Source organism: Cucurbita pepo, chromosome 5, assembly GCF_057944985.1.
Source record: "Cucurbita pepo subsp. pepo isolate OVF chromosome 5, ASM5794498v1, whole genome shotgun sequence".
Lineage (NCBI taxonomy): Eukaryota > Viridiplantae > Streptophyta > Magnoliopsida > Cucurbitales > Cucurbitaceae > Cucurbita > Cucurbita pepo.
This window is the reverse complement of record NC_141802.1, coordinates 8,782,989-8,927,167: the sequence shown is the minus strand read 5'-3', so window position 1 is coordinate 8,927,167 and position 144,179 is coordinate 8,782,989.

Here is a 144,179-nt window from a genome sequence, read left to right as displayed (position 1 = left end):
AAACCGAGTCACGGTCGACGTTTTTCGAAACTTTTGTTGGGGAATCTTTAGGCCGGAAAATTTAGAATAGAATGTTGAAGAAGCGAAGTGCATAAAACAGTGAAAGAGTGCTTAAAATCGAGACCCTAATTCGGAAACCTTAATCTGGGACGTTTGAAGTACGTGCTAAAAAAATAGAGTCACGGACGACGTTTTTCAAAACTTTTGTTTGGAATCATTAGGCCGGATGATTTAGAATAGAATTTCGAAGAAACAGAGTGCATAAGACAGTGAAAGTGCTTAAAATCGAGACCGTAATTCGGAAACCTTAATCTGGACGTTTGAAGTACGTGCTAAAAAAATCGAGTCACGGTCGACATTTTTTGAAACTTTTTTTGGGGAATCATTAGGCCAGATGATTCATAATAGAATTTCGAAGAAACGGAGAGCATAAACAGTAAAAAAGTGCTTAAAATCGAGACCCTAATTCGGAAACCTTAATCTTGGACGTTTGAAGTACATGCTAAAAAAACCGAGTCACTGTCGACATTTTTTGAAACTTTTTTGGGGAATCATTAGGCCGGATGATTTTGAATATAATTTCGAAGAAACAGAACGCATAAAACAGTGAAAGAGTGCTTAAAATCCAGACCCTAATTAAGAAACCTTAATCTGGGTCGTTTGAAGTACGTGCTAAAAAAACCGATTCACGGTCGACGTTTTTCGAAACTTTTGTTGGGAATCATTAGGCTGGATGATTTACAATAGAATTTCAAAGAAACGGAGTGCATAAAACAGTAAAAGAATGCTTAAAATCGAGGCCCTAATTCAGAAACCCTAATCTGGGACGTTTGAAGTCCGTTCTAAAAAAATGAGTCACGGTTCGACGATTTTTGAAACTTTTGTGGCAATCTTTAGGCCGGTTGATTTAGAATAGAATTTCAAAGAAACGAAGTGCATAAAATAGTGAAATAGGTCTTAAAATCGAGACCCTAATTCAGAAACCCTAATCTGGGATGTTTGAAGTACGTGCTAAAAAAATCGAGTCAAAGTCAACGTTTTTCGAAACTTTTGTTGGGGAATCTTTAGGCCGGAAAATTTAGAATACAATGTCGAAGAAGCGAAGTGCATAAAACAGTGAAAGAGTGCTTAAAATCGAGACCCTAATTCAGAAACCTTAATCTTGGAAGTTTGAAGTACGTGCTAAAAAAATAGAGTCACGGACGACGTTATTCAAAACTTTTGTTTGGAATCATTAGGCCGAATGATTTAGAATAGAATTTCGAAGAAACAGAGTGCATAAGACAGTGAAAGTGCTTAAAATCGAGACCGTAATTCGGAAACCTTAATCTGGGACGTTTGAAGTACGTGCTAAAAAAATCGAGTCACGGTTGACGTTTTTTGAAACTTTTTTGGGGAATCATTAGGCCGGATGATTCATAATAAAATTTCAAAGAAACGGAGAGCATAAACAGTAAAAAAGTGCTTAAAATCGAGACCCTAATTCGGAAACCTTAATCTTGGACCTTTGAAGTACATGTTAAAAAAACCGAGTCACTGTCGACATTTTTTGAAACTTTTTTGGGGAATCATTAGGCCGGATGATTTAGAATATAATTTCGAAGAAACGGAATGCATAAAACAGTGAACGACTGCTTAAAATCCAGACCCTAATTCAGAAACCTTAATCTGGGACGTTTGAATTACGTGTTAAAAAAACCGATTCACGGTCGTCGTTTTTCGAAACTTTTGTTGGGAATCATTAGGCTAGATGATTTACAATAGAATTTCAAAGAAATGGAGTGCATAAAACAGTAAAAGAATGCTTAAAATCGAGGCCCTAATTCAGAAACCCTAATCTGGGACGTTTGAAGTCCGTTCTAAAAAAATGAGTCACGGTTCGACGATTTTTGAAACTTTTGTGGCAATCTTTAGGCCGGATTATTTAGAATAGAATTTCAAACAAACGAAGTGCATAAAATATTGAAATAGGTCTTAAAATCGAGACCCTAATTCAAAAACCTTAATCTGGGACGTTTGAAGTACGTGCTAAAAAAACAGAGTCACGAACGACGTTTTTCAAAACTTTTGTTTGTAATCATTAGGCCGGATGATTTCGAATAGAATTTTGAAGAAATAGAGTGCATAAGACAGTGAAAGAGTGCTTAAAATCGAGACCATAATTCAGAAACCCTAATCTGGGATGTTTGAAGTACGTGCTAAAAAAATCGAGTCATGTTCGACGTTTTTCGTAACTTTTTTGGGGAATCATTGGGCCGGATGATTTAGAATATAATTTTGAAGAAACTGAGGGCATAAAAGAGTGAAAGAGTGCTTAAAATTGAGACCGTAATTCGAAAACCTTAATCTGGGACTTTTGAAGTACGTGCTAAAAAAACCGAGTCACGGTCGACGTTTTTCGAAACTTTTGTTGGGGAATCTTTAGGCTGGAAAATTTAGAATAGAATGTTGAAGAAGCGAAGTGCATAGAACAGTGAAAGAGTGCTTAAAATCGAGACCCTAATTCAGAAACCTTAATCTGGGACATTTGAAGTACGTGCTAAAAAAATAGAGTCACGGACGACGTTTTTCAAAACTTTTGTTTGGAATCATTAGGCCGGATGATTTAGAATAGAATTTCGAAGAAACAGAGTGCATAAGACAGTGAAAGTGCTTAAAATCGAGACCGTAATTCGGAAACCTTAATCTGGACGTTTGAAGTACGTGCTAAAAAAATCGAGTCACGGTCGACATTTTTTGAAACTTTTTTGGGGAATCATTAGGCCGGATGATTCATAATAGAATTTCGAAGAAACGGAGAGCATAAACAGTAAAAAAGTGCTTAAAATCGAGACCCTAATTCGGAAACCTTAATCTTGGACGTTTGAAGTACATGCTAAAAAAACCGAGTCACTGTCGACATTTTTTGAAACGTTTTTGGGGAATCATTAGGCCGGATGATTTTGAATATAATTTCGAAGAAATAGAACGCATAAAACAGTGAAAGAGTGCTTAAAATCCAGACCCTAATTAAGAAACCTTAATCTGGGTCGTTTGAAGTACGTGCTAAAAAAACCGATTCACGGTCGACGTTTTTCGAAACTTTTGTTGGGAATCATTAGGCTGGATGATTTACAATAGAATTTCAAAGAAACGGAGTGCATAAAACAGTAAAAGAATGCTTAAAATTGAGGCCCTAATTCAGAAACCCTAATCTGGGACGTTTGAAGTCCGTTCTAAAAAAATGAGTCACGGTTCGACGATTTTTGAAACTTTTGTGGCAATCTTTAGGCCGGTTGATTTAGAATAGAATTTCAAAGAAACGAAGTGCATAAAATAGTGAAATAGGTCTTAAAATCGAGACCCTAATTCAAAAACCTTAATCTGGGACGTTTGAAGTACGTGCTAAAAAAACAGTCACGAACGACGTTTTTCAAAACTTTTGTTTGTAATCATTAGGCCGGATGATTTCGAATAGAATTTTGAAGAAATAGAGTGCATAAGACAGTGAAAGAGTGCTTAAAATCGAGACCATAATTCAGAAACCCTAATCTGGGATGTTTGAAGTATGTGCTAAAAAAATCGAGTCACGGTCGACGTTTTTTGAAACTTTTTTGGGGAATCATTAGGCCGGATGATTCAGAATAGAATTTCGAAGAAACGGAGAGCATCAACAGTAAAAAAGTGCTTAAAATCGAGACCCTAATTCGGAAACCTTAATCTTGGACGTTTGAAGTACATGCTAAAAAAACCGAGTCACTGTCGACATTTTTTGAAACTTTTTTGGGGAATCATTAGGCCGGATGATTTAGAATGTAATTTTGAAGAAACTGAGGGCATAAAAGAGTGAAAGAGTTCTTAAAATTGAGACCGTAATTCGGAAACCTTAATCTGGGACGTTTGAAGTACGTGCTAAAAAAACCGAGTCACGGTCAACGTTTTTCGAACTTTTGTTGGGGAATCTTTAGGCCGGAAAATTTAGAATAGAATGTCGAAGAAGCGAAGTGCATAAAAGAGTGAAAGAGTTCTTAAAATTGAGACCGTAATTCGGAAACCTTAATCTGGGACGTTTGAAGTACGTGCTAAAAAAACCGAGTCACGGACAACGTTTTTCGAAACTTTTGTTTGGAATCATTAGGCCGGATGATTTAGAATATAATTTCGAAGAAACAGAGTGCATAAGACAGTGAAAGTGCTTAAAATCGAGACCGTAATTCGAAAACCTTAATCTGGGACGTTTGAAGTACATGCTAAAAAAATCGAGTCACGGTCGACGTTTTTTGAAACTTTTTTGGGGAATCATTAGGCCAGATGATTCAGAATAGAATTTCGAAGAAACGGAGAGCATAAACAGTAAAAAAGTGCTTAAAATCGAGACCCTAATTCGGAAACCTTAATCTTGGACGTTTGAAGTACATGCTAAAAAAACCGAGTCACTGTCGACATTTTTTGAAACTTTTTTGGGGAATCATTAGGCCGGATGATTTAGTATATAATTTCGAAGAAACGGAATGCATAAAACAGTGAAAGAGTGCTTAAAATCCAGACCCTAATTCAGGAACCTTAATTTGGGACGTTTGAAGTACGTGCTAAAAAAACCGATTCACGGTCGACGTTTTTTGAAACTTTTGTTGGTAATCATTAGGCTGGATGATTTACAATAGAATTTCAAAGAAACGGAGTGCATAAAACAGTAAAAGAATGCTTAAAATTGAGGCCCTAATTCAGAAACCCTAATCTGGGACGTTTGAAGTCCGTTCTAAAAAAATGAGTCACGGTTCGACGATTTTTGAAACTTTTGTGGCAATCTTTAGGCCGGATGATTTAGAATAGAATTTCGAAGAAACGAAGTGCATAAAATAGTGAAATAGGTCTTAAAATCGAGACCCTAATTCAAAAACCTTAATCTGGGACGTTTGAAGTACGTGCTAAAAAAACAGAGTCACGAACGACGTTTTTCAAAACTTTTGTTTGTAATCATTAGGCCGGATGATTTCGAATAGAATTTTGAAGAAATAGAGTGCATAAGACAGTGAAAGAGTGCTTAAAATCGTTACCATAATTCAGAAACCCTAATCTGGGATGTTTGAAGTACGTGCTAAAAAAATCGAGTCATCTTCGACGTTTTTCGAAACTTTTTTGGGGAATCATTGGGCCGGATGATTTAGAATATAATTTTGAAGAAACTGAGGGCAAAAAAGAGTGAAAGAGTGCTTAAAATTGAGACCGTAATTCGGAAACCTTAATCTGGGACGTTTGAAGTACGTGCTAAAAAAACCGAGTCACGGTCGACGTTTTTCGAAACTTTTGTTGGGGAATCTTTAGGCCGGAAAATTTAGAATAGAATGTTGAAGAAGCGAAGTGCATAAAACAGTGAAAGAGTGCTTAAAATCGAGACCCTAATTCAGAAACCTTAATCTGGGACGTTTGAAGTACGTGCTAAAAAAACAAAGTCACGAACGACGTTTTTCAAAACTTTTGTTTGTAATCATTAGGCCGGATGATTTAGAATAGAATTTTGAAGAAATAGAGTGCATAAGACAGTGAAAGAGTGCTTAAAATCGAGACCATAATTTAGAAACCCTAATCTGGGATGTTTGAAGTACGTGCTAAAAAAATCGAGTCATGTTCGACGTTTTCCGAAACTTTTTTGGGGAATCATTAGGCCGGATGATTTAGAATATAATTTTGAAGAAACTGAGGGCATAAAAGAGTGAAAGAGTTCTTAAAATTGAGACCGTAATTCGGAAACCTTAATCTGGGACGTTTGAAGTACGTGCTAAAAAAACCGAGTCACGGTCAACGTTTCTCGAAACTTTTGTTGGGGAATCTTTAGGCCGGAAAATTTAGAATAGAATGTCGAAGAAGCGAAGTGCATAAAAGAGTGAAAGAGTGCTTAAAATCGAGACCCTAATTCAGAAACCTTAATCTGGGACGTTTGAAGTACGTGCTAAAAAAACCGAGTCACGGACAACGTTTTTCGAAACTTTTGTTTGGAATCATTAGGCCGGATGATTTAGAATATAATTTCGAAGAAACAGAGTGCATAAGACAGTGAAAGTGCTTAAAATCGAGACCGTAATTCGTAAACCTTAATCTGGGACGTTTGAAGTACGTGCTAAAAAAATCGAGTCACGGTCGACGTTTTTTGAAACTTTTTTGGGGAATCATTAGGCCGGATGATTCAGAATAGAATTTCGAAGAAACGGAGAGCATAAACAGTAAAAAAGTGCTTAAAATCGAGACCCTAATTCGGAAACCTTAATCTTGGACGTTTGAAGTACATGCTAAAAAAACCGAGTCACTGTCGACATTTTTTGAAACTTTTTTGGGGAATCATTAGGCCGGATGATTTAGTATATAATTTCGAAGAAACGGAATGCATAAAACAGTGAAAGAGTGCTTAAAATCCAGACCCTAATTCAGGAACCTTAATTTGGGACGTTTGAAGTACGTGCTAAAAAAACCGATTCACGGTCGACGTTTTTCGAAACTTTTGTTTGTAATCATTAGGCTGGATGATTTACAATAGAATTTCAAAGAAACGGAGTGCATAAAACATTAAAAGAATGCTCAAAATCGAGGCCCTAATTCAGAAACCCTAATCTGGGACGTTTGAAGTCCGTTCTAAAAAAATGAGTCACGGTTCGACGATTTTTGAAACTTTTGTGGCAATCTTTAGGCCGGATGATTTAGAATAGAATTTCAAAGAAACGAAGTGCATAAAATAGTGAAATAGGTCTTAAAATCGAGACCCTAATTCAAAAACCTTAATCTGGGACGTTTGAAGTACGTGCTAAAAAAACAGAGTCACGAACGACGTTTTTCAAAACTTTTGTTTGTAATCATTAGGCCGGATGATTTCGAATAGAATTTTGAAGAAATAGAGTGCATAAGACAGTGAAAGAGTGCTTAAAATCGAGACCATAATTTAGAAACCCTAATCTGGGATGTTTGAAGTACGTGCTAAAAAAATCGAGTCATGTTCGACGTTTTTCGAAACTTTTTTGGGGAATCATTGGGCCGGATGATTTAGAATATAATTTTGAAGAAACTGAGGGCATAAAAGAGTGAAAGAGTGCTTAAAATTGAGACCGTAATTCGGAAACCTTAATCTGGGACGTTTGAAGAACGTGCTAAAAAAACCGATTCACGGTCGACGTTTTTCGAAACTTTTGTTGGGAATCATTAGGCTGGATGATTTACAATAGAATTTCAAAGAAACGGAGTGCATAAAACAGTAAAAGAATGCTTAAAATCGAGGCCCTAATTCAGAAACCCTAATCTGGGACGTTTGAAGTCCGTTCTAAAAAAATGAGTCATGGTTCGACGATTTTTGAAACTTTTGTGGCAATCTTTAGGCCGGATGATTTAGAATAGAATTTTGAAGAAATAGAGTGCATAAGACAGTGAAAGAGTGCTTAAAATCGAGACCATAATTTAGAAACCCTAATCTGGGATGTTTGAAGTACGTGCTAAAAAAATCGAGTCATGTTCGACGTTTTCCGAAACTTTTTTGGGGAATCATTAGGCCGGATGATTTAGAATATAATTTTGAAGAAACTGAGGGCATAAAAGAGTGAAAGAGTTCTTAAAATTGAGACCGTAATTCGGAAACCTTAATCTGGGACGTTTGAAGTACGTGCTAAAAAAACCGAGTCACGGTCAACGTTTTTCGAAACTTTTGTTGGGGAATCTTTAGGCCGGAAAATTTAGAATAGAATGTCGAAGAAGCGAAGTGCATAAAAGAGTGAAAGAGTGCTTAAAATCGAGACCCTAATTCAGAAACCTTAATCTGGGACGTTTGAAGTACGTGCTAAAAAAACCGAGTCACGGACAACGTTTTTCGAAACTTTTGTTTGGAATCATTAGGCCGGATGATTTAGAATATAATTTCGAAGAAACAGAGTGCATAAGACAGTGAAAGTGCTTAAAATCGAGACCGTAATTCGTAAACCTTAATCTGGGACGTTTGAAGTACGTGCTAAAAAAATCGAGTCACGGTCGACGTTTTTTGAAACTTTTTTGGGGAATCATTAGGCCGGATGATTCAGAATAGAATTTCGAAGAAACGGAGAGCATAAACAGTAAAAAAGTGCTTAAAATCGAGACCCTAATTCGGAAACCTTAATCTTGGACGTTTGAAGTACATGCTAAAAAAACCGAGTCGCTGTCGACATTTTTTGAAACTTTTTTGGGGAATCATTAGGCCGGATGATTTAGTATATAATTTCGAAGAAACGGAATGCATAAAATAGTGAAAGAGTGCTTAAAATCCAGACCCTAATTCAGGAACCTTAATTTGGGACGTTTGAAGTACGTGCTAAAAAAACCGATTCACGGTCGACGTTTTTTGAAACTTTTGTTTGTAATCATTAGGCTGGATGATTTACAATAGAATTTCAAAGAAACGGAGTGCATAAAACAGTAAAAGAATGCTTAAAATCGAGGCCGTAATTCAGAAACCCTAATATGGGACGTTTGAAGTCCGTTCTAAAAAAATGAGTCACGGTTCGACGATTTTTGAAACTTTTGTGGCAATCTTTAGGCCGGATGATTTAGAATAGAATTTCGAAGAAACGAAGTGCATAAAATAGTGAAATAGGTCTTAAAATCGAGACCCTAATTCAAAAACCTTAATCTGGGACGTTTGAAGTACGTGCTAAAAAAACAGAGTCACGAACGACGTTTTTCAAAACTTTTGTTTGTAATCATTAGGCCGGATGATTTCGAATAGAATTTTGAAGAAATAGAGTGCATAAGACAGTGAAAGAGTGCTTAAAATCGAGACCATAATTCAGAAACCCTAATCTGGGATGTTTGAAGTACGTGCTAAAAAAATCGAGTCATGTTCGACGTTTTTTGAAACTTTTTTGGGGAATCATTGGGCCGGATGATTTAGAATATAATTTTGAAGAAACTGAGGGCATAAAAGAGTGAAAGAGTGCTTAAAATTGAGACCGTAATTCGGAAACCTTAATCTGGGACGTTTGAAGTACGTGCTAAAAAAACCGAGTCACGGTCGACGTTTTTCGAAACTTTTGTTGGGGAATCTTTAGGCCGGAAAATTTAGAATAGAATGTTGAAGAAGCGAAGTGCATAAAACAGTGAAAGAGTGCTTAAAATCGAGACCCTAATTCAGAAACCTTAATCTGGGACGTTTGAAGTACGTGCTAAAAAAACAGAGTCACGAACGACGTTTTTCAAAACTTTTGTTTGTAATCATTAGGCCGGATGATTTCGAATAGAATTTTGAAGAAATAGAGTGCATAAGACAGTGAAAGAGTGCTTAAAATCGAGACCATAATTTAGAAACCCTAATCTGGGATGTTTGAAGTACGTGCTAAAAAAATCGAGTCATGTTCGACGTTTTCCGAAACTTTTTTGGGGAATCATTAGGCCGGATGATTTAGAATATAATTTTGAAGAAACTGAGGGCATAAAAGAGTGAAAGAGTTCTTAAAATTGAGACCGTAATTCGGAAACCTTAATCTGGGACGTTTGAAGTACGTGCTAAAAAAACCGAGTCACGGTCAACGTTTCTCGAAACTTTTGTTGGGGAATCTTTAGGCCGGAAAATTTAGAATAGAATGTCGAAGAAGCGAAGTGCATAAAAGAGTGAAAGAGTGCTTAAAATCGAGACCCTAATTCAGAAACCTTAATCTGGGACGTTTGAAGTACGTGCTAAAAAAACCGAGTCACGGACAACGTTTTTCGAAACTTTTGTTTGGAATCATTAGGCCGGATGATTTAGAATATAATTTCGAAGAAACAGAGTGCATAAGACAGTGAAAGTGCTTAAAATCGAGACCGTAATTCGTAAACCTTAATCTGGGACGTTTGAAGTACGTGCTAAAAAAATCGAGTCACGGTCGACGTTTTTTGAAACTTTTTTGGGGAATCATTAGGCCGGATGATTCAGAATAGAATTTCGAAGAAACGGAGAGCATAAACAGTAAAAAAGTGCTTAAAATCGAGACCCTAATTCGGAAACCTTAATCTTGGACGTTTGAAGTACATGCTAAAAAAACCGAGTCACTGTCGACATTTTTTGAAACTTTTTTGGGGAATCATTAGGCCGGATGATTTAGTATATAATTTCGAAGAAACGGAATGCATAAAACAGTGAAAGAGTGCTTAAAATCCAGACCCTAATTCAGGAACCTTAATTTGGGACGTTTGAAGTACGTGCTAAAAAAACCGATTCACGGTCGACGTTTTTCGAAACTTTTGTTTGTAATCATTAGGCTGGATGATTTACAATAGAATTTCAAAGAAACGGAGTGCATAAAACATTAAAAGAATGCTCAAAATCGAGGCCCTAATTCAGAAACCCTAATCTGGGACGTTTGAAGTCCGTTCTAAAAAAATGAGTCACGGTTCGACGATTTTTGAAACTTTTGTGGCAATCTTTAGGCCGGATGATTTAGAATAGAATTTCAAAGAAACGAAGTGCATAAAATAGTGAAATAGGTCTTAAAATCGAGACCCTAATTCAAAAACCTTAATCTGGGACGTTTGAAGTACGTGCTAAAAAAACAGAGTCACGAACGACGTTTTTCAAAACTTTTGTTTGTAATCATTAGGCCGGATGATTTCGAATAGAATTTTGAAGAAATAGAGTGCATAAGACAGTGAAAGAGTGCTTAAAATCGAGACCATAATTTAGAAACCCTAATCTGGGATGTTTGAAGTACGTGCTAAAAAAATCGAGTCATGTTCGACGTTTTTCGAAACTTTTTTGGGGAATCATTGGGCCGGATGATTTAGAATATAATTTTGAAGAAACTGAGGGCATAAAAGAGTGAAAGAGTGCTTAAAATTGAGACCGTAATTCGGAAACCTTAATCTGGGACGTTTGAAGAACGTGCTAAAAAAACCGATTCACGGTCGACGTTTTTCGAAACTTTTGTTGGGAATCATTAGGCTGGATGATTTACAATAGAATTTCAAAGAAACGGAGTGCATAAAACAGTAAAAGAATGCTTAAAATCGAGGCCCTAATTCAGAAACCCTAATCTGGGACGTTTGAAGTCCGTTCTAAAAAAATGAGTCATGGTTCGACGATTTTTGAAACTTTTGTGGCAATCTTTAGGCCGGATGATTTAGAATAGAATTTTGAAGAAATAGAGTGCATAAGACAGTGAAAGAGTGCTTAAAATCGAGACCATAATTTAGAAACCCTAATCTGGGATGTTTGAAGTACGTGCTAAAAAAATCGAGTCATGTTCGACGTTTTCCGAAACTTTTTTGGGGAATCATTAGGCCGGATGATTTAGAATATAATTTTGAAGAAACTGAGGGCATAAAAGAGTGAAAGAGTTCTTAAAATTGAGACCGTAATTCGGAAACCTTAATCTGGGACGTTTGAAGTACGTGCTAAAAAAACCGAGTCACGGTCAACGTTTTTCGAAACTTTTGTTGGGGAATCTTTAGGCCGGAAAATTTAGAATAGAATGTCGAAGAAGCGAAGTGCATAAAAGAGTGAAAGAGTGCTTAAAATCGAGACCCTAATTCAGAAACCTTAATCTGGGACGTTTGAAGTACGTGCTAAAAAAACCGAGTCACGGACAACGTTTTTCGAAACTTTTGTTTGGAATCATTAGGCCGGATGATTTAGAATATAATTTCGAAGAAACAGAGTGCATAAGACAGTGAAAGTGCTTAAAATCGAGACCGTAATTCGTAAACCTTAATCTGGGACGTTTGAAGTACGTGCTAAAAAAATCGAGTCACGGTCGACGTTTTTTGAAACTTTTTTGGGGAAACATTAGGCCGGATGATTCAGAATAGAATTTCGAAGAAACGGAGAGCATAAACAGTAAAAAAGTGCTTAAAATCGAGACCCTAATTCGGAAACCTTAATCTTGGACGTTTGAAGTACATGCTAAAAAAACCGAGTCGCTGTCGACATTTTTTGAAACTTTTTTGGGGAATCATTAGGCCGGATGATTTAGTATATAATTTCGAAGAAACGGAATGCATAAAATAGTGAAAGAGTGCTTAAAATCCAGACCCTAATTCAGGAACCTTAATTTGGGACGTTTGAAGTACGTGCTAAAAAAACCGATTCACGGTCGACGTTTTTTGAAACTTTTGTTTGTAATCATTAGGCTGGATGATTTACAATAGAATTTCAAAGAAACGGAGTGCATAAAACAGTAAAAGAATGCTTAAAATCGAGGCCGTAATTCAGAAACCCTAATATGGGACGTTTGAAGTCCGTTCTAAAAAAATGAGTCACGGTTCGACGATTTTTGAAACTTTTGTGGCAATCTTTAGGCCGGATGATTTAGAATAGAATTTCGAAGAAACGAAGTGCATAAAATAGTGAAATAGGTCTTAAAATCGAGACCCTAATTCAAAAACCTTAATCTGGGACGTTTGAAGTACGTGCTAAAAAAAAAGAGTCACGAACGACGTTTTTCAAAACTTTTGTTTGTAATCATTAGGCCGGATGATTTCGAATAGAATTTTGAAGAAATAGAGTGCATAAGACAGTGAAAGAGTGCTTAAAATCGAGACCATAATTCAGAAACCCTAATCTGGGATGTTTGAAGTACGTGCTAAAAAAATCGAGTCATGTTCGACGTTTTTTGAAACTTTTTTGGGGAATCATTGGGCCGGATGATTTAGAATATAATTTTGAAGAAACTGAGGGCATAAAAGAGTGAAAGAGTGCTTAAAATTGAGACCGTAATTCGGAAACCTTAATCTGGGACGTTTGAAGTACGTGCTAAAAAAACCGAGTCACGGTCGACGTTTTTCGAAACTTTTGTTGGGGAATCTTTAGGCCGGAAAATTTAGAATAGAATGTTGAAGAAGCGAAGTGCATAAAACAGTGAAAGAGTGCTTAAAATCGAGACCCTAATTCAGAAACCTTAATCTGGGACGTTTGAAGTACGTGCTAAAAAAACAGAGTCACGAACGACGTTTTTCAAAACTTTTGTTTGTAATCATTAGGCCGGATGATTTCGAATAGAATTTTGAAGAAATAGAGTGCATAAGACAGTGAAAGAGTGCTTAAAATCGAGACCATAATTTAGAAACCCTAATCTGGGATGTTTGAAGTACGTGCTAAAAAAATCGAGTCATGTTCGACGTTTTCCGAAACTTTTTTGGGGAATCATTAGGCCGGATGATTTAGAATATAATTTTGAAGAAACTGAGGGCATAAAAGAGTGAAAGAGTTCTTAAAATTGAGACCGTAATTCGGAAACCTTAATCTGGGACGTTTGAAGTACGTGCTAAAAAAACCGAGTCACGGTCAACGTTTCTCGAAACTTTTGTTGGGGAATCTTTAGGCCGGAAAATTTAGAATAGAATGTCGAAGAAGCGAAGTGCATAAAAGAGTGAAAGAGTGCTTAAAATCGAGACCCTAATTCAGAAACCTTAATCTGGGACGTTTGAAGTACGTGCTAAAAAAACCGAGTCACGGACAACGTTTTTCGAAACTTTTGTTTGGAATCATTAGGCCGGATGATTTAGAATATAATTTCGAAGAAACAGAGTGCATAAGACAGTGAAAGTGCTTAAAATCGAGACCGTAATTCGTAAACCTTAATCTGGGACGTTTGAAGTACGTGCTAAAAAAATCGAGTCACGGTCGACGTTTTTTGAAACTTTTTTGGGGAATCATTAGGCCGGATGATTCAGAATAGAATTTCGAAGAAACGGAGAGCATAAACAGTAAAAAAGTGCTTAAAATCGAGACCCTAATTCGGAAACCTTAATCTTGGACGTTTGAAGTACATGCTAAAAAAACCGAGTCACTGTCGACATTTTTTGAAACTTTTTTGGGGAATCATTAGGCCGGATGATTTAGTATATAATTTCGAAGAAACGGAATGCATAAAACAGTGAAAGAGTGCTTAAAATCCAGACCCTAATTCAGGAACCTTAATTTGGGACGTTTGAAGTACGTGCTAAAAAAACCGATTCACGATCGACGTTTTTCGAAACTTTTGTTTGTAATCATTAGGCTGGATGATTTACAATAGAATTTCAAAGAAACGGAGTGCATAAAACAGTAAAAGAATGCTTAAAATCGAGGCCCTAATTCAGAAACCCTAATATGGGACGTTTGAAGTCCGTTCTAAAAAAATGAGTCACGGTTCGACGATTTTTGAAACTTTTGTGGCAATCTTTAGGCCGGATGATTTAGAATAGAATTTCGAAGAAACGAAGTGCATAAAATAGTGAAATAGGTCTTAAAATCGAGACCCTAATTCAAAAACCTTAATCTGGGACGTTTGAAGTACGTGCTAAAAAAAAAGAGTCACGAACGACGTTTTTCAAAACTTTTGTTTGTAATCATTAGGCCGGATGATTTCGAATAGAATTTTGAAGAAATAGAGTGCATAAGACAGTGAAAGAGTGCTTAAAATCGAGACCATAATTCAGAAACCCTAATCTGGGATGTTTGAAGTACGTGCTAAAAAAATCGAGTCATGTTCGACGTTTTTCGAAACTTTTTTGGGGAATCATTGGGCCGGATGATTTAGAATATAATTTTGAAGAAACTGAGGGCATAAAAGAGTGAAAGAGTGCTTAAAATTGAGACCGTAATTCGGAAACCTTAATCTGGGACGTTTGAAGTACGTGCTAAAAAAACCGAGTCACGGTCAACGTTTTTCGAAACTTTTGTTGGGGAATCTTTAGGCCGGAAAATTTAGAATAGAATGTCGAAGAAGCGAAGTGCATAAAAGAGTGAAAGAGTGCTTAAAATCGAGACCCTAATTCAGAAACCTTAATCTGGGACGTTTGAAGTACGTGCTAAAAAAACCGAGTCACGGACAACGTTTTTCGAAACTTTTGTTTGGAATCATTAGGCCGGATGATTTAGAATATAATTTCGAAGAAACAGAGTGCATAAGACAGTGAAAGTGCTTAAAATCGAGACCGTAATTCGTAAACCTTAATCTGGGACGTTTGAAGTACGTGCTAAAAAAACCGATTCACGGTCGACGTTTTTCGAAACTTTTGTTGGGAATCATTAGGCTGGATGATTTACAATAGAATTTCAAAGAAACGGAGTGCATAAAACAGTAAAAGAATGCTTAAAATCGAGGCCCTAATTCAGAAACCCTAATCTGGGACGTTTGAAGTCCGTTCTAAAAAAATGAGTCATGGTTCGACGATTTTTGAAACTTTTGTGGCAATCTTTAGGCCGGATGATTTAGAATAGAATTTTGAAGAAATAGAGTGCATAAGACAGTGAAAGAGTGCTTAAAATCGAGACCATAATTTAGAAACCCTAATCTGGGATGTTTGAAGTACGTGCTAAAAAAATCGAGTCATGTTCGACGTTTTCCGAAACTTTTTTGGGGAATCATTAGGCCGGATGATTTAGAATATAATTTTGAAGAAACTGAGGGCATAAAAGAGTGAAAGAGTTCTTAAAATTGAGACCGTAATTCGGAAACCTTAATCTGGGACGTTTGAAGTACGTGCTAAAAAAACCGAGTCACGGTCAACGTTTTTCGAAACTTTTGTTGGGGAATCTTTAGGCCGGAAAATTTAGAATAGAATGTCGAAGAAGCGAAGTGCATAAAAGAGTGAAAGAGTGCTTAAAATCGAGACCCTAATTCAGAAACCTTAATCTGGGACGTTTGAAGTACGTGCTAAAAAAACCGAGTCACGGACAACGTTTTTCGAAACTTTTGTTTGGAATCATTAGGCCGGATGATTTAGAATATAATTTCGAAGAAACAGAGTGCATAAGACAGTGAAAGTGCTTAAAATCGAGACCGTAATTCGTAAACCTTAATCTGGGACGTTTGAAGTACGTGCTAAAAAAATCGAGTCACGGTCGACGTTTTTTGAAACTTTTTTGGGGAATCATTAGGCCGGATGATTCAGAATAGAATTTCGAAGAAACGGAGAGCATAAACAGTAAAAAAGTGCTTAAAATCGAGACCCTAATTCGGAAACCTTAATCTTGGACGTTTGAAGTACATGCTAAAAAAACCGAGTCACTGTCGACATTTTTTGAAACTTTTTTGGGGAATCATTAGGCCGGATGATTTAGTATATAATTTCGAAGAAACGGAATGCATAAAACAGTGAAAGAGTGCTTAAAATCCAGACCCTAATTCAGGAACCTTAATTTGGGACGTTTGAAGTACGTGCTAAAAAAACCGATTCACGGTCGACGTTTTTTGAAACTTTTGTTTGTAATCATTAGGCTGGATGATTTACAATAGAATTTCAAAGAAACGGAGTGCATAAAACAGTAAAAGAATGCTTAAAATCGAGGCCCTAATTCAGAAACCCTAATATGGGACGTTTGAAGTCCGTTCTAAAAAAATGAGTCACGGTTCGACGATTTTTGAAACTTTTGTGGCAATCTTTAGGCCGGATGATTTAGAATAGAATTTCGAAGAAACGAAGTGCATAAAATAGTGAAATAGGTCTTAAAATCGAGACCCTAATTCAAAAACCTTAATCTGGGACGTTTGAAGTACGTGCTAAAAAAAAAAGAGTCACGAACGACGTTTTTCAAAACTTTTGTTTGTAATCATTAGGCCGGATGATTTCGAATAGAATTTTGAAGAAATAGAGTGCATAAGACAGTGAAAGAGTGCTTAAAATCGAGACCATAATTCAGAAACCCTAATCTGGGATGTTTGAAGTACGTGCTAAAAAAATCGAGTCATGTTCGACGTTTTTTGAAACTTTTTTGGGGAATCATTGGGCCGGATGATTTAGAATATAATTTTGAAGAAACTGAGGGCATAAAAGAGTGAAAGAGTGCTTAAAATTGAGACCGTAATTCGGAAACCTTAATCTGGGACGTTTGAAGTACGTGCTAAAAAAACCGAGTCACGGTCGACGTTTTTCGAAACTTTTGTTGGAGAATCTTTAGGCCGGAAAATTTAGAATAGAATGTTGAAGAAGCGAAGTGCATAAAACAGTGAAAGAGTGCTTAAAATCGAGACCCTAATTCAGAAACCTTAATCTGGGACGTTTGAAGTCCGTTCTAAAAAAACAGAGTCACGAACGACGTTTTTCAAAACTTTTGTTTGTAATCATTAGGCCGGATGATTTCGAATAGAATTTTGAAGAAATAGAGTGCATAAGACAGTGAAAGAGTGCTTAAAATCGAGACCATAATTTAGAAACCCTAATCTGGGATGTTTGAAGTACGTGCTAAAAAAATCGAGTCATGTTCGACGTTTTCCGAAACTTTTTTGGGGAATCATTAGGCCGGATGATTTAGAATATAATTTTGAAGAAACTGAGGGCATAAAAGAGTGAAAGAGTTCTTAAAATTGAGACCGTAATTCGGAAACCTTAATCTGGGACGTTTGAAGTACGTGCTAAAAAAACCGAGTCACGGTCAACGTTTTTCGAAACTTTTGTTGGGGAATCTTTAGGCCGGAAAATTTAGAATAGAATGTCGAAGAAGCGAAGTGCATAAAAGAGTGAAAGAGTGCTTAAAATCGAGACCCTAATTCAGAAACCTTAATCTGGGACGTTTGAAGTACGTGCTAAAAAAACCGAGTCACGGACAACGTTTTTCGAAACTTTTGTTTGGAATCATTAGGCCGGATGATTTAGAATATAATTTCGAAGAAACAGAGTGCATAAGACAGTGAAAGTGCTTAAAATCGAGACCGTAATTCGTAAACCTTAATCTGGGACGTTTGAAGTACGTGCTAAAAAAATCGAGTCACGGTCGACGTTTTTTGAAACTTTTTTGGGGAATCATTAGGCCGGATGATTCAGAATAGAATTTCGAAGAAACGGAGAGCATAAACAGTAAAAAAGTGCTTAAAATCGAGACCCTAATTCGGAAACCTTAATCTTGGACGTTTGAAGTACATGCTAAAAAAACCGAGTCACTGTCGACATTTTTTGAAACTTTTTTGGGGAATCATTAGGCCGGATGATTTAGTATATAATTTCGAAGAAACGGAATGCATAAAATAGTGAAAGAGTGCTTAAAATCCAGACCCTAATTCAGGAACCTTAATTTGGGACGTTTGAAGTACGTGCTAAAAAAACCGATTCACGGTCGACGTTTTTCGAAACTTTTGTTTGTAATCATTAGGCTGGATGATTTACAATAGAATTTCAAAGAAACGGAGTGCATAAAACATTAAAAGAATGCTCAAAATCGAGGCCCTAATTCAGAAACCCTAATCTGGGACGTTTGAAGTCCGTTCTAAAAAAATGAGTCACGGTTCGACGATTTTTGAAACTTTTGTGGCAATCTTTAGGCCGGATGATTTAGAATAGAATTTCAAAGAAACGAAGTGCATAAAATAGTGAAATAGGTCTTAAAATCGAGACCCTAATTCAAAAACCTTAATCTGGGACGTTTGAAGTACGTGCTAAAAAAACAGAGTCACGAACGACGTTTTTCAAAACTTTTGTTTGTAATCATTAGGCCGGATGATTTCGAATAGAATTTTGAAGAAATAGAGTGCATAAGACAGTGAAAGAGTGCTTAAAATCGAGACCATAATTTAGAAACCCTAATCTGGGATGTTTGAAGTACGTGCTAAAAAAATCGAGTCATGTTCGACGTTTTTCGAAACTTTTTTGGGGAATCATTGGGCCGGATGATTTAGAATATAATTTTGAAGAAACTGAGGGCATAAAAGAGTGAAAGAGTGCTTAAAATTGAGACCGTAATTCGGAAACCTTAATCTGGGACGTTTGAAGAACGTGCTAAAAAAACCGATTCACGGTCGACGTTTTTCGAAACTTTTGTTGGGAATCATTAGGCTGGATGATTTACAATAGAATTTCAAAGAAACGGAGTGCATAAAACAGTAAAAGAATGCTTAAAATCGAGGCCCTAATTCAGAAACCCTAATCTGGGACGTTTGAAGTCCGTTCTAAAAAAATGAGTCATGGTTCGACGATTTTTGAAACTTTTGTGGCAATCTTTAGGCCGGATGATTTAGAATAGAATTTTGAAGAAATAGAGTGCATAAGACAGTGAAAGAGTGCTTAAAATCGAGACCATAATTTAGAAACCCTAATCTGGGATGTTTGAAGTACGTGCTAAAAAAACCGAGTCACGGACAACGTTTTTCGAAACTTTTGTTTGGAATCATTAGGCCGGATGATTTAGAATATAATTTCAAAGAAACAGAGTGCATAAGACAGTGAAAGTGCTTAAAATCGAGACCGTAATTCGTAAACCTTAATCTGGGACGTTTGAAGTACGTGCTAAAAAAATCGAGTCACGGTCGACGTTTTTTGAAACTTTTTTGGGGAATCATTAGGCCGGATGATTCAGAATAGAATTTCGAAGAAACGGAGAGCATAAACAGTAAAAAAGTGCTTAAAATCGAGACCCTAATTCGGAAACCTTAATCTTGGACGTTTGAAGTACATGCTAAAAAAACCGAGTCACTGTCGACATTTTTTGAAACTTTTTTGGGGAATCATTAGGCCGGATGATTTAGTATATAATTTCGAAGAAACGGAATGCATAAAATAGTGAAAGAGTGCTTAAAATCCAGACCCTAATTCAGGAACCTTAATTTGGGACGTTTGAAGTACGTGCTAAAAAAACCGATTCACGGTCGACGTTTTTTGAAACTTTTGTTTGTAATCATTAGGCTGGATGATTTACAATAGAATTTCAAAGAAACGGAGTGCATAAAACAGTAAAAGAATGCTTAAAATCGAGGCCCTAATTCAGAAACCCTAATATGGGACGTTTGAAGTCCGTTCTAAAAAAATGAGTCACGGTTCGACGATTTTTGAAACTTTTGTGGCAATCTTTAGGCCGGATGATTTAGAATAGAATTTCGAAGAAACGAAGTGCATAAAATAGTGAAATAGGTCTTAAAATCGAGACCCTAATTCAAAAACCTTAATCTGGGACGTTTGAAGTACGTGCTAAAAAAAAAGAGTCACGAACGACGTTTTTCAAAACTTTTGTTTGTAATCATTAGGCCGGATGATTTCGAATAGAATTTTGAAGAAATAGAGTGCATAAGACAGTGAAAGAGTGCTTAAAATCGAGACCATAATTCAGAAACCCTAATCTGGGATGTTTGAAGTACGTGCTAAAAAAATCGAGTCATGTTCGACGTTTTTTGAAACTTTTTTGGGGAATCATTGGGCCGGATGATTTAGAATATAATTTTGAAGAAACTGAGGGCATAAAAGAGTGAAAGAGTGCTTAAAATTGAGACCGTAATTCGGAAACCTTAATCTGGGACGTTTGAAGTACGTGCTAAAAAAACCGAGTCACGGTCGACGTTTTTCGAAACTTTTGTTGGGGAATCTTTAGGCCGGAAAATTTAGAATAGAATGTTGAAGAAGCGAAGTGCATAAAACAGTGAAAGAGTGCTTAAAATCGAGACCCTAATTCAGAAACCTTAATCTGGGACGTTTGAAGTACGTGCTAAAAAAACAGAGTCACGAACGACGTTTTTCAAAACTTTTGTTTGTAATCATTAGGCCGGATGATTTCGAATAGAATTTTGAAGAAATAGAGTGCATAAGACAGTGAAAGAGTGCTTAAAATCGAGACCATAATTTAGAAACCCTAATCTGGGATGTTTGAAGTACGTGCTAAAAAAATCGAGTCATGTTCGACGTTTTCCGAAACTTTTTTGGGGAATCATTAGGCCGGATGATTTAGAATATAATTTTGAAGAAACTGAGGGCATAAAAGAGTGAAAGAGTTCTTAAAATTGAGACCGTAATTCGGAAACCTTAATCTGGGACGTTTGAAGTACGTGCTAAAAAAACCGAGTCACGGTCAACGTTTTTCGAAACTTTTGTTGGGGAATCTTTAGGCCGGAAAATTTAGAATAGAATGTCGAAGAAGCGAAGTGCATAAAAGAGTGAAAGAGTGCTTAAAATCGAGACCCTAATTCAGAAACCTTAATCTGGGACGTTTGAAGTACGTGCTAAAAAAACCGAGTCACGGACAACGTTTTTCGAAACTTTTGTTTGGAATCATTAGGCCGGATGATTTAGAATATAATTTCGAAGAAACAGAGTGCATAAGACAGTGAAAGTGCTTAAAATCGAGACCGTAATTCGTAAACCTTAATCTGGGACGTTTGAAGTACGTGCTAAAAAAATCGAGTCACGGTCGACGTTTTTTGAAACTTTTTTGGGGAATCATTAGGCCGGATGATTCAGAATAGAATTTCGAAGAAACGGAGAGCATAAACAGTAAAAAAGTGCTTAAAATCGAGACCCTAATTCGGAAACCTTAATCTTGGACGTTTGAAGTACATGCTAAAAAAACCGAGTCACTGTCGACATTTTTTGAAACTTTTTTGGGGAATCATTAGGCCGGATGATTTAGTATATAATTTCGAAGAAACGGAATGCATAAAATAGTGAAAGAGTGCTTAAAATCCAGACCCTAATTCAGGAACCTTAATTTGGGACGTTTGAAGTACGTGCTAAAAAAACCGATTCACGGTCGACGTTTTTCGAAACTTTTGTTTGTAATCATTAGGCTGGATGATTTACAATAGAATTTCAAAGAAACGGAGTGCATAAAACATTAAAAGAATGCTCAAAATCGAGGCCCTAATTCAGAAACCCTAATCTGGGACGTTTGAAGTCCGTTCTAAAAAAATGAGTCACGGTTCGACGATTTTTGAAACTTTTGTGGCAATCTTTAGGCCGGATGATTTAGAATAGAATTTCAAAGAAACGAAGTGCATAAAATAGTGAAATAGGTCTTAAAATCGAGACCCTAATTCAAAAACCTTAATCTGGGACGTTTGAAGTACGTGCTAAAAAAACAGAGTCACGAACGACGTTTTTCAAAACTTTTGTTTGTAATCATTATGCCGGATGATTTCGAATAGAATTTTGAAGAAATAGAGTGCATAAGACAGTGAAAGAGTGCTTAAAATCGAGACCATAATTTAGAAACCCTAATCTGGGATGTTTGAAGTACGTGCTAAAAAAATCGAGTCATGTTCGACGTTTTTCGAAACTTTTTTGGGGAATCATTGGGCCGGATGATTTAGAATATAATTTTGAAGAAACTGAGGGCATAAAAGAGTGAAAGAGTGCTTAAAATTGAGACCGTAATTCGGAAACCTTAATCTGGGACGTTTGAAGAACGTGCTAAAAAAACCGATTCACGGTCGACGTTTTTCGAAACTTTTGTTGGGAATCATTAGGCTGGATGATTTACAATAGAATTTCAAAGAAACGGAGTGCATAAAACAGTAAAAGAATGCTTAAAATCGAGGCCCTAATTCAGAAACCCTAATCTGGGACGTTTGAAGTCCGTTCTAAAAAAATGAGTCATGGTTCGACGATTTTTGAAACTTTTGTGGCAATCTTTAGGCCGGATGATTTAGAATAGAATTTTGAAGAAATAGAGTGCATAAGACAGTGAAAGAGTGCTTAAAATCGAGACCATAATTTAGAAACCCTAATCTGGGATGTTTGAAGTACGTGCTAAAAAAATCGAGTCATGTTCGACGTTTTCCGAAACTTTTTTGGGGAATCATTAGGCCGGATGATTTAGAATATAATTTTGAAGAAACTGAGGGCATAAAAGAGTGAAAGAGTTCTTAAAATTGAGACCGTAATTCGGAAACCTTAATCTGGGACGTTTGAAGTACGTGCTAAAAAAACTGAGTCACGGTCAACGTTTTTCGAAACTTTTGTTGGGGAATCTTTAGGCCGGAAAATTTAGAATAGAATGTCGAAGAAGCGAAGTGCATAAAAGAGTGAAAGAGTGCTTAAAATCGAGACCCTAATTCAGAAACCTTAATCTGGGACGTTTGAAGTACGTGCTAAAAAAACCGAGTCACGGACAACGTTTTTCGAAACTTTTGTTTGGAATCATTAGGCCGGATGATTTAGAATATAATTTCGAAGAAACAGAGTGCATAAGACAGTGAAAGTGCTTAAAATCGAGACCGTAATTCGTAAACCTTAATCTGGGACGTTTGAAGTACGTGCTAAAAAAATCGAGTCACGGTCGACGTTTTTTGAAACTTTTTTGGGGAATCATTAGGCCGGATGATTCAGAATAGAATTTCGAAGAAACGGAGAGCATAAACAGTAAAAAAGTGCTTAAAATCGAGACCCTAATTCGGAAACCTTAATCTTGGACGTTTGAAGTACATGCTAAAAAAACCGAGTCACTGTCGACATTTTTTGAAACTTTTTTGGGGAATCATTAGGCCGGATGATTTAGTATATAATTTCGAAGAAACGGAATGCATAAAACAGTGAAAGAGTGCTTAAAATCCAGACCCTAATTCAGGAACCTTAATTTGGGACGTTTGAAGTACGTGCTAAAAAAACCGATTCACGGTCGACGTTTTTTGAAACTTTTGTTTGTAATCATTAGGCTGGATGATTTACAATAGAATTTCAAAGAAACGGAGTGCATAAAACAGTAAAAGAATGCTTAAAATCGAGGCCCTAATTCAGAAACCCTAATATGGGACGTTTGAAGTCCGTTCTAAAAAAATGAGTCACGGTTCGACGATTTTTGAAACTTTTGTGGCAATCTTTAGGCCGGATGATTTAGAATAGAATTTCGAAGAAACGAAGTGCATAAAATAGTGAAATAGGTCTTAAAATCGAGACCCTAATTCAAAAACCTTAATCTGGGACGTTTGAAGTACGTGCTAAAAAAAAAAGAGTCACGAACGACGTTTTTCAAAACTTTTGTTTGTAATCATTAGGCCGGATGATTTCGAATAGAATTTTGAAGAAATAGAGTGCATAAGACAGTGAAAGAGTGCTTAAAATCGAGACCATAATTCAGAAACCCTAATCTGGGATGTTTGAAGTACGTGCTAAAAAAATCGAGTCATGTTCGACGTTTTTTGAAACTTTTTTGGGGAATCATTGGGCCGGATGATTTAGAATATAATTTTGAAGAAACTGAGGGCATAAAAGAGTGAAAGAGTGCTTAAAATTGAGACCGTAATTCGGAAACCTTAATCTGGGACGTTTGAAGTACGTGCTAAAAAAACCGAGTCACGGTCGACGTTTTTCGAAACTTTTGTTGGGGAATCTTTAGGCCGGAAAATTTAGAATAGAATGTTGAAGAAGCGAAGTGCATAAAACAGTGAAAGAGTGCTTAAAATCGAGACCCTAATTCAGAAACCTTAATCTGGGACGTTTGAAGTACGTGCTAAAAAAACAGAGTCACGAACGACGTTTTTCAAAACTTTTGTTTGTAATCATTAGGCCGGATGATTTCGAATAGAATTTTGAAGAAATAGAGTGCATAAGACAGTGAAAGAGTGCTTAAAATCGAGACCATAATTTAGAAACCCTAATCTGGGATGTTTGAAGTACGTGCTAAAAAAATCGAGTCATGTTCGACGTTTTCCGAAACTTTTTTGGGGAATCATTAGGCCGGATGATTTAGAATATAATTTTGAAGAAACTGAGGGCATAAAAGAGTGAAAGAGTTCTTAAAATTGAGACCGTAATTCGGAAACCTTAATCTGGGACGTTTGAAGTACGTGCTAAAAAAACCGAGTCACGGTCAACGTTTTTCGAAACTTTTGTTGGGGAATCTTTAGGCCGGAAAATTTAGAATAGAATGTCGAAGAAGCGAAGTGCATAAAAGAGTGAAAGAGTGCTTAAAATCGAGACCCTAATTCAGAAACCTTAATCTGGGACGTTTGAAGTACGTGCTAAAAAAACCGAGTCACGGACAACGTTTTTCGAAACTTTTGTTTGGAATCATTAGGCCGGATGATTTAGAATATAATTTCGAAGAAACAGAGTGCATAAGACAGTGAAAGTGCTTAAAATCGAGACCGTAATTCGTAAACCTTAATCTGGGACGTTTAAAGTACGTGCTAAAAAAATCGAGTCACGGTCGACGTTTTTTGAAACTTTTTTGGGGAATCATTAGGCCGGATGATTCAGAATAGAATTTCGAAGAAACGGAGAGCATAAACAGTAAAAAAGTGCTTAAAATCGAGACCCTAATTCGGAAACCTTAATCTTGGACGTTTGAAGTACATGCTAAAAAAACCGAGTCACTGTCGACATTTTTTGAAACTTTTTTGGGGAATCATTAGGCCGGATGATTTAGTATATAATTTCGAAGAAACGGAATGCATAAAATAGTGAAAGAGTGCTTAAAATCCAGACCCTAATTCAGGAACCTTAATTTGGGACGTTTGAAGTACGTGCTAAAAAAACCGATTCACGGTCGACGTTTTTCGAAACTTTTGTTTGTAATCATTAGGCTGGATGATTTACAATAGAATTTCAAAGAAACGGAGTGCATAAAACATTAAAAGAATGCTCAAAATCGAGGCCCTAATTCAGAAACCCTAATCTGGGACGTTTGAAGTCCGTTCTAAAAAAATGAGTCACGGTTCGACGATTTTTGAAACTTTTGTGGCAATCTTTAGGCCGGATGATTTAGAATAGAATTTCAAAGAAACGAAGTGCATAAAATAGTGAAATAGGTCTTAAAATCGAGACCCTAATTCAAAAACCTTAATCTGGGACGTTTGAAGTACGTGCTAAAAAAACAGAGTCACGAACGACGTTTTTCAAAACTTTTGTTTGTAATCATTAGGCCGGATGATTTCGAATAGAATTTTGAAGAAATAGAGTGCATAAGACAGTGAAAGAGTGCTTAAAATTGAGACCATAATTTAGAAACCCTAATCTGGGATGTTTGAAGTACGTGCTAAAAAAATCGAGTCATGTTCGACGTTTTTCGAAACTTTTTTGGGGAATCATTGGGCCGGATGATTTAGAATATAATTTTGAAGAAACTGAGGGCATAAAAGAGTGAAAGAGTGCTTAAAATTGAGACCGTAATTCGGAAACCTTAATCTGGGACGTTTGAAGAACGTGCTAAAAAAACCGATTCACGGTCGACGTTTTTCGAAACTTTTGTTGGGAATCATTAGGCTGGATGATTTACAATAGAATTTCAAAGAAACGGAGTGCATAAAACAGTAAAAGAATGCTTAAAATCGAGGCCCTAATTCAGAAACCCTAATCTGGGACGTTTGAAGTCCGTTCTAAAAAAATGAGTCATGGTTCGACGATTTTTGAAACTTTTGTGGCAATCTTTAGGCCGGATGATTTAGAATAGAATTTTGAAGAAATAGAGTGCATAAGACAGTGAAAGAGTGCTTAAAATCGAGACCATAATTTAGAAACCCTAATCTGGGATGTTTGAAGTACGTGCTAAAAAAATCGAGTCATGTTCGACGTTTTCCGAAACTTTTTTGGGGAATCATTAGGCCGGATGATTTAGAATATAATTTTGAAGAAACTGAGGGCATAAAAGAGTGAAAGAGTTCTTAAAATTGAGACCGTAATTCGGAAACCTTAATCTGGGACGTTTGAAGTACGTGCTAAAAAAACCGAGTCACGGTCAACGTTTTTCGAAACTTTTGTTGGGGAATCTTTAGGCCGGAAAATTTAGAATAGAATGTCGAAGAAGCGAAGTGCATAAAAGAGTGAAAGAGTGCTTAAAATCGAGACCCTAATTCAGAAACCTTAATCTGGGACGTTTGAAGTACGTGCTAAAAAAACCGAGTCACGGACAACGTTTTTCGAAACTTTTGTTTGGAATCATTAGGCCGGATGATTTAGAATATAATTTCGAAGAAACAGAGTGCATAAGACAGTGAAAGTGCTTAAAATCGAGACCGTAATTCGTAAACCTTAATCTGGGACGTTTGAAGTACGTGCTAAAAAAATCGAGTCACGGTCGACGTTTTTTGAAACTTTTTTGGGGAATCATTAGGCCGGATGATTCAGAATAGAATTTCGAAGAAACGGAGAGCATAAACAGTAAAAAAGTGCTTAAAATCGAGACCCTAATTCGGAAACCTTAATCTTGGACGTTTGAAGTACATGCTAAAAAAACCGAGTCACTGTCGACATTTTTTGAAACTTTTTTGGGGAATCATTAGGCCGGATGATTTAGTATATAATTTCGAAGAAACGGAATGCATAAAACAGTGAAAGAGTGCTTAAAATCCAGACCCTAATTCAGGAACCTTAATTTGGGACGTTTGAAGTACGTGCTAAAAAAACCGATTCACGGTCGACGTTTTTCGAAACTTTTGTTTGTAATCATTAGGCTGGATGATTTACAATAGAATTTCAAAGAAACGGAGTGCATAAAACATTAAAAGAATGCTCAAAATCGAGGCCCTAATTCAGAAACCCTAATCTGGGACGTTTGAAGTCCGTTCTAAAAAAATGAGTCACGGTTCGACGATTTTTGAAACTTTTGTGGCAATCTTTAGGCCGGATGATTTAGAATAGAATTTCAAAGAAACGAAGTGCATAAAATAGTGAAATAGGTCTTAAAATTGAGACCCTAATTCAAAAACCTTAATCTGGGACGTTTGAAGTACGTGCTAAAAAAACAGAGTCACGAACGACGTTTTTCAAAACTTTTGTTTGTAATCATTAGGCCGGATGATTTCGAATAGAATTTTGAAGAAATAGAGTGCATAAGACAGTGAAAGAGTGCTTAAAATCGAGACCATAATTTAGAAACCCTAATCTGGGATGTTTGAAGTACGTGCTAAAAAAATCGAGTCATGTTCGACGTTTTTCGAAACTTTTTTGGGGAATCATTGGGCCGGATGATTTGAATATAATTTTGAAGAAACTGAGGGCATAAAAGAGTGAAAGAGTGCTTAAAATTGAGACCGTAATTCGGAAACCTTAATCTGGGACGTTTGAAGAACGTGCTAAAAAAACCGATTCACGGTCGACGTTTTTCGAAACTTTTGTTGGGAATCATTAGGCTGGATGATTTACAATAGAATTTCAAAGAAACGGAGTGCATAAAACAGTAAAAGAATGCTTAAAATCGAGGCCCTAATTCAGAAACCCTAATCTGGGACGTTTGAAGTCCGTTCTAAAAAAATGAGTCATGGTTCGACGATTTTTGAAACTTTTGTGGCAATCTTTAGGCCGGATGATTTAGAATAGAATTTTGAAGAAATAGAGTGCATAAGACAGTGAAAGAGTGCTTAAAATCGAGACCATAATTTAGAAACCCTAATCTGGGATGTTTGAAGTACGTGCTAAAAAAATCGAGTCATGTTCGACGTTTTCCGAAACTTTTTTGGGGAATCATTAGGCCGGATGATTTAGAATATAATTTTGAAGAAACTGAGGGCATAAAAGAGTGAAAGAGTTCTTAAAATTGAGACCGTAATTCGGAAACCTTAATCTGGGACGTTTGAAGTACGTGCTAAAAAAACTGAGTCACGGTCAACGTTTTTCGAAACTTTTGTTGGGGAATCTTTAGGCCGGAAAATTTAGAATAGAATGTCGAAGAAGCGAAGTGCATAAAAGAGTGAAAGAGTGCTTAAAATCGAGACCCTAATTCAGAAACCTTAATCTGGGACGTTTGAAGTACGTGCTAAAAAAACCGAGTCACGGACAACGTTTTTCGAAACTTTTGTTTGGAATCATTAGGCCGGATGATTTAGAATATAATTTCGAAGAAACAGAGTGCATAAGACAGTGAAAGTGCTTAAAATCGAGACCGTAATTCGTAAACCTTAATCTGGGACGTTTGAAGTACGTGCTAAAAAAATCGAGTCACGGTCGACGTTTTTTGAAACTTTTTTGGGGAATCATTAGGCCGGATGATTCAGAATAGAATTTCGAAGAAACGGAGAGCATAAACAGTAAAAAAGTGCTTAAAATCGAGACCCTAATTCGGAAACCTTAATCTTGGACGTTTGAAGTACATGCTAAAAAAACCGAGTCACTGTCGACATTTTTTGAAACTTTTTTGGGGAATCATTAGGCCGGATGATTTAGTATATAATTTCGAAGAAACGGAATGCATAAAACAGTGAAAGAGTGCTTAAAATCCAGACCCTAATTCAGGAACCTTAATTTGGGACGTTTGAAGTACGTGCTAAAAAAACCGATTCACGGTCGACGTTTTTCGAAACTTTTGTTTGTAATCATTAGGCTGGATGATTTACAATAGAATTTCAAAGAAACGGAGTGCATAAAACATTAAAAGAATGCTCAAAATCGAGGCCCTAATTCAGAAACCCTAATCTGGGACGTTTGAAGTCCGTTCTAAAAAAATGAGTCACGGTTCGACGATTTTTGAAACTTTTGTGGCAATCTTTAGGCCGGATGATTTAGAATAGAATTTCAAAGAAACGAAGTGCATAAAATAGTGAAATAGGTCTTAAAATTGAGACCCTAATTCAAAAACCTTAATCTGGGACGTTTGAAGTACGTGCTAAAAAAACAGAGTCACGAACGACGTTTTTCAAAACTTTTGTTTGTAATCATTAGGCCGGATGATTTCGAATAGAATTTTGAAGAAATAGAGTGCATAAGACAGTGAAAGAGTGCTTAAAATCGAGACCATAATTTAGAAACCCTAATCTGGGATGTTTGAAGTACGTGCTAAAAAAATCGAGTCATGTTCGACGTTTTTCGAAACTTTTTTGGGGAATCATTGGGCCGGATGATTTAGAATATAATTTTGAAGAAACTGAGGGCATAAAAGAGTGAAAGAGTGCTTAAAATTGAGACCGTAATTCGGAAACCTTAATCTGGGACGTTTGAAGAACGTGCTAAAAAAACCGATTCACGGTCGACGTTTTTCGAAACTTTTGTTGGGAATCATTAGGCTGGATGATTTACAATAGAATTTCAAAGAAACGGAGTGCATAAAACAGTAAAAGAATGCTTAAAATCGAGGCCCTAATTCAGAAACCCTAATCTGGGACGTTTGAAGTCCGTTCTAAAAAAATGAGTCATGGTTCGACGATTTTTGAAACTTTTGTGGCAATCTTTAGGCCGGATGATTTAGAATAGAATTTTGAAGAAATAGAGTGCATAAGACAGTGAAAGAGTGCTTAAAATCGAGACCATAATTTAGAAACCCTAATCTGGGATGTTTGAAGTACGTGCTAAAAAAATCGAGTCATGTTCGACGTTTTCCGAAACTTTTTTGGGGAATCATTAGGCCGGATGATTTAGAATATAATTTTGAAGAAACTGAGGGCATAAAAGAGTGAAAGAGTTCTTAAAATTGAGACCGTAATTCGGAAACCTTAATCTGGGACGTTTGAAGTACGTGCTAAAAAAACTGAGTCACGGTCAACGTTTTTCGAAACTTTTGTTGGGGAATCTTTAGGCCGGAAAATTTAGAATAGAATGTCGAAGAAGCGAAGTGCATAAAAGAGTGAAAGAGTGCTTAAAATCGAGACCCTAATTCAGAAACCTTAATCTGGGACGTTTGAAGTACGTGCTAAAAAAACCGAGTCACGGACAACGTTTTTCGAAACTTTTGTTTGGAATCATTAGGCCGGATGATTTAGAATATAATTTCGAAGAAACAGAGTGCATAAGACAGTGAAAGTGCTTAAAATCGAGACCGTAATTCGTAAACCTTAATCTGGGACGTTTGAAGTACGTGCTAAAAAAATCGAGTCACGGTCGACGTTTTTTGAAACTTTTTTGGGGAATCATTAGGCCGGATGATTCAGAATAGAATTTCGAAGAAACGGAGAGCATAAACAGTAAAAAAGTGCTTAAAATCGAGACCCTAATTCGGAAACCTTAATCTTGGACGTTTGAAGTACATGCTAAAAAAACCGAGTCACTGTCGACATTTTTTGAAACTTTTTTGGGGAATCATTAGGCCGGATGATTTAGTATATAATTTCGAAGAAACGGAATGCATAAAATAGTGAAAGAGTGCTTAAAATCCAGACCCTAATTCAGGAACCTTAATTTGGGACGTTTGAAGTACGTGCTAAAAAAACCGATTCACAGTCGACGTTTTTCGAAACTTTTGTTTGTAATCATTAGGCTGGATGATTTACAATAGAATTTCAAAGAAACGGAGTGCATAAAACATTAAAAGAATGCTCAAAATCGAGGCCCTAATTCAGAAACCCTAATCTGGGACGTTTGAAGTCCGTTCTAAAAAAATGAGTCACGGTTCGACGATTTTTGAAACTTTTGTGGCAATCTTTAGGCCGGATGATTTAGAATAGAATTTCAAAGAAACGAAGTGCATAAAATAGTGAAATAGGTCTTAAAATCGAGACCCTAATTCAAAAACCTTAATCTGGGACGTTTGAAGTACGTGCTAAAAAAACAGAGTCACGAACGACGTTTTTCAAAACTTTTGTTTGTAATCATTAGGCCGGATGATTTCGAATAGAATTTTGAAGAAATAGAGTGCATAAGACAGTGAAAGAGTGCTTAAAATCGAGACCATAATTTAGAAACCCTAATCTGGGATGTTTGAAGTACGTGCTAAAAAAATCGAGTCATGTTCGACGTTTTTCGAAACTTTTTTGGGGAATCATTGGGCCGGATGATTTAGAATATAATTTTGAAGAAACTGAGGGCATAAAAGAGTGAAAGAGTGCTTAAAATTGAGACCGTAATTCGGAAACCTTAATCTGGGACGTTTGAAGAACGTGCTAAAAAAACCGATTCACGTTCGACGTTTTTCGAAACTTTTGTTGGGAATCATTAGGCTGGATGATTTACAATAGAATTTCAAAGAAACGGAGTGCATAAAACAGTAAAAGAATGCTTAAAATCGAGGCCCTAATTCAGAAACCCTAATCTGGGACGTTTGAAGTCCGTTCTAAAAAAATGAGTCATGGTTCGACGATTTTTGAAACTTTTGTGGCAATCTTTAGGCCGGATGATTTAGAATAGAATTTTGAAGAAATAGAGTGCATAAGACAGTGAAAGAGTGCTTAAAATCGAGACCATAATTTAGAAACCCTAATCTGGGATGTTTGAAGTACGTGCTAAAAAAATCGAGTCATGTTCGACGTTTTCCGAAACTTTTTTGGGGAATCATTAGGCCGGATGATTTAGAATATAATTTTGAAGAAACTGAGGGCATAAAAGAGTGAAAGAGTTCTTAAAATTGAGACCGTAATTCGGAAACCTTAATCTGGGACGTTTGAAGTACGTGCTAAAAAAACCGAGTCACGGTCAACGTTTTTCGAAACTTTTGTTGGGGAATCTTTAGGCCGGAAAATTTAGAATAGAATGTCGAAGAAGCGAAGTGCATAAAAGAGTGAAAGAGTGCTTAAAATCGAGACCCTAATTCAGAAACCTTAATCTGGGACGTTTGAAGTACGTGCTAAAAAAACCGAGTCACGGACAACGTTTTTCGAAACTTTTGTTTGGAATCATTAGGCCGGATGATTTAGAATATAATTTCAAAGAAACAGAGTGCATAAGACAGTGAAAGTGCTTAAAATCGAGACCGTAATTCGTAAACCTTAATCTGGGACGTTTGAAGTACGTGCTAAAAAAATCGAGTCACGGTCGACGTTTTTTGAAACTTTTTTGGGGAATCATTAGGCCGGATGATTCAGAATAGAATTTCGAAGAAACGGAGAGCATAAACAGTAAAAAAGTGCTTAAAATCGAGACCCTAATTCGGAAACCTTAATCTTGGACGTTTGAAGTACATGCTAAAAAAACCGAGTCACTGTCGACATTTTTTGAAACTTTTTTGGGGAATCATTAGGCCGGATGATTTAGTATATAATTTCGAAGAAACGGAATGCATAAAATAGTGAAAGAGTGCTTAAAATCCAGACCCTAATTCAGGAACCTTAATTTGGGACGTTTGAAGTACGTGCTAAAAAAACCGATTCACAGTCGACGTTTTTCGAAACTTTTGTTTGTAATCATTAGGCTGGATGATTTACAATAGAATTTCAAAGAAACGGAGTGCATAAAACATTAAAAGAATGCTCAAAATCGAGGCCCTAATTCAGAAACCCTAATCTGGGACGTTTGAAGTCCGTTCTAAAAAAATGAGTCACGGTTCGACGATTTTTGAAACTTTTGTGGCAATCTTTAGGCCGGATGATTTAGAATAGAATTTCAAAGAAACGAAGTGCATAAAATAGTGAAATAGGTCTTAAAATCGAGACCCTAATTCAAAAACCTTAATCTGGGACGTTTGAAGTACGTGCTAAAAAAACAGAGTCACGAACGACGTTTTTCAAAACTTTTGTTTGTAATCATTAGGCCGGATGATTTCGAATAGAATTTTGAAGAAATAGAGTGCATAAGACAGTGAAAGAGTGCTTAAAATCGAGACCATAATTTAGAAACCCTAATCTGGGATGTTTGAAGTACGTGCTAAAAAAATCGAGTCATGTTCGACGTTTTTCGAAACTTTTTTGGGGAATCATTGGGCCGGATGATTTAGAATATAATTTTGAAGAAACTGAGGGCATAAAAGAGTGAAAGAGTGCTTAAAATTGAGACCGTAATTCGGAAACCTTAATCTGGGACGTTTGAAGAACGTGCTAAAAAAACCGATTCACGGTCGACGTTTTTCGAAACTTTTGTTGGGAATCATTAGGCTGGATGATTTACAATAGAATTTCAAAGAAACGGAGTGCATAAAACAGTAAAAGAATGCTTAAAATCGAGGCCCTAATTCAGAAACCCTAATCTGGGACGTTTGAAGTCCGTTCTAAAAAAATGAGTCATGGTTCGACGATTTTTGAAACTTTTGTGGCAATCTTTAGGCCGGATGATTTAGAATAGAATTTTGAAGAAATAGAGTGCATAAGACAGTGAAAGAGTGCTTAAAATCGAGACCATAATTTAGAAACCCTAATCTGGGATGTTTGAAGTACGTGCTAAAAAAATCGAGTCATGTTCGACGTTTTCCGAAACTTTTTTGGGGAATCATTAGGCCGGATGATTTAGAATATAATTTTGAAGAAACTGAGGGCATAAAAGAGTGAAAGAGTTCTTAAAATTGAGACCGTAATTCGGAAACCTTAATCTGGGACGTTTGAAGTACGTGCTAAAAAAACCGAGTCACGGTCAACGTTTTTCGAAACTTTTGTTGGGGAATCTTTAGGCCGGAAAATTTAGAATAGAATGTCGAAGAAGCGAAGTGCATAAAAGAGTGAAAGAGTGCTTAAAATCGAGACCCTAATTCAGAAACCTTAATCTGGGACGTTTGAAGTACGTGCTAAAAAAACCGAGTCACGGACAACGTTTTTCGAAACTTTTGTTTGGAATCATTAGGCCGGATGATTTAGAATATAATTTCGAAGAAACAGAGTGCATAAGACAGTGAAAGTGCTTAAAATCGAGACCGTAATTCGTAAACCTTAATCTGGGACGTTTGAAGTACGTGCTAAAAAAATCGAGTCACGGTCGACGTTTTTTGAAACTTTTTTGGGGAATCATTAGGCCGGATGATTCAGAATAGAATTTCGAAGAAACGGAGAGCATAAACAGTAAAAAAGTGCTTAAAATCGAGACCCTAATTCGGAAACCTTAATCTTGGACGTTTGAAGTACATGCTAAAAAAACCGAGTCACTGTCGACATTTTTTGAAACTTTTTTGGGGAATCATTAGGCCGGATGATTTAGTATATAATTTCGAAGAAACGGAATGCATAAAATAGTGAAAGAGTGCTTAAAATCCAGACCCTAATTCAGGAACCTTAATTTGGGACGTTTGAAGTACGTGCTAAAAAAACCGATTCACGGTAGACGTTTTTTGAAACTTTTGTTTGTAATCATTAGGCTGGATGATTTACAATAGAATTTCAAAGAAACGGAGTGCATAAAACAGTAAAAGAATGCTTAAAATCGAGGCCCTAATTCAGAAACCCTAATATGGGACGTTTGAAGTCCGTTCTAAAAAAATGAGTCACGGTTCGACGATTTTTGAAACTTTTGTGGCAATCTTTAGGCCGGATGATTTAGAATAGAATTTCGAAGAAACGAAGTGCATAAAATAGTGAAATAGGTCTTAAAATCGAGACCCTAATTCAAAAACCTTAATCTGGGACGTTTGAAGTACGTGCTAAAAAAAAAGAGTCACGAACGACGTTTTTCAAAACTTTTGTTTGTAATCATTAGGCCGGATGATTTCGAATAGAATTTTGAAGAAATAGAGTGCATAAGACAGTGAAAGAGTGCTTAAAATCGAGACCATAATTCAGAAACCCTAATCTGGGATGTTTGAAGTACGTGCTAAAAAAATCGAGTCATGTTCGACGTTTTTTGAAACTTTTTTGGGGAATCATTGGGCCGGATGATTTAGAATATAATTTTGAAGAAACTGAGGGCATAAAAGAGTGAAAGAGTGCTTAAAATTGAGACCGTAATTCGGAAACCTTAATCTGGGACGTTTGAAGTACGTGCTAAAAAAACCGAGTCACGGTCGACGTTTTTCGAAACTTTTGTTGGGGAATCTTTATTCCGGAAAATTTAGAATAGAATGTTGAAGAAGCGAAGTGCATAAAACAGTGAAAGAGTGCTTAAAATCGAGACCCTAATTCAGAAACCTTAATCTGGGACGTTTGAAGTACGTGCTAAAAAAACAGAGTCACGAACGACGTTTTTCAAAACTTTTGTTTGTAATCATTAGGCCGGATGATTTAGAATAGAATTTTGAAGAAATAGAGTGCATAAGACAGTGAAAGAGTGCTTAAAATCGAGACCATAATTTAGAAACCCTAATCTGGGATGTTTGAAGTACGTGCTAAAAAAATTGAGTCATGTTCGACGTTTTCCGAAACTTTTTTGGGGAATCATTAGGCCGGATGATTTAGAATATAATTTTGAAGAAACTGAGGGCATAAAAGAGTGAAAGAGTTCTTAAAATTGAGACCGTAATTCGGAAACCTTAATCTGGGACGTTTGAAGTACGTGCTAAAAAAACCGAGTCACGGTCAACGTTTTTCGAAACTTTTGTTGGGGAATCTTTAGGCCGGAAAATTTAGAATAGAATGTCGAAGAAGCGAAGTGCATAAAAGAGTGAAAGAGTGCTTAAAATCGAGACCCTAATTCAGAAACCTTAATCTGGGACGTTTGAAGTACGTGCTAAAAAAACCGAGTCACGGACAACGTTTTTCGAAACTTTTGTTTGGAATCATTAGGCCGGATGATTTAGAATATAATTTCGAAGAAACAGAGTGCATAAGACAGTGAAAGTGCTTAAAATCGAGACCGTAATTCGTAAACCTTAATCTGGGACGTTTGAAGTACGTGCTAAAAAAATCGAGTCACGGTCGACGTTTTTTGAAACTTTTTTGGGGAATCATTAGGCCGGATGATTCAGAATAGAATTTCGAAGAAACGGAGAGCATAAACAGTAAAAAAGTGCTTAAAATCGAGACCCTAATTCGGAAACCTTAATCTTGGACGTTTGAAGTACATGCTAAAAAAACCGAGTCACTGTCGACATTTTTTGAAACTTTTTTGGGGAATCATTAGGCCGGATGATTTAGTATATAATTTCGAAGAAACGGAATGCATAAAATAGTGAAAGAGTGCTTAAAATCCAGACCCTAATTCAGGAACCTTAATTTGGGACGTTTGAAGTACGTGCTAAAAAAACCGATTCACAGTCGACGTTTTTCGAAACTTTTGTTTGTAATCATTAGGCTGGATGATTTACAATAGAATTTCAAAGAAACGGAGTGCATAAAACAGTAAAAGAATGCTTAAAATCGAGGCCCTAATTCAGAAACCCTAATCTGGGACGTTTGAAGTCCGTTCTAAAAAAATGAGTCACGGTTCGATGATTTTTGAAACTTTTGTGGCAATCTTTAGGCCGGATGATTTAGAATAGAATTTCGAAGAAACGAAGTGCATAAAATAGTGAAATAGGTCTTAAAATCGAGACCCTAATTCAAAAACCTTAATCTGGGACGTTTGAAGTACGTGCTAAAAAAACAGAGTCACGAACGACCTTTTTCAAAACTTTTGTTTGTAATCATTAGGCCGGATGATTTAGAATAGAATTTTGAAGAAATAGAGTGCATAAGACAGTGAAAGAGTGCTTAAAATCGAGACCATAATTTAGAAACCCTAATCTGGGATGTTTGAAGTACGTGCTAAAAAAATCGAGTCATGTTCGACGTTTTCCGAAACTTTTTTGGGGAATCATTAGGCCGGATGATTTAGAATATAATTTTGAAGAAACTGAGGGCATAAAAGAGTGAAAGAGTTCTTAAAATTGAGACCGTAATTCGGAAACCTTAATCTGGGACGTTTGAAGTACGTGCTAAAAAAACCGAGTCACGGTCAACGTTTTTCGAAACTTTTGTTGGGGAATCTTTAGGCCGGAAAATTTAGAATAGAATGTCGAAGAAGCGAAGTGCATAAAAGAGTGAAAGAGTGCTTAAAATCGAGACCCTAATTCAGAAACCTTAATCTGGGACGTTTGAAGTACGTGCTAAAAAAACCGAGTCACGGACAACGTTTTTCGAAACTTTTGTTTGGAATCATTAGGCCGGATGATTTAGAATATAATTTCGAAGAAACAGAGTGCATAAGATAGTGAAAGTGCTTAAAAACGAGACCGTAATTCGTAAACCTTAATCTGGGACGTTTGAAGTACGTGCTAAAAAAATTGAGTCACGGTCGACGTTTTTTGAAACTTTTTTGGGGAATCATTAGGCCGGATGATTCAGAATAGAATTTCGAAGAAACGGAGAGCATAAACAGTAAAAAAGTGCTTAAAATCGAGACCCTAATTCGGAAACCTTAATCTTGGACGTTTGAAGTACATGCTAAAAAAACTGAGTCACTGTCGACATTTTTTGAAACTTTTTTGGGGAATCATTAGGCCGGATGATTTAGAATATAATTTCGAAGAAACAGAGTGCATAAGACAGTGAAAGTGCTTAAAATCGAGACCGTAATTCGTAAACCTTAATCTGGGACGTTTGAAGTACGTGCTAAAAAAATCGAGTCACGGTCGACGTTTTTTGAAACTTTTTTGGGGAATCATTAGGCAGGATGATTCAGAATAGAATTTCGAAGAAACGGAGAGCATAAACAGTAAAAAAGTGCTTAAAATCGAGACCCTAATTCGGAAACCTTAATCTTGGACGTTTGAAGTACATGCTAAAAAAACCGAGTCACTGTTGACATTTTTTGAAACTTTTTTGGGGAATCATTAGGCCGGATGATTTAGAATATAATTTCGAAGAAACGGAATGCATAAAACAGTGAAAGAGTTCTTAAAATTCAGACCCTAATTCAGGAACCTTAATCTGGGACGTTTGAAGTACGTGCTAAAAAAACCGATTCACGTTCGACGTTTTTCGAAACTTTTGTTGGTAATCATTAGGCTGGATGATTTACAATAGAATTTCAAAGAAACGGAGTGCATAAAACAGTAAAAGAATGCTTAAAATCGAGGCCCTAATTCAGAAACCCTAATCTGGGACGTTTGAAGTCCGTTCTAAAAAAATGAGTCACGGTTCGACGATTTTTGAAACTTTTGTGGCAATCTTTAGGCCGGATGATTTAGAATAGAATTTCGAAGAAACGAAGTGCATAAAATAGTGAAATAGGTCTTAAAATCGAGACCCTAATTCAAAAACCTTAATCTGGGACGTTTGAAGTACATGCTAAAAAAACCGAGTCATTGTTGACATATTTTGAAACTTTTTTGGGGAATCATTAGGCCGGATGATTTAGAATATAATTTTGAAGAAACTGAGGGCATAAAAGAGTGAAAGAGTGCTTAAAATTGAGACCGTAATTCGGAAACCTTAATCTTGGACGTTTGAAGTACGTGCTAAAAAAACCGAGTCACGGTCAACGTTTTTCGAAACTTTTGTTGGGGAATCTTTAGGCCGGAAAATTTAGAATAGAATGTCGAAGAAGCGAAGTGCATAAAAGAGTGAAAGAGTGCTTAAAATCGAGACCCTAATTCAGAAACCTTAATCTGGGACGTTTGAAGTACGTGCTAAAAAACCGAGTCACGGACAACGTTTTTCGAAACTTTTGTTTGGAATCATTAGGCCGGATGATTTAGAATAGAATTTCGAAGAAACAGAGTGCATAAGACAGTGAAAGTGCTTAAAATCCAGACCCTAATTCAGGAACCTTAATCTGGGACGTTTGAAGTACGTGCTAAAAAAACCGATACACGTTCGACGTTTTTCGAAACTTTTGTTGGTAATCATTAGGCTGGATGATTTACAATAGAATTTCAAAGAAACGGAGTGCATAAAACAGTAAAAGAATGCTTAAAATCGAGGCCCTAATTCAGAAACCCTAATCTGGGACGTTTGAAGTCCGTTCTAAAAAAATGAGTCACGGTTCGACGATTTTTGAAACTTTTGTGGCAATCTTTAGGCCGGATGATTTAGAATAGAATTTCGAAGAAACGAAGTGCATAAAATAGTGAAATAGGTCTTAAAATCGAGACCCTAATTCAAAAACCTTAATCTGGGACGTTTGAAGTACGTGCTAAAAAAACAGAGTCACGAACGACGTTTTTCAAAACTTTTGTTTGTAATCATTAGGCCAGATGATTTCGAATAGAATTTTGAAGAAATAGAGTGCATAAGACAGTGAAAGAGTGCTTAAAATCGAGATCATAATTCAGAAACCCTAATCTGGGATGTTTGAAGTACGTGCTAAAAAAATCGAGTCATGTTCGACGTTTTCCGAAACTTTTTTGGGGAATCATTAGGCCGGATGATTTAGAATATAATTTTGAAGAAACTGAGGGCATAAAAGAGTGAAAGAGTGCTTAAAATTGAGACCGTAATTCGGAAACCTTAATCTGGGACGTTTGAAGTACGTGCTAAAAAAACCGAGTCACGGTCAACGTTTTTCGAAACTTTTGTTGGGGAATCTTTAGGCCGGAAAATTTAGAATAGAATGTCGAAGAAGCGAAGTGCATAAAAGAGTGAAAGAGTGCTTAAAATCGAGACCCTAATTCAGAAACCTTAATCTGGGACGTTTGAAGTACGTGCTAAAAAAACCGAGTCACGGACAACGTTTTTCGAAACTTTTGTTTGGAATCATTAGGCCGGATGATTTAGAATATAATTTCGAAGAAACAGAGTGCATAAGATAGTGAAAGTGCTTAAAATCGAGACCGTAATTCGTAAACCTTAATCTGGGACGTTTGAAGTACGTGCTAAAAAAATCGAGTCACGTTCGACGTTTTTTGAAACTTTTTTGGGGAATCATTAGGCCGGATGATTCAGAATAGAATTTCGAAGAAACGGAGAGCATAAACAGTAAAAAAGTGCTTAAAATCGAGACCCTAATTCGGAAACCTTAATCTTGGACGTTCGAAGTACATGCTAAAAAAACCGAGTCACTGTCGACATTTTTTGAAACTTTTTTGGGGAATCATTAGGCCGGATGATTTAGAATATAATTTGGAAGAAACGGAATGCATAAAACAGTGAAAGAGTGCTTAAAATCCAGACCCTAATTCAGAAACCTTAATCTGGGACGTTTGAAGTACGTGCTAAAAAAACCGATTCACGGTCGACGTTTTTCGAAACTTTTGTTGGGAATCATTAGGCTGGATGATTTACAATAGAATTTCAAAGAAACGTTGTGCATAAAACAGTAAAAGAATGCTTAAAATCGAGGCCCTAATTCAGAAACCCTAATCTGGGACGTTTGAAGTTCGTTCTAAAAAAATGAGTCACGGTTCGAAGATTTTTGAAACTTTTCTGGCAATCTTTAGGCCGGATGATTTAGAATATAATTTCGAAGAAACGAAGTGCATAAAATAGTGAAATAGGTCTTAAAATCGAGACCCTAATTCAAAAACCTTAATCTGGGACGTTTGAAGTACGTGCTAAAAAAATCGAGTCACAGTCGACGTTTTTTGAAACTTTTTTGGGGAATCATTAGGCCGGATGATTCAGAATAGAATTTCGAAGAAACGGAGAGCATAAACAGTAAAAAAGTGCTTAAAATCGAGACCCTAATTCGGAAACATTAATCTTGGACGTTTGAAGTACATGCTAAAAAAACCGAGTCACTGTCGACATTTTTTGAAACTTTTTTGGGGAATCATTAGGCCGGATGATTTAGAATATAATTTCGAAGAAACGGAATGCATAAAATAGTGAAAGAGTGCTTAAAATCCAGACCCTAATTCAGAAACCTTAATCTGGGACGTTTGAAGTACGTGCTAAAAAAACCGATTCACGGTCGACGTTTTTCGAAACTTTTGTTGGGAAATCATTAGGCCGGATGTCTTAGAATATAATTTTGAAGAAACTGAGGGCATAAAAGGGTGAAAGAGTTCTTAAAATTGAGACCGTAATTCGGAAACCCTAATCTGGGATGTTTGAAGTACGTGCTAAAAAAATCGAGTCATGTTCGACGTTTTTCGAAACTTTTTTGGGGAATCATTGGGCCGGATGATTTAGAATATAATTTTGAAGAAACTGAGGGCATAAAAGAGTGAAAGAGTGCTTAAAATTGAGACCGTAATTCGGAAACCTTAATCTGGGACGTTTGAAGTACGTGCTAAAAAAACCGAGTCACGGTCGACGTTTTTCGAAACTTTTGTTGGGGAATCTTTAGGCCGAAAAATTTAGAATAGAATGTTGAAGAAGCGAAGTGCATAAAACAGTGAAAGAGTGCTTAAAATCGAGACCCTAATTCAGAAACCTTAATCTGGGACATTTGAAGTACGTGCTAAAAAAATAGAGTCACGGACGACGTTTTTCAAAACTTTTGTTTGGAATCATTAGGCCAGATGATTTAGAATAGAATTTCGAAGAAACAGAGTGCATAAGACAGTGAAAGTGCTTAAAATCGAGACCGTAATTCGGAAACCTTAATCTGGACGTTTGAAGTACGTGCTAAAAAAATCGAGTCACGGTCGACGTTTTTTGAAACTTTTTTGGGGAATCATTAGGCCGGATGATTCAGAATAGAATTTCGAAGAAACGGAGAGCATAAACAGTAAAAAAGTGCTTAAAATCGAGACCCTAATTCGGAAACCTTAATCTTGGACGTTCGAAGTACATGCTAAAAAAACCGAGTCACTGTCGACATTTTTTGAAACTTTTTTGGGGAATCATTAGGCCGGATGATTTAGAATATAATTTGGAAGAAACGGAATGCATAAAACAGTGAAAGAGTGCTTAAAATCCAGACCCTAATTCAGAAACCTTAATCTGGGACGTTTGAAGTACGTGCTAAAAAAACCGATTCACGGTCGACGTTTTTCGAAACTTTTGTTGGGAATCATTAGGCTGGATGATTTACAATAGAATTTCAAAGAAACGTTGTGCATAAAACAGTAAAAGAATGCTTAAAATCGAGGCCCTAATTCAGAAACCCTAATCTGGGACGTTTGAAGTTCGTTCTAAAAAAATGAGTCACGGTTCGAAGATTTTTGAAACTTTTCTGGCAATCTTTAGGCCGGATGATTTAGAATATAATTTCGAAGAAACGAAGTGCATAAAATAGTGAAATAGGTCTTAAAATCGAGACCCTAATTCAAAAACCTTAATCTGGGACGTTTTAAGTACGTGCTAAAAAAACAGAGTCACGAACGACGTTTTTCAAAACTTTTGTTTGTAATCATTAGGCCGGATGATTTAGAATAGAATTTTGAAGAAATAGAGTGCATAAGACAGTGAAAGAGTGCTTAAAATCGAGACCATAATTCAGAAACCCTAATCTGGGATGTTTGAAGTACGTGCTAAAAAAATCGAGTCATGTTCGACGTTTTTCGAAACTTTTTTGGGGAATCATTGGGCCGGATGATTTAGAATATAATTTTGAAGAAACTGAGGGCATAAAAGAGTGAAAGAGTGCTTAAAAATGAGACCGTAATTCGGAAACCTTAATCTGGGACGTTTGAAGTACGTGCTAAAAAAACCGAGTCACGGTCGACGTTTTTCGAAACTTTTGTTGGGGAATCTTTAGACCGAAAAATTTAGAATAGAATGTCGAAGAAGCGAAGTGCATAAAAGAGTGAAAGAGTGCTTAAAATCGAGACCCTAATTCAGAAACATTAATCTGGGACGTTTGAAGTGCGTGCTAAAAAAACCGAGTCACGGACAACGTTTTTCGAAACTTTTGTGTGGAATCATTAGGCCGGATGATTTAGAATATAATTTCGAAGAAACAGAGTGCATAAGACAGTGAAAGTGCTTAAAATCGAGACCGTAATTCGTAAACCTTAATCTGGGACGTTTGAAGTACGTGCTAAAAAAATCGAGTCACGGTCGACGTTTTTTGAAACTTTTTTGGGGAATCATTAGGCCGGATGATTCATAATAGAATTTCGAAGAAACGGAGAGCATAAACAGTAAAAAAGTGCTTAAAATCGAGACCCTAATTCGGAAACCTTAATCTTGGACGTTTGAAGTACATGCTAAAAAAACCGAGTCACTGTCGACATTTTTTGAAACTTTTTTGGGGAATCATTAGGCCGGATGATTTAGTATATAATTTCGAAGAAACGGAATGCATAAAACAGTGAAAGAGTGCTTAAAATCCAGACCCTAATTCAGGAACCTTAATTTGGGACGTTTGAAGTACGTGCAAAAAAAACCGATTCACGGTCGACGTTTTTCGAAACTTTTGTTGGGAAATCATTAGGCCGGATGTCTTAGAATATAATTTTGAAGAAACTGAGGGCATAAAAGGGTGAAAGAGTTCTTAAAATTGAGACCGTAATTCGGAAACCCTAATCTGGGATGTTTGAAGTACGTGCTAAAAAAATCGAGTCATGTTCGACGTTTTTCGAAACTTTTTTGGGGAATCATTGGGCCGGATGATTTAGAATATAATTTTGAAGAAACTGAGGGCATAAAAGAGTGAAAGAGTGCTTAAAATTGAGACCGTAATTCGGAAACCTTAATCTGGGACGTTTGAAGTACGTGCTAAAAAAACCGAGTCACGGTCGACGTTTTTCGAAACTTTTGTTGGGGAATCTTTAGGCCGAAAAATTTAGAATAGAATGTTGAAGAAGCGAAGTGCATAAAACAGTGAAAGAGTGCTTAAAATCGAGACCCTAATTCAGAAACCTTAATCTGGGACATTTGAAGTACGTGCTAAAAAAATAGAGTCACGGACGACGTTTTTCAAAACTTTTGTTTGGAATCATTAGGCCAGATGATTTAGAATAGAATTTCGAAGAAACAGAGTGCATAAGACAGTGAAAGTGCTTAAAATCGAGACCGTAATTCGGAAACCTTAATCTGGACGTTTGAAGTACGTGCTAAAAAAATCGAGTCACGGTCGACGTTTTTTGAAACTTTTTTGGGGAATCATTAGGCCGGATGATTCAGAATAGAATTTCGAAGAAACGGAGAGCATAAACAGTAAAAAAGTGCTTAAAATAGAGGCCCTAATTCGGAAACCTTAATCTTGGACGTTTGAAGTACATGCTAAAAAAACCGAGTCATTGTTGACATATTTTGAAACTTTTTTGGGGAATCATTAGGCCAGATGATTTAGAATATAATTTCGAAGAAACGGAATGCATAAAACAGTGAAAGAGTGCTTAAAATCCAGACCCTAATTCAGAAACCTTAATCTGGGACGTTTGAAGTACGTGCTAAAAAAACCGATTCACGTTCGACGTTTTTCGAAACTTTTGTTGGTAATCATTAGGCTGGATGATTTACAATAGAATTTTAAAGAAACGGAGTGCATAAAACAGTAAAAGAATGCTTAAAATCGAGGCCCTAATTCAGAAACCCTAATCTGGGACGTTTGAAGTCCGTTCTAAAAAAATGAGTCACGGTTCGACGATTTTTGAAACTTTTGTGGAAATCTTTAGGCCGGATGATTTAGAATAGAATTTCGAAGAAACGAAGTGCATAAAATAGTGAAATAGGTCTTAAAATCGAGACCCTAATTCAAAAACCTTAATCTGGGACGTTTGAAGTACGTGCTAAAAAAACAGAGTCACGAACGACGTTTTTCAAAACTTTTGTTTGTAATCATTAGGCCAGATGATTTCGAATAGAATTTTGAAGAAATAGAGTGCATAAGACAGTGAAAGAGTGCTTAAAATCGAGATCATAATTCAGAAACCCTAATCTGGGATGTTTGAAGTACGTGCTAAAAAAATCGAGTCATGTTCGACGTTTTCCGAAACTTTTTTGGGGAATCATTAGGCCGGATGATTTAGAATATAATTTTGAAGAAACTGAGGGCATAAAAGAGTGAAAGAGTGCTTAAAATTCAGACTGTAATTCGGAAACCTTAATCTGGGACGTTTGAAGTACGTGCTAAAAAAACCGAGTCACAGTCAACGTTTTTCGAAACTTTTGTTGGGGAATCTTTAGGCCGGAAAATTTAGAATAGAATGTCGAAGAAGCGAAGTGCATAAAAGAGTGAAAGAGTGCTTAAAATCGAGACCCTAATTCAGAAATCTTAATCTTGGACGTTTGAAGTACGTGCTAAAAAAACCGAGTCACGGTCGACGTTTTTCGAAACTTTTGTTGGGGAATCTTTAGGCCGAAAAATTTAGAATAGAATGTCGAAGAAGCGAAGTGCATAAAAGAGTGAAAGAGTGCTTAAAATCGAGACCCTAATTCAGAAACCTTAATCTGGGACGTTTGAAGTACGTGCTAAAAAACCGAGTCACGGACAACGTTTTTCGAAACTTTTGTTTGGAATCATTAGGCCGGAAAATTTAGAATAGAATGTCGAAGAAGCGAAGTGCATAAAAGAGTGAAAGAGTGCTTAAAATCGAGACCCTAATTCAGAAACCTTAATTTGGGACGTTTGAAGTACGTGCTAAAAAACCGAGTCACGGACAACGTTTTTCGAAACTTTTGTTTGGAATCATTAGGCCGGATGATTTAGAATAGAATTTCGAAGAAACAGAGTGCATAAGACAGTGAAAGTGCTTAAAATCGAGACCGTAATTCGGAAACCTTAATCTGGACGTTTGAAGTACGTGCTAAAAAAATCGAGTCACGGTCGACGTTTTTTGAAACTTTTTTGGGGAATCATTAGGCCGGATGATTTAGAATAGAATTTCGAAGAAACGGAGAGCATAAACAGTAAAAAAGTGCTTAAATTAGAGGCCCTAATTCGGAAACCTAAATCTTGGACGTTTGAAGTACATGCTAAAAAAACCGAGTCATTGTTGACATATTTTGAAACTTTTTTGGGGAATCATTAGGCCAGATGATTTAGAATATAATTTCGAAGAAACGGAATGCATAAAACAGTGAAAGAGTGCTTAAAATCCAGACCCTAATTCAGAAACCTTAATCTGGGACGTTTGAAGTACGTGCTAAAAAAACTGATTCACGGTCGACGTTTTTCGAAACTTTTGTTGGTAATCATTAGGCTGGATGATTTACAATAGAATTTCAAAGAAACGGAGTGCATAAAACAGTAAAAGAATGCTTAAAATCGAGGCCCTAATTCAGAAACCCTAATCTGGGACGTTTGAAGTCCGTTCTAAAAAAATGAGTCACGGTTCGACGATTTTTGAAACTTTTGTGGCAATCTTTAGGCCGGATGATTTAGAATAGAATTTCGAAGAAACGAAGTGCATAAAATAGTGAAATAGGTCTTAAAATCGAGACCCTAATTCAAAAACCTTAATCTGGGACGTTTGAAGTACGTGCTAAAAAAACAGAGTCACGAACGACGTTTTTCAAAACTTTTGTTTGTAATCATTAGGCCGGATGATTTAGAATAGAATTTTGAAGAAATAGAGTGCATAAGACAGTGAAAGAGTGCTTAAAATCGAGACCATAATTTAGAAACCCTAATCTGGGATGTTTGAAGTACGTGCTAAAAAAATCGAGTCATGTTCGACGTTTTCCGAAACTTTTTTGGGGAATCATTAGGCCGGATGATTTAGAATATAATTTTAAAGAAACTGAGGGCATAAAAGAGTGAAAGAGTTCTTAAAATTGAGACCGTAATTCGGAAACCTTAATCTGGGACGTTTGAAGTACGTGCTAAAAAAACCGAGTCACGGTCAACGTTTTTCGAAACTTTTGTTGGGGAATCTTTAGGCCGGAAAATTTAGAATAGAATGTCGAAGAAGCGAAGTGCATAAAAGAGTGAAAGAGTGCTTAAAATCGAGACCCTAATTCAGAAACCTTAATCTGGGACGTTTGAAGTACGTGCTAAAAAACTGAGTCACGGACAACGTTTTTCAAAACTTTTGTTTGGAATCATTAGGCCGGATGATTTAGAATATAATTTCGAAGAAACTGAGGGCATAAAAGAGTGAAAGAGTTCTTAAAATTGAGACCGTAATTCGGAAACCTTAATCTGGGACGTTTGAAGTACGTGCTAAAAAAACCGAGTAACAGTCAACGTTTTTCGAAACTTTTGTTGGGGAATCTTTAGGCCGGAAAATTTAGAATAGAATGTCGAAGAAGCGAAGTGCATAAAAGAGTGAAAGAGTGCTTAAAATCGAGACCCTAATTCAGAAATCTTAATCTTGGACGTTTGAAGTACGTGCTAAAAAAACCGAGTCACGGTCGACGTTTTTCGAAACTTTTGTTGGGGAATCTTTAGGCCGAAAAATTTAGAATAGAATGTCGAAGAAGCGAAGTGCATAAAAGAGTGAAAGAGTGCTTAAAATCGAGACCCTAATTCAGAAACCTTAATCTGGGACGTTTGAAGTACGTGCTAAAAAACCGAGTCACGGACAACGTTTTTCGAAACTTTTGTTTGGAATCATTAGGCCGGATGATTTAGAATAGAATTTCGAAGAAACAGAGTGCATAAGACAGTGAAAGTGCTTAAAATCGAGACCGTAATTCGGAAACCTTAATCTGGACGTTTGAAGTACGTGCTAAAAAAATCGAGTCACGGTCGACGTTTTTTGAAACTTTTTTGGGGAATCATTAGGCCGGATGATTCAGAATAGAATTTCGAAGAAACGGAGAGCATAAACAGTAAAAAAGTGCTTAAAATAGAGGCCCTAATTCGGAAACCTTAATCTTGGACGTTTGAAGTACATGCTAAAAAAACCGAGTCATTGTTGACATATTTTGAAACTTTTTTGGGGAATCATTAGGCCAGATGATTTAGAATATAATTTCGAAGAAACGGAATGCATAAAACAGTGAAAGAGTGCTTAAAATCCAGACCCTAATTCAGAAACCTTAATCTGGGACGTTTGAAGTACGTGCTAAAAAAACCGATTCACGTTCGACGTTTTTCGAAACTTTTGTTGGTAATCATTAGGCTGGATGATTTACAATAGAATTTCAAAGAAACGGAGTGCATAAAACAGTAAAAGAATGCTTAAAATCGAGGCCCTAATTCAGAAACCCTAATCTGGGACGTTTGAAGTCCGTTCTAAAAAAATGAGTCACGGTTCGACGATTTTTGAAACTTTTCTGGCAATCTTTAGGCCGGATGATTTAGAATAGAATTTCGAAGAAACGAAGTGCATAAAATAGTGAAATAGGTCTTAAAATCGAGACCCTAATTCAAAAACCTTAATCTGGGACGTTTGAAGTACGTGCTAAAAAAACAGAGTCACGAACGACGTTTTTCAAAACTTTTGTTTGTAATCATTAGGCCGGATGATTTAGAATAGAATTTTGAAGAAATAGAGTGCATAAGACAGTGAAAGAGTGCTTAAAATCGAGATCATAATTCAGAAACCCTAATCTGGGATGTTTGAAGTACGTGCTAAAAAAATCGAGTCATGTTCGACGTTTTCCAAAACTTTTTTGGGGAATCATTAGGCCGGATGATTTAGAATATAATTTTGAAGAAACTGAGGGCATAAAAGAGTGAAAGAGTGCTTAAAATTGAGACCGTAATTCGGAAACCTTAATCTGGGACGTTTGAAGTACGTGCTAAAAAAACCGAGTCACGGTCAACATTTTTCGAAACTTTTGTTGGGGAATCTTTAGGCCGGAAAATTTAGAATAGAATGTCGAAGAAGCGAAGTGCATAAAAGAGTGAAAGAGTGCTTAAAATCGAGACCCTAATTCAGAAACCTTAATCTGGGACGTTTGAAGTACGTGCTAAAAAAACCGAGTCACGGACAACGTTTTTCGAAACTTTTGTTTGGAATCATTAGGCCGGATGATTTAGAATATAATTTCGAAGAAACAGAGTGCATAAGATAGTGAAAGAGTTGTTAAAATTGAGACCGTAATTCGGAAACCTTAATCTGGGACGTTTGAAGTACGTGCTAAAAAAACCGAGTCACAGTCAACGTTTTTCGAAACTTTTGTTGGGGAATCTTTAGGCCGGAAAATTTAGAATAGAATGTCGAAGAAGCGAAGTGCATAAAAGAGTGAAAGAGTGCTTAAAATCGAGACCCTAATTCAGAAACCTTAATCTGGGACGTTTGAAGTACGTGCTAAAAAACTGAGTCACGGACAACGTTTTTCAAAACTTTTGTTTGGAATCATTAGGCCGGATGATTTAGAATATAATTTCGAAGAAACTGAGGGCATAAAAGAGTGAAAGAGTTCTTAAAATTGAGACCGTAATTCGGAAACCTTAATCTGGGACGTTTGAAGTACGTGCTAAAAAAACCGAGTCACAGTCAACGTTTTTCGAAACTTTTGTTGGGGAATCTTTAGGCCGGAAAATTTAGAATAGAATGTCGAAGAAGCGAAGTGCATAAAAGAGTGAAAGAGTGCTTAAAATCGAGACCCTTATTCAGAAACCTTAATCTGGGACGTTTGAAGTACGTGCTAAAAAAACCGAGTCACGGACAACGTTTTTCGAAACTTTTGTTTGGAATCATTAGGCCGGATGATTTAGAATATAATTTCGAAGAAACAGAGTGCATAAGATAGTGAAAGGGTTCTTAAAATTGAGACCGTAATTCGGAAACCTTAATCTGGGACGTTTGAAGTACGTGCTAAAAAAACCGAGTCACAGTCAACGTTTTTCGAAACTTTTGTTGGGGAATCTTTAGGCCGGAAAATTTAGAATAGAATGTCGAAGAAGCGAAGTGCATAAAAGAGTGAAAGAGTGCTTAAAATCGAGACCCTAATTCAGAAACCTTAATCTGGGACGTTTGAAGTACGTGCTAAAAAACTGAGTCACGGACAACGTTTTTCAAAACTTTTGTTTGGAATCATTAGGCCGGATGATTTAGAATATAATTTCGAAGAAACTGAGGGCATAAAAGAGTGAAAGAGTTCTTAAAATTGAGACCGTAATTCGGAAACCTTAATCTGGGACGTTTGAAGTACGTGCTAAAAAAATCGAGTCACAGTCAACGTTTTTCGAAACTTTTGTTGGGGAATCTTTAGGCCGGAAAATTTAGAATAGAATGTCGAAGAAGCGAAGTGCATAAAAGAGTGAAAGAGTGCTTAAAATCGAGACCCTAATTCAGAAATCTTAATCTGGGACGTTTGAAGTACGTGCTAAAAAAACCGAGTCACGGTCGACGTTTTTCGAAACTTTTGTTGGGGAATCTTTAGGCCGAAAAATTTAGAATAGAATGTCGAAGAAGCGAAGTGCATAAAAGAGTGAAAGAGTGCTTAAAATCGAGACCCTAATTCAGAAACCTTAATCTGGGACGTTTGAAGTACGTGCTAAAAAACCGAGTCACGGACAACGTTTTTCGAAACTTTTGTTTGGAATCATTAGGCCGGATGATTTAGAATAGAATTTCGAAGAAACAGAGTGCATAAGACAGTGAAAGTGCTTAAAATCGAGACCGTAATTCGGAAACCTTAATCTGGACGTTTGAAGTACGTGCTAAAAAAATCGAGTCACGGTCGACGTTTTTTGAAACTTTTTTGGGGAATCATTAGGCCGGATGATTCAGAATAGAATTTCGAAGAAACGGAGAGCATAAACAGTAAAAAAGTGCTTAAAATAGAGGCCCTAATTCGGAAACCTTAATCTTGGACGTTTGAAGTACATGCTAAAAAAACCGAGTCATTGTTGACATATTTTGAAACTTTTTTGGGGAATCATTAGGCCAGATGATTTAGAATATAATTTCGAAGAAACGGAATGCATAAAACAGTGAAAGAGTGCTTAAAATCCAGACCCTAATTCAGGAACCTTAATCTGGGACGTTTGAAGTACGTGCTAAAAAAACCGATTCACGTTCGACGTTTTTCGAAACTTTTGTTGGTAATCATTAGGCTGGATGATTTACAATAGAATTTCAAAGAAACGGAGTGCATAAAACAGTAAAAGAATGCTTAAAATCGAGGCCCTAATTCAGAAACCCTAATCTGGGACGTTTGAAGTCCGTTCTAAAAAAATGAGTCACGGTTCGACGATTTTTGAAACTTTTGTGGCAATCTTTAGGCCGGATGATTTAGAATAGAATTTCGAAGAAACGAAGTGCATAAAATAGTGAAATAGGTCTTAAAATCGAGACCCTAATTCAAAAACCTTAATCTGGGACGTTTGAAGTACGTGCTAAAAAAACAGAGTCACGAACGACGTTTTTCAAAACTTTTGTTTGTAATCATTAGGCCAGATGATTTCGAATAGAATTTTGAAGAAATAGAGTGCATAAGACAGTGAAAGAGTGCTTAAAATCGAGATCATAATTCAGAAACCCTAATCTGGGATGTTTGAATTACGTGCTAAAAAAATCGAGTCATGTTCGACGTTTTCCGAAACTTTTTTGGGGAATCATTAGGCCGGATGATTTAGAATATAATTTTGAAGAAACTGAGGGCATAAAAGAGTGAAAGAGTGCTTAAAATTGAGACCGTAATTCGGAAACCTTAATCTGGGACGTTTGAAGTACGTGCTAAAAAAACCGAGTCACGGTCAACGTTTTTCGAAACTTTTGTTGGGGAATCTTTAGGCCGGAAAATTTAGAATAGAATGTCGAAGAAGCGAAGTGCATAAAAGAGTGAAAGAGTGCTTAAAATCGAGACCCTAATTCAGAAACCTTAATCTGGGACGTTTGAAGTACGTGCTAAAAAAACCGAGTCACGGACAACGTTTTTCGAAACTTTTGTTTGGAATCATTAGGCCGGATGATTTAGAATATAATTTCGAAGAAACAGAGTGCATAAGATAGTGAAAGAGTTCTTAAAATTGAGACCGTAATTCGGAAACCTTAATCTGGGACGTTTGAAGTACGTGCTAAAAAAACCGAGTCACAGTCAACGTTTTTCGAAACTTTTGTTGGGGAATCTTTAGGCCGGAAAATTTAGAATAGAATGTCGAAGAAGCGAAGTGCATAAAAGAGTGAAAGAGTGCTTAAAATCGAGACCCTAATTCAGAAACCTTAATCTGGGACGTTTGAAGTACGTGCTAAAAAACCGAGTCACGGACAACGTTTTTCGAAACTTTTGTTTGGAATCATTAGGCCGGATGATTTAGAATATAATTTCGAAGAAACAGAGTGCATAAGATAGTGAAAGAGTTCTTAAAATTGAGACCGTAATTCGGAAACCTTAATCTGGGACGTTTGAAGTACGTGCTAAAAAAACCGAGTCACAGTCAACGTTTTTCGAAACTTTTGTTGGGGAATCTTTAGGCCGGAAAATTTAGAATAGAATGTCGAAGAAGCGAAGTGCATAAAAGAGTGAAAGAGTGCTTAAAATCGAGACCCTAATTCAGAAACCTTAATCTGGGACGTTTGAAGTACGTGCTAAAAAACCGAGTCACGGACAACGTTTTTCGAAACTTTTGTTTGGAATCATTAGGCCGGATGATTTAGAATAGAATTTCGAAGAAACAGAGTGCATAAGACAGTGAAAGTGCTTAAAATCGAGACCGTAATTCGGAAACCTTAATCTGGACGTTTGAAGTACGTGCTAAAAAAATCGAGTCACGGTCGACGTTTTTTGAAACTTTTTTGGGGAATCATTAGGCCGGATGATTTAGAATAGAATTTCGAAGAAACGGAGAGCATAAACAGTAAAAAAGTGCTTAAAATAGAGGCCCTAATTCGGAAACCTTAATCTTGGACGTTTGAAGTACATGCTAAAAAAACCGAGTCATTGTTGACATATTTTGAAACTTTTTTGGGGAATCATTAGGCCAGATGATTTAGAATATAATTTCGAAGAAACGGAATGCATAAAATAGTGAAAGAGTGCTTAAAATCCAGACCCTAATTCAGAAACCTTAATCTGGGACGTTTGAAGTACGTGCTAAAAAAACCGATTCACGGTCGACGTTTTTCGAAACTTTTGTTGGTAATCATTAGGCTGGATGATTTACAATAGAATTTCAAAGAAACGGAGTGCATAAAACAGTAAAAGAATGCTTAAAATCGAGGCCCTAATTCAGAAACCCTAATCTGGGACGTTTGAAGTCCGTTCTAAAAAAATGAGTCACGGTTCGACGATTTTTGAAACTTTTGTGGCAATCTTTAGGCCGGATGATTTAGAATAGAATTTCGAAGAAACGAAGTGCATAAAATAGTGAAATAGGTCTTAAAATCGAGACCCTAATTCAAAAACCTTAATCTGGGACGTTTGAAGTACGTGCTAAAAAAACAGAGTCACGAACGACGTTTTTCAAAACTTTTGTTTGTAATCATTAGGCCGGATGATTTAGAATAGAATTTTGAAGAAATAGAGTGCATAAGATAGTGAAAGAGTGCTTAAAATCGAGACCATAATTCAGAAACCCTAATCTGGGATGTTTGAAGTACGTGCTAAAAAAATCGATTCATGTTCGATGTTTTTCGAAACTTTTTTGGGGAATCATTAGGCCGGATGATTTAGAATATAATTTCGAAGAAACTGAGGGCATAAAAGAGTGAAAGAGTTCTTAAAATTGAGACCGTAATTCGGAAACCTTAATCTGGGACGTTTGAAGTACGTGATAAAAAACCGAGTCACAGTCAACTTTTTTCGAAACTTTTGTTGGGGAATCTTTAGGCCGGAAACTTTAGAATAGAATGTCGAAGAAGCGAAGTGCATAAAAGAGTGAAAGAGTGCTTAAAATCGAGACCCTAATTCAGAAACCTTAATCTGGAACATTTGAAGTACGTGCTAAAAAAATAGAGTCACGGACGACGTTTTTCAAAACTTTTGTTTGGAATCATTAGGCCGGATGATTTAGAATAGAATTTCGAAGAAACAGAGTGCATAAGACAGTGAAAGTGCTTAAAATCGAGACCGTAATTCGGAAACCTTAATCTGGACGTTTGAAGTACGTGCTAAAAAAATCGAATCACGGTCGACGTTTTTTGAAACTTTTTTGGGGAATCATTAGGCCGGATGATTCAGAATAGAATTTCGAAGAAACGGAGAGCATAAACAGTAAAAAAGTGCTTAAAATCGAGACCCTAATTCGGAAACCTTAATCTTGGACGTTTGAAGTACATGCTAAAAAAACCGAGTCAATGTCGACATATTTTGAAACTTTTTTGGGGAATCATTAGGCCAGATGATTTAGAATATAATTTCGAAGAAACGGAATGCATAAAACAGCGAAAGAGTGCTTAAAATCCAGACCCTAATTCAGAAACCTTAATCTGGGACGTTTGAAGTACGTGCTAAAAAAACCGATTCACGGTCGACGTTTTTCGAAACTTTTGTTGGTAATCATTAGGCTGGATGATTTACAATAGAATTTCAAAGAAACGGAGTGCATAAAACAGTAAAAGAATGCTTAAAATCGAGGCCCTAATTCAGAAACCCTAATCTTGGACGTTTGAAGTCCGTTCTAAAAAAATGAGTCACGGTTCGACGATTTTTGAAACTTTTGTGGCAATCTTTAGGCCGGATGATTTAGAATAGAATTTCGAAGAAACGAAGTGCATAAAATAGTGAAATAGGTCTTAAAATCGAGACCCTAATTCAAAAACCTTAATATGGGACGTTTGAAGTACGTGCTAAAAAAATAGAGTCACGAACGACGTTTTTCAAAACTTTTGTTTGTAAGCATTAGGCCGGATGATTTAGAATAGAATTTTGAAGAAATAGAGTGCATAAGACAGTGAAAGAGTGCTTAAAATCGAGACCATAATTCAGAAACCCTAATCTGGGATGTTTGAAGTACGTGCTAAAAAAATCGAGTCATGTTCGACGTTTTTCGAAACTTTTTTGGGGAATCATTAGGCCGGATGATTTAGAATATAATTTCGAAGAAACTGAGGGCATAAAAGAGTGAAAGAGTTCTTAAAATTGAGACCGTAATTCGGAAACCTTAATCTGGGACGTTTGAAGTACGTGCTAAAAAAACCGAGTCACGGTCGACGTTTTTCGAAACTTTTTTTGGGACCATTAGGCCGGATGATTTAGAATATAATTTCGAAGAAACAGAGTGCATAAGACAGTGAAAATGCTTAAAATCAAGACCGTAATTCGGAAACCTTAATCTGGGATGTTTGAAGTACGTGCTAAAAAAATCGAGTCACGGTCGACGTTTTTTGAAACTTTTTTGGGGAATCATTAGGCCGGATGATTCAGAATAGAATTTCGAAGAAACGGAGAGCATAGACAGTAAAAAAGTGCTTAAAATCGAGACCCTAATTCGGAAACCTTAATCTTGGACGTTTGAAGTACATGCTAAAAAAACCGAGTCACTGTCGACATATTTTGAAACTTTTTTGGGGAATCATTAAGCCGGATGATTTAGAATATAATTTCGAAGAAACGGAATGCATAAAACAGTGAAAGAGTGCTTAAAATCAAGACCCTAATTCAGAAACCTTAATCTGGGACGTTTGAAGTACGTGCTAAAAAAACCGATTCACGGTCGACGTTTTTCGAAACTTTTGTTGGGAATCATTAGGCTGGATGATTTACAATAGAATTTCAAAGAAACGTTGTGCATAAAACAGTAAAAGAATGCTTAAAATCGAGGCCCTAATTCAGAAACCCTAATCTGGGACGTTTGAAGTCCGTTCTAAAAAAATGAGTCACGGTTCGACGATTTTTGAAACTATTGTGGCAATCTTTAGGCCGGATGATTGAGAATAGAATTTCGAAGAAACGAAGTGCATAAAATAGTGAAATAGGTCTTAAAATCGAGACCCTAATTCAAAAACCTTAATCTGGGACGTTTAAAGTACGTGCTAAAAAAACAGAGTCACGAACGACGTTTTTCAAAACTTTTGTTTGTAAGCATTAGGCCGGATGATTTAGAATAGAATTTTGAAGAAATAGAGTGCATAAGACAGTGAAAGAGTGCTTAAAATCGAGACCATAATTCAGAAATCCTAATCTGGGATGTTTGAAGTACGTGCTAAAAAAATCGAGTCATTTTCGACGTTTTTCGAAACTTTTTTGGGGAATCATTAGGCCGGATGATTTAGAATATAATTTCGAAGAAACTGAGGGCATAAAAGAGTGAAAGAGTTCTTAAAATTGAGACCGTAATTCGGAAACCTTAATCTGGGACGTTTGAAGTACGTGCTAAAAAAACCGATTCACGGTCGACGTTTTTCGAAACTTTTGTTGGTAATCATTAGGCTGGATGATTTACAATAGAATTTCAAAGAAACGGAGTGCATAAAACAGTAAAAGAATGCTTAAAATCGAGGCCCTAATTCAGAAACCCTAATCTTGGACGTTTGAAGTCCGTTCTAAAAAAATGAGTCACGGTTCGACGATTTTTGAAACTTTTGTGGCAATCTTTAGGCCGGATGATTTAGAATAGAATTTCGAAGAAACGAAGTGCATAAAATAGTGAAATAGGTCTTAAAATCGAGACCCTAATTCAAAAACCTTAATCTGGGACGTTTGAAGTACGTGCTAAAAAAATAGAGTCACGAACGACGTTTTTCAAAACTTTTGTTTGTAAGCATTAGGCGAGATGATTTAGAATAGAATTTTGAAGAAATAGAGTGCATAAGACAGTGAAAGAGTGCTTAAAATCGAGACCATAATTCAGAAACCCTAATCTGGGATGTTTGAAGTACGTGCTAAAAAAATCGAGTCATGTTCGACGTTTTTCGAAACTTTTTTGGGGAATCATTAGGCCGGATGATTTAGAATATAATTTCGAAGAAACTGAGGGCATAAAAGAGTGAAAGAGTTCTTAAAATTGAGACCGTAATTCGGAAACCTTAATCTGGGACGTTTGAAGTACGTGCTAAAAAAACCGAGTCACGGTCGACGTTTTTCGAAACTTTTTTTGGGATCATTAGGCCGGATGATTTAGAATATAATTTCGAAGAAACAGAGTGCATAAGACAGTGACAATGCTTAAAATCAAGACCGTAATTCGGAAACCTTAATCTGGGATGTTTGAAGTACGTGCTAAAAAAATCGAGTCACGGTCGACGTTTTTTGAAACTTTTTTGGGGAATCATTAGGCCGGATGATTCATAATAGAATTTCGAAGAAACGGAGAGCATAGACAGTAAAAAAGTGCTTAAAATCGAGACCCTAATTCGGAAACCTTAATCTTGGACGTTTGAAGTACATGCTAAAAAAACCGAGTCACTGTCGACATATTTTGAAACTTTTTTGGGGAATCATTAAGCCGGATGATTTAGAATATAATTTCGAAGAAACGGAATGCATAAAACAGTGAAAGAGTGCTTAAAATCAAGACCCTAATTCAGAAACCTTAATCTGGGACGTTTGAAGTACGTGCTAAAAAAACCGATTCACGGTCGACGTTTTTCGAAACTTTTGTTGGGAATCATTAGGCTGGATGATTTACAATAGAATTTCAAAGAAACGTTGTGCATAAAACAGTAAAAGAATGCTTAAAATCGAGGCCCTAATTCAGAAACCCTAATCTGGGACGTTTGAAGTCCGTTCTAAAAAAATGAGTCACGGTTCGACGATTTTTGAAACTTTTGTGGCAATCTTTAGGCCGGATGATTTAGAATAGAATTTCGAAGAAACGAAGTGCATAAAATAGTGAAATAGGTCTTAAAATCGAGACCCTAATTCAAAAACCTTTATCTGGGACGTTTGAAGTACGTGCTAAAAAAACAGAGTCACGAACGACGTTTTTCAAAACTTTTGTTTGTAAGCATTAGGCCGGATGATTTAGAATAGAATTTTGAAGAAATAGAGTGCATAAGACAGTGAAAGAGTGCTTAAAATCGAGACCATAATTCAGAAACCCTAATCTGGGATGTTTGAAGTACGTGCTAAAAAAATCGAGTCATGTTCGACGTTTTTCGAAACTTTTTTGGGGAATCATTAGGCCGGATGATTTAGAATATAATTTCGAAGAAACTGAGGGCATAAAAGAGTGAAAGAGTTCTTAAAATTGAGACCGTAATTCGGAAACCTTAATCTGGGACGTTTGAAGTACGTGCTAAAAAAACCGATTCACGGTCGACGTTTTTCGAAACTTTTGTTGGTAATCATTAGGCTGGATGATTTACAATAGAATTTCAAAGAAACGGAGTGCATAAAACAGTAAAAGAATGCTTAAAATCGAGGCCCTAATTCAGAAACCCTAATCTTGGACGTTTGAAGTCCGTTCTAAACAAATGAGTCACGGTTCGACGATTTTTGAAACTTTTGTGGCAATCTTTAGGCCGGATGATTTAGAATAGAATTTTGAAGAAACGAAGTGCATAAAATAGTGAAATAGGTCTTAAAATCGAGACCCTAATTCAAAAACCTTAATCTGGGACGTTTGAAGTACGTGCTAAAAAAATAGAGTCACGAACGACGTTTTTCAAAACTTTTGTTTGTAAGCATTAGGCCGGATGATTTAGAATAGAATTTTGAAGAAATAGAGTGCATAAGACAGTGAAAGAGTGCTTAAAATCGAGACCATAATTCAGAAACCCTAATCTGGGATGTTTGAAGTACGTGCTAAAAAAATCGAGTCATGTTCGACGTTTTTCGAAACTTTTTTGGGGAATCATTAGGCCGGATGATTTAGAATATAATTTCGAAGAAACTGAGGGCATAAAAGAGTGAAAGAGTTCTTAAAATTGAGACCGTAATTCGGAAACCTTAATCTGGGACGTTTGAAGTACGTGCTAAAAAAACCGAGTCACGGTCGACGTTTTTCGAAACTTTTTTTGGGACCATTAGGCCGGATGATTTAGAATATAATTTCGAAGAAACAGAGTGCATAAGACAGTGAAAATGCTTAAAATCAAGACCGTAATTCGGAAACCTTAATCTGGGATGTTTGAAGTACGTGCTAAAAAAATCGAGTCACGGTCGACGTTTTTTGAAACTTTTTTGGGGAATCATTAGGCCGGATGATTCAGAATAGAATTTCGAAGAAACGGAGAGCATAGACAGTAAAAAAGTGCTTAAAATCGAGACCCTAATTCGGAAACCTTAATCTTGGACGTTTGAAGTACATGCTAAAAAAACCGAGTCACTGTCGACATATTTTGAAACTTTTTTGGGGAATCATTAGGCCGGATGATTTAGAATATAATTTCGAAGAAACGGAATGCATAAAACAGTGAAAGAGTGCTTAAAATCCAGACCCTAATTCAGAAACCTTAATCTGGGACGTTTGAAGTACGTGCTAAAAAAATCGATTCACGGTCAACGTTTTTCGAAACTTTTGTTGGGAATCATTAGGCTGGATGATTTACAATAGAATTTCAAAGAAACGGAGTGCATAAAACAGTAAAAGAATGCTTAAAATCGAGGCCCTAATTCAGAAACCCTAATCTGGGACGTTTGAAGTCCGTTCTAAAAAAATGAGTCACGGTTCGACGATTTTTGAAACTTTTGTGGCAATCTTTAGGCCGGATGATTTAGAATAGAATTTCGAAGAAACGAAGTGCATAAAATAGTGAAATAGGTCTTAAAATCGAGACCCTAATTCAAAAACCTTAATCTGGGACGTTTGAAGTACGTGCTAAAAAAATAGAGTCACGAACGACGTTTTTCAAAACTTTTGTTTGTAATCATTAGGCCGGATGATTTAGAATAAAATTTTGAAGAAATAGAGTGCATAAGACAGTGAAAGAGTGCTTAAAATCGAGACCATAATTCAGAAACCCTAATCTTGGATGTTTGAAGTACGTGCTAAAAAAATCGAGTCATGTTCGACGTTTTTCGAAACTTTTTTGGGGAATCGTTAGGCCGGATGATTTAGAATATAATTTCGAAGAAACTGAGGGCATAAAAGAGTGAAAGAGTTCTTAAAATTGAGACCCTAATTCGGAAACCTTAATCTGGGACGTTAGAAGTACGTGCTAAAAAAACCGAGTCACGGTCGACGTTTTTCAAAACTTTTGATGGGGAATCTTTAGGCCGGAAAATTTAGAATAGAATGTCGAAGAAGCGAAGTGCATAAAACAGTGAAAGAGTGCTTAAAATCGAGACCCTAATTCGGAAACCTTAATCTGGGACGTTTGAAGTACGTGCTAAAAAAATCGAGTCATGGTCGACGTTTTTTGAAACTTTTTTGGGGAATCATTAGGCCGGATGATTCAGAATAGAATTTCGAAGAAACGGAGAGCATAAACAGTAAAAAAGTGCTTAAAATCGAGACCCTAATTCGGAAACCTTAATCTTGGACGTTTGAAGTACATGCTAAAAAAACCGAGTCACTGTCGACATATTTTGAAACTTTTTTGGGGAATCATTAGGCCGGATGATTTAGAATATAATTTCGAAGAAACGGAATGCATAAAACAGTGAAAGAGTGCTTAAAATCCAGACCCTAATTCAGAAACCTTAATCTGGGACGTTTGAAGTACGTGCTAAAAAAACCGATTCACGGTCGACGTTTTTCGAAACTTTTGTTGGGAATCATTAGGCTGGATGATTTACAATAGAATTTCAAAGAAACGTTGTGCATAAAATAGTAAAAGAATTCTTAAAATCGAGGCCCTAATTCAGAAACCCTAATCTGGGACGTTTGAAGTCCGTTCTAAAAAAATGAGTCACGGTTCGACGATTTTTGAAACTTTTGTGGCAATCTTTAGGCCGGATGATTTAGAATAGAATTTCGAAGAAACGAAGTGCATAAAATAGTGAAATAGGTCTTAAAATCGAGACCCTAATCCAAAAACCTTAATCTGGGTCGTTTGAAGTACGTGCTAAAAAAACAGAGTCACGAACGACGTTTTTCAAAACTTTTGTTTGTAATCATTAGGCCGGATTATTTAGAATTGAATTTTGAAGAAATAGAGTGCATAAGACAGTGAAAGAGTGCTTAAAATCGAGACCATAATTCAGAAACCCTAATCTGGGATGTTTGAAGTACGTGCTAAAAAAATCGAGTCATGTTCGACGTTTTTCGAAACTTTTTTGGGGAATCATTAGGCTGGATGATTTAGAATATAATTTCGAAGAAACTGAGGGCATAAAAGAGTGAAAGAGTTCTTAAAATTGAGACCGTAATTCAGAAACCTTAATCTGGGACGTTTGAAGTACGTGCTAAAAAAACCGAGTCACTGTCGACATTTTTTGAAACTTTTTTGGGGAATCATTAGGCCGGATGATTTAGAATATAATTTCGAAGAAACGGAATGCATAAAACAGTGAAAGAGTGCTTAAAATCCAGACCCTAATTCAGAAACCTTAATCTGGGACGTTTGAAGTACGTGCTAAAAAAACCGATTCACGGTCGACGTTTTTCGAAACTTTTGTTGGGAATCATTAGGCTGGATGATTTACAATAGAATTTCAAAGAAACGTTGTGCATAAAACAGTAAAAGAATGCTTAAAATCGAGGCCCTAATTCAGAAACCCTAATCTGGGACGTTTGAAGTCCGTTCTAAAAAAATGAGTCACGGTTCGACGATTTTTGAAACTTTTGTGGCAATCTTTAGGCCGGATGATTTAGAATAGAATTTCGAAGAAACGAAGTGCATAAAATAGTGAAATAGGTCTTAAAATCGAGACCCTAATCCAAAAACCTTAATCTGGGTCGTTTGAAGTACGTGCTAAAAAAACAGAGTCACGAACGACGTTTTTCAAAACTTTTGTTTGTAATCATTAGGCCGGATGATTTAGAATTGAATTTTGAAGAAATAGAGTGCATAAGACAGTGAAAGAGTGCTTAAAATCGAGACCATAATACAGAAACCCTAATCTGGGATGTTTGAAGTACGTGCTAAAAAAATCGAGTCATGTTCGACGTTTTTCGAAACTTTTTTGGGGAATCATTAGGCCGGATGATTTAGAATATAATTTCGAAGAAACTGAGGGCATAAAAGAGTGAAAGAGTTCTTAAAATTGAGACCGTAATTCGGAAACCTTAATCTGGGACGTTTGAAGTACGTGCTAAAAAAACCGAGTCACGGTCGACGTTTTTCGAAACTTTTGTTGGGGAATCTTTAGGCCGGAAAATTTAGAATAGAATGTCGAAGAAGCGAAGTGCATAAAAGAGTGAAAGAGTGCTTAAAATCGAGACCCTAATTCAGAAACCTTAATCTGGGACGTTTGAAGTACGTGCTAAAAAAACCGAGTCACGGTCGACGTTTTTCGAAACTTTTTTTGGGATCATTAGGCCGGATGATTTAGAATAGAATTTCAAAGAAACGGAGTGCATAAAACAGTAAAAGAATGCTTAAAATCGAGGCCCTAATTCAGAAACCCTAATCTGGGACGTTTGAAGTCCGTTCTAAAAAAATGAGTCACGGTTCGACGATTTTTGAAACTTTTGTGGCAATCTTTAGGCCGGATGATTTAGAATAGAATTTCGAAGAAACGAAGTGCATAAAATAGAGAAATAGGTCTTAAAATCGAGACCCTAATTCAAAAACCTTAATCTGGGACGTTTGAAGTACGTGCTAAAAAAACAGAGTCACGAACGACGTTTTTCAAAACTTTTGTTTGTAATCATTAGGCCGGATGATTTAGAATAGAATTTTGAAGAAATAGAGTGCATAAGACAGTGAAAGAGTGCTTAAAATCGAGACCATAATTCAGAAACCCTAATCTGGGATGTTTGAAGTACGTGCTAAAAAAATCGAGTCATGTTCGACGTTTTTCGAAACTTTTTTGGGGAATCATTAGGCCGGATGATTTAGAATATAATTTCGAAGAAACTGAGGGCATAAAAGAGTGAAAGAGTTCTTAAAATTGAGACCGTAATTCGGAAACCTTAATTTGGGACGTTTGAAGTACGTGCTAAAAAAACCGAGTCACGGTCGACGTTTTTCGAAACTTTTGTTGGGGAATCTTTAGGCCGGAAAATTTAGAATAGAATGTCGAAGAAGCGAAGTGCATAAAACAATGAAAGAGTGCTTAAAATCGAGACCCTAATTCAGAAACCTTAATATGGGACGTTTGAAGTACGTGCTAAAAAAATCGAGTCACGGTCGACGTTTGTCAAAACTTTTGTTTGGAATCATTAGGCCGGATGATTTAGAATATAATTTCGAAGAAACAGAGTGCATAAGACTGTGAAAGTGCTTAAAATCGAGACCGTAATTCGAAAACCTTAATCTGGGACGTTTGAAGTACGTGCTAAAAAAATCGAGTCACGGTCGACGTTTTTTGAAACTTTTTTGGGGAATCATTAGGCCGGATGATTCATAATAGAATTTCGAAGAAACGGAGAGCATAAACAGTAAAAAAGTGCTTAAAATCGAGACCCTAATTCGGAAACCTTAATCTTGGACGTTTGAAGTACATGCTAAAAAAACCGAGTCACTGTCGACATATTTTGAAACTTTTTTGGGGAATCATTAGGCCGGATGATTTAGAATATAATTTCGAAGAAACGGAATGCATAAAACAGTGAAAGAGTGCTTAAAATCGAGACCCTAATTCAGAAACCTTAATCTGGGACGTTTGAAGTACGTGCTAAAAAAACCGATTCACGGTCGACGTTTTTCGAAACTTTTGTTGGGAATCATTAGGCTGGATGATTTACAATAGAATTTCAAAGAAACGTTGTGCATAAAATAGTAAAAGAATTCTTAAAATCGAGGCCCTAATTCAGAAACCCTAATCTGGGACGTTTGAAGTCCGTTCTAAAAAAATGAGTCACGGTTCGACGATTTTTGAAACTTTTGTGGCAATCTTTAGGCCGGATGATTTAGAATAGAATTTCGAAGAAACGAAGTGCATAAAATAGTGAAATAGGTCTTAAAATCGAGACCCTAATTCAAAAACCTTAATCTGGGACGTTTGAAGTACGTGCTAAAAAAACAGAGTCACGAACGACGTTTTTCAAAACTTTTGTTTGTAATCATTAGGCCGGATGATTTAGAATAGAATTTTGAAGAAATAGAGTGCATAAGACAGTGAAAGAGTGCTTAAAATCGAGACCATAATTCAGAAACCCTAATCTGGGATGTTTGAAGTACGTGCTAAAAAAATCGAGTCATGTTCGACGTTTTTCGAAACTTTTTTGGGGAATCATTAGGCCGGATGATTTAGAATATAATTTCGAAGAAACTGAGGGCATAAAAGAGTGAAAGAGTTCTTAAAATTGAGACCGTAATTCGGAAACCTTAATTTGGGACGTTTGAAGTACGTGCTAAAAAAACCGAGTCACGGTCGACGTTTTTCGAAACTTTTGTTGGGGAATCTTTAGGCCGGAAAATTTAGAATAGAATGTCGAAGAAGCGAAGTGCATAAAACAATGAAAGAGTGCTTAAAATCGAGACCCTAATTCAGAAACCTTAATATGGGACGTTTGAAGTACGTGCTAAAAAAATCGAGTCACGGTCGACGTTTGTCAAAACTTTTGTTTGGAATCATTAGGCCGGATGATTTAGAATATAATTTCGAAGAAACAGAGTGCATAAGACTGTGAAAGTGCTTAAAATCGAGACCGTAATTCGAAAACCTTAATCTGGGACGTTTGAAGTACGTGCTAAAAAAATCGAGTCACGGTCGACGTTTTTTGAAACTTTTTTGGGGAATCATTAGGCCGGATGATTCATAATAGAATTTCGAAGAAACGGAGAGCATAAACAGTAAAAAAGTGCTTAAAATCGAGACCCTAATTCGGAAACCTTAATCTTGGACGTTTGAAGTACATGCTAAAAAAACCGAGTCACTGTCGACATATTTTGAAACTTTTTTGGGGAATCATTAGGCCGGATGATTTAGAATATAATTTCGAAGAAACGGAATGCATAAAACAGTGAAAGAGTGCTTAAAATCCAGACCCTAATTCAGAAACCTTAATCTGGGACGTTTGAAGTACGTGCTAAAAAAACCGATTCACGGTCGACGTTTTTCGAAACTTTTGTTGGGAATCATTAGGCTGGATGATTTACAATAGAATTTCAAAGAAACGTTGTGCATAAAATAGTAAAAGAATTCTTAAAATCGAGGCCCTAATTCAGAAACCCTAATCTGGGACGTTTGAAGTCCGTTCTAAAAAAATGAGTCACGGTTCGACGATTTTTGAAACTTTTGTGGCAATCTTTAGGCCGGATGATTTAGAATAGAATTTCGAAGAAACGAAGTGCATAAAATAGTGAAATAGGTCTTAAAATCGAGACCCTAATTCAAAAACCTTAATCTGGGACGTTTGAAGTACGTGCTAAAAAAACAGAGTCACGAACGACGTTTTTCAAAACTTTTGTTTGTAATCATTAGGCCGGATTATTTAGAATTGAATTTTGAAGAAATAGAGTGCATAAGACAGTGAAAGAGTGCTTAAAATCGAGACCATAATTCAGAAACCCTAATCTGGGATGTTTGAAGTACGTGCTAAAAAAATCGAGTCATGTTCGACGTTTTTCGAAACTTTTTTGGGGAATCATTAGGCTGGATGATTTAGAATATAATTTCGAAGAAACTGAGGGCATAAAAGAGTGAAAGAGTTCTTAAAATTGAGACCGTAATTCGGAAACCTTAATCTGGGACGTTTGAAGTACGTGCTAAAAAAACCGAGTCATTGTCGACATTTTTTGAAACTTTTTTGGGGAATCATTAGGCCGGATGATTTAGAATATAATTTCGAAGAAACAGAATGCATAAAACAGTGAAAGAGTGCTTAAAATCCAGACCCTAATTCAAAAACCTTAATCTGGGACGTTTGAAGTACGTGCTAAAAAAACCGATTCACGGTCGACGTTTTTCGAAACTTTTGTTGGGAATCATTAGGCTGGATGATTTACAATAGAATTTCAAAGAAACGGAGTGCATAAAACAGTAAAAGAATGCTTAAAATCGAGGCCCTAATTCAGAAACCCTAATCTGGGACGTTTGAAGTCCGTTCTAAAAAAATGAGTCACGGTTCGACGATTTTTGAAACTTTTGTGGCAATCTTTAGGCCGGATGATTTAGAATAGAATTTCAAAGAAACGAAGTGCATAAAATAGTGAAATAGGTCTTAAAATCGAGACCCTAATTCAAAAACCTTAATCTGGGACGTTTGAAGTACGTGCTAAAAAAACAGAGTCACGAACGACGTTTTTCAAAACTTTTGTTTGTAATCATTAGGCCGGATGATTTAGAATAGAATTTTGAAGAAATAGAGTGCATAAGACAGTGAAAGAGTGCTTAAAATCGAGACCATAATTCAGAAACCCTAATCTGGGATGTTTGAAGTACGTGCTAAAAAAATCGAGTCATGTTCGACGTTTTTCGAAACTTTTTTGGGGAATCATTAGGCCGGATGATTTAGAATATAATTTCGAAGAAACTGAGGGCATAAAAGAGTGAAAGAGTTCTTAAAATTGAGACCGTAATTCGGAAACCTTAATTTGGGACGTTTGAAGTACGTGCTAAAAAAACCGAGTCACGGTCGACGTTTTTCGAAACTTTTGTTGGGGAATCTTTAGGCCGGAAAATTTAGAATAGAATGTCGAAGAAGCGAAGTGCATAAAACAATGAAAGAGTGCTTAAAATCGAGACCCTAATTCAGAAACCTTAATATGGGACGTTTGAAGTACGTGCTAAAAAAATCGAGTCACGGTCGACGTTTGTCAAAACTTTTGTTTGGAATCATTAGGCCGGATGATTTAGAATATAATTTCGAAGAAACAGAGTGCATAAGACTGTGAAAGTGCTTAAAATCGAGACCGTAATTCGAAAACCTTAATCTGGGACGTTTGAAGTACGTGCTAAAAAAATCGAGTCACGGTCGACGTTTTTTGAAACTTTTTTGGGGAATCATTAGGCCGGATGATTCATAATAGAATTTCGAAGAAACGGAGAGCATAAACAGTAAAAAAGTGCTTAAAATCGAGACCCTAATTCGGAAACCTTAATCTTGGACGTTTGAAGTACATGCTAAAAAAACCGAGTCACTGTCGACATATTTTGAAACTTTTTTGGGGAATCATTAGGCCAGATGATTTAGAATATAATTTCGAAGAAACGGAATGCATAAAACAGTGAAAGAGTGCTTAAAATCCAGACCCTAATTCAGAAACCTTAATCTGGGACGTTTGAAGTACGTGCTAAAAAAACCGATTCACGGTCGACGTTTTTCGAAACTTTTGTTGGGAATCATTAGGCTGGATGATTTACAATAGAATTTCAAAGAAACGTTGTGCATAAAATAGTAAAAGAATTCTTAAAATCGAGGCCCTAATTCAGAAACCCTAATCTGGGACGTTTGAAGTCCGTTCTAAAAAAATGAGTCACGGTTCGACGATTTTTGAAACTTTTGTGGCAATCTTTAGGCCGGATGATTTAGAATAGAATTTCGAAGAAACGAAGTGCATAAAATAGTGAAATAGGTCTTAAAATCGAGACCCTAATTCAAAAACCTTAATCTGGGACGTTTGAAGTACGTGCTAAAAAAACAGAGTCACGAACGACGTTTTTCAAAACTTTTGTTTGTAATCATTAGGCCGGATTATTTAGAATTGAATTTTGAAGAAATAGAGTGCATAAGACAGTGAAAGAGTGCTTAAAATCGAGACCATAATTCAGAAACCCTAATCTGGGATGTTTGAAGTACGTGCTAAAAAAATCGAGTCATGTTCGACGTTTTTCGAAACTTTTTTGGGGAATCATTAGGCTGGATGATTTAGAATATAATTTCGAAGAAACTGAGGGCATAAAAGAGTGAAAGAGTTCTTAAAATTGAGACCGTAATTCGGAAACCTTAATCTGGGACGTTTGAAGTACGTGCTAAAAAAACCGAGTCACTGTCGACATTTTTTGAAACTTTTTTGGGGAATCATTAGGCCGGATGATTTAGAATATAATTTCGAAGAAACGGAATGCATAAAACAGTGAAAGAGTGCTTAAAATCGAGACCCTAATTAAGAAACCTTAATCTGGGACGTTTGAAGTACGTGCTAAAAAAACCGATTCACGGTCGACGTTTTTCGAAACTTTTGATGGGAATCATTAGGCTGGATGATTTACAATAGAATTTCAAAGAAACGGAGTGCATAAAACAGTAAAAGAATGCTTAAAATCGAGGCCCTAATTCAGAAACCCTAATCTGGGACGTTTGAAGTCCGTTCTAAAAAAATGAGTCACGGTTCGACGATTTTTGAAACTTTTGTGGCAATCTTTAGGCCGGATGATTTAGAATAGAATTTCGAAGAAACGAAGTGCATAAAATAGTGAAATAGGTCTTAAAATCGAGACCCTAATTCAAAAACCTTAATCTGGGACGTTTGAAGTACGTGCTAAAAAAACAGAGTCACGAACGACGTTTTTCAAAACTTTTGTTTGTAATCATTAGGCCGGATGATTTAGAATAGAATTTTGAAGAAATAGAGTGCATAAGACAGTGAAAGAGTGCTTAAAATCGAGACCATAATTCAGAAACCCTAATCTGGGATGTTTGAAGTACGTGCTAAAAAAATCGAGTCATGTTCGACGTTTTTCGAAACTTTTTTGGGGAATCATTAGGCCAAATGATTTAGAATATAATTTTGAAGAAACTGAGGGCATAAAAGAGTGAAAGAGTTCTTAAAATTGAGACCGTAATTCGGAAACCTTAATCTGGGACGTTTGAAGTACGTGCTAAAAAAACCGAGTCACGGTCGACGTTTTTCGAAACTTTTGTTGGGGAATCTTTAGGCCAGAAAATTTAGAATAGAATGTCGAAGAAGCGAAGTGCATAAAAGAGTGAAAGAGTGCTTAAAATCGAGACCCTAATTCAGAAAACTTAATCTGGGACGTTTGAAGTACGTGCTAAAAAAACCGAGTCACGGTCGACGTTTTTCGAAACTTTTTTTGGGATCATTAGGCCGGATGATTTAGAATATAATTTCGAAGAAACAGAGTGCATAAGACAGTGAAAGTTCTTAAAATCGAGACCGTAATTCGAAAACCTTAATCTGGGATGTTTGAAGTACGTGCTAAAAAAATCGAGTCACGATCGACGTTTTTTGAAACTTTTTTGGGGAATCATTAGGCCGGATGATTCAGAATAGAATTTCGAAGAAACGGAGAGCATAAACAGTAAAAAAGTGCTTAAAATCGAGACCCTAATTCGGAAACCTTAATCTTGGACGTTTGAAGTACATGCTAAAAAAACCGAGTCACTGTCGACATTTTTTGAAACTTTTTTGGGGAATTATTAGGCCGGATGATTTAGAATATAATTTCGAAGAAACGGAATGCATAAAACAGTGAAAGAGTGCTTAAAATCCAGACCCTAATTCAGAAACCTTAATCTGGGACGTTTGAAGTACGTGCTAAAAAAACCGATTCACGGTCGACGTTTTTCGAAACTTTTGTTTGGAATCATTAGGCTGGATGATTTACAATAGAATTTCAAAGAAACGGAGTGCATAAAACAGTAAAAGAATGCTTAAAATCGAGGCCCTAATTCAGAAACCCTAATCTGGGACGTTTGAAGTCCGTTCTAAAAAAATGAGTCACGGTTCGACGATTTTTGAAACTTTTGTGGCAATCTTTAGGCCGGATGATTTAGAATAGAATTTCGAAGAAACGAAGTGCATAAAATAGTGAAATAGGTCTTAAAATCGAGACCCTAATTCAAAAACCTTAATCTGGGACGTTTGAAGTACGTGCTAAAAAAACAGAGTCACGAACGACGTTTTTCAAAACTTTTGTTTGTAATCATTAGGCCGGATGATTTAGAATAGAATTTTGAAGAAATAGAGTGCATAAGACAGTGAAAGAGTGCTTAAAATCGAGACCATAATTCAGAAACCCTAATCTGGGATGTTTGAAGTACGTGCTAAAAAAATCGAGTCATGTTCGACGTTTTTCGAAACTTTTTTGGGGAATCATTAGGCTGGATGATTTAGAATATAATTTCGAAGAAACTGAGGGCATAAAAGAGTGAAAGAGTTCTTAAAATTGAGACCGTAATTCGGAAACCTTAATCTGGGACGTTTGAAGTACGTGCTAAAAAAACCGAGTCATTGTCGACATTTTTTGAAACTTTTTTGGGGAATCATTAGGCCGGATGATTTAGAATATAATTTCGAAGAAACAGAATGCATAAAACAGTGAAAGAGTGCTTAAAATCCAGACCCTAATTCAAAAACCTTAATCTGGGACGTTTGAAGTACGTGCTAAAAAAACCGATTCACGGTCGACGTTTTTCGAAACTTTTGTTGGGAATCATTAGGCTGGATGATTTACAATAGAATTTCAAAGAAACGGAGTGCATAAAACAGTAAAAGAATGCTTAAAATCGAGGCCCTAATTCAGAAACCCTAATCTGGGACGTTTGAAGTCCGTTCTAAAAAAATGAGTCACGGTTCGACGATTTTTGAAACTTTTGTGGCAATCTTTAGGCCGGATGATTTAGAATAGAATTTCAAAGAAACGAAGTGCATAAAATAGTGAAATAGGTCTTAAAATCGAGACCCTAATTCAAAAACCTTAATCTGGGACGTTTGAAGTACGTGCTAAAAAAACAGAGTCACGAACGACGTTTTTCAAAACTTTTGTTTGTAATCATTAGGCCGGATGATTTAGAATAGAATTTTGAAGAAATAGAGTGCATAAGACAGTGAAAGAGTGCTTAAAATCGAGACCATAATTCAGAAACCCTAATCTGGGATGTTTGAAGTACGTGCTAAAAAAATCGAGTCATGTTCGACGTTTTTCGAAACTTTTTTGGGGAATCATTAGGCCGGATGATTTAGAATATAATTTCGAAGAAACTGAGGGCATAAAAGAGTGAAAGAGTTCTTAAAATTGAGACCGTAATTCGGAAACCTTAATTTGGGACGTTTGAAGTACGTGCTAAAAAAACCGAGTCACGGTCGACGTTTTTCGAAACTTTTGTTGGGGAATCTTTAGGCCGGAAAATTTAGAATAGAATGTCGAAGAAGCGAAGTGCATAAAACAATGAAAGAGTGCTTAAAATCGAGACCCTAATTCAGAAACCTTAATATGGGACGTTTGAAGTACGTGCTAAAAAAATCGAGTCACGGTCGACGTTTGTCAAAACTTTTGTTTGGAATCATTAGGCCGGATGATTTAGAATATAATTTCGAAGAAACAGAGTGCATAAGACTGTGAAAGTGCTTAAAATCGAGACCGTAATTCGAAAACCTTAATCTGGGACGTTTGAAGTACGTGCTAAAAAAATCGAGTCACGGTCGACGTTTTTTGAAACTTTTTTGGGGAATCATTAGGCCGGATGATTCATAATAGAATTTCGAAGAAACGGAGAGCATAAACAGTAAAAAAGTGCTTAAAATCGAGACCCTAATTCGGAAACCTTAATCTTGGACGTTTGAAGTACATGCTAAAAAAACCGAGTCACTGTCGACATATTTTGAAACTTTTTTGGGGAATCATTAGGCCAGATGATTTAGAATATAATTTCGAAGAAACGGAATGCATAAAACAGTGAAAGAGTGCTTAAAATCCAGACCCTAATTCAGAAACCTTAATCTGGGACGTTTGAAGTACGTGCTAAAAAAACCGATTCACGGTCGACGTTTTTCGAAACTTTTGTTGGGAATCATTAGGCTGGATGATTTACAATAGAATTTCAAAGAAACGTTGTGCATAAAATAGTAAAAGAATTCTTAAAATCGAGGCCCTAATTCAGAAACCCTAATCTGGGACGTTTGAAGTCCGTTCTAAAAAAATGAGTCACGGTTCGACGATTTTTGAAACTTTTGTGGCAATCTTTAGGCCGGATGATTTAGAATAGAATTTCGAAGAAACGAAGTGCATAAAATAGTGAAATAGGTCTTAAAATCGAGACCCTAATTCAAAAACCTTAATCTGGGACGTTTGAAGTACGTGCTAAAAAAACAGAGTCACGAACGACGTTTTTCAAAACTTTTGTTTGTAATCATTAGGCCGGATTATTTAGAATTGAATTTTGAAGAAATAGAGTGCATAAGACAGTGAAAGAGTGCTTAAAATCGAGACCATAATTCAGAAACCCTAATCTGGGATGTTTGAAGTACGTGCTAAAAAAATCGAGTCATGTTCGACGTTTTTCGAAACTTTTTTGGGGAATCATTAGGCTGGATGATTTAGAATATAATTTCGAAGAAACTGAGGGCATAAAAGAGTGAAAGAGTTCTTAAAATTGAGACCGTAATTCGGAAACCTTAATCTGGGACGTTTGAAGTACGTGCTAAAAAAACCGAGTCACTGTCGACATTTTTTGAAACTTTTTTGGGGAATCATTAGGCCGGATGATTTAGAATATAATTTCGAAGAAACGGAATGCATAAAACAGTGAAAGAGTGCTTAAAATCGAGACCCTAATTAAGAAACCTTAATCTGGGACGTTTGAAGTACGTGCTAAAAAAACCGATTCACGGTCGACGTTTTTCGAAACTTTTGATGGGAATCATTAGGCTGGATGATTTACAATAGAATTTCAAAGAAACGGAGTGCATAAAACAGTAAAAGAATGCTTAAAATCGAGGCCCTAATTCAGAAACCCTAATCTGGGACGTTTGAAGTCCGTTCTAAAAAAATGAGTCACGGTTCGACGATTTTTGAAACTTTTGTGGCAATCTTTAGGCCGGATGATTTAGAATAGAATTTCGAAGAAACGAAGTGCATAAAATAGTGAAATAGGTCTTAAAATCGAGACCCTAATTCAAAAACCTTAATCTGGGACGTTTGAAGTACGTGCTAAAAAAACAGAGTCACGAACGACGTTTTTCAAAACTTTTGTTTGTAATCATTAGGCCGGATGATTTAGAATAGAATTTTGAAGAAATAGAGTGCATAAGACAGTGAAAGAGTGCTTAAAATCGAGACCATAATTCAGAAACCCTAATCTGGGATGTTTGAAGTACGTGCTAAAAAAATCGAGTCATGTTCGACGTTTTTCGAAACTTTTTTGGGGAATCATTAGGCCAAATGATTTAGAATATAATTTTGAAGAAACTGAGGGCATAAAAGAGTGAAAGAGTTCTTAAAATTGAGACCGTAATTCGGAAACCTTAATCTGGGACGTTTGAAGTACGTGCTAAAAAAACCGAGTCACGGTCGACGTTTTTCGAAACTTTTGTTGGGGAATCTTTAGGCCAGAAAATTTAGAATAGAATGTCGAAGAAGCGAAGTGCATAAAAGAGTGAAAGAGTGCTTAAAATCGAGACCCTAATTCAGAAAACTTAATCTGGGACGTTTGAAGTACGTGCTAAAAAAACCGAGTCACGGTCGACGTTTTTCGAAACTTTTTTTGGGATCATTAGGCCGGATGATTTAGAATATAATTTCGAAGAAACAGAGTGCATAAGACAGTGAAAGTTCTTAAAATCGAGACCGTAATTCGAAAACCTTAATCTGGGATGTTTGAAGTACGTGCTAAAAAAATCGAGTCACGATCGACGTTTTTTGAAACTTTTTTGGGGAATCATTAGGCCGGATGATTCAGAATAGAATTTCGAAGAAACGGAGAGCATAAACAGTAAAAAAGTGCTTAAAATCGAGACCCTAATTCGGAAACCTTAATCTTGGACGTTTGAAGTACATGCTAAAAAAACCGAGTCACTGTCGACATTTTTTGAAACTTTTTTGGGGAATTATTAGGCCGGATGATTTAGAATATAATTTCGAAGAAACGGAATGCATAAAACAGTGAAAGAGTGCTTAAAATCCAGACCCTAATTCAGAAACCTTAATCTGGGACGTTTGAAGTACGTGCTAAAAAAACCGATTCACGGTCGACGTTTTTCGAAACTTTTGTTTGGAATCATTAGGCTGGATGATTTACAATAGAATTTCAAAGAAACGGAGTGCATAAAACAGTAAAAGAATGCTTAAAATCGAGGCCCTAATTCAGAAACCCTAATCTGGGACGTTTGAAGTCCGTTCTAAAAAAATGAGTCACGGTTCGACGATTTTTGAAACTTTTGTGGCAATCTTTAGGCCGGATGATTTAGAATAGAATTTCGAAGAAACGAAGTGCATAAAATAGTGAAATAGGTCTTAAAATCGAGACCCTAATTCAAAAACCTTAATCTGGGACGTTTGAAGTACGTGCTAAAAAAACAGAGTCACGAACGACGTTTTTCAAAACTTTTGTTTGTAATCATTAGGCCGGATGATTTAGAATAGAATTTTGAAGAAATAGAGTGCATAAGACAGTGAAAGAGTGCTTAAAATCGAGACCATAATTCAGAAACCCTAATCTGGGATGTTTGAAGTACGTGCTAAAAAAATCGAGTCATGTTCGACGTTTTTCGAAACTTTTTTGGGGAATCATTAGGCCGGATGATTTAGAATATAATTTCGAAGAAACTGAGCGCATAAAAGAGTGAAAGAGTTCTTAAAATTGAGACCGTAATTCGGAAACCTTAATCTGGGACGTTTGAAGTACGTGCTAAAAAAACCGAGTCACGGTCGACGTTTTTCGAAACTTTTGTTGGGGAATCTTTAGGCCGGAAAATTTAGAATAGAATGTCGAAGAAGCGAAGTGCATCAAAGAGTGAAAGAGTGCTTAAAATCGAGACCCTAATTCAGAAACCTTAATCTGGGACGTTTGAAGTACGTGCTAAAAAAACCGAGTCACGGTCGACGTTTTTCGAAACTTTTTTTGGGATCATTAGGCCGGATGATTTAGAATATAATTTCGAAGAAACAGAGTGCATAAGACAGTGAAAGTGCTTAAAATCGAGACCCTAATTCAAAAACCTTAATCTGGGACGTTTGAAGTACGTGCTAAAAAAACAGAGTCACGAACGACGTTTTTCAAAACTTTTGTTTGTAATCATTAGGCCGGATGATTTAGAATAGAATTTTGAAGAAATAGAGTGCATAAGACAGTGAAAGAGTGCTTAAAATCGAGACCATAATTCAAAAACCCTAATCTGGGATGTTTGAAGTACGTGCTAAAAAAATCGAGTCATGTTCGACGTTTTTCGAAACTTTTTTGGGGAATCATTAGGCCGGATGATTTAGAATATAATTTCGAAGAAACGGAGAGCATAAACAGTAAAAAAGTGCTTAAAATCGAGACCCTAATTCGGAAACCTTAATCTTGGACGTTTGAAGTACATGCTAAAAAAACCGAGTTACTGTCGACATTTTTTGAAACTTTTTTGGGGAATCATTAGGCCGGATGATTTAGAATATAATTTCGAAGAAACGGAATGCATAAAACAGTGAAAGAGTGCTTAAAATCCAGACCCTAATTCAGAAACCTTAATCTGGGACGTTTGAAGTACGTGCTAAAAAAACCGATTCACGGTCGACGTTTTCGAAACTTTTGTTGGGAATCATTAGGCTGGATGATTTACAATAGAATTTCAAAGAAACGGAGTGCATAAAACAGTAAAAGAATGCTTAAAATCGAGGCCCTAATTCAGAAACCCTAATCTGGGACGTTTGAAGTCCGTTCTAAAAAAATGAGTCACGATTCGATGATTTTTGAAACTTTTGTGGCAATCTTTAGGCCGGATGATTTAGAATAGAATTTTGAAGAAACGAAGTTCATAAAATAGTGAAATAGGTCTTAAAATCGAGACCCTAATTCAAAAACCTTAATCAGGGACGTTTGAAGTACGTGCTAAAAAAACAGAGTCACGAACGACGTTTTTGAAAACTTTTGTTTGTAATCATTAGGCCGGATGATTTAGAATAGAATTTTGAAGAAATAGAGTGCATAAGACAGTGAAAGAGTGCTTAAAATCGAGACCATAATTCAGAAACCCTAATCTGGGATGTTTGAAGTACGTGCTAAAAAAATCGAGTCATGTTCGACGTTTTTCGAAACTTTTTTGGGGAATCATTAGGCCGGATGATTTAGAATATAATTTTGAAGAAACTGAGGGCATAAAAGAGTGAAAGAGTTCTTAAAATTGAGACCGTAATTCGGAAACCTTAATCTGGGACGTTTGAAGTACGTGCTAAAAAAACCGAGTCACGGTCGACGTTTTTCGAAACTTTTGTTGGGGAATCTTTAGGCCGGAAAATTAAGAATAGAATGTCGAAGAAGCGAAGTGCATAAAAGAGTGAAAGAGTGCTTAAAATCGAGACCCTAATTCAGAAACCTTGATCTGGGACGTTTGAAGTACGTGCTAAAAAAACCGAGTCACGGTCGACGTTTTTCGAAACTTTTTTTGGGATCATTAGGCCGGATGATTTAGAATAGAATTTTGAAGAAATAGAGTGCATAAGACAGTGAAAGAGTGCTTAAAATCGAGACCATAATTCAGAAACCCTAATCTGGGATGTTTGAAGTACGTGCTAAAAAAATCGAGTCATGTTCGACGTTTTTCGAAACTTTTTTGGGGAATCATTAGGCCGGATGATTTAGAATATAATTTTGAAGAAACTGAGGGCATAAAAGAGTGAAAGAGTTCTTAAAATTGAGACCGTAATTCGGAAACCTTAATCTGGGACGTTTGAAGTACGTGCTAAAAAAATCGAGTCACGGTCGACGTTTGTCAAAACTTTTGTTTGGAATCATTAGGCCGGATGATTTAGAATATAATTTCGAAGAAACGGAATGCATAAAAAAGTGAAAGAGTGCTTAAAATCCAGACCCTAATTCGAAAACCTTAATCTGGGACGTTTGAAGTACGTGCTAAAAAAATCGAGTCACGGTCGACGTTTTTTGAAACTTTTTTGGGGAATCATTAGGCCGGATGATTCAGAATAGAATTTCGAAGAAACGGAGAGAATAAACAGTAAAAAAGTGCTTAAAATCGAGACCCTAATTCGGAAACCTTAATCTTGGACGTTTGAAGTACATGCTAAAAAAACCGAGTCACTGTCGACATATTTTGAAACTTTTTTGGGAAATCATTAGGCCGGATTATTTAGAATATAATTTCGAAGAAACGGAATGCATAAAACAGTGAAAGAGTGCTTAAAATCCAGACCCTAATTCAGAAACCTTAATTTGGGACGTTTGAAGTACGTGCTAAAAAAACCGATTCACGGTCGACGTTTTTTGAAACTTTTGTTGGGAATCATTAGGCTGGATGATTTACAATAGAATTTCAAAGAAACGGAGTGCATAAAACAGTAAAAGAATGCTTAAAATCGAGGCCCTAATTCAGAAACCCTAATCTGGGACGTTTGAAGTCCGTTCTAAAAAAATGAGTCACAGTTCGACGATTTTTGAAACTTTTGTGGCAATCTTTAGGCCGGATGATTTAGAATAGAATTTCGAAGAAACGAAGTGCATAAAATAGTGAAATAGGTCTTAAAATCGAGACCCTAATTCAAAAACCTTAATCTGGGACGTTTGAAGTACGTGCTAAAAAAACCGAGTCACGGTCGACGTTTTTCGAAACTTTTGTTGGGGAATCTTTAGGCCGGAAAATTTAGAATAGAATGTCGAAGAAGCGAAGTGCATAAAAGAGTGAAAGAGTGCTTAAAATCGAGACCCTAATTCAGAAACCTTAATCTGGGACGTTTGAAGTACGTGCTAAAAAAACCGAGTCACGGTCGACGTTTTTCGAACCTTTTTTTGGGATCATTAGGCCGGATGATTTAGAATATAATTTCGAAGAAACAGAGTGCATAAGACAGTGAAAGTGCTTAAAATCGAGACCCTAATTCAAAAACCTTAATCTGGGACGTTTGAAGTACGTGTTAAAAAAACAGAGTCACGAACGACGTTTTTCAAAACTTTTGTTTGTAATCATTAGGCCGGATGATTTAGAATAGAATTTTGAAGAAATAGAGTGCATAAGACAGTGAAAGAGTGCTTAAAATCGAGACCATAATTCAAAAACCCTAATCTGGGATGTTTGAAGTACGTGCTAAAAAAATCGAGTCATGTTCGACGTTTTTCGAAACTTTTTTGGGGAATCATTAGGCCGGATGATTTAGAATATAATTTCGAAGAAACGGAGAGCATAAACGGTAAAAAAGTGCTTAAAATCGAGACCTTAATTCGGAAACCTTAATCTTGGACGTTTGAAGTACGTGCTAAAAAAACCGAGTCACTGTCGACATTTTTTGAAACTTTTTTGGGGAATCATTAGGCCGGATGATTTAGAATATAATTTCGAAGAAACGGAGAGCATAAACGGTAAAAAAGTGCTTAAAATCAAGACCATAATTCGGAAACCTTAATCTGGGACGTTTGAAGTACGTGCTAAAAAAATCGAGTCACGGTCGACGTTTTTTGAAACTTTTTTGGGGAATCATTAGGCCGGATGATTCAGAATAGAATTTCGAAGAAACGGAGAGAATAAACAGTAAAAAAGTGCTTAAAATCGAGACCCTAATTCGGAAACCTTAATCTTGGACGTTTGAAGTACATGCTAAAAAAACCGAGTCACTGTCGACATATTTTGAAACTTTTTTGGGGAATCATTAGGCCGGATTATTTAGAATATAATTTCGAAGAAACGGAATGCATAAAACAGTGAAAGAGTGCTTAAAATCCAGACCCTAAGTCAGAAACCTTAATTTGGGACGTTTGAAGTACGTGCTAAAAAAACCGATTCACGGTCGACGTTTTTTGAAACTTTTGTTGGGAATCATTAGGCTGGATGATTTACAATAGAATTTCAAAGAAACGGAGTGCATAAAATAGTAAAAGAATGCTTAAAATCGAGGCCCTAATTCAGAAACCCTAATCTGAGACGTTTGAAGTCCGTTCTAAAAAAATGAGTCACAGTTCGACGATTTTTGAAACTTTTGTGGCAATCTTTAGGCCGGATGATTTAGAATAGAATTTCGAAGAAACGAAGTGCATAAAATAGTGAAATAGGTCTTAAAATCGAGACCCTAATTCAAAAACCTTAATCTGGGACGTTTGAAGTACGTGCTAAAAAAACCGAGTCACGGTCGACGTTTTTCGAAACTTTTGTTGGGGAATCTTTAGGCCGGAAAATTTAGAATAGAATGTCGAAGAAGCGAAGTGCATAAAAGAGTGAAAGAGTGCTTAAAATCGAGACCCTAATTCAGAAACCTTAATCTGGGACGTTTGAAGTACGTGCTAAAAAAACCGAGTCACGGTCGACGTTTTTCGAACCTTTTTTTGGGATCATTAGGCCGGATGATTTAGAATATAATTTCGAAGAAACAGAGTGCATAAGACAGTGAAAGTGCTTAAAATCGAGACCCTAATTCAAAAACCTTAATCTGGGACGTTTGAAGTACGTGCTAAAAAAACAGAGTCACGAACGACGTTTTTCAAAACTTTTGTTTGTAATCATTAGGCCGGATGATTTAGAATAGAATTTTGAAGAAATAGAGTGCATAAGACAGTGAAAGAGTGCTTAAAATCGAGACCATAATTCAAAAACCCTAATCTGGGATGTTTGAAGTACGTGCTAAAAAAATCGAGTCATGTTCGACGTTTTTCGAAACTTTTTTGGGGAATCATTAGGCCGGATGATTTAGAATATAATTTCGAAGAAACGGAGAGCATAAACGGTAAAAAAGTGCTTAAAATCGAGACCCTAATTCGGAAACCTTAATCTTGGACGTTTGAAGTACGTGCTAAAAAAACCGAGTCACTGTCGACATTTTTTGAAACTTCTTTGGGGAATCATTAGGCCGGATGATTTAGAATATAATTTCGAAGAAACGGAATGCATAAAAAAGTTAAAGAGTGCTTAAAATCCAGACCCTAATTCGGAAACCTTAATCTGGGACGTTTGAAGTACGTGCTAAAAAAATCGAGTCACGGTCGACGTTTTTTGAAACTTTTTTGGGGAATCATTAGGCCGGATGATTCAGAATAGAATTTCGAAGAAACGGAGAGAATAAACAGTAAAAAAGTGCTTAAAATCGAGACCCTAATTCGGAAACCTTAATCTTGGACGTTTGAAGTACATGCTAAAAAAACCGAGTCACTGTCGACATATTTTGAAACTTTTTTGGGGAATCATTAGGCCGGATTATTTAGAATATAATTTCGAAGAAACGGAATGCATAAAACAGTGAAAGAGTGCTTAAAATCCAGACCCTAAGTCAGAAACCTTAATTTGGGACGTTTGAAGTACGTGCTAAAAAAACCGATTCACGGTCGACGTTTTTTGAAACTTTTGTTGGGAATCATTAGGCTGGATGATTTACAATAGAATTTCAAAGAAACGGAGTGCATAAAATAGTAAAAGAATGCTTAAAATCGAGGCCCTAATTCAGAAACCCTAATCTGAGACGTTTGAAGTCCGTTCTAAAAAAATGAGTCACAGTTCGACGATTTTTGAAACTTTTGTGGCAATCTTTAGGCCGGATGATTTAGAATAGAATTTCGAAGAAACGAAGTGCATAAAATAGTGAAATAGGTCTTAAAATCGAGACCCTAATTCAAAAACCTTAATCTGGGACGTTTGAAGTACGTGCTAAAAAAACCGAGTCACGGTCGACGTTTTTCGAAACTTTTGTTGGGGAATCTTTAGGCCGGAAAATTTAGAATAGAATGTCGAAGAAGCGAAGTGCATAAAAGAGTGAAAGAGTGCTTAAAATCGAGACCCTAATTCAGAAACCTTAATCTGGGACGTTTGAAGTACGTGCTAAAAAAACTGAGTCACGGTCGACGTTTTTCGAACCTTTTTTTGGGATCATTAGGCCGGATGATTTAGAATATAATTTCGAAGAAACAGAGTGCATAAGACAGTGAAAGTGCTTAAAATCGAGACCCTAATTCAAAAACCTTAATCTGGGACGTTTGAAGTACGTGCTAAAAAAACAGAGTCATGAACGACGTTTTTCAAAACTTTTGTTTGTAATCATTAGGCCGGATGATTTAGAATAGAATTTTGAAGAAATAGAGTGCATAAGACAGTGAAAGAGTGCTTAAAATCGAGACCATAATTCAAAAACCCTAATCTGGGATGTTTGAAGTACGTGCTAAAAAAACCGAGTCACGGTCGACGTTTTTCGAAACTTTTGTTGGGGAATCTTTAGGCCGGAAAATTAAGAATAGAATGTCGAAGAAGCGAAGTGCATAAAAGAGTGAAAGAGTGCTTAAAATCGAGACCCTAATTCAGAAACCTTAATCTGGGACGTTTGAAGTACGTGCTAAAAAAACCGAGTCACGGTCGACGTTTTTCGAACCTTTTTTTGGGATCATTAGGCCGGATGATTTAGAATATAATTTCGAAGAAACAGAGTGCATAAGACAGTGAAAGTGCTTAAAATCGAGACCCTAATTCAAAAACCTTAATCTGGGACGTTTGAAGTACGTGCTAAAAAAACAGAGTCACGAACGACGTTTTTCAAAACTTTTGTTTGTAATCATTAGGCCGGATGATTTAGAATAGAATTTTGAAGAAATAGAGTGCATAAGACAGTGAAAGAGTGCTTAAAATCGAGACCATAATTCAAAAACCCTAATCTGGGATGTTTGAAGTACGTGCTAAAAAAATCGAGTCATGTTCGACGTTTTTCGAAACTTTTTTGGGGAATCATTAGGCCGGATGATTTAGAATATAATTTCGAAGAAACGGAGAGCATAAACGGTAAAAAAGTGCTTAAAATCGAGACCCTAATTCGGAAACCTTAATCTTGGACGTTTGAAGTACGTGCTAAAAAAACCGAGTCACTGTCGACATTTTTTGAAACTTCTTTGGGGAATCATTAGGCCGGATGATTTAGAATATAATTTCGAAGAAACGGAATGCATAAAAAAGTGAAAGAGTGCTTAAAATCCAGACCCTAATTCGGAAACCTTAATCTGGGACGTTTGAAGTACGTGCTAAAAAAATCGAGTCACGGTCGACGTTTTTTGAAACTTTTTTGGGGAATCATTAGGCCGGATGATTCAGAATAGAATTTCGAAGAAACGGAGAGAATAAACAGTAAAAAAGTGCTTAAAATCGAGACCCTAATTCGGAAACCTTAATCTTGGACGTTTGAAGTACATGCTAAAAAAGTGCTTAAAATCGAGGCCCTAATTCAGAAACCCTAATCTGGGACGTTTGAAGTCCGTTCTAAAAAAATGAGTCACGATTCGATGATTTTTGAAACTTTTGTGGCAATCTTTAGGCCGGATGATTTAGAATAGAATTTTGAAGAAACGAAGTTCATAAAATAGTGAAATAGGTCTTAAAATCGAGACCCTAATTCAAAAACCTTAATCAGGGACGTTTGAAGTACGTGCTAAAAAAACAGAGTCACGAACGACGTTTTTGAAAACTTTTGTTTGTAATCATTAGGCCGGATGATTTAGAATAGAATTTTGAAGAAATAGAGTGCATAAGACAGTGAAAGAGTGCTTAAAATCGAGACCATAATTCAGAAACCCTAATCTGGGATGTTTGAAGTACGTGCTAAAAAAATCGAGTCATGTTCGACGTTTTTCGAAACTTTTTTGGGGAATCATTAGGCCGGATGATTTAGAATATAATTTTGAAGAAACTGAGGGCATAAAAGAGTGAAAGAGTTCTTAAAATTGAGACCGTAATTCGGAAACCTTAATCTGGGACGTTTGAAGTACGTGCTAAAAAAACCGAGTCACGGTCGACGTTTTTCGAAACTTTTGTTGGGGAATCTTTAGGCCGGAAAATTAAGAATAGAATGTCGAAGAAGCGAAGTGCATAAAAGAGTGAAAGAGTGCTTAAAATCGAGACCCTAATTCAGAAACCTTAATCTGGGACGTTTGAAGTACGTGCTAAAAAAACCGAGTCACGGTCGACGTTTTTCGAACCTTTTTTTGGGATCATTAGGCCGGATGATTTAGAATATAATTTCGAAGAAACAGAGTGCATAAGACAGTGAAAGTGCTTAAAATCGAGACCCTAATTCAAAAACCTTAATCTGGGACGTTTGAAGTACGTGCTAAAAAAACAGAGTCACGAACGACGTTTTTCAAAACTTTTGTTTGTAATCATTAGGCCGGATGATTTAGAATAGAATTTTGAAGAAATAGAGTGCATAAGACAGTGAAAGAGTGCTTAAAATCGAGACCATAATTCAAAAACCCTAATCTGGGATGTTTGAAGTACGTGCTAAAAAAATCGAGTCATGTTCGACGTTTTTCGAAACTTTTTTGGGGAATCATTAGGCCGGATGATTTAGAATATAATTTCGAAGAAACGGAGAGCATAAACGGTAAAAAAGTGCTTAAAATCGAGACCCTAATTCGGAAACCTTAATCTTGGACGTTTGAAGTACGTGCTAAAAAAACCGAGTCACTGTCGACATTTTTTGAAACTTCTTTGGGGAATCATTAGGCCGGATGATTTAGAATATAATTTCGAAGAAACGGAATGCATAAAAAAGTGAAAGAGTGCTTAAAATCCAGACCCTAATTCGGAAACCTTAATCTGGGACGTTTGAAGTACGTGCTAAAAAAATCGAGTCACGGTCGACGTTTTTTGAAACTTTTTTGGGGAATCATTAGGCCGGATGATTCAGAATAGAATTTCGAAGAAACGGAGAGAATAAACAGTAAAAAAGTGCTTAAAATCGAGACCCTAATTCGGAAACCTTAATCTTGGACGTTTGAAGTACATGCTAAAAAAGTGCTTAAAATCGAGGCCCTAATTCAGAAACCCTAATCTGGGACGTTTGAAGTCCGTTCTAAAAAAATGAGTCACGATTCGATGATTTTTGAAACTTTTGTGGCAATCTTTAGGCCGGATGATTTAGAATAGAATTTTGAAGAAACGAAATTCATAAAATAGTGAAATAGGTCTTAAAATCGAGACCCTAATTCAAAAACCTTAATCAGGGACGTTTGAAGTACGTGCTAAAAAAACAGAGTCACGAACGACGTTTTTGAAAACTTTTGTTTGTAATCATTAGGCCGGATGATTTAGAATAGAATTTTGAAGAAATAGAGTGCATAAGACAGTGAAAGAGTGCTTAAAATCGAGACCATAATTCAGAAACCCTAATCTGGGATGTTTGAAGTACGTGCTAAAAAAATCGAGTCATGTTCGACGTTTTTCGAAACTTTTTTGGGGAATCATTAGGCCGGATGATTTAGAATATAATTTTGAAGAAACTGAGGGCATAAAAGAGTGAAAGAGTTCTTAAAATTGAGACCGTAATTCGGAAACCTTAATCTGGGACGTTTGAAGTACGTGCTAAAAAAACCGAGTCACGGTCGACGTTTTTCGAAACTTTTGTTGGGGAATCTTTAGGCCGGAAAATTAAGAATAGAATGTCGAAGAAGCGAAGTGCATAAAAGAGTGAAAGAGTGCTTAAAATCGAGACCCTAATTCAGAAACCTTGATCTGGGACGTTTGAAGTACGTGCTAAAAAAACCGAGTCACGGTCGACGTTTTTCGAAACTTTTTTTGGGATCATTAGGCCGGATGATTTAGAATAGAATTTTGAAGAAATAGAGTGCATAAGACAGTGAAAGAGTGCTTAAAATCGAGACCATAATTCAGAAACCCTAATCTGGGATGTTTGAAGTACGTGCTAAAAAAATCAAGTCATGTTCGACGTTTTTCGAAACTTTTTTGGGGAATCATTAGGCCGGATGATTTAGAATATAATTTTGAAGAAACTGAGGGCATAAAAGAGTGACAGAGTTCTTAAAATTGAGACCGTAATTCGGAAACCTTAATCTGGGACGTTTGAAGTACGTGCTAAAAAAACCGAGTCACGGTCGACGTTTTTCGAAACTTTTGTTGGGGAATCTTTAGGCCGGAAAATTAAGAATAGAATGTCGAAGAAGCGAAGTGCATAAAAGAGTGAAAGAGTGCTTAAAATCGAGACCCTAATTCAGAAACCTTAATCTGGGACGTTTGAAGTACGTGCTAAAAAAACCGAGTCACGGTCGACGTTTTTCGAACCTTTTTTTGGGATCATTAGGCCGGATGATTTAGAATATAATTTCGAAGAAACAGAGTGCATAAGACAGTGAAAGTGCTTAAAATCGAGACCCTAATTCAAAAACCTTAATCTGGGACGTTTGAAGTACGTGCTAAAAAAACAGAGTCACGAACGACGTTTTTCAAAACTTTTGTTTGTAATCATTAGGCCGGATGATTTAGAATAGAATTTTGAAGAAATAGAGTGCATAAGACAGTGAAAGAGTGCTTAAAATCGAGACCATAATTCAGAAACCCTAATCTGGGATGTTTGAAGTACGTGCTAAAAAAATCGAGTCATGTTCGACGTTTTTCGAAACTTTTTTGGGGAATCATTAGGCCGGATGATTTAGAATATAATTTTGAAGAAACTGAGGGCATAAAAGAGTGAAAGAGTTCTTAAAATTGAGACCGTAATTCGGAAACCTTAATCTGGGACGTTTGAAGTACGTGCTAAAAAAACCGAGTCACGGTCGACGTTTTTCGAAACTTTTGTTGGGGAATCTTTAGGCCGGAAAATTAAGAATAGAATGTCGAAGAAGCGAAGTGCATAAAAGAGTGAAAGAGTGCTTAAAATCGAGACCCTAATTCAGAAACCTTAATCTGGGACGTTTGAAGTACGTGCTAAAAAAACCGAGTCACGGTCGACGTTTTTCGAACCTTTTTTTGGGATCATTAGGCCGGATGATTTAGAATATAATTTCGAAGAAACAGAGTGCATAAGACAGTGAAAGTGCTTAAAATCGAGACCCTAATTCAAAAACCTTAATCTGGGACGTTTGAAGTACGTGCTAAAAAAACAGAGTCACGAACGACGTTTTTCAAAACTTTTGTTTGTAATCATTAGGCCGGATGATTTAGAATAGAATTTTGAAGAAATAGAGTGCATAAGACAGTGAAAGAGTGCTTAAAATCGAGACCATAATTCAAAAACCCTAATCTGGGATGTTTGAAGTACGTGCTAAAAAAATCGAGTCATGTTCGACGTTTTTCGAAACTTTTTTGGGGAATCATTAGGCCGGATGATTTAGAATATAATTTCGAAGAAACGGAGAGCATAAACGGTAAAAAAGTGCTTAAAATCGAGACCCTAATTCGGAAACCTTAATCTTGGACGTTTGAAGTACGTGCTAAAAAAACCGAGTCACTGTCGACATTTTTTGAAACTTCTTTGGGGAATCATTAGGCCGGATGATTTAGAATATAATTTCGAAGAAACGGAATGCATAAAAAAGTGAAAGAGTGCTTAAAATCCAGACCCTAATTCGGAAACCTTAATCTGGGACGTTTGAAGTACGTGCTAAAAAAATCGAGTCACGGTCGACGTTTTTTGAAACTTTTTTGGGGAATCATTAGGCCGGATGATTCAGAATAGAATTTCGAAGAAACGGAGAGAATAAACAGTAAAAAAGTGCTTAAAATCGAGACCCTAATTCGGAAACCTTAATCTTGGACGTTTGAAGTACATGCTAAAAAAGTGCTTAAAATCGAGGCCCTAATTCAGAAACCCTAATCTGGGACGTTTGAAGTCCGTTCTAAAAAAATGAGTCACGATTCGATGATTTTTGAAACTTTTGTGGCAATCTTTAGGCCGGATGATTTAGAATAGAATTTTGAAGAAACGAAATTCATAAAATAGTGAAATAGGTCTTAAAATCGAGACCCTAATTCAAAAACCTTAATCAGGGACGTTTGAAGTACGTGCTAAAAAAACAGAGTCACGAACGACGTTTTTGAAAACTTTTGTTTGTAATCATTAGGCCGGATGATTTAGAATAGAATTTTGAAGAAATAGAGTGCATAAGACAGTGAAAGAGTGCTTAAAATCGAGACCATAATTCAGAAACCCTAATCTGGGATGTTTGAAGTACGTGCTAAAAAAATCGAGTCATGTTCGACGTTTTTCGAAACTTTTTTGGGGAATCATTAGGCCGGATGATTTAGAATATAATTTTGAAGAAACTGAGGGCATAAAAGAGTGAAAGAGTTCTTAAAATTGAGACCGTAATTCGGAAACCTTAATCTGGGACGTTTGAAGTACGTGCTAAAAAAACCGAGTCACGGTCGACGTTTTTCGAAACTTTTGTTGGGGAATCTTTAGGCCGGAAAATTAAGAATAGAATGTCGAAGAAGCGAAGTGCATAAAAGAGTGAAAGAGTGCTTAAAATCGAGACCCTAATTCAGAAACCTTGATCTGGGACGTTTGAAGTACGTGCTAAAAAAACCGAGTCACGGTCGACGTTTTTCGAAACTTTTTTTGGGATCATTAGGCCGGATGATTTAGAATAGAATTTTGAAGAAATAGAGTGCATAAGACAGTGAAAGAGTGCTTAAAATCGAGACCATAATTCAGAAACCCTAATCTGGGATGTTTGAAGTACGTGCTAAAAAAATCGAGTCATGTTCGACGTTTTTCGAAACTTTTTTGGGGAATCATTAGGCCGGATGATTTAGAATATAATTTTGAAGAAACTGAGGGCATAAAAGAGTGAAAGAGTTCTTAAAATTGAGACCGTAATTCGGAAACCTTAATCTGGGACGTTTGAAGTACGTGCTAAAAAAATCGAGTCACGGTCGACGTTTGTCAAAACTTTTGTTTGGAATCATTAGGCCGGATGATTTAGAATATAATTTCGAAGAAACGGAATGCATAAAAAAGTGAAAGAGTGCTTAAAATCCAGACCCTAATTCGAAAACCTTAATCTGGGACGTTTGAAGTACGTGCTAGAAAAATCGAGTCACGGTCGACGTTTTTTGAAACTTTTTTGGGGAATCATTAGGCCGGATGATTCAGAATAGAATTTCGAAGAAACGGAGAGAATAAACAGTAAAAAAGTGCTTAAAATCGAGACCCTAATTCGGAAACCTTAATCTTGGACGTTTGAAGTACATGCTAAAAAAACCGAGTCACTGTCGACATATTTTGAAACTTTTTTGGGAAATCATTAGGCCGGATTATTTAGAATATAATTTCGAAGAAACGGAATGCATAAAACAGTGAAAGAGTGCTTAAAATCCAGACCCTAATTCAGAAACCTTAATTTGGGACGTTTGAAGTACGTGCTAAAAAAACCGATTCACGGTCGACGTTTTTTGAAACTTTTGTTGGGAATCATTAGGCTGGATGATTTACAATAGAATTTCAAAGAAACGGAGTGCATAAAACAGTAAAAGAATGCTTAAAATCGAGGCCCTAATTCAGAAACCCTAATCTGGGACGTTTGAAGTCCGTTCTAAAAAAATGAGTCACAGTTCGACGATTTTTGAAACTTTTGTGGCAATCTTTAGGCCGGATGATTTAGAATAGAATTTCGAAGAAACGAAGTGCATAAAATAGTGAAATAGGTCTTAAAATCGAGACCCTAATTCAAAAACCTTAATCTGGGACGTTTGAAGTACGTGCTAAAAAAACCGAGTCACGGTCGACGTTTTTCGAAACTTTTGTTGGGGAATCTTTAGGCCGGAAAATTTAAAATAGAATGTCGAAGAAGCGAAGTGCATAAAAGAGTGAAAGAGTGCTTAAAATCGAGACCCTAATTCAGAAACCTTAATCTGGGACGTTTGAAGTACGTGCTAAAAAAACCGAGTCACGGTCGACGTTTTTCGAACCTTTTTTTGGGATCATTAGGCCGGATGATTTAGAATATAATTTCGAAGAAACAGAGTGCATAAGACAGTGAAAGTGCTTAAAATCGAGACCCTAATTCAAAAACCTTAATCTGGGACGTTTGAAGTACGTGCTAAAAAAACAGAGTCATGAACGACGTTTTTCAAAACTTTTGTTTGTAATCATTAGGCCGGATGATTTAGAATAGAATTTTGAAGAAATAGAGTGCATAAGACAGTGAAAGAGTGCTTAAAATCGAGACCATAATTCAAAAACCCTAATCTGGGATGTTTGAAGTACGTGCTAAAAAATCGAGTCATGTTCGACGTTTTTCGAAACTTTTTTGGGGAATCATTAGGCCGGATGATTTAGAATATAATTTCGAAGAAACGGAGAGCATAAACAGTAAAAAAGTGCTTAAAATCGAGACCCTAATTCGGAAACCTTAATCTTGGACGTTTGAAGTACATGCTAAAAAAACCGAGTCACTGTCGACATATTTTGAAACTTTTTTGGGGAATCATTAGGCCGGATTATTTAGAATATAATTTCGAAGAAACGGAATGCATAAAACAGTGAAAGAGTGCTTAAAATCCAGACCCTAATTCAGAAACCTTAATTTGGGACGTTTGAAGTACGTGCTAAAAAAACCGATTCACGGTCGACGTTTTTTGAAACTTTTGTTGGGAATCATTAGGCTGGATGATTTACAATAGAATTTCAAAGAAACGGAGTGCATAAAACAGTAAAAGAATGCTTAAAATCGAGGCCCTAATTCAGAAACCCTAATCTGGGACGTTTGAAGTCCGTTCTAAAAAAATGAGTCACAGTTCGACGATTTTTGAAACTTTTGTGGCAATCTTTAGGCCGGATGATTTAGAATAGAATTTCGAAGAAACGAAGTGCATAAAATAGTGAAATAGGTCTTAAAATCGAGACCCTAATTCAAAAACCTTAATCTGGGACGTTTGAAGTACGTGCTAAAAAAACCGAGTCACGGTCGACGTTTTTCGAAACTTTTGTTGGGGAATCTTTAGGCCGGAAAATTTAGAATAGAATGTCGAAGAAGCGAAGTGCATAAAAGAGTGAAAGAGTGCTTAAAATCGAGACCCTAATTCAGAAACCTTAATCTGGGACGTTTGAAGTACGTGCTAAAAAAACCGAGTCACGGTCGACGTTTTTCGAACCTTTTTTTGGGATCATTAGGCCGGATGATTTAGAATATAATTTCGAAGAAACAGAGTGCATAAGACAGTGAAAGTGCTTAAAATCGAGACCCTAATTCAAAAACCTTAATCTGGGACGTTTGAAGTACGTGCTAAAAAAACAGAGTCACGAACGACGTTTTTCAAAACTTTTGTTTGTAATCATTAGGCCGGATGATTTAGAATAGAATTTTGAAGAAATAGAGTGCATAAGACAGTGAAAGAGTGCTTAAAATCGAGACCATAATTCAAAAACCCTAATCTGGGATGTTTGAAGTACGTGCTAAAAAAATCGAGTCATGTTCGACGTTTTTCGAAACTTTTTTGGGGAATCATTAGGCCGGATGATTTAGAATATAATTTCGAAGAAACGGAGAGCATAAACGGTAAAAAAGTGCTTAAAATCGAGACCCTAATTCGGAAACCTTAATCTTGGACGTTTGAAGTACGTGCTAAAAAAACCGAGTCACTGTCGACATTTTTTGAAACTTCTTTGGGGAATCATTAGGCCGGATGATTTAGAATATAATTTCGAAGAAACGGAATGCATAAAAAAGTGAAAGAGTGCTTAAAATCCAGACCCTAATTCGGAAACCTTAATCTGGGACGTTTGAAGTACGTGCTAAAAAAATCGAGTCACGGTCGACGTTTTTTGAAACTTTTTTGGGGAATCATTAGGCCGGATGATTCAGAATAGAATTTCGAAGAAACGGAGAGAATAAACAGTAAAAAAGTGCTTAAAATCGAGACCCTAATTCGGAAACCTTAATCTTGGACGTTTGAAGTACATGCTAAAAAAACCGAGTCACTGTCGACATATTTTGAAACTTTTTTGGGGAATCATTAGGCCGGATTATTTAGAATATAATTTCGAAGAAACGGAATGCATAAAACAGTGAAAGAGTGCTTAAAATCGAGACCCTAATTCAAAAACCTTAATCTGGGACGTTTGAAGTACGTGCTAAAAAAACAGAGTCACGAACGACGTTTTTCAAAACTTTTGTTTGTAATCATTAGGCCGGATGATTTAGAATAGAATTTTGAAGAAATAGAGTGCATAAGACAGTGAAAGAGTGCTTAAAATCGAGACCATAATTCAAAAACCCTAATCTGGGATGTTTGAAGTACGTGCTAAAAAAATCGAGTCATGTTCGACGTTTTTCGAAACTTTTTTGGGGAATCATTAGGCCGGATGATTTAGAATATAATTTCGAAGAAACGGAGAGCATAAACGGTAAAAAAGTGCTTAAAATCGAGACCCTAATTCGGAAACCTTAATCTTGGACGTTTGAAGTACGTGCTAAAAAAACCGAGTCACTGTCGACATTTTTTGAAACTTCTTTGGGGAATCATTAGGCCGGATGATTTAGAATATAATTTCGAAGAAACGGAATGCATAAAAAAGTGAAAGAGTGCTTAAAATCCAGACCCTAATTCGGAAACCTTAATCTGGGACGTTTGAAGTACGTGCTAAAAAAATTGAGTCACGGTCGACGTTTTTTGAAACTTTTTTGGGGAATCATTAGGCCGGATGATTCAGAATAGAATTTCGAAGAAACGGAGAGAATAAACAGTAAAAAAGTGCTTAAAATCGAGACCCTAATTCGGAAACCTTAATCTTGGACGTTTGAAGTACATGCTAAAAAAACCGAGTCACTGTCGACATATTTTGAAACTTTTTTGGGGAATCATTAGGCCGGATTATTTAGAATATAATTTCGAAGAAACGGAATGCATAAAACAGTGAAAGAGTGCTTAAAATCCAGACCCTAAGTCAGAAACCTTAATTTGGGACGTTTGAAGTACGTGCTAAAAAAACCGATTCACGGTCGACGTTTTTTGAAACTTTTGTTGGGAATCATTAGGCTGGATGATTAACAATAGAATTTCAAAGAAACGGAGTGCATAAAATAGTAAAAGAATGCTTAAAATCGAGGCCCTAATTCAGAAACCCTAATCTGAGACGTTTGAAGTCCGTTCTAAAAAAATGAGTCACAGTTCGACGATTTTTGAAACTTTTGTGGCAATCTTTAGGCCGGATGATTTAGAATAGAATTTCGAAGAAACGAAGTGCATAAAATAGTGAAATAGGTCTTAAAATCGAGACCCTAATTCAAAAACCTTAATCTGGGACGTTTGAAGTACGTGCTAAAAAAACCGAGTCACGGTCGACGTTTTTCGAAACTTTTGTTGGGGAATCTTTAGGCCGGAAAATTTAGAATAGAATGTCGAAGAAGCGAAGTGCATAAAAGAGTGAAAGAGTGCTTAAAATCGAGACCCTAATTCAGAAACCTTAATCTGGGACGTTTGAAGTACGTGCTAAAAAAACCGAGTCACGGTCGACGTTTTTCGAACCTTTTTTTGGGATCATTAGGCCGGATGATTTAGAATATAATTTCGAAGAAACAGAGTGCATAAGACAGTGAAAGTGCTTAAAATCGAGACCCTAATTCAAAAACCTTAATCTGGGACGTTTGAAGTACGTGCTAAAAAAACAGAGTCACGAACGACGTTTTTCAAAACTTTTGTTTGTAATCATTAGGCCGGATGATTTAGAATAGAATTTTGAAGAAATAGAGTGCATAAGACAGTGAAAGAGTGCTTAAAATCGAGACCATAATTCAAAAACCCTAATCTGGGATGTTTGAAGTACGTGCTAAAAAAATCGAGTCATGTTCGACGTTTTTCGAAACTTTTTTGGGGAATCATTAGGCCGGATGATTTAGAATATAATTTCGAAGAAACGGAGAGCATAAACGGTAAAAAAGTGCTTAAAATCGAGACCCTAATTCGGAAACCTTAATCTTGGACGTTTGAAGTACGTGCTAAAAAAACCGAGTCACTGTCGACATTTTTTGAAACTTCTTTGGGGAATCATTAGGCCGGATGATTTAGAATATAATTTCGAAGAAACGGAATGCATAAAAAAGTGAAAGAGTGCTTAAAATCCAGACCCTAATTCGGAAACCTTAATCTGGGACGTTTGAAGTACGTGCTAAAAAAATCGAGTCACGGTCGACGTTTTTTGAAACTTTTTTGGGGAATCATTAGGCCGGATGATTCAGAATAGAATTTCGAAGAAACGGAGAGAATAAACAGTAAAAAAGTGCTTAAAATCGAGACCCTAATTCGGAAACCTTAATCTTGGACGTTTGAAGTACATGCTAAAAAAACCGAGTCACTGTCGACATATTTTGAAACTTTTTTGGGGAATCATTAGGCCGGATTATTTAGAATATAATTTCGAAGAAACGGAATGCATAAAACAGTGAAAGAGTGCTTAAAATCCAGACCCTAAGTCAGAAACCTTAATTTGGGACGTTTGAAGTACGTGCTAAAAAAACCGATTCACGGTCGACGTTTTTTGAAACTTTTGTTGGGAATCATTAGGCTGGATGATTTACAATAGAATTTCAAAGAAACGGAGTGCATAAAATAGTAAAAGAATGCTTAAAATCGAGGCCCTAATTCAGAAACCCTAATCTGAGACGTTTGAAGTCCGTTCTAAAAAAATGAGTCACAGTTCGACGATTTTTGAAACTTTTGTGGCAATCTTTAGGCCGGATGATTTAGAATAGAATTTCGAAGAAACGAAGTGCATAAAATAGTGAAATAGGTCTTAAAATCGAGACCCTAATTCAAAAACCTTAATCTGGGACGTTTGAAGTACGTGCTAAAAAAACCGAGTCACGGTCGACGTTTTTCGAAACTTTTGTTGGGGAATCTTTAGGCCGGAAAATTTAGAATAGAATGTCGAAGAAGCGAAGTGCATAAAAGAGTGAAAGAGTGCTTAAAATCGAGACCCTAATTCAGAAACCTTAATCTGGGACGTTTGAAGTACGTGCTAAAAAAACTGAGTCACGGTCGACGTTTTTCGAACCTTTTTTTGGGATCATTAGGCCGGATGATTTAGAATATAATTTCGAAGAAACAGAGTGCATAAGACAGTGAAAGTGCTTAAAATCGAGACCCTAATTCAAAAACCTTAATCTGGGACGTTTGAAGTACGTGCTAAAAAAACAGAGTCATGAACGACGTTTTTCAAAACTTTTGTTTGTAATCATTAGGCCGGATGATTTAGAATAGAATTTTGAAGAAATAGAGTGCATAAGACAGTGAAAGAGTGCTTAAAATCGAGACCATAATTCAAAAACCCTAATCTGGGATGTTTGAAGTACGTGCTAAAAAAATCGAGTCATGTTCGACGTTTTTCGAAACTTTTTTGGGGAATCATTAGGCCGGATGATTTAGAATATAATTTCGAAGAAACGGAGAGCATAAACAGTAAAAAAGTGCTTAAAATCGAGACCCTAATTCGGAAACCTTAATCTTGGACGTTTGAAGTACGTGCTAAAAAAACCGAGTCACTGTCGACATTTTTTGAAACTTTTTTGGGGAATCATTAGGCCGGATGATTTAGAATATAATTTCGAAGAAACGGAATGCATAAAACAGTGAAAGAGTGCTTAAAATCCAGACCCTAATTCAGAAACCTTAATCTGGGACGTTTGAAGTACGTGCTAAAAAAACCGATTCACGGTCGACGTTTTTCGAAACTTTTGTTGGGAATCATTAGGCTGGATGATTTACAATAGAATTTCAAAGAAACGGAGTGCATAAAACAGTAAAAGAATGCTTAAAATCGAGGCCCTAATTCAGAAACCCTAATCTGGGACGTTTGAAGTCCGTTCTAAAAAAATGAGTCACGGTTCGATGATTTTTGAAACTTTTGTGGCAATCTTTAGGCCGGATGATTTAGAATAGAATTTCGAAGAAACGAAGTGCATAAAATAGTGAAATAGGTCTTAAAATCGAGACCCTAATTCAAAAACCTTAATCTGGGACGTTTGAAGTACGTGCTAAAAAAACCGAGTCACGGTCGACGTTTTTCGAAACTTTTGTTTGTAATCATTAGGCCGGATGATTTAGAATAGAATTTTGAAGAAATAGAGTGCATAAGACAGTGAAAGAGTGCTTAAAATCGAGACCATAATTCAGAAACCCTAATCTGGGATGTTTGAAGTACGTGCTAAAAAAATCGAGTCATGTTCGACGTTTTTCGAAACTTTTTTGGGGAATCATTAGGCCGGATGATTTAGAATATAATTTCGAAGAAACTTAGGGCATAAAAGAGTGAAAGAGTTCTTAAAATCGAGACCCTAATTCGGAAACCTTAATCTGGGACGTTTGAAGTACGTGCTAAAAAAACCGAGTCACGGTCGACGTTTTTCGAAACTTTTGTTGGGGAATCTTTAGGCCGGAAAATTTAGAATAGAATGTCGAAGAAGCGAAGTGCATAAAACAGTGAAAGAGTGCTTAAAATCGAGACCCTAATTCAGAAACCTTAATCTGGGACGTTTGAAGTACGTGCTAAAAAAACCGAGTCACGGTCGACGTTTTTCGAAACTTTTTTTGGGATCATTAGGCCGGATAATTTAGAATATAATTTCGAAGAAACAGAGTGCATAAGACAGTGAAAGTGCTTAAAATCGAGACCCTAATTCAAAAACCTTAATCTGGGACGTTTGAAGTACGTGCTAAAAAAACAGAGTCACGAACGACGTTTTTCAAAACTTTTGTTTGTAATCATTAGGCCGGATGATTTAGAATAGAATTTTGAAGAAATAGAGTGCATAAGACAGTGAAAGAGTGCTTAAAATCGAGACCATAATTCAAAAACCCTAATCTGGGATGTTTGAAGTACGTGCTAAAAAAATCGAGTCATGTTCGACGTTTTTCGAAACTTTTTTGGGGAATCATTAGGCCGGATGATTTAGAATATAATTTCGAAGAAACGGAGAGCATAAACGGTAAAAAAGTGCTTAAAATCGAGACCCTAATTCGGAAACCTTAATCTTGGACGTTTGAAGTACGTGCTAAAAAAACCGAGTCACTGTCGACATTTTTTGAAACTTTTTTGGGGAATCATTAGGCCGGATGATTTAGAATATAATTTCGAAGAAACGGAATGCATAAAACAGTGAAAGAGTGCTTAAAATCCAGACCCTAATTCGGAAACCTTAATCTGGGACGTTTGAAGTACGTGCTAAAAAAACCGATTCACGGTCGACGTTTTTCGAAACTTTTGTTGGGAATCATTAGGCTGGATGATTTACAATAGAATTTCAAAGAAACGGAGTGCATAAAACAGTAAAAGAATGCTTAAAATCGAGGCCCTAATTCAGAAACCCTAATCTGGGACGTTTGAAGTCCGTTCTAAAAAAATGAGTCACGGTTCGATGATTTTTGAAACTTTTGTGGCAATCTTTAGGCCGGATGATTTAGAATAGAATTTCGAAGAAACGAAGTGCATAAAATAGTGAAATAGGTCTTAAAATCGAGACCCTAATTCAAAAACCTTAATCTGGGACGTTTGAAGTACGTGCTAAAAAAACCGAGTCACGGTCGACGTTTTTCGAAACTTTTGTTTGTAATCATTAGGCCGGATGATTTAGAATAGAATTTTGAAGAAATAGAGTGCATAAGACAGTGAAAGAGTGCTTAAAATCGAGACCATAATTCAGAAACCCTAATCTGGGATGTTTGAAGTACGTGCTAAAAAAATCGAGTCATGTTCGACGTTTTTCGAAACTTTTTTGGGGAATCATTAGGCCGGATGATTTAGAATATAATTTCGAAGAAACTTAGGGCATAAAAGAGTGAAAGAGTTCTTAAAATTGAGACCGTAATTCGGAAACCTTAATCTGGGACGTTTGAAGTACGTGCTAAAAAAACCGAGTCACGGTCGACGTTTTTCGAAACTTTTGTTGGGGAATCTTTAGGCCGGAAAATTTAGAATAGAATGTCGAAGAAGCGAAGTGCATAAAACAGTGAAAGAGTGCTTAAAATCGAGACCCTAATTCAGAAACCTTAATCTGGGACGTTTGAAGTACGTGCTAAAAAAACCGAGTCACGGTCGACGTTTTTCGAAACTTTTTTTGGGATCATTAGGCCGGATAATTTAGAATATAATTTCGAAGAAACAGAGTGCATAAGACAGTGAAAGTGCTTAAAATCGAGACCCTAATTCAAAAACCTTAATCTGGGACGTTTGAAGTACGTGCTAAAAAAACAGAGTCACGAACGACGTTTTTCAAAACTTTTGTTTGTAATCATTAGGCCGGATGATTTAGAATAGAATTTTGAAGAAATAGAGTGCATAAGACAGTGAAAGAGTGCTTAAAATCGAGACCATAATTCAAAAACCCTAATCTGGGATGTTTGAAGTACGTGCTAAAAAAATCGAGTCATGTTCGACGTTTTTCGAAACTTTTTTGGGGAATCATTAGGCCGGATGATTTAGAATATAATTTCGAAGAAACGGAGAGCATAAACGGTAAAAAAGTGCTTAAAATCGAGACCCTAATTCGGAAACCTTAATCTTGGACGTTTGAAGTACGTGCTAAAAAAACCGAGTCACTGTCGACATTTTTTGAAACTTTTTTGGGGAATCATTAGGCCGGATGATTTAGAATATAATTTCGAAGAAACGGAATGCATAAAACAGTGAAAGAGTGCTTAAAATCCAGACCCTAATTCAGAAACCTTAATCTGGGACGTTTGAAGTACGTGCTAAAAAAACCGATTCACGGTCGACGTTTTTCGAAACTTTTGTTGGGAATCATTAGGCTGGATGATTTACAATAGAATTTCAAAGAAACGGAGTGCATAAAACAGTAAAAGAATACTTAAAATCGAGGCCCTAATTCAGAAACCCTAATCTGGGACGTTTGAAGTCCGTTCTAAAAAAATGAGTCACGGTTCGATGATTTTTGAAACTTTTGTGGCAATCTTTAGGCCGGATGATTTAGAATAGAATTTCGAAGAAACGAAGTGCATAAAATAGTGAAATAGGTCTTAAAATCGAGACCCTAATTCAAAAACCTTAATCTGGGACGTTTGAAGTACGTGCTAAAAAAACCGAGTCACGGTCGACGTTTTTCGAAACTTTTGTTTGTAATCATTAGGCCGGATGATTTAGAATAGAATTTTGAAGAAATAGAGTGCATAAGACAGTGAAAGAGTGCTTAAAATCGAGACCATAATTCAGAAACCCTAATCTGGGATGTTTGAAGTACGTGCTAAAAAAATCGAGTCATGTTCGACGTTTTCCGAAACTTTTTTGGGGAATCATTAGGCCGGATGATTTAGAATATAATTTCGAAGAAACTTAGGGCATAAAAGAGTGAAAGAGTTCTTAAAATCGAGGCCCTAATTCAGAAACCCTAATCTGGGACGTTTGAAGTCCGTTCTAAAAAAATGAGTCACGGTCGACGTTTTTCGAAACTTTTGTTGGGGAATCTTTAGGCCGGAAAATTTAGAATAGAATGTCGAAGAAGCGAAGTGCATAAAAGAGTGAAAGAGTGCTTAAAATCGAGACCCTAATTCAGAAACCTTAATCTGGGACGTTTGAAGTACGTGCTAAAAAAACCGAGTCACGGTCGACGTTTTTCGAAACTTTTTTTGGGATCATTAGGCCGGATCATTTAGAATATAATTTCGAAGAAACAGAGTGCATAAGACAGTGAAAGTGCTTAAAATCGAGACCCTAATTCAAAAACCTTAATCTGGGACGTTTGAAGTACGTGCTAAAAAAACAGAGTCACGAACGACGTTTTTCAAAACTTTTGTTTGTAATCATTAGGCCGGATGATTTAGAATAAAATTTTGAAGAAATAGAGTGCATAAGACAGTGAAAGAGTGCTTAAAATCGAGACCATAATTCAAAAACCCTAATCTGGGATGTTTGAAGTACGTGCTAAAAAAATCGAGTCATGTTCGACGTTTTTCGAAACTTTATTGGGGAATCATTAGGCCGGATGATTTAGAATATAATTTCGAAGAAACGGAGAGCATAAACGGTAAAAAAGTGCTTAAAATCGAGACCCTAATTCGGAAACCTTAATCTTGGACGTTTGAAGTACGTGCTAAAAAAACCGAGTCACTGTCGACATTTTTTGAAACTTTTTTGGGGAATCATTAGGCCGGATGATTTAGAATATAATTTCGAAGAAACGGAATGCATAAAACAGTGAAAGAGTGCTTAAAATCCAGACCCTAATTCGGAAACCTTAATCTGGGACGTTTGAAGTACGTGCTAAAAAAACTGATTCACGGTCGACGTTTTCCGAAACTTTAGTTGGGAATCATCAGGCTGGATGATTTACAATAGAATTTCAAAGAAACGGAGTGCATAAAACAGTAAAAGAATGCTTAAAATCGAGGCCCTAATTCAGAAACCCTAATCTGGGACGTTTGAAGTCCGTTCTAAAAAAATGAGTCACGGTTCGATGATTTTTGAAGCTTTTGTGGCAATCTTTAGGCCGGATGATTTAGAATAGAATTTCGAAGAAACGAAGTGCATAAAATAGTGAAATAGGTCTTAAAATCGAGACCCTAATTCAGAAACCTTAATCTGGGACGTTTGAAGTACGTGCTAAAAAAACCGAGTCACGGTCGACGTTTTTCGAAACTTTTTTTGGGATCATTAGGCCGGATAATTTAGAATATAATTTCGAAGAAACAGAGTGCATAAGACAGTGAAAGTGCTTAAAATCGAGACCCTAATTCAAAAACCTTAATCTGGGACGTTTGAAGTACGTGCTAAAAAAACAGAGTCACGAACGACGTTTTTCAAAACTTTTGTTTGTAATCATTAGGCCGGATGATTTAGAATAGAATTTTGAAGAAATAGAGTGCATAAGACAGTGAAAGAGTGCTTAAAATCGAGACCATAATTCAAAAACCCTAATCTGGGATGTTTGAAGTACGTGCTAAAAAAATCGAGTCATGTTCGACGTTTTTCGAAACTTTTTTGGGGAATCATTAGGCCGGATGATTTAGAATATAATTTCGAAGAAACGGAGAGCATAAACGGTAAAAAAGTGCTTAAAATCGAGACCCTAATTCGGAAACCTTAATCTTGGACGTTTGAAGTACGTGCTAAAAAAACCGAGTCACTGTCGACATTTTTTGAAACTTTTTTGGGGAATCATTAGGCCAGATGATTTAGAATATAATTTCGAAGAAACGGAATGCATAAAACAGTGAAAGAGTGCTTAAAATCCAGACCCTAATTCAGAAACCTTAATCTGGGACGTTTGAAGTACGTGCTAAAAAAACCGATTCACGGTCGACGTTTTTCGAAACTTTTGTTGGGAATCATTAGGCCGGATGATTTAGAATAGAATTTTGAAGAAATAGAGTGCATAAGACAGTGAAAGAGTGCTTAAAATCGAGACCATAATTCAAAAACCCTAATCTGGGATGTTTGAAGTACGTGCTAAAAATATCGAGTCATGTTCGACGTTTTTCGAAACTTTTTTGGGGAATCATTAGGCCGGTTGATTTAGAATATAATTTCGAAGAAACGAAGAGCATAAACGGTAAAAAAGTGCTTAAAATCGAGACCCTAATTCGGAAACCTTAATCTTGGACGTTTGAAGTACGTGCTAAAAAAACCGAGTCACTGTCGACATTTTTTGAAACTTTTTTGGGGAATCATTAGGCCGGATGATTTAGAATATAATTTCGAAGAAACGGAATGCATAAAACAGTGAAAGAGTGCTTAAAATCCAGACCCTAATTCAGAAACCTTAATCTGGGACGTTTGAAGTACGTGCTAAAAAAACCGATTCACGGTCGACGTTTTTCGAAACTTTTGTTGGGAATCATTAGGCTGGATGATTTACAATAGAATTTCAAAGAAACGGAGTGCATAAAACAGTAAAAGAATGCTTAAAATCGAGGCCCTAATTCAGAAACCCTAATCTGGGACGTTTGAAGTCCGTTCTAAAAAAATGAGTCACGGTTCGATGATTTTTGAAACTTTTGTGGCAATCTTTAGGCCGGATGATTTAGAATAGAATTTCGAAGAAACGAAGTGCATAAAATAGTGAAATAGGTCTTAAAATCGAGACCCTAATTCAAAAACCTTAATCTGGGACGTTTGAAGTACGTGCTAAAAAAACCGAGTCACGGTCGACGTTTTTCGAAACTTTTGTTTGTAATCATTAGGCCGGATGATTTAGAATAGAATTTTGAAGAAATAGAGTGCATAAGACAGTGAAAGAGTGCTTAAAATCGAGACCATAATTCAGAAACCCTAATCTGGGATGTTTGAAGTACGTGCTAAAAAAATCGAGTCATGTTCGACGTTTTTCGAAACTTTTTTGGGGAATCATTAGGCCGGATGATTTAGAATATAATTTCGAAGAAACTTAGGGCATAAAAGAGTGAAAGAGTTCTTAAAATTGAGACCGTAATTCGGAAACCTTAATCTGGGACGTTTGAAGTACGTGCTAAAAAAACCGAGTCACGGTCGACGTTTTTCGAAACTTTTGTTGGGGAATCTTTAGGCCGGAAAATTTAGAATAGAATGTCGAAGAAGCGAAGTGCATAAAAGAGTGAAAGAGTGCTTAAAATCGAGACCCTAATTCAGAAACCTTAATCTGGGACGTTTGAAGTACGTGCTAAAAAAACCGAGTCACGGTCGACGTTTTTCGAAACTTTTTTTGGGATCATTAGGCCGGATAATTTAGAATATAATTTCGAAGAAACAGAGTGCATAAGACAGTGAAAGTGCTTAAAATCGAGACCCTAATTCAAAAACCTTAATCTGGGACGTTTGAAGTACGTGCTAAAAAAACAGAGTCACGAACGACGTTTTTCAAAACTTTTGTTTGTAATCATTAGGCCGGATGATTTAGAATAGAATTTTGAAGAAATAGAGTGCATAAGACAGTGAAAGAGTGCTTAAAATCGAGACCATAATTCAAAAACCCTAATCTGGGATGTTTGAAGTACGTGCTAAAAAAATCGAGTCATGTTCGACGTTTTTCGAAACTTTTTTGGGGAATCATTAGGCCGGATGATTTAGAATATAATTTCGAAGAAACGGAGAGCATAAACGGTAAAAAAGTGCTTAAAATCGAGACCCTAATTCGGAAACCTTAATCTTGGACGTTTGAAGTACGTGCTAAAAAAACCGAGTCACTGTCGACATTTTTTGAAACTTTTTTGGGGAATCATTAGGCCGGATGATTTAGAATATAATTTCGAAGAAACGGAATGCATAAAACAGTGAAAGAGTGCTTAAAATCCAGACCCTAATTCAGAAACCTTAATCTGGGACGCTTGAAGTACGTGCTAAAAAAACCGATTCACGGTCGACGTTTTTCGAAACTTTTGTTGGGAATCATTAGGCTGGATGATTTACAATAGAATTTCAAAGAAACGGAGTGCATAAAACAGTAAAAGAATGCTTAAAATCGAGGCCCTAATTCAGAAACCCTAATCTGGGACGTTTGAAGTCCGTTCTAAAAAAATGAGTCACGGTTCGATGATTTTTGAAACTTTTGTGGCAATCTTTAGGCCGGATGATTTAGAATAGAATTTCGAAGAAACGAAGTGCATAAAATAGTGAAATAGGTCTTAAAATCGAGACCCTAATTCAAAAACCTTAATCTGGGACGTTTGAAGTACGTGCTAAAAAAACCGAGTCACGGTCGACGTTTTTCGAAACTTTTGTTTGTAATCATTAGGCCGGATGATTTAGAATAGAATTTTGAAGAAATAGAGTGCATAAGACAGTGAAAGAGTGCTTAAAATCGAGACCATAATTCAGAAACCCTAATCTGGGATGTTTGAAGTACGTGCTAAAAAAATCGAGTCATGTTCGACGTTTTCCGAAACTTTTTTGGGGAATCATTAGGCCGGATGATTTAGAATATAATTTCGAAGAAACTTAGGGCATAAAAGAGTGAAAGAGTTCTTAAAATCGAGGCCCTAATTCAGAAACCCTAATCTGGGACGTTTGAAGTCCGTTCTAAAAAAATGAGTCACGGTCGACGTTTTTCGAAACTTTTGTTGGGGAATCTTTAGGCCGGAAAATTTAGAATAGAATGTCGAAGAAGCGAAGTGCATAAAAGAGTGAAAGAGTGCTTAAAATCGAGACCCTAATTCAGAAACCTTAATCTGGGACGTTTGAAGTACGTGCTAAAAAAACCGAGTCACGGTCGACGTTTTTCGAAACTTTTTTTGGGATCATTAGGCCGGATCATTTAGAATATAATTTCGAAGAAACAGAGTGCATAAGACAGTGAAAGTGCTTAAAATCGAGACCCTAATTCAAAAACCTTAATCTGGGACGTTTGAAGTACGTGCTAAAAAAACAGAGTCACGAACGACGTTTTTCAAAACTTTTGTTTGTAATCATTAGGCCGGATGATTTAGAATAGAATTTTGAAGAAATAGAGTGCATAAGACAGTGAAAGAGTGCTTAAAATCGAGACCATAATTCAAAAACCCTAATCTGGGATGTTTGAAGTACGTGCTAAAAAAATCGAGTCATGTTCGACGTTTTTCGAAACTTTATTGGGGAATCATTAGGCCGGATGATTTAGAATATAATTTCGAAGAAACGGAGAGCATAAACGGTAAAAAAGTGCTTAAAATCGAGACCCTAATTCGGAAACCTTAATCTTGGACGTTTGAAGTACGTGCTAAAAAAACCGAGTCACTGTCGACATTTTTTGAAACTTTTTTGGGGAATCATTAGGCCGGATGATTTAGAATATAATTTCGAAGAAACGGAATGCATAAAACAGTGAAAGAGTGCTTAAAATCCAGACCCTAATTCGGAAACCTTAATCTGGGACGTTTGAAGTACGTGCTAAAAAAACTGATTCACGGTCGACGTTTTCCGAAACTTTAGTTGGGAATCATCAGGCTGGATGATTTACAATAGAATTTCAAAGAAACGGAGTGCATAAAACAGTAAAAGAATGCTTAAAATCGAGGCCCTAATTCAGAAACCCTAATCTGGGACGTTTGAAGTCCGTTCTAAAAAAATGAGTCACGGTTCGATGATTTTTGAAGCTTTTGTGGCAATCTTTAGGCCGGATGATTTAGAATAGAATTTCGAAGAAACGAAGTGCATAAAATAGTGAAATAGGTCTTAAAATCGAGACCCTAATTCAGAAACCTTAATCTGGGACGTTTGAAGTACGTGCTAAAAAAACCGAGTCACGGTCGACGTTTTTCGAAACTTTTTTTGGGATCATTAGGCCGGATAATTTAGAATATAATTTCGAAGAAACAGAGTGCATAAGACAGTGAAAGTGCTTAAAATCGAGACCCTAATTCAAAAACCTTAATCTGGGACGTTTGAAGTACGTGCTAAAAAAACAGAGTCACGAACGACGTTTTTCAAAACTTTTGTTTGTAATCATTAGGCCGGATGATTTAGAATAGAATTTTGAAGAAATAGAGTGCATAAGACAGTGAAAGAGTGCTTAAAATCGAGACCATAATTCAAAAACCCTAATCTGGGATGTTTGAAGTACGTGCTAAAAAAATCGAGTCATGTTCGACGTTTTTCGAAACTTTTTTGGGGAATCATTAGGCCGGATGATTTAGAATATAATTTCGAAGAAACGGAGAGCATAAACGGTAAAAAAGTGCTTAAAATCGAGACCCTAATTCGGAAACCTTAATCTTGGACGTTTGAAGTACGTGCTAAAAAAACCGAGTCACTGTCGACATTTTTTGAAACTTTTTTGGGGAATCATTAGGCCAGATGATTTAGAATATAATTTCGAAGAAACGGAATGCATAAAACAGTGAAAGAGTGCTTAAAATCCAGACCCTAATTCAGAAACCTTAATCTGGGACGTTTGAAGTACGTGCTAAAAAAACCGATTCACGGTCGACGTTTTTCGAAACTTTTGTTGGGAATCATTAGGCCGGATGATTTAGAATAGAATTTTGAAGAAATAGAGTGCATAAGACAGTGAAAGAGTGCTTAAAATCGAGACCATAATTCAAAAACCCTAATCTGGGATGTTTGAAGTACGTGCTAAAAATATCGAGTCATGTTCGACGTTTTTCGAAACTTTTTTGGGGAATCATTAGGCCGGTTGATTTAGAATATAATTTCGAAGAAACGGAGAGCATAAACGGTAAAAAAGTGCTTAAAATCGAGACCCTAATTCGGAAACCTTAATCTTGGACGTTTGAAGTACGTGCTAAAAAAACTGAGTCACTGTCGACATTTTTTGAAACTTTTTTGGGGAATCATTAGGCCGGATGATTTAGAATATAATTTCGAAGAAACGGAATGCATAAAACAGTGAAAGAGTGCTTAAAATCCAGACCCTAATTCGGAAACCTTAATCTGGGACGTTTGAAGTACGTGCTAAAAAAACCGATTCACGGTCGACGTTTTTCGAAACTTTTGTTGGGAATCATTAGGCTGGATGATTTACAATAGAATTTCAAAGAAACGGAGTGCATAAAACAGTAAAAGAATGCTTAAAATCGAGGCCCTAATTCAGAAACCCTAATCTGGGACGTTTGAAGTCCGTTCTAAAAAAATGAGTCACGGTTCGATGATTTTTGAAACTTTTGTGGCAATCTTTAGGCCGGATGATTTAGAATAGAATTTCGAAGAAACGAAGTGCATAAAATAGTGAAATAGGTCTTAAAATCGAGACACTAATTCAGAAACCTTAATCTGGGACGTTTGAAGTACGTGCTAAAAAAACCGAGTCACGGTCGACGTTTTTCGAAACTTTTTTTGGGATCATTAGGCCGGATAATTTAGAATATAATTTCGAAGAAACAGAGTGCATAAGACAGTGAAAGTGCTTAAAATCGAGACCCTAATTCAAAAACCTTAATCTGGGACGTTTGAAGTACGTGCTAAAAAAACAGAGTCACGAACGACGTTTTTCAAAACTTTTGTTTGTAATCATTAGGCCGGATGATTTAGAATAGAATTTTGAAGAAATAGAGTGCATAAGACAGTGAAAGAGTGCTTAAAATCGAGACCATAATTCAAAAACCCTAATCTGGGATGTTTGAAGTACGTGCTAAAAATATCGAGTCATGTTCGACGTTTTTCGAAACTTTTTTGGGGAATCATTAGGCCGGTTGATTTAGAATATAATTTCGAAGAAACGGAGAGCATAAACGGTAAAAAAGTGCTTAAAATCGAGACCCTAATTCGGAAACCTTAATCTTGGACGTTTGAAGTACGTGCTAAAAAAACCGAGTCACTGTCGACATTTTTTGAAACTTTTTTGGGGAATCATTAGGCCGGATGATTTAGAATATAATTTCGAAGAAACGGAATGCATAAAACAGTGAAAGAGTGCTTAAAATCCAGACCCTAATTCAGAAACCTTAATCTGGGACGTTTGAAGTACGTGCTAAAAAAACCGATTCACGGTCGACGTTTTTCGAAACTTTTGTTGGGAATCATTAGGCTGGATGATTTACAATAGAATTTCAAAGAAACGGAGTGCATAAAAAAGTAAAAGAATGCTTAAAATCGAGATCCTAATTCAGAAACCCTAATCTGGGACGTTTGAAGTCCGTTCTAAAAAAATGAGTCACGGTTCGACGATTTTTGAAACTTTTGTGGCAATCTTTAGGCCGGATGATTTAGAATAGAATTTCGAAGAAACGAAGTGCATAAAATAGTGAAATAGGTCTTAAAATCGAGACCCTAATTCAAAAACCTTAATCTGGGACGTTTGAAGTACGTGCTAAAAAAACAGATTCACGAACGACGTTTTTCAAAACTTTTGTTTGTAATCATTAGGCCGGATGATTTAGAATTGAATTTTGAAGAAATAGAGTGCATAAGACAGTGAAAGAGTGCTTAAAATCGAGACCATAATTCAGAAACCCTAATCTGGGATGTTTGAAGTACGTGCTAAAAAAATCAAGTCATGTTCGACGTTTTTCAAAACTTTGTTGGGGAATCATTAGGCCGGATGATTTAGAATATAATTTCGAAGAAACTGAGGGCATAAAAGAGTGAAAGAGTTCTTAAAATTGAGACCGTAATTCGGAAACCTTAATCTGGGACGTTTGAAGTACGTGCTAAAAAAATCGAGTCACGGTCGACGTTTTTCGAAACTTTTGTTGGGGAATCTTTAGGCCGGAAAATTTAGAATAGAATGTCGAAGAAGCGAAGTGCATAAAAGAGTGAAAGAGTGCTTAAAATCGAGACCCTAATTCAGAAACCTTAATCTGGGACGTTTGAAGTACGTGCTAAAAAAATCGAGTCACGGTCGACGTTTGTCAAAACTTTTGTTTGGAATCATTAGGCCGGATGATTTAGAATATAATTTCGAAGAAACAGAGTGCATAAGACTGTGAAAGTGCTTAAAATCGAGACCGTAATTCGAAAACCTTAATCTGGGACGTTTGAAGTACGTGCTAAAAAAATCGAGTCACGGTCGACGTTTTTTGAAACTTTTTTGGGGAATCATTAGGCCGGATGATTCATAATAGAATTTCGAAGAAACGGAGAGCATAAACAGTAAAAAAGTGCTTAAAATCGAGACACTAATTCGGAAACCTTAATCTTGGACGTTTGAAGTACATGCTAAAAAAACCGAGTCACTGTCGACATATTTTGAAACTTTTTTGGGGAATCATTAGGCCGGATGATTTAGAATATAATTTCGAAGAAACGGAATGCATAAAACAGTGAAAGAGTGCTTAAAATCCAGACCCTAATTCAGAAACCTTAATCTGGGACGTTTGAAGTATGTGCTAAAAAAACCGATTCACGGTCGACGTTTTTCGAAACTTTTGTTGGGAATCATTAGGCTGGATGATTTACAATAGAATTTCAAAGAAACGTTGTGCATAAAACAGTAAAAGAATGCTTAAAATCGAGGCCCTAATTCAGAAACCCTAATCTGGGACGTTTGAAGTCCGTTCTAAAAAAATGAATCACGGTTCGACGATTTTTGAAACTTTTATGGCAATCTTTAGGCCGGATGATTTAGAATAGAATTTCGAAGAAACGAAGTGCATAAAATAGTGAAATAGGTCTTAAAATCGAGACCCTAATTCAAAAACCTTAATCTGGGACGTTTGAAGTACGTGCTAAAGAACAGAGTCACGAACGACGTTTTTCAAAACTTTTGTTTGTAATCATTAGGCCGGATTATTTAGAATAGAATTTTGAAGAAATAGAGTGCATAAGACAGTGAAAGAGTGCTTAAAATCGAGACCATAATTCAGAAACCATAAACTGGGATGTTTGAAGTACGTGCTAAAAAAATCGAGTCATGTTCGACGTTTTTCGAAACTTTTTTGGGGAATCATTAGGCCGGATGATTTAGAATATAATTTCGAAGAAACTGAGGGCATAAAAGAGTGAAAGAGTTCTTAAAATTGAGACCGTAATTCGGAAACCTTAATCTGGGACGTTTGAAGTACGTGCTAAAAAAACCAAGTCACTGTCGACATTTTTTGAAACTTTTTTGGGGAATCATTAGGCCGGATGATTTAGAATATAATTTCGAAGAAACGGAATGCATAAAACAGTGAAAGAGTGCTTAAAATGGAGACCCTAATTCAGAAACCTTAATCTGGGACGTTTGAAGTACGTGCTAAAAAAACCGATTCACGGTCGACGTTTTTCGAAACTTTTGTTGGGAATCATTAGGCTGGATGATTTACAATAGAATTTCAAAGAAACGGAGTGCATAAAACAGTAAAAGAATGCTTAAAATCGAGGCCCTAATTCAGAAACCCTAATCTGAGACGTTTGAAGTCCGTTCTAAAAAAATGAGTCACGGTTCGACGATTTTTGAAACTTTTGTGGCAATCTTTAGGCCGGATGATTTAGAATAGAATTTCGAAGAAACGAAGTGCATAAAATAGTGAAATAGGTCTTAAAATCGAGACCCTAATTCAAAAACCTTAATCTGGGACGTTTGAAGTACGTGCTAAAAAAACAGAGTCACGAACGACGTTTTTCAAAACTTTTGTTTGTAATCATTAGGCCGGATGATTTAGAATAGAATTTTGAAGAAATAGAGTGCATAAGACAGCGAAAGAGTGCTTAAAATCGAGACCATAATTCAGAAACCCTAATCTGGGATGTTTGAAGTACGTGCTAAAAAAATCGAGTCATGTTCGACGTTTTTCGAAACTTTTTTGGGGAATCATTAGGCCGGATGATTTAGAATATAATTTTGAAGAAACTGAGGGCATAAAAGAGTGAAAGTGTTCTTAAAATTGAGACCGTAATTCGGAAACCTTAATCTGGGACGTTTGAAGTACGTGCTAAAAAAACCGAGTCACGGTCGACGTTTTTCGAAACTTTTGTTGGGGAATCTTTAGGCCAGAAAATTTAGAATAGAATGTCGAAGAAGCGAAGTGCATAAAAGAGTGAAAGAGTGCTTAAAATCGAGACCCTAATTCAGAAACCTTAATCTGGGACGTTTGAAGTACGTGCTAAAAAAACCGAGTCACGGTCTACGTTTTTCGAAACTTTTTTTGGGATCATTAGGCCGGATGATTTAGAATATAATTTCGAAGAAACAGAGTGCATAAGAAAGTGAAAGTTCTTAAAATCGAGACCGTAATTCAAAAACCCTAATCTGGGATGTTTGAAGTACGTGCTAAAAAAATCGAGTCATGTTCGACGTTTTTCGAAACTTTTTTGGGGAATCATTAGGCCGGATGATTTAGAATATAATTTCGAAGAAACGGAGAGCATAAACGGTAAAAAAGTGCTTAAAATCGAGACCCTAATTCGGAAACCTTAATCTTGGACGTTTGAAGTACGTGCTAAAAAAACCGAGTCACTGTCGACATTTTTTGAAACTTTTTTGGGGAATCATTAGGCCGGATGATTTAGAATATAATTTCGAAGAAACGGAATGCATAAAACAGTGAAAGAGTGCTTAAAATCCAGACCCTAATTCAGAAACCTTAATCTGGGACGTTTGAAGTACGTGCTAAAAAAACCGATTCACGGTCGACGTTTTTCGAAACTTTTGTTGGGAATCATTAGGCTGGATGATTTACAATAGAATTTCAAAGAAACGGAGTGCATAAAACAGTAAAAGAATGCTTAAAATCGAGGCCCTAATTCAGAAACCCTAATCTGGGACGTTTGAAGTCCGTTCTAAAAAAATGAGTCACGGTTCGACGATTTTTGAAACTTTTGTGGCAATCTTTAGGCCGGATGATTTAGAATAGAATTTCGAAGAAACGAAGTGCATAAAATAGTGAAATAGGTCTTAAAATCGAGACCCTAATTCAAAAACCTTAATCTGGGACGTTTGAAGTACGTGCTAAAAAAACAGAGTCACGAACGACGTTTTTCAAAACTTTTGTTTGTAATCATTAGGCCGGATGATTTAGAATAGAATTTTGAAGAAATAGAGTGCATAAGACAGTGAAAGAGTGCTTAAAATCGAGACCATAATTCAGAAACCCTAATCTGGGATGTTTGAAGTACGTGCTAAAAAAATCGAGTCATGTTCGACGTTTTTCGAAACTTTATTGGGGAATCATTAGGCCGGATGATTTAGAATATAATTTCGAAGAAACTAAGGGCATAAGACAGTGAAAGTGCTTAAAATCGAGACCCTAATTCAAAAACCTTAATCTGGGACGTTTGAAGTACGTGCTAAAAAAACAGAGTCACGAACGAAGTTTTTCTAAACTTTTGTTTGTAATCATTAGGCCGGATGATTTAGAATAGAATTTTGAAGAAATAGAGTGCATAAGACAGTGAAAGAGTGCTTAAAATCGAGACCATAATTCAAAAACCCTAATCTGGGATGTTTGAAGAACGTGCTAAAAAAATCGAGTCATGTTCGACGTTTTTCGAAACTTTTTTGGGGAATCATTAGGCCGGATGATTTAGAATATAATTTTGAAGAAACGGAGAGCATAAACGGTAAAAAAGTGCTTAAAATCGAGACCCTAATTCGGAAACCTTAATCTTGGACGTTTGAAGTACGTGCTAAAAAAACCGAGTCACTGTCGACATTTTTTGAAACTTTTTTGGGGAATCATTAGGCCGGATGATTTAGAATATAATTTCGAAGAAACGGAATGCATAAAACAGTGAAAGAGTGCTTAAAATCCAGACCCTAATTCAGAAACCTTAATCTGGGACGTTTGAAGTACGTGCTAAAAAAACCAATTCACGGTCGACGTTTTTCGAAACTTTTGTTGGGAATCATTAGGCTGGTTGATTTAAAATAGAATTTCAAAGAAACGGAGTGCATAAAACAGTAAAAGAATGCTTAAAATCGAGGCCCTAATTCAGAAACCCTAATCTGGGACGTTTGAAGTCCGTTCTAAAAAAATGAGTCACGGTTCGACGATTTTTGAAACTTTTGTGGCAATCTTTAGGCCGGATGATTTAGAATATTATTTCGAAGAAACGAAGTGCATAAAATAGTGAAATAGGTCTTAAAATCGAGACCCTAATTCAAAAACCTTAATCTGGGACGTTTGAAGTACGTGCTAAAAAAACAGAGTCACGAACGAAGTTTTTCTAAACTTTTGTTTGTAATCATTAGGCCGGATGATTTAGAATAGAATTTTGAAGAAATAGAGTGCATAAGACAGTGAAAGAGTGCTTAAAATCGAGACCATAATTCAAAAACCCTAATCTGGGATGTTTGAAGTACGTGCTAAAAAAATCGAGTCATGTTCGACGTTTTTCGAAACTTTTTTGGGGAATCATTAGGCCGGATGATTTAGAATATAATTTTGAAGAAACGGAGAGCATAAACGGTAAAAAAGTGCTTAAAATCGAGACCCTAATTCGGAAACCTTAATCTTGGACGTTTGAAGTACGTGCTAAAAAAACCGAGTCACTATCGACATTTTTTGAAACTTTTTTGGGGAATCATTAGGCCGGATGATTTAGAATATAATTTCGAAGAAACGGAATGCATAAAACAGTGAAAGAGTGCTTAAAATCCAGACCCTAATTCAGAAACCTTAATCTGGGACGTTTGAAGTACGTGCTAAAAAAACCAATTCACGGTCGACGTTTTTCGAAACTTTTGTTGGGAATCATTAGGCTGGTTGATTTAAAATAGAATTTCAAAGAAACGGAGTGCATAAAACAGTAAAAGAATGCTTAAAATCGAGGCCCTAATTCAGAAACCCTAATCTGGGACGTTTGAAGTCCGTTCTAAAAAAATGAGTCACGGTTCGACGATTTTTGAAACTTTTGTGGCAATCTTTAGGCCGGATGATTTAGAATATTATTTCGAAGAAACGAAGTGCATAAAATAGTGAAATAGGTCTTAAAATCGAGACCCTAATTCAAAAACCTTAATCAGGGACGTTTGAAGTACGTGCTAAAAAAACAGAGTCACGAACGACGTTTTTCAAAACTTTTGTTTGTAATCATTAGGCCGGATGATTTAGAATAGAATTTTGAAGAAATAGAGTGCATAAGACAGTGAAAGAGTGCTTAAAATCGAGACCATAATTCAAAAACCCTAATCTGGGATGTTTGAAGTACGTGCTAAAAAAATCGAGTCATGTTCGACGTTTTTCGAAACTTTTTTGGGGAATCATTAGGCCGGATGATTTAGAATATAATTTTGAAGAAACGGAGAGCATAAACGGTAAAAAAGTGCTTAAAATCGAGACCCTAATTCGGAAACCTTAATCTTGGACGTTTGAAGTACGTGCTAAAAAAACCGAGTCACTGTCGACATTTTTTGAAACTTTTTTGGGGAATCATTAGGCCGGATGATTTAGAATATAATTTCGAAGAAACGGAATGCATAAAACAGTGAAAGAGTGCTTAAAATCCAGACCCTAATTCAGAAACCTTAATCTGGGACGTTTGAAGAACGTGCTAAAAAAACCGATTCACGGTCGACGTTTTTCGAAACTTTTGTTGGGAATCATTAGGCTGGATGATTTACAATAAAATTTCAAAGAAACGGAGTGCATAAAACAGTAAAAGAATGCTTAAAATCGAGGCCCTAATTCAGAAACCCTAATCTGGGACGTTTGAAGTCCGTTCTAAAAAAATGAGTCATGGTTCGACGATTTTTGAAACTTTTGTGGCAATCTTTAGGCCGGATGATTTAGAATAGAATTTTGAAGAAATAGAGTGCATAAGACAGTGAAAGAGTGCTTAAAATCGAGACCATAATTTAGAAACCCTAATCTGGGATGTTTGAAGTACGTGCTAAAAAAATCGAGTCATGTTCGACGTTTTCCGAAACTTTTTTGGGGAATCATTAGGCCGGATGATTTAGAATATAATTTTGAAGAAGCGAAGTGCATAAAAGAGTGAAAGAGTGCTTAAAATCGAGACCCTAATTCAGAAACCTTAATCTGGGACGTTTGAAGTACGTGCTAAAAAAACCGAGTCACGGACAACGTTTTTCGAAACTTTTGTTTGGAATCATTAGGCCGGATGATTTAGAATATAATTTCGAAGAAACAGAGTGCATAAGACAGTGAAAGTGCTTAAAATCGAGACCGTAATTCGTAAACCTTAATCTGGGACGTTTGAAGTACGTGCTAAAAAAATCGAGTCACGGTCGACGTTTTTTGAAACTTTTTTGGGGAATCATTAGGCCGGATGATTCAGAATAGAATTTCGAAGAAACGGAGAGCATAAACAGTAAAAAAGTGCTTAAAATCGAGACCCTAATTCGGAAACCTTAATCTTGGACGTTTGAAGTACATGCTAAAAAAACCGAGTCACTGTCGACATTTTTTGAAACTTTTTTGGGGAATCATTAGGCCGGATGATTTAGAATATAATTTCGAAGAAACGGAATGCATAAAACAGTGAAAGAGTGCTTAAAATCCAGACCCTAATTCAGAAACCTTATTCTGGGACGTTTGAAGTACGTGCTAAAAAAACCGATTCACGGTCGACGTTTTTCGAAACTTTTGTTGGGAATCATTAGGCTGGATGATTTACAATAGAATTTCAAAGAAACAGAGTGCATAAAACAGTAAAAGAATGCTTAAAATCGAGGCCCTAATTCAGAAACCCTAATCTGGGACGTTTGAAGTCCGTTCTAAAAAAATGAGTCACGGTTCGACGATTTTTGAAACTTTTGTGGCAATCTTTAGGCCGGATGATTTAGAATATTATTTCGAAGAAACGAAGTGCATAAAATAGTGAAATAGGTCTTAAAATCGAGACCCTAATTCAAAAACCTTAATCAGGGACGTTTGAAGTACGTGCTAAAAAAACAGAGTCACGAACGACGTTTTTCAAAACTTTTGTTTGTAATCATTAGGCCGGATGATTTAGAATAGAATTTTGAAGAAATAGAGTGCATAAGACAGTGAAAGAGTGCTTAAAATCGAGACCATAATTCAAAAACCCTAATCTGGGATGTTTGAAGTACGTGCTAAAAAAATCGAGTCATGTTCGACGTTTTTCGAAACTTTATTGGGGAATCATTAGGCCGGATGATTTAGAATATAATTTCGAAGAAACTGAGGGCATAAAAGAGTGAAAGAGTGCTTAAAATCGAGACCCTAATTCAGAAACCTTAATCTGGGACGTTTGAAGTACGTGCTAAAAAAACCGAGTCACGGTCGACGTTTTTCGAAACTTTTTTTGGGATCATTAGGCCGGATGATTTAGAATATAATTTCGAAGAAACAGAGTGCATAAGACAGTGAAAGTGCTTAAAATCGAGACCCTAATTCAAAAACCTTAATCTGGGACGTTTGAAGTACGTGCTAAAAAAACAGAGTCACGAACGACGTTTTTCAAAACTTTTGTTTGTAATCATTAGGCCGGATGATTTAGAATAGAATTTTGAAGAAATAGAGTGCATAAGACAGTGAAAGAGTGCTTAAAATCGAGACCATAATTCAAAAACCCTAATCTGGGATGTTTGAAGTACGTGCTAAAAAAATCGAGTCATGTTCGACGTTTTTCGAAACTTTTTTGGGGAATCATTAGGCCGGATGATTTAGAATATAATTTCGAAGAAACGGAGAGTATAAACGGTAAAAAAGTGCTTAAAATCGAGACCCTAATTCGGAAACCTTAATCTTGGACGTTTGAAGTACGTGCTAAAAAAACCGAGTCACTGTCGACATTTTTTGAAACTTTTTTGGGGAATCATTAGGCCGGATGATTTAGAATATAATTTCGAAGAAACGGAATGCATAAAACAGTGAAAGAGTGCTTAAAATCCAGACCCTAATTCAGAAACCTTAATCTGGGACGTTTGAAGTACGTGCTAAAAAAACCGATTCACGGTCGACGTTTTTCGAAACTTTTGTTGGGAATCATTAGGCTGGATGATTTACAATAGAATTTCAAAGAAACGGAGTGCATAAAACAGTAAAAGAATGCTTAAAATCGAGGCCCTAATTCAGAAACCCTAATCTGGGACGTTTGAAGTCCGTTCTAAAAAAATGAGTCACGGTTCGACGATTTTTGAAACTTTTGTGGAAATCTTTAGGCCGGATGATTTAGAATAGAATTTCGAAGAAACGAAGTGCATAAAATAGTGAAATAGGTCTTAAAATCGAGACCCTAATTCAAAAACCTTAATCTGGGACGTTTGAAGTACGTGCTAAAAAAACAGAGTCACGAACGACGTTTTTCAAAACTTTTGTTTGTAATCATTAGGCCGGATGATTTAGAATAGAATTTTGAAGAAATAGAGTGCATAAGACAGTGAAAGAGTGCTTAAAATCGAGACCATAATTCAAAAACCCTAATCTGGGATGTTTGAAGTACGTGCTAAAAAAATCGAGTCATGTTCGACGTTTTTCGAAACTTTTTTGGGGAATCATTAGGCCGGATGATTTAGAATATAATTTCGAAGAAACGGAGAGCATAAACGGTAAAAAAGTGCTTAAAATCGAGACCCTAATTCGGAAACCTTAATCTTGGACGTTTGAAGTACGTGCTAAAAAAACCGAGTCACTGTCGACATTTTTTGAAACTTTTTTGGGGAATCATTAGGCCGGATGATTTAGAATATAATTTCGAAGAAACGGAATGCATAAAACAGTGAAAGAGTGCTTAAAATCCAGACCCTAATTCAGAAACCTTAATCTGGGACGTTTGAAGTACGTGCTAAAAAAACCGATTCACGGTCGACGTTTTTCGAAACTTTTGTTGGGAATCATTAGGCTGGATGATTTACAATAGAATTTCAAAGAAACGGAGTGCATAAAACAGTAAAAGAATGCTTAAAATCGAGGCCCTAATTCAGAAACCCTAATCTGGGACGTTTGAAGTCCGTTCTAAAAAAATGAGTCACGGTTCGACGATTTTTGAAACTTTTGTGGCAATCTTTAGGCCGGATTATTTAGAATATTATTTCGAAGAAACGAAGTGCATAAAATAGTGAAATAGGTCTTAAAATCGAGACCCTAATTCAAAAACCTTAATCAGGGACGTTTGAAGTACGTGCTAAAAAAACAGAGTCACGAACGTCGTTTTTCAAAACTTTTGTTTGTAATCATTAGGCCGGATGATTTAGAATCGAATTCTGAAGAAATAGAGTGCATAAGACAGTGAAAGAGTGCTTAAAATCGAGACCATAATTCAGAAACCCTAATCTCGGATGTTTGAAGTATGTGCTAAAAAAATCGAGTCATGTTCGACGTTTTTCGAAACTTTTTTGGGGAATCATTAGGCCGGATGATTTAGAATATAATTTCGAAGAAACTGAGGGCATAAAAGAGTGAAAGAGTTCTTAAAATTGAGACCGTAATTCGGAAACCTTAATCTGGGACGTTTGAAGTACGTGCTAAAAAAACCGAGTCACGGTCGACGTTTTTCGAAACTTTTGTTGGGGAATCTTTAGGCCGGAAAATTTAGAATAGAATGTCGAAGAAGCGAAGTGCATAAAAGAGTGAAAGAGTGCTTAAAATCGAGACCCTAATTCAGAAACCTTAATCTGGGACGTTTGAAGTACGTGCTAAAAAAACCGAGTCACGGTCGACGTTTTTCGAAACTTTTTTTGGGATCATTAGGCCGGATGATTTAGAATATAATTTCGAAGAAACAGAGTGCATAAGACAGTGAAAGTGCTTAAAATCGAGACCCTAATTCAAAAACCTTAATCTGGGACGTTTGAAGTACGTGCTAAAAAAACAGAGTCACGAACGACGTTTTTTAAAACTTTTGTTTGTAATCATTAGGCCGGATGATTTAGAATAGAATTTTGAAGAAATAGAGTGCATAAGACAGTGAAAGAGTGCTTAAAATCGAGACCATAATTCAAAAACCCTAATCTGGGATGTTTGAAGTACGTGCTAAAAAAATCGAGTCATGTTCGACGTTTTTCGAAATTTTTTTGGGGAATCATTAGGCCGGATGATTTAGAATATAATTTCGAAGAAACGGAGAGCATAAACGGTAAAAAAGTGCTTAAAATCGAGACCCTAATTCGGAAACCTTAATCTTTGACGTTTGAAGTACGTGCTAAAAAAAACCGAGTCACTGTCGACATTTTTTGAAACTTTTTTGGGGAATCATTAGGCCGGATGATTTAGAATATAATTTCGAAGAAACGGAATGCATAAAACAGTGAAAGAGTGCTTAAAATCCAGACCCTAATTCAAAAACCTTAATCTGGGACGTTTGAAGTACGTGCTAAAAAAACCGATTGACGGTCGACGTTTTTCGAAACTTTTGTTGGGAATCATTAGGCTGGATGATTTACAATAGAATTTCAAAGAAACGGAGTGCATAAAACAGTAAAAGAATGCTTAAAATCGAGGCCCTAATTCAGAAACCCTAATCTGGGACGTTTGAAGTCCGTTCTAAAAAAATGAGTCACTGTTCGACGATTTTTGAAACTTTTGTGGCAATCTTTAGGCCGGATTATTTAGAATATTATTTCGAAGAAACGAAGTGCATAAAATAGTGAAATAGGTCTTAAAATCGAGACCCTAATTCAAAAACCTTAATCAGGGACGTTTGAAGTACGTGCTAAAAAAACAGAGTCACGAACGACGTTTTTCAAAACTTTTGTTTGTAATCATTAGGCCGGATGATTTAGAATAGAATTCTGAAGAAATAGAGTGCATAAGACAGTGAAAGAGTGCTTAAAATCGAGACCATAATTCAGAAACCCTAATCTGGGATGTTTGAAGTATGTGCTAAAAAAATCGAGTCATGTTCGACGTTTTTCGAAACTTTTTTAGGGAATCATTAGGCCGGATGATTTAGAATATAATTTCGAAGAAACTGTGGGCATAAAAGAGTGAAAGAGTTCTTAAAATTGAGACCGTAATTCGGAAACCTTAATCTGGGACGTTTGAAGTACGTGCTAAAAAAACCAAGTCACGGTCGACGTTTTTCGAAACTTTTGTTGGGGAATCTTTAGGCCGGAAAATTTAGAATAGAATGTCGAAGAAGCGAAGTGCATAAAAGAGTGAAAGAGTGCTTAAAATCGAGACCCTAATTCAGAAACCTTAATCTGGGACGTTTGAAGTACGTGCTAAAAAAACCGAGTCACGGTCGACGTTTTTCGAAACTTTTTTTGGGATCATTAGGCCGGATGATTTAGAATATAATTTCGAAGAAACAGAGTGCATAAGACAGTGAAAGTGCTTAAAATCGAGACCCTAATTCAAAAACCTTAATCTGGGACGTTTGAAGTACGTGCTAAAAAAACAGAGTCACGAACGACGTTTTTCAAAACTTTTGTTTGTAATCATTAGGCCGGATGATTTAGAATAGAATTTTGAAGAAATAGAGTGCATAAGACAGTGAAAGAGTGCTTAAAATCGAGACCATAATTCAAAAACCCTAATCTGGGATGTTTGAAGTACGTGCTAAAAAAATCGAGTCATGTTCGACGTTTTTCGAAATTTTTTTGGGGAATCATTAGGCCGGATGATTTAGAATATAATTTCGAAGAAACGGAGAGCATAAACGGTAAAAAAGTGCTTAAAATCGAGACCCTAATTCGAAAACCTTAATCTTGGACGTTTGAAGTACGTGCTAAAAAAACCGAGTCACTGTAGACATTTTTTGAAACTTTTTTGGGGAATCATTAGGCCGGATGATTTAGAATATAATTTCGAAGAAACGGAATGCATAAAACAGTGAAAGAGTGCTTAAAATCCAGACCCTAATTCAAAAACCTTAATCTGTGACGTTTGAAGTACGTGCTAAAAAAACCGATTCACGGTCGACGTTTTTCGAAACTTTTGTTGGGAATCATTAGGCTGGATGATTTACAATAGAATTTCAAAGAAACGGAGTGCATAAAACAGTAAAAGAATGCTTAAAATCGAGGCCCTAATTCAAAAACCCTAATCTGGGACGTTTGAAGTCCGTTCTAAAAAAATGAGTCACGGTTCGACGATTTTTGAAACTTTTGTGGCAATCTTTAGGCCGGATTATTTAGAATATTATTTCGAAGAAACGAAGTGCATAAAATAGTGAAATAGGTCTTAAAATCGAGACCCTAATTCAAAAACCGTAATCAGGGACGTTTGAAGTACGTGCTAAAAAACAGAGTCACGAACGTCGTTTTTCAAAACTTTTGTTTGTAATCATTAGGCCGGATGATTTAGAATAGAATTCTGAAGAAATAGAGTGCATAAGTCAGTGAAAGAGTGCTTAAAATCGAGACCATAATTCAGAAACCCTAATCTGGGATGTTTGAAGTATGTGCTAAAAAAATCGAGTCATGTTCGACGTTTTTCGAAACTTTTTTGGGGAATCATTAGGCCGGATGATTTAGAATATAATTTCAAAGAAACTGAGGGCATAAAAGAGTGAAAGAGTTCTTAAAATTGAGACCGTAATTCGGAAACCTTAATCTGGGACGTTTGAAGTACGTGCTAAAAAAACCGAGTCACGGTCGACGTTTTTCGAAACTTTTGTTGGGGAATCTTTAGGCCGGAAAATTTAGAATAGAATGTCGAAGAAGCGAAGTGCATAAAAGAGTGAAAGAGTGCTTAAAATCGAGACCCTAATTCAGAAACCTTAATCTGGGACGTTTGAAGTACGTGCTAAAAAAACTGAGTCACGGTCGACGTTTTTCGAAACTTTTTTTGGGATCATTAGGCCGGATGATTTAGAATATAATTTCGAAGAAACAGAGTGCATAAGACAGTGAAAGTGCTTAAAATCGAGACCCTAATTCAAAAACCTTAATCTGGGACGTTTGAAGTACGTGCTAAAAAAACAGAGTCACGAACGACGTTTTTCAAAACTTTTGTTTGTAATCATTAGGCCGGATGATTTAGAATAGAATTTTGAAGAAATAGAGTGCATAAGACAGTGAAAGAGTGCTTAAAATCGAGACCATAATTCAAAAACCCTAATCTGGGATGTTTGAAGTACGTGCTAAAAAAATCGAGTCATGTTCGACGTTTTTCGAAACTTTTTTGGGGAATCATTAGGCCGGATGATTTAGAATACAATTTCGAAGAAACGGAGAGCATAAACAGTAAAAAAGTGCTTAAAATCGAGACCCTAATTCGGAAACCTTAATCTTGGACGTTTGAAGTACGTGCTAAAAAAACCGAGTCACTGTCGACATTTTTTGAAACTTTTTTGGGGAATCATTAGGCCGGATTATTTAGAATATAATTTCGAAGAAACGGAATGCATAAAACAGTGAAAGAGTGCTTAAAATCCAGACCCTAATTCAGAAACCTTAATCTGGGACGTTTGAAGTACGTGCTAAAAAAACCGATTCACGGTCGACGTTTTTCGAAACTTTTGTTGGGAATCATTAGGCTGGATGATTTACAATAGAATTTCAAAGAAACGGAGTGCATAAAACAGTAAAAGAATGCTTAAAATCGAGGCCCTAATTCAGAAACCCTAATCTGGGACGTTTGAAGTCCGTTCTAAAAAAATGAGTCACGGTTCGACGATTTTTGAAACTTTTGTGGAAATCTTTAGGCCGGATGATTTAGAATAGAATTTCGAAGAAACGAAGTGCATAAAATAGTGAAATAGGTCTTAAAATCGAGACCCTAATTCAAAAACCTTAATCTGGGACGTTTGAAGTACGTGCTAAAAAAACAGAGTCACGAACGACGTTTTTCAAAACTTTTGTTTGTAATCATTAGGCCGGATGATTTAGAATAGAATTTTGAAGAAATAGAGTGCATAAGACAGTGAAAGAGTGCTTAAAATCGAGACCATAATTCAAAAACCCTAATCTGGGATGTTTGAAGTACGTGCTAAAAAAATCGAGTCATGTTCGACGTTTTTCGAAACTTTTTTGGGGAATCATTATGCCGGATGATTTAGAATATAATTTCGAAGAAACGGAGAGCATAAACGGTAAAAAAGTGCTTAAAATCGAGACCCTAATTCGGAAACCTTAATCTTGGACGTTTGAAGTACGTGCTAAAAAAACCGAGTCACTGTCGACATTTTTTGAAACTTTTTTGGGGAATCATTAGGCCGGATGATTTAGAATATAATTTCGAAGAAACGGAATGCATAAAACAGTGAAAGAGTGCTTAAAATCCAGACCCTAATTCAGAAACCTTAATCTGGGACGTTTGAAGTACGTGCTAAAAAAACCGATTCACGGTCGACGTTTTTCGAAACTTTTGTTGGGAATCATTAGGCTGGATGATTTACAATAGAATTTCAAAGAAACGGAGTGCATAAAACAGTAAAAGAATGCTTAAAATCGAGGCCCTAATTCAGAAACCCTAATCTGGGACGTTTGAAGTCCGTTCTAAAAAAATGAGTCACGGTTCGACGATTTTTGAAACTTTTGTGGCAATCTTTAGGCCGGATTATTTAGAATATTATTTCGAAGAAACGAAGTGCATAAAATAGTGAAATAGGTCTTAAAATCGAGACCCTAATTCAAAAACCTTAATCAGGGACGTTTGAAGTACGTGCTAAAAAAACAGAGTCACGAACGACGTTTTTCAAAACTTTTGTTTGTAATCATTAGGCCGGATGATTTAGAATAGAATTTTGAAGAAATAGAGTGCATAAGACAGTGAAAGAGTGCTTAAAATCGAGACCATAATTCAGAAACCCTAATCTGGGATGTTTGAAGTACGTGCTAAAAAAATCGAGTCATGTTCGACGTTTTTCGAAACTTTTTTGGGGAATCATTAGGCCGGATGATTTAGAATATAATTTCGAAGAAACTGAGGGCATAAAAGAGTGAAAGAGTTCTTAAAATTGAGACCGTAATTCGAAAACCTTAATCTGGGACGTTTGAAGTACGTGCTAAAAAAACCGAGTCACGGTCGACGTTTTTCGAAACTTTTGTTGGGGAATCTTTAGGCCGGAAAATTTAGAATAGAATGTCGAAGAAGCGAAGTGCATAAAAGAGTGAAAGAGTGCTTAAAATCGAGACCCTAATTCAGAAACCTTAATCTGGGACGTTTGAAGTACGTGCTAAAAAAACCGAGTCACGGTCGACGTTTTTCGAAACTTTTTTTGGGATCATTAGGCCGGATGATTTAGAATATAATTTCGAAGAAACAGAGTGCATAAGACAGTGAAAGTGCTTAAAATCGAGACCGTAATTCAAAAACCTTAATCTGGGACGTTTGAAGTACGTGCTAAAAAAACAGAGTCACGAACGACGTTTTTCAAAACTTTTGTTTGTAATCATTAGGCCGGATGATTTAGAATAGAATTTTGAAGAAATAGAGTGCATAAGACAGTGAAAGAGTGCTTAAAATCGAGACCATAATTCAAAAACCCTAATCTGGGATGTTTGAAGTACGTGCTAAAAAAATCGAGTCATGTTCGACGTTTTTCGAAACTTTTTTGGGGAATCATTAGGCCGGATGATTTAGAATATAATTTCGAAGAAACGGAGAGCATAAACGGTAAAAAAGTGCTTAAAATCGAGACCCTAATTCGGAAACCTTAATCTTGGACGTTTGAAGTACGTGCTAAAAAAACCGAGTCACTGTCGACATTTTTTGAAACTTTTTTGGGGAATCATTAGGCCGGATGATTTAGAATATAATTTGGAAGAAACGGAATGCATAAAACAGTGAAAGAGTGCTTAAAATCCAGACCCTAATTCAGAAACCTTAATCTGGGACGTTTGAAGTACGTGCTAAAAAAACCGATTCACGGTCGACGTTTTTCGAAACTTTTGTTGGGAATCATTAGGCTGGATGATTTACAATAGAATTTCAAAGAAACGGAGTGCATAAAACAGTAAAAGAATGCTTAAAATCGAGGCCCTAATTCAGAAACCCTAATCTGGGACGTTTGAAGTCCGTTCTAAAAAAATGAGTCACGGTTCGACGATTTTTGAAACTTTTGTGGCAATCTTTAGGCCGGATTATTTGGAATATTATTTCGAAGAAACGAAGTGCATAAAATAGTGAAATAGGTCTTAAAATCGAGACCCTAATTCAAAAACCTTAATCAGGGACGTTTGAAGTACGTGCTAAAAAAACAGAGTCACGAACGTCGTTTTTCAAAACTTTTGTTTGTAATCATTAGGCCGGATGATTTAGAATAGAATTCTGAAGAAATAGAGTGCATAAGACAGTGAAAGAGTGCTTAAAATCGAGACCATAATTCAGAAACCCTAATCTGGGATGTTTGAAGTATGTGCTAAAAAAATCGAGTCATGTTCGACGTTTTTCGAAACTTTTTTAGGGAATCATTAGGCCGGATGATTTAGAATATAATTTCGAAGAAACTGTGGGCATAAAAGAGTGAAAGAGTTCTTAAAATTGAGACCGTAATTCGGAAACCTTAATCTGGGACGTTTGAAGTACGTGCTAAAAAAACCAAGTCACGGTCGACGTTTTTCGAAACTTTTGTTGGGGAATCTTTAGGCCGGAAAATTTAGAATAGAATGTCGAAGAAGCGAAGTGCATAAAAGAGTGAAAGAGTGCTTAAAATCGAGACCCTAATTCAGAAACCTTAATCTGGGACGTTTGAAGTACGTGCTAAAAAAACCGAGTCACGGTCGACGTTTTTCGAAACTTTTTTTGGGATCATTAGGCCGGATGATTTAGAATATAATTTCGAAGAAACAGAGTGCATAAGACAGTGAAAGTGCTTAAAATCGAGACCCTAATTCAAAAACCTTAATCTGGGACGTTTGAAGTACGTGCTAAAAAAACAGAGTCACAACGACGTTTTTCAAAACTTTTGTTTGTAATCATTAGGCCGGATGATTTAGAATAGAATTTTGAAGAAATAGAGTGCATAAGACAGTGAAAGAGTGCTTAAAATCGAGACCATAATTCAAAAACCCTAATCTGGGATGTTTGAAGTACGTGCTAAAAAAATCGAGTCATGTTCGACGTTTTTCGAAATTTTTTTGGGGAATCATTAGGCCGGATGATTTAGAATATAATTTCGAAGAAACGGAGAGCATAAACGGTAAAAAAGTGCTTAAAATCGAGACCCTAATTCGGAAACCTTAATCTTGGACGTTTGAAGTACGTGCTAAAAAAACCGAGTCACTGTCGACATTTTTTGAAACTTTTTTGGGGAATCATTAGGCCGGATGATTTAGAATATAATTTCAAAGAAACGGAATGCATAAAACAGTGAAAGAGTGCTTAAAATCCAGACCCTAATTCAGAAACCTTAATCTGGGACGTTTGAAGTACGTGCTAAAAAAACCGATTCACGGTCGACGTTTTTCGAAACTTTTGTTGGGAATCATTAGGCTGGATGATTTACAATAGAATTTCAAAGAAACGGAGTGCATAAAACAGTAAAAGAATGCTTAAAATCGAGGCCCTAATTCAGAAACCCTAATCTGGGACGTTTGAAGTCCGTTCTAAAAAAATGAGTCACGGTTCGACGATTTTTTAAACTTTTGTGGCAATCGTTAGGCCGGATTATTTAGAATATTATTTCGAAGAAACGAAGTGCATAAAATAGTGAAATAGGTCTTAAAATCGAGACCCTAATTCAAAAACCTTAATCAGGGACGTTTGAAGTACGTGCTAAAAAAACAGAGTCACGAACGACGTTTTTCAAAACTTTTGTTTGTAATCATTAGGCCGGATGATTTAGAATAGATTTTTGAAGAAATAGAGTGCATAAGACAGTGAAAGAGTGCTTAAAATCGAGACCATAATTCAAAAACCCTAATCTGGGATGTTTGAAGTACGTGCTAAAAAAATCGAGTCATGTTCGACGTTTTTCGAAACTTTTTTGGGGAATCATTAGGCCGGATGATTTAGAATACAATTTCGAAGAAACGGAGAGCATAAACAGTAAAAAAGTGCTTAAAATCGAGACCCTAATTCGGAAACCTTAATCTTGGACGTTTGAAGTACGTGCTAAAAAAACCGAGTCACTGTCGACATTTTTTGAAACTTTTTTGGGGAATCATTAGGCCGGATGATTTAGAATATAATTTCGAAGAAACGGAATGCATAAAACAGTGAAAGAGTGCTTAAAATCCAGACCCTAATTCAGAAACCTTAATCTGGGACGTTTGAAGTACGTGCTAAAAAAACCGATTCACGGTCGACGTTTTTCGAAACTTTTGTTGGGAATCATTAGGCTGGATGATTTACAATAGAATTTCAAAGAAACGGAGTGCATAAAACAGTAAAAGAATGCTTAAAATCGAGGCCCTAATTCAGAAACCCTAATCTGGGACGTTTGAAGTCCGTTCTAGAAAAATGGGTCACGGTTCGATGATTTTTGAAACTTTTGTGGCAATCTTTAGGCCGGATGATTTAGAATAGAATTTCGAAGAAACGAAGTGCATAAAATAGTGAAATAGGTCTTAAAATCGAGACCCTAATTCAAAAACCTTAATCTGGGACGTTTGAAGTACGTGCTAAAAAAACAGAGTCACGAACGACGTTTTTCAAAACTTTTGTTTGTAATCATTAGGCCGGATGATTTAGAATAGAATTTTGAAGAAATAGAGTGCATAAGACAGTGAAAGAGTGCTTAAAATCGAGACCCTAATTCAGAAACCTTAATCTGGGACGTTTGTAGTACGTGCTAAAAAAACCGAGTCACGGTCGACGTTTTTCGAAACTTTTTTGGGGATCATTAGGCCGGATGATTTAGAATATAATTTTGAAGAAACTGAGGGCATAAAAGAGTGAAAGAGTTCTTAAAATTGAGACCGTAATTCGGAAACCTTAATCTGGGACGTTTGAAGTACGTGCTAAAAAAACCGAGTCACGGTCGACGTTTTTCGAAACTTTTGTTGGGGAATCTTTAGGCCGGAAAATTTAGAATAGAATGTCGAAGAAGCGAAGTGCATAAAAGAGTGAAAGAGTGCTTAAAATCGAGACCCTAATTCAGAAACCTTAATCTGGGACGTTTGTAGTACGTGCTAAAAAAAACGAGTCACGGTCGACGTTTTTCGAAACTTTTTTGGGGATCATTAGGCCGGATGATTTAGAATATAATTTTGAAGAAACTGAGGGCATAAAAGAGTGAAAGAGTTCTTAAAATTGAGACCGTAATTCGGAAACCTTAATCTGGGACGTTTGAAGTACGTGCTAAAAAAACCGAGTCACGGTCGACGTTTTTCGAAACTTTTGTTGGGGAATCTTTAGGCCGGAAAATTTAGAATAGAATGTCGAAGAAGCGAAGTGCATAAAAGAGTGAAAGAGTGCTTAAAATCGAGACCCTAATTCAGAAACCTTAATCTGGGACGTTTGAAGTACGTGCTAAAAAAACCGAGTCACGGTCGACGTTTTTCGAAACTTTTTTTGGGATCATTAGGCCGGATGATTTAGAATATAATTTCGAAGAAACAGAGTGCATAAGACAGTGAAAGTGCTTAAAATCGAGACCCTAATTCAAAAACCTTAATCTGGGACGTTTGAAGTACGTGCTAAAAAAACAGAGTCACGAACGACGTTTTTCAAAACTTTTGTTTGTAATCATTAGGCCGGATGATTTAGAATAGAATTTTGAAGAAATAGAGTGCATAAGACAGTGAAAGAGTGCTTAAAATCGAGACCATAAATCAAAAACCCTAATCTGGGATGTTTGAAGTACGTGCTAAAAAAATCGAGTCATGTTCGACGTTTTTCGAAACTTTTTTGGGGAATCATTAGGCCGGATGATTTAGAATACAATTTCGAAGAAACGGAGAGCATAAACAGTAAAAAAGTGCTTAAAATCGAGACCCTAATTCGGAAACCTTAATCTTGGACGTTTGAAGTACGTGCTAAAAAAACCGAGTCACTGTCGACATTTTTTGAAACTTTTTTGGGGAATCATTAGGCCGGATTATTTAGAATATAATTTCGAAGAAACGGAATGCATAAAACAGTGAAAGAGTGCTTAAAATCCAGACCCTAATTCAGAAACCTTAATCTGGGACGTTTGAAGTACGTGCTAAAAAAACCGATTCACGGTCGACGTTTTTCGAAACTTTTGTTGGGAATCATTAGGCTGGATGATTTACAATAGAATTTCAAAGAAACGGAGTGCATAAAACAGTAAAAGAATGCTTCAAATCGAGGCCCTAATTCAGAAACCCTAATCTGGGACGTTTGAAGTCCGTTCTAAAAAAATGGGTCACGGTTCGATGATTTTTGAAACTTTTGTGGCAATCTTTAGGCCGGATGATTTAGAATAGAATTTCGAAGAAACGAAGTGCATAAAATAGTGAAATAGGTCTTAAAATCGAGACCCTAATTCAAAAACCTTAATCTGGGACGTTTGAAGTACGTGCTAAAAAAACAGAGTCACGAACGACATTTTTCAAAACTTTTGTTTGTAATCATTAGGCCGGATGATTTAGAATAGAATTTTGAAGAAATAGAGTGCATAAGACAGTGAAAGAGTGCTTAAAATCGAGACCATAATTCAGAAACCCTAATTTGGGATGTTTGAAGTACGTGCTAAAAAAATCGAGTCATGTTCGACGTTTTTCGAAACTTTTTTGGGGAATCATTAGGCCGGATGATTTAGAATATAATTTCGAAGAAACTGAGGGCATAAAAGAGTGAAAGAGTTCTTAAAATTGAGACCGTAATTCGAAAACCTTAATCTGGGACGTTTGAAGTACGTGCTAAAAAAACCGAGTCACGGTCGACGTTTTTCGAAACTTTTGTTGGGGAATCTATAGGCCGGAAAATTTAGAATAGAATGTCGAAGAAGCGAAGTGCATAAAAGAGTGAAAGAGTGCTTAAAATCGAGACCCTAATTCAGAAACCTTAATCTGGGACGTTTGAAGTACGTGCTAAAAAAACCGAGTCACGGTCGACGTTTTTCGAAACTTTTGTTTGTAATCATTAGGCCGGATGATTTAGAATATAATTTCGAAGAAACAGAGTGCATAAGACAGTGAAAGTGCTTAAAATCGAGACCCTAATTCAAAAACCTTAATCTGGGACGTTTGAAGTACGTGCTAAAAAAACAGAGTCACGAACGACGTTTTTCAAAACTTTTGTTTGTAATCATTAGGCCGGATGATTTAGAATAGAATTTTGAAGAAATAGAGTGCATAAGACAGTGAAAGAGTGCTTAAAATCGAGACCATAATTCAAAAACCCTAATCTGGGATGTTTGAAGTACGTGCTAAAAAAATCGAGTCATGTTCGACGTTTTTTGAAACTTTTTTGGGGAATCATTAGGCCGGATGATTTAGAATATAATTTCGAAGAAACGGAGAGCATAAACAGTAAAAAAGTGCTTAAAATCGAGACCCTAATTCGGAAACCTTAATCTTGGACGTTTGAAGTACGTGCTAAAAAATTGAGTCACGGTCGACGTTTTTCGAAACTTTTTTTGGGGAATCTTTAGGCCGTTAAATTTAGAATAGAATTTCGAAGAAGCGAAGTGCATAAAAGAGTGAAAGAGTGCTTAAAATCGAGACCCTAATTCAGAAACCTTAATCTGGGACGTTTGTAGTACGTGCTAAAAAAACCGAGTCACGGTCGACGTTTTTCGAAACTTTTTTGGGGATCATTAGGCCGGATGATTTAGAATATAATTTTGAAGAAACTGAGGGCATAAAAGAGTGAATGAGTTCTTAAAATTGAGACCGTAATTCGGAAACCTTAATCTGGGACGTTTGAAGTACGTGCTAAAAAAACCGAGTCACGGTCGACGTTTTTCGAAACTTTTGTTGGGGAATCGTTAGGCCGGAAAATTTAGAATAGAATGTCGAAGAAGCGAAGTGCATAAAAGAGTGAAAGAGTGCTTAAAATCGAGACCCTAATTCAGAAACCTTAATCTGGGACGTTTGAAGTACGTGCTAAAAAAATCGAGTCATGTTCGACGTTTTTCGAAACTTTTTTGGGGAATCATTAGGCCGGATGATTTAGAATATAATTTCGAAGAAACTGAGGGCATAAAAGAGTGAAAGAGTTCTTAAAATCGAGACCCTAATTCGGAAACCTTAATCTGGGACGTTTGAAGTACGTGCTATAAAAACCGAATCACGGACGACGTTTTTCGAAACTTTTGTTTGGAATCATTAGGCCGGATGATTTAGAATAGAATTTCGAAGAAACAGAGTGCATAAGACAGTGAAAGTGCTTAAAATCGAGACCGTAATTCGGAAACCTTAATGTGGGACGTTTGATGTACGTGCTAATAAAATCGAGTCACGGTCGACGTTTTTTGAAACTTTTTTGGGGAATCATTAGGCCGGATGATTTAGAATACAATTTCGAAGAAACGGAGAGCATAAACAGTAAAAAAGTGCTTAAAATCGAGACCCTAATTCGGAAACCTTAATCTTGGACGTTTGAAGTACATGCTAAAAAAACCAAGTCACTGTCGACATTTTTTGAAACTTTTTTGGGGAATCATTAGGCCGGATGATTTAGAATATAATTTCGAAGAAACGGAATGCATAAAACAGTGAAAGAGTGCTTAAAATCAAGACCCTAATTCAGAAACCTTAATCTGGGACGTTTGAAGTACGTGCTAAAAAAACCGATTCACGGTCGACGTTTTTCGAAACTTTTGTTGGGAATCATTAGGCTGGATGATTTAGAATATAATTTCGAAGAAACTGAATGCATAAAACAGTGAAAGAGTGCTTAAAATCGAGACCCTAATTCGGAAACCTTAATCTGGGACGTTTGAAGTACGTGCTAAAAAAACCGAGTCACGGACGATGTTTTTCGAAACTTTTGTTTGGAATCATTAGGCCGGATGATTTAGAATAGAATTTCGAAGAAACAGAGTGCATAAGACAGTGAAAGTGCTTAAAATCGAGACCGTAATTCGGAAACCTTAATCTGGGACGTTTGAAGTACGTGCTAAAAAAATCGAGTCACGGTCGACGTTTTTTGAAACTTTTTTGGGGAATCATTAGGCCGGATGATTCAGAATAGAATTTCGAAGAAACGGAGAGCATAAACAGTAAAAAAGTGCTTAAAATCGAGACCCTAATTCGGAAACCTTAATCTTGGACGTTTGAAGTACATGCTAAAAAAACCGAGTCACTGTCGACATTTTTTGAAACTTTTTTGGGGAATCATTAGGCCGGATGATTTAGAATATAATTTCGAAGAAACGGAATGCATAAAACAGTGAAAGAGTGCTTAAAATCCAGACCCTAATTCAGAAACCTTAATCTGGGACGTTTGAAGTACGTGCTAAAAAAACCGATTCACGGTCGACGTTTTTTGAAACTTTTGTTGGGAATCATTAGGCTGGATGATTTACAATAGAATTTCAAAGAAACGGAGTGCATAAAACAGTAAAAGAATGATTAAAATCGAGGCCCTAATTCAGAAACCCTAATCTGGGACGTTTGAAGTCCGTTCTAAAAAAATGAGTCACGGTTCGACGATTTTTGAAACTTTTGTGGCAATCTTTAGGCCGGATGATTTAGAATATTATTTCGAAGAAACGAAGTGCATAAAATAGTCAAATAGGTCTTAAAATCGAGACCCTAATTCAAAAACCTTAATGAGGGACGTTTGAAGTATGTGCTAAAAAAACAGAGTCACGAACGACATTTTTCAAAAGTTTTGTTTGTAATCATTAGGCCGGATGATTTAGAATAGAATTTTGAAGAAATAGAGTGCATGAGACAGTGAAAGAGTGCTTAAAATCGAGACCATAATTTAGAAACCCTAATCTGGGATGTTTGAAGTACGTGCTAAAAAAATCGAGTCATGTTCGACGTTTTTCGAAACTTTTTTGGGGAATCATTAGGCCGGATGATTTAGAATATAATTTCGAAGAAACTGAGGGCATAAAAGAGTGAAAGAGTTCTTAAAATTGAGACCGTAATTCGGAAACCTTAATCTGGGACGTTTGAAGTACGTGCTAAAAAAACCGAGTCATAGTCAACGTTTTTCGAAACTTTTGTTGGGTAATCTTTAGGCCGGAAAATTTAGAATAGAATGTCGAAGAAGCGAAGTGCATAAAAGAGTGAAAGAGTGCTTAAAATCGAGACCCTAATTCAGAAACCTTAATCTGGGACGTTTGAAGTACGTGCTAAAAAAACCGAGTCACGGTCGACGTTTTTCGAAACTTTTTTGGGGATCATTAGGCCGGATGATTTAGAATAGAATTTCGAAGAAACAGAGTGCATAAGACAGTGAAAGTGCTTAAAATCGAGACCGTAATTCGTAAACCTTAATCTGGGACGTTTGAAGTACGTGCTAAAAAAATCGAGTCACGGTCGACGTTTTTTGAAACTTTTTTGGGGAATCATTAGGCCGGATGATTCAGAATAGAATTTCGAAGAAACGGAGAGCATAAACAGTAAAAAAGTGCTTAAAATCGAGACCCTAATTCGGAAACCTTAATCTTGGACGTTTGAAGTACATGCTAAAAAAACCGAGTCACTGTCGACATATTTTGAAACTTTTTTGGGGAATCATTCGGCCGGATGATTTAGAATATAATTTCGAAGAAACGGAATGCATAAAACAGTGAAAGAGTGCTTAAAATCCAGACCCTAATTCAGAAACCTTAATCTGGTACGTTTGAAGTACGTGCTAAAAAAACCGATTCACGGTCGACGTTTTTCAAAACTTTTGTTGGGAATCATTAGGCTGGATGATTTACAATAGAATTTCAAAGAAACGGAGTGCATAAAACAGTAAAAGAATGCTTAAAATCGAGGCCCTAATTCAGAAACACTAATCTGGGACGTTTGAAGTCCGTTCTAAAAAAATGAGTCACGGTTCGACGATTTTTGAAACTTTTGTGGCAATATTTAGGCCGGATGATTTAGAATATTATTTCGAAGAAACGAAGTGCATAAAATAGTGAAATAGGTCTTAAAATCGAGACCCTAATTCAAAAACCTTGATCAGGGACGTTTGAAGTACGTGCTAAAAAAACAGAGTCACGAACGACGTTTTTCAAAACTTTTGTTTGTAATCATTAGGCCGGATGATTTAGAATAGAATTTTGAAGAAATAGAGTGCATAAGACAGTGAAAGAGTGCTTAAAATCGAGACCATAATTTAGAAACCCTAATCTGGGATGTTTGAAGTACGTGCTAAAAAAATCGAGTCATGTTTGACGTTTTTCGAAACTTTTTTGGGGAATCATTAGGCCGGATGATTTAGAATATAATTTCGAAGAAACTGAGGGCATAAAAGAGTGAAAGAGTTCTTAAAATTGAGACCGTAATTCGGAAACCTTAATCTGGGACGTTTGAAGTACGTGCTAAAAAAACCGAGTCATAGTCAACGTTTTTCGAAACTTTTGTTGGGTAATCTTTAGGCCGGAAAATTTAGAATAGAATGTCGAAGAAGCGAAGTGCATAAAAGAGTGAAAGAGTGCTTAAAATCGAGACCCTAATTCAGAAACCTTAATCTGGGACGTTTGAAGTACGTGCTAAAAAAACCGAGTCACGGTCGACGTTTTTCGAAACTTTTTTGGGGATCATTAGGCCGGATGATTTAGAATAGAATTTCGAAGAAACAGAGTGCATAAGACAGTGAAAGTGCTTAAAATCGAGACCGTAATTCGTAAACCTTAATCTGGGACGTTTGAAGTACGTGCTAAAAAAATCGAGTCACGGTCGACGTTTTTTGAAACTTTTTTGGGGAATCATTAGGCCGGATGATTCAGAATAGAATTTCGAAGAAACGGAGAGCATAAACAGTAAAAAAGTGCTTAAAATCGAGACCCTAATTCGGAAACCTTAATCTTGGACGTTTGAAGTACATGCTAAAAAAACCGAGTCACTGTCGACATATTTTGAAACTTTTTTGGGGAATCATTCGGCCGGATGATTTAGAATATAATTTCGAAGAAACGGAATGCATAAAACAGTGAAAGAGTGCTTAAAATCCAGACCCTAATTCAGAAACCTTAATCTGGTACGTTTGAAGTACGTGCTAAAAAAACCGATTCACGGTCGACGTTTTTCAAAACTTTTGTTGGGAATCATTAGGCTGGATGATTTACAATAGAATTTCAAAGAAACGGAGTGCATAAAACAGTAAAAGAATGCTTAAAATCGAGGCCCTAATTCAGAAACACTAATCTGGGACGTTTGAAGTCCGTTCTAAAAAAAAGAGTCACGGTTCGACGATTTTTGAAACTTTTGTGGCAATATTTAGGCCGGATGATTTAGAATATTATTTCGAAGAAACGAAGTGCATAAAATAGTGAAATAGGTCTTAAAATCGAGACCCTAATTCAAAAACCTTGATCAGGGACGTTTGAAGTACGTGCTAAAAAAACAGAGTCACGAACGACGTTTTTCAAAACTTTTGTTTGTAATCATTAGGCCGGATGATTTAGAATAGAATTTTGAAGAAATAGAGTGCATAAGACAGTGAAAGAGTGCTTAAAATCGAGACCATAATTTAGAAACCCTAATCTGGGATGTTTGAAGTACGTGCTAAAAAAATCGAGTCATGTTTGACGTTTTTCGAAACTTTTTTGGGGAATCATTAGGCCGGATGATTTAGAATATAATTTTGAAGAAACTGAGGGCATAAAAGAGTGAAAGAGTTCTTAAAATTGAGTCCGTAATTCGGAAACCTTAATCTGGGACGTTTGAAGTACGTGCTAAAAAAACCGAGTCACGATCGACGTTTTTCGAAACTTTTGTTGGGGAATCTTTAGGCCGGAAAATTTAGAATAGAATGTCGAAGAAGCGAAGTGCATAAGACAGTGAAAGAGTGCTTAAAATCGAGACCATAATTTAGAAACCCTAATCTGGGATGTTTGAAGTACGTGCTAAAAAAATCGAGTCATGTTCGACGTTTTTCGAAACTTTTTTGGGGAATCATTAGGCCGGATGATTTAGAATATAATTTTGAAGAAACTGAGGGCATAAAAGAGTGAAAGAGTGCTTAAAATCAAGACCCTAATTCAGAAACCTTAATCTGGGACGTTTGAAGTACGTGCTAAAAAAACCGAGTCACGGTCGACGTTTTTCGAAACTTTTTTGGGGATCATTAGGCCGGATGATTTAGAATAGAATTTCGAAGAAACAGAGTGCATAAGACAGTGAAAGTGCTTAAAATCGAGACCGTAATTCGGAAACCTTAATCTGGGACGTTTGAAGTACGTGCTAAAAAAATCGAGTCACGGTCGACGTTTTTTGAAACTTTTTTGGGGAATCATTAGGCCGGATGATTCAGAATAGAATTTCGAAGAAACGGAGAGCATAAACAGTAAAAAAGTGCTTAAAATCGAGTCCCTAATTCGGAAACCTTAATCTTGGACGTTTGAAGTACATGCTAAAAAAACCGAGTCACTGTCGACATTTTTTGAAACTTTTTTGGGGAATCATTAGGCCGGATGATTTAGAATATAATTTCGAAGAAACGGAATGCATAAAACAGTGAAAGAGTGCTTAAAATCCAGACCCTAATTCAGAAACCTTAATCTGGGACGTTTGAAGTACGTGCTAAAAAAACCGATTCACGGTCGACGTTTTTTGAAACTTTTGTTGGGAATCATTAGGCTGGATGATTTACAATAGAATTTCAAAGAAACGGAGTGCATAAAACAGTAAAAGAATGATTAAAATCGAGGCCCTAATTCAGAAACCCTAATCTGGGACGTTTGAAGTCCGTTCTAAAAAAATGAGTCACGGTTCGACAATTTTTGAAACTTTTGTGGCAATCTTTAGGCCGGATGATTTAGAATATTATTTCGAAGAAACGAAGTGCATAAAATAGTGAAATAGGTCTTAAAATCGAGACCCTAATTCAAAAACCTTAATGAGGGACGTTTGAAGTATGTGCTAAAAAAACAGAGTCACGAACGACATTTTTCAAAAGTTTTGTTTGTAATCATTAGGCCGGATGATTTAGAATAGAATTTTGAAGAAATAGAGTGCATGAGACAGTGAAAGAGTGCTTAAAATCGAGACCATAATTTAGAAACCCTAATCTGGGATGTTTGAAGTACGTGCTAAAAAAATCGAGTCATGTTCGACGTTTTTCGAAACTTTTTTGGGGAATCATTAGGCCGGATGATTTAGAATATAATTTCGAAGAAACTGAGGGCATAAAAGAGTGAAAGAGTTCTTAAAATTGAGACCGTAATTCGGAAACCTTAATCTGGGACGTTTGAAGTACGTGCTAAAAAAACCGAGTCATAGTCAACGTTTTTCGAAACTTTTGTTGGGTAATCTTTAGGCCGGAAAATTTAGAATAGAATGTCGAAGAAGCGAAGTGCATAAAAGAGTGAAAGAGTGCTTAAAATCGAGACCCTAATTCAGAAACCTTAATCTGGGACGTTTGAAGTACGTGCTAAAAAAACCGAGTCACGGTCGACGTTTTTCGAAACTTTTTTGGGGATCATTAGGCCGGATGATTTAGAATAGAATTTCGAAGAAACAGAGTGCATAAGACAGTGAAAGTGCTTAAAATCGAGACCGTAATTCGTAAACCTTAATCTGGGACGTTTGAAGTACGTGCTAAAAAAATCGAGTCACGGTCGACGTTTTTTGAAACTTTTTTGGGGAATCATTAGGCCGGATGATTCAGAATAGAATTTCGAAGAAACGGAGAGCATAAACAGTAAAAAAGTGCTTAAAATCGAGACCCTAATTCGGAAACCTTAATCTTGGACGTTTGAAGTACATGCTAAAAAAACCGAGTCACTGTCGACATATTTTGAAACTTTTTTGGGGAATCATTCGGCCGGATGATTTAGAATATAATTTCGAAGAAACGGAATGCATAAAACAGTGAAAGAGTGCTTAAAATCCAGACCCTAATTCAGAAACCTTAATCTGGTACGTTTGAAGTACGTGCTAAAAAAACCGATTCACGGTCGACGTTTTTCAAAACTTTTGTTGGGAATCATTAGGCTGGATGATTTACAATAGAATTTCAAAGAAACGGAGTGCATAAAACAGTAAAAGAATGCTTAAAATCGAGGCCCTAATTCAGAAACACTAATCTGGGACGTTTGAAGTCCGTTCTAAAAAAAAGAGTCACGGTTCGACGATTTTTGAAACTTTTGTGGCAATATTTAGGCCGGATGATTTAGAATATTATTTCGAAGAAACGAAGTGCATAAAATAGTGAAATAGGTCTTAAAATCGAGACCCTAATTCAAAAACCTTGATCAGGGACGTTTGAAGTACGTGCTAAAAAAACAGAGTCACGAACGACGTTTTTCAAAACTTTTGTTTGTAATCATTAGGCCGGATGATTTAGAATAGAATTTTGAAGAAATAGAGTGCATAAGACAGTGAAAGAGTGCTTAAAATCGAGACCATAATTTAGAAACCCTAATCTGGGATGTTTGAAGTACGTGCTAAAAAAATCGAGTCATGTTCGACGTTTTTCGAAACTTTTTTGGGGAATCATTAGGCCGGATGATTTAGAATATAATTTCGAAGAAACTGAGGGCATAAAAGAGTGAAAGAGTTCTTAAAATTGAGTCCGTAATTCGGAAACCTTAATCTGGGACGTTTGAAGTACGTGCTAAAAAAACCGAGTCACGATCGACGTTTTTCGAAACTTTTGTTGGGGAATCTTTAGGCCGGAAAATTTAGAATAGAATGTCGAAGAAGCGAAGTGCATAAGACAGTGAAAGAGTGCTTAAAATCGAGACCATAATTTAGAAACCCTAATCTGGGATGTTTGAAGTACGTGCTAAAAAAATCGAGTCATGTTCGACGTTTTTCGAAACTTTTTTGGGGAATCATTAGGCCGGATGATTTAGAATATAATTTTGAAGAAACTGAGGGCATAAAAGAGTGAAAGAGTGCTTAAAATCAAGACCCTAATTCAGAAACCTTAATCTGGGACGTTTGAAGTACGTGCTAAAAAAACCGAGTCACGGTCGACGTTTTTCGAAACTTTTTTGGGGATCATTAGGCCGGATGATTTAGAATAGAATTTCGAAGAAACAGAGTGCATAAGACAGTGAAAGTGCTTAAAATCGAGACCGTAATTCGGAAACCTTAATCTGGGACGTTTGAAGTACGTGCTAAAAAAATCGAGTCACGGTCGACGTTTTTTGAAACTTTTTTGGGGAATCATTAGGCCGGATGATTCAGAATAGAATTTCGAAGAAACGGAGAGCATAAACAGTAAAAAAGTGCTTAAAATCGAGTCCCTAATTCGGAAACCTTAATCTTGGACGTTTGAAGTACATGCTAAAAAAACCGAGTCACTGTCGACATTTTTTGAAACTTTTTTGGGGAATCATTAGGCCGGATGATTTAGAATATAATTTCGAAGAAACGGAATGCATAAAACAGTGAAAGAGTGCTTAAAATCCAGACCCTAATTCAGAAACCTTAATCTGGGACGTTTGAAGTACGTGCTAAAAAAACCGATTCACGGTCGACGTTTTTTGAAACTTTTGTTGGGAATCATTAGGCTGGATGATTTACAATAGAATTTCAAAGAAACGGAGTGCATAAAACAGTAAAAGAATGATTAAAATCGAGTTCCTAATTCAGAAACCCTAATCTGGGACGTTTGAAGTCCGTTCTAAAAAAATGAGTCACGGTTCGACAATTTTTGAAACTTTTGTGGCAATCTTTAGGCCGGATGATTTAGAATATTATTTCGAAGAAACGAAGTGCATAAAATAGTGAAATAGGTCTTAAAATCGAGACCCTAATTCAAAAACCTTAATGAGGGACGTTTGAAGTATGTGCTAAAAAAACAGAGTCACGAACGACATTTTTCAAAAGTTTTGTTTGTAATCATTAGGCCTGATGATTTAGAATAGAATTTTGAAGAAATAGAGTGCATGAGACAGTGAAAGAGTGCTTAAAATCGAGACCATAATTTAGAAACCCTAATCTGGGATGTTTGAAGTACGTGCTAAAAAAATCGAGTCATGTTCGACGTTTTTCGAAACTTTTTTGGGGAATCATTAGGCCGGATGATTTAGAATATAATTTCGAAGAAACTGAGGGCATAAAAGAGTGAAAGAGTTCTTAAAATTGAGACCGTAATTCGGAAACCTTAATCTGGGACGTTTGAAGTACGTGCTAAAAAAACCGAGTCATAGTCAACGTTTTTCGAAACTTTTGTTGGGTAATCTTTAGGCCGGAAAATTGAGAATAGAATGTCGAAGAAGCGAAGTGCATAAAAGAGTGAAAGAGTGCTTAAAATCGAGACCCTAATTCAGAAACCTTAATCTGGGACGTTTGAAGTACGTGCTAAAAAAACCGAGTCACGGTCGACGTTTTTCGAAACTTTTTTTGGGATCATTAGGCCGGATGATTTAGAATATAATTTTGAAGAAACTGAGTGCATAAGACAGTGAAAGTGCTTAAAATCGAGACCGTAATTCGGAAACCTTAATCTGGGACGTTTGAAGTACGTGCTAATAAAATCGAGTCACGGTCGACGTTTTTTGAAACTTTTTTGGGGAATCATTAGGCCGGATGATTCAGAATAGAATTTCGAAGAAACGGAGAGCATAAGCAGTAAAAAAGTGCTTAAAATCGAGACCCTAATTCGGAAACCTTAATCTTGGACGTTTGAAGTACATGCTAAAAAAACCGAGTCACTGTCGACATATTTTGAAACTTTTTTGGGGAATCATTCGGCCGGATGATTTAGAATATAATTTCGAAGAAACGGAATGCATAAAACAGTGAAAGAGTGCTTAAAATCCAGACCCTAATTCAGAAACCTTAATCTGGTACGTTTGAAGTACGTGCTAAAAAAACCGATTCACGGTCGACGTTTTTCGAAACTTTTGTTGGGAATCATTAGGCTGGATGATTTACAATAGAATTTCAAAGAAACGGAGTGCATAAAACAGTAAAAGAATGCTTAAAATCGAGGCCCTAATTCAGAAACACTAATCTGGGACGTTTGAAGTCCGTTCTAAAAAAATGAGTCACGGTTCGACGATTTTTGAAACTTTTGTGGCAATATTTAGGCCGGATGATTTAGAATATTATTTCGAAGAAACGAAGTGCATAAAATAGTGAAATAGGTCTTAAAATCGAGACCCTAATTCAAAAACCTTAATCAGGGACGTTTGAAGTACGTGCTAAAAAAACAGAGTCACGAACGACGTTTTTCAAAACTTTTGTTTGTAATCATTAGGCCGGATGATTTAGAATAGAATTTTGAAGAAATAGAGTGCATAAGACAGTGAAAGAGTGCTTAAAATCGAGACCATAATTTAGAAACCCTAATCTGGGATGTTTGAAGTACGTGCTAAAAAAATCGAGTCATGTTCGACGTTTTTCGAAACTTTTTTGGGGAATCATTAGGCCGGATGATTTAGAATATAATTTTGAAGAAACTGAGGGCATAAAAGAGTGAAAGAGTTCTTAAAATTGAGTCCGTAATTCGGAAACCTTAATCTGGGACGTTTGAAGTACGTGCTAAAAAAACCGAGTCACGATCGACGTTTTTCGAAACTTTTGTGGGGGAATCTTTAGGTCGGAAAATTTAGAATAGAATGTCGAAGAAGCGAAGTGCATAAAAGAGTGAAAGAGTTCTTAAAATCGAGACCCTAATTCAGAAACCTTAATCTGGGACGTTTGAAGTACGTGCTAAAAAAACCGAGTCACGGTCGACGTTTTTCGAAACTTTTTTTGGGATCATTAGGCCGGATGATTTAGAATATAATTTCGAAGAAACTGAGTGCATAAGACAGTGAAAGTGCTTAAAATCGAGACCGTAATTCGGAAACCTTAATCTGGGACGTTTGAAGTACGTGCTAATAAAATCGAGTCACGGTCGACGTTTTTTGAAACTTTTTTGGGGAATCATTAGGCCGGATGATTCAGAATAGAATTTCGAAGAAACGGAGAGCATAAACAGTAAAAAAGTGCTTAAAATCGAGACCCTAATTCGGAAACCTTAATCTTGGACGTTTGAAGTACATGCTAAAAAAACCGAGTCACTGTCGACATATTTTGAAACTTTTTTGGGGAAACATTCGGCCGGATGATTTAGAATATAATTTCGAAGAAACGGAATGCATAAAACAGTGAAAGAGTGCTTAAAATCCAGACCCTAATTCAGAAACCTTAATCTGGTACGTTTGAAGTACGTGCTAAAAAAACCGATTCACGGTCGACGTTTTTCGAAACTTTTGTTGGGAATCATTAGGCTGGATGATTTACAATAGAATTTCAAAGAAACGGAGTGCATAAAACAGTAAAAGAATGCTTAAAATCGAGGCCCTAATTCAGAAACCCTAATCTGGGACGTTTGAAGTCCGTTCTAAAGAAATGAGTCACGGTTCGACGATTTTTGAAACTTTTGTGGCAATCTTTAGGCCGGATGATTTAGAATAGAATTTCGAAGAAACGAAGTGCATAAAATAGTGAAATAGGTCTTAAAATCGAGACCCTAATTCAAAAACCTTAATCTGGGACGTTTGAAGTACGTGCTAAAAAAACAGAGTCACGAACGACGTTTTTCAAAACTTTTGTTTGTAATCATTAGGCCGGATGATTTAGAATAGAATTTTGAAGAAATAGAGTGCATAAGACAGTGAAAGAGTGCTTAAAATCGAGACCATAATTCAGAAACCCTAATCTGGGATGTTTGAAGTACGTGCTAAAAAAATCGAGTCATGTTCGACGTTTTTCGAAACTTTTTTGGGGAATCATTAGGCCGGATGATTTAGAATATAATTTTGAAGAAACGGAGAGCATAAACGGTAAAAAAGTGCTTAAAATCGAGACCCTAATTCGGAAACCTTAATCTTGGACGTTTGAAGTACGTGCTAAAAAAACCGAGTCACTGTCGACATTTTTTGAAACTTTTTTGGGGAATCATTAGGCCGGATGATTTAGAATATAATTTCGAAGAAACGGAATGCATAAAACAGTGAAAGAGTGCTTAAAATCCAGACCCTAATTCAGAAACCTTAATCTGGGACGTTTGAAGAACGTGCTAAAAAAACCGATTCACGGTCGACGTTTTTCGAAACTTTTGTTGGGAATCATTAGGCTGGATGATTTACAATAGAATTTCAAAGAAACGGAGTGCATAAAACAGTAAAAGAATGCTTAAAATCGAGGCCCTAATTCAGAAACCCTAATCTGGGACGTTTGAAGTCCGTTCTAAAAAAATGAGTCATGGTTCGACGATTTTTGAAACTTTTGTGGCAATCTTTAGGCCGGATGATTTAGAATAGAATTTTGAAGAAATAGAGTGCATAAGACAGTGAAAGAGTGCTTAAAATCGAGACCATAATTTAGAAACCCTAATCTGGGATGTTTGAAGTACGTGCTAAAAAAATCGAGTCATGTTCGACGTTTTCCGAAACTTTTTTGGGGAATCATTAGGCCGGATGATTTAGAATATAATTTTGAAGAAGCGAAGTGCATAAAAGAGTGAAAGAGTGCTTAAAATCGAGACCCTAATTCAGAAACCTTAATCTGGGACGTTTGAAGTACGTGCTAAAAAAACCGAGTCACGGACAACGTTTTTCGAAACTTTTGTTTGGAATCATTAGGCCGGATGATTTAGAATATAATTTCGAAGAAACAGAGTGCATAAGACAGTGAAAGTGCTTAAAATCGAGACCGTAATTCGGAAACCTTAATCTGGGACGTTTGAAGTACGTGCTAAAAAAATCGAGTCACGGTCGACGTTTTTTGAAACTTTTTTGGGGAATCATTAGGCCGGATGATTCAGAATAGAATTTCGAAGAAACGGAGAGCATAAACAGTAAAAAAGTTCTTAAAATCGAGACCCTAATTCGGAAACCTTAATCTTGGACGTTTGAAGTACATGCTAAAAAAACCGAGTCACTGTCGACATTTTTTGAAACTTTTTTGGGGAATCATTAGGCCGGATGATTTAGAATATAATTTCGAAGAAACGGAATGCATAAAACAGTGAAAGAGTGCTTAAAATCCAGACCCTAATTAAGAAACCTTAATCTGGGACGTTTGAAGTACGTGCTAAAAAAACCGATTCACGGTCGACGTTTTTCGAAACTTTTGTTGGTAATCATTAGGCTGGATGATTTACAATAGAATTTCAAAGAAACGGAGTGCATAAAACAGTAAAAGAATGCTTAAAATCGAGGCCCTAATTCAGAAACCCTAATCTGGGACGTTTGAAGTCCGTTCTAAAGAAATGAGTCACGGTTCGACGATTTTTGAAACTTTTGTGGCAATCTTTAGGCCGGATGATTTAGAATAGAATTTCGAAGAAATGAAGTGCATAAAATAGTGAAATAGGTCTTAAAATCGAGACCCTAATTCAAAAACCTTAATCTGGGACGTTTGAAGTAGGTGCTAAAAAAACAGAGTTACGAACGACGTTTTTCAAAACTTTTGTTTGTAATCATTAGGCCGGATGATTTAGAATAGAATTTTGAAGAAATAGAGTGCATAAGACAGTGAAAGAGTGCTTAAAATCGAGACCATAATTCAGAAACCCTAATCTGGGATGTTTGAAGTACGTGCTAAAAAAATCGAGTCATGTTCGACGTTTTTTTAAACTTTTTTGTGGAATCATTAGGCCGGATGATTTAGAATATAATTTCGAAGAAACTGAGGGCATAAAAGAGTGAAAGAGTTCTTAAAATTGAGACCGTAATTCGGAAACCTTAATCTGGGACGTTTGAAGTACGTGCTAAAAAAACCGAGTCACGGTCGACGTTTTTCGAAACTTTGTTGGGGAATCTTTAGGCCGGAAAATTTAGAATAGAATGTCGAAGAAGCGAAGTGCATAAAACAGTGAAAGAGTGCTTAAAATGGAGACCCTAATTCAGAAACCTTAATCTGGGACGTTTGAAGTACGTGCTAAAAAAACCGAGTCACGGACGACGTTTTTCGAAACTTTTGTTTGTAATCATTAGGCCGGATGATTTAGAATAGAATTTCGAAGAAACAGAGTGCATAAGACAGTGAAAGTGCTTAAAATCGAGACCGTAATTCGGAAACCTTAATCTGGGACGTTTGAAGTACGTGCTAAAAAAATCGAGTCACGGTCGACGTTTTTTGAAACTTTTTTGGGGAATCATTAGGCCGGATGATTCAGAATAGAATTTCGAAGAAACGGAGAGCATAAACAGTAAAAAAGTTCTTAAAATCGAGACCCTAATTCGGAAACCTTAATCTTGGACGTTTGAAGTACATGCTAAAAAAACCGAGTCACTGTCGACATTTTTTGAAACTTTTTTGGGGAATCATTAGGCCGGATGATTTAGAATATAATTTCGAAGAAACGGAATGCATAAAACAGTGAAAGAGTGCTTAAAATCCAGACCCTAATTAAGAAACCTTAATCTGGGACGTTTGAAGTACGTGCTAAAAAAACCGATTCACGGTCGACGTTTTTCGAAACTTTTGTTGGTAATCATTAGGCTGGATGATTTACAATAGAATTTCAAAGAAACGGAGTGCATAAAACAGTAAAAGAATGCTTAAAATCGAGGCCCTAATTCAGAAACCCTAATCTGGGACGTTTGAAGTCCGTTCCAAAGAAATGAGTCACGGTTCGACGATTTTTGAAACTTTTGTGGCAATCTTTAGGCCGGATGATTTAGAATAGAATTTCGAAGAAACGAAGTGCATAAAATAGTGAAATAGGTCTTAAAATCGAGACCCTAATTCAAAAACCTTAATCTGGGACGTTTGAAGTACGTGCTAAAAAAACAGAGTCACGAACGACGTTTTTCAAAACTTTTGTTTGTAATCATTAGGCCGGATGATTTAGAATAGAATTTTGAAGAAATAGAGTGCATAAGACAGTGAAAGAGTGCTTAAAATCGAGACCATAATTCAGAAACCCTAATCTGGGATGTTTGAAGTACGTGCTAAAAAAATCGAGTCATGTTCGACGTTTTTTGAAACTTTTTTGGGGAATCATTAGGCCGGATGATTTAGAATATAATTTCGAAGAAACTGAGGGCATAAAAGAGTGAAAGAGTTCTTAAAATTGAGACCGTAATTCGGAAACCTTAATCTGGGACGTTTGAAGTACGTGCTAAAAAAACCGAGTCACGGTCGACGTTTTTCGAAACTTTTATTGGGGAATCTTTAGGCCGGAAAATTTAGAATAGAATGTCGAAGAAGCGAAGTGCATAAAACAGTGAAAGAGTGCTTAAAATGGAGACCCTAATTCAGAAACCTTAATCTGGGACGTTTGAAGTACGTGCTAAAAAAACCGAGTCACGGACGACGTTTTTCGAAACTTTTGTTTGTAATCATTAGGCCGGATGATTTAGAATAGAATTTCGAAGAAACAGAGTGCATAAGACAGTGAAAGTGCTTAAAATCGAGACCGTAATTCGGAAACCTTAATCTGGGACGTTTGAAGTACGTGCTAAAAAAATCGAGTCACGGTCGACGTTTTTTGAAACTTTTTTGGGGAATCATTAGGCCGGATGATTCAGAATAGAATTTCGAAGAAACGGAGAGCATAAACAGTAAAAAAGTTCTTAAAATCGAGACCCTAATTCGGAAACCTTAGTCTTGGACGTTTGAAGTACATGCTAAAAAAACCGAGTCACTGTCGACATTTTTTGAAACTTTTTTAGGGAATCATTAGGCCGGATGATTTAGAATATAATTTCGAAGAAACGGAATGCATAAAACAGCGAAAGAGTGCTTAAAATCCAGACCCTAATTAAGAAACCTTAATCTGGGACGTTTGAAGTACGTGCTAAAAAAACCGATTCACGGTCGACGTTTTTCGAAACTTTTGTTGGTAATCATTAGGCTGGATGATTTACAATAGAATTTCAAAGAAACGGAGTGCATAAAACAGTAAAAGAATGCTTAAAATCGAGGCCCTAATTCAGAAACCCTAATCTGGGACGTTTGAAGTCCGTTCTAAAGAAATGAGTCACGGT